Genomic DNA, 107,388 nt, shown 5'->3' with positions numbered 1-107,388 from the left:
ACTATTGTGAAACACTAGAAGTAGACTTTGCACAGTTTGACTAAAGATAATGCAACGTGTGGCAGGCAAAAAGTGACAGGACTTGTATGCAGTTGCATGATCATATACACACGCACGCACACACCATACACACTCTAACTAGTGTAAAGCTCTGCAGATATTAACCCTTTCACCAGCTATGTTCATGGAAATGCTTTCTTTAAGGCAGGAAGTATAAGTAAGGTAAAGTTACCTTTATTTTATTCTTTGTACCTGTAAGTCATTTGTACAGATTGTGACAATTTCAAAAACATAGTGTCCTTAGAACATGTTTCCTAGATTAAGTTGCTGAAGTTCTGACCCACTGTGGAAGACATTCACTGAAAGGCCATTTAACACTTTTTTTCATACAATCAGCAAATTTATTGCCCCAGCATAGAAAAAAATAGATAAATTTAGAAATGTATAATGGCAGGGAAGTCCCGTAAGTAAAATTTTATTTAAAAAAAAAAAAATCCTCAAATTCTTACCCACTGGTTACAAAAAGGTTCATTTCCTTATACAATGTAGAATTTTTATATGTTTCCTGTGGTACTGCCTAAATGTTTCTACTGACCTTGTGCTCCGATGCACTTTCTCCTGATCTTTTATATGGGTAAGAATCTGAACGTGTTCAGCTGTTTCCGTCTAAGGACTAGTGTGTACAAAAGTGATGTTTCCCAGTGAAATGTCTGCTGAGGACAAGGATGAAATAAGCAGGACATGTGTGTGAGCCCATGGCTTCCAGTTAAGCCTAGAACATAGCAGCATTGCCATTTGATTAGATCCATTTGTCTTTGCAGGAACAGGTATTTCAGCTGGGTAAGCAAGTGAAACAGTTCTCTCCCACCCCACATTGCCAAGCTGGTAACTGAGTGATTCACTTATTGGTTTGTTGTTTCATGAGGAGAAGAATCAGAACTAGAGCCTTTACTTTCTTCACAGCAACCAATTATTTTGCATTTTTAATTTTGGGATACTTTCCATAATGAGCTGAATCAAAAAATCTATTTGAAAAATATATATTTTTATATATATAAAAAACTCATTATGTTTTGAATGTGAAATACCAATTAATTTTATCTTTCATCTTTGATTCCACCCCATTGTAGGAAACAGCTTAACCAAGCTTGCATGCTAATTATTCCTCAGACGCAAGCGTACAGGCATTTCATACTTTGCCTAGTGAAAGGGCTAACCCTCCTTGACACATTCATGACTAGACCAGTGATTCTGAAGCAACATCCTAACCCTTAATACTGTCAGTTTCAAGCTATCAAGCTGAAAAATCCTTGATAAGGTGAGAAGATGTCGCTGCAAATCAGATAGATGATGTGCCTAGAGTTCTGCAATACCATTCTCTAAAGTTTTTTATGCACCATTGACTGAAAAAAAATCCATTTTTCTTTGCTTTCCAAGTCGCTCTGTGCAATGACTGACTCTTTGATACTGTCACTTTTTAAAAGTAAACCATACAAGCCCTCGTATTTCCACTTCAAGGGGGCTTATGTCCGTTCTTTCTCTTCCACCTTCAAAGGCTTAAAAAAATTGTGTTGTCATAGATTCATGCGCAAGTGCTCTGGTCGTTTGGAAATCATGGGAAAAGCTTGTTTTTTATATGGCCCAGAGTTTGGTTGCCGGATTGGAAGTGGTGCTGAGGCCTCTCCACAGACTGTCACATCCATTTGTTCTATTCCACTTGTCTCCATTGGATATTCCACAGGTGTCTGAGTATTTGATGCGCTGGCAGAAGCACCTCTTCCCCAGAATTCCCCAGGGGAAAACTTTACAGGGCTTTAAAACAAGAAACACAAAAATCAGAGATGAAGACACAGCACCAAGGTACGTCCTTTACCCTGCACAAGCTCAGCTCAAATGCCTACCGAGAAGCATTTACAATTCTTCCTTCCACTTCCAGAAGTTTGAGAAAGTTTCCATGTCTAGCTTCTACCATGGTCTTTTGTGAGGTAAAATTCTCCCATGAGTAGTGAGGGTATGTGTCTAGGTGATTGCAGGAGGAATTTTCTGTACTAACGGGAGTCTTTAGTGGCACAGAAGTACTGCGAATGTTCTGAAACCGTTCTAGAGGAATGGTGTACCAAAGTCACCAGGCTGTGAGGCTGTATCAGCATTGAATAGCAAGCAGATGAGTACTTCTTGTGCTGCCAAACACCACCGATTTGTCTCTAACAATGTAGTTTGTAAAACAGGATCGATGCTGCACTTCTAATGGAAGCGATGGGCTTCCTGAGAAGGAAGGCTGCGTTTTTTAATTTCTAGTACAAATTTATTTCAACTGCTTGCCAAAAAGTGTATTACAAAAAAAAAAAAAAAAAGGTACCTGACTGGTGTCCTAGGGCTACCTATGAATCTGCGAGGTGATCGAATTTTTGGTTCAAAAGAAAATTTCTCTTTTACACTTTCAAGTACAGATGGAGCCACATACGTAAAACCCTGCAAAACAGGAATGAACGCACTGTAACTTACAGGCAAGATGTACATTTATGATCACTTGTGCAGTTACGATTGGCATGAAACAGTAAATGAGGATTATAAAAAGGAGAGTAAATGCAGACAGACGAACTTCTACTCACTTCCCGAAGCAAAGAGCAGGACTTTGGGGAGTTCCTCACCTGGGTGCATGCACACCCCAGAGATTTCTACTCAGATCACAGATTCCTGCAGGCATGCTCAATTGGATTAATTTTGATCTATAGAATGGACATTGTTCTCTCTGCATAACTATGACAGCAATCACATGTCCAGGGTTCATAATGCAACTATGAATTAGAGTGCTGACATTTCAGAAAGTAAGCACCATTTGTTGGCTGTTTTATCTACATAAAAGAAAACATAATCAAACCATTTTCAAAGCCCTTAAACATTTCAAACCTGTTGCACAATGCATGTTTAAAATTACGATCGTTTGCTTCAAGTATCGGGTGTAAGATTCAATAGAACTAGTTTACCTGGAATGCCCTGCTGTTTCCAGGTAACAACATACCCCTCCACGGTTACACGCTCCTCCCTGGCTCACTTACCAGAAAGACCTGGTTGGCACTTTCACTGAGAGTAGAGTCATCTGGGCTATCAACAGGTGTCTGACGTGTAAACTTTGAATCAAACTGGCTCACATCCTCTTCAGATTGCTTTGCAAAAACAAAATGATTAAGGGTTTATATTACAGATATCAACCAAATGCCTTAGCGGTGATCAGTGTAGCCTCTGGATGGAGTTCATTCCATAGGTTTTTGGCAGAGCTCTGCTGTAGTAAAACCCTGGAGTGGTGTCGGAATCCTGTCGCTGCCAGTGGGAGGTCACTATGGGCACTGACACTGAGAAATAAAGGCAAGGGGGAGGGGCGAAAATGATGGATCAAAAATGAACACAAATTAAAAAGATGCCTTTTAAAAAAAAATAATCTCAAATTACAAACGAAAACTTTTAGAAATACAATGCCAGTTTCTTGCAAGTTTAGCCCTTGACACAACTAGGATAGAACAGCTGCAACTATTAGTTTTTGGAAGCCTCTCCAGATAATTCCATCCCACTTTTGCAGATACAGAAGTCTTTATATTGTGAGGGACAAATGACAACTCTGGAGTAAGTGATTATGAAGAATATAATTTAATTCAGTCAAAGAGCAACCGACATAATTCCAAGATCCCTCCTCTCGGTCATAAGTGTACGTAACCGGCAGCACGCGTTCATTTGTGCAGGCCTTCGTGCAACCATGGAAGCACACTTTCAAAAGCCACCTGGTTTGTACAAGTAACTTTTCATAAAATTTGCTAATAACAGAAAAACCCCAAACTATCTTCAGATAATTCATTTGGAAATGCCAGTTGTGTGTCATTCTGAATTTCATTCAAAAAGGTGAGGAAAAAGTCTGGAGTCCCCATGCTGCAGTATGCTCAACATCAGTGATGCCTAAGTCAGTCTGAAGTGAGATTTTTGGTAGTGGGGAATTATCGGGGTGACAATACCCCTTGCTGCTGTAGCCAGTTGTGCCCAGAGGGGAAAAAAAGACAGACACCCCAACCCCACACCATGAAAATGTAAGATAGGGTATTAGAGGCTTAGTCATCACCTCGCTTGAGGTGAACTTTAATTACTGCCTATAATGCACAAGATGTATTGTAAATATTAATAAGCAAACATATAAAATGCTTAATTAGGTGACTTCATTTCCTTCTGCTTAGCAACTATTTATCATCTTAGTTTCAACTACGTGCTGACTTACTGTATAATGTTCAGAAGCAGAAAATCAGAGGTAACTGCACTTGCAAGTCTGTTTAACCTACAGATCAGAAGCAGGAGGAATTTAAACTGCATCAGAACCTTCTCCTCCAGGAGACTGAAGAGAAGGATATATTAGCTCTCAGCTGATTTTTGCCACCTTCTCACATGAAAAAAAAAGCAAGATCCTATTCCAGTGATGGATAAGTACCATGACTACAGAGTAATAAGACCGAACAGCATGCTCATGACAGCCAGTATTTCATACTGTGTGGAGACTTAAGAGTTTTTCTTCAGTGTTGATATAGCACCAGTTCTCGGGGGAAAAAAATAATCTGCATCAGGTTGTTTCTGTCCTTAATTTGACAGGTGAATCTGAGAACCTGTAACCTAAGTTGGTGCATTTAACTTTTTAAAGTACCAGAAATCAACGGCAGTCAGTTTGTACACGTAAGCATTTCTAAGTTTTAGGTTCCACATTAAGACCTTTCCTAAAGGCATTACAAGGAGCATCTCGCAGCATTCCGAGTACATACCAATAAGGGTTTAAAAGGAGGTTCCACCTTTCGTGCCAACAGCTCATCCCAGTTAATGTGTCTGAAGAACGGGTGAGCCTACAAGAGTTAGCAATAGCACAGAGTCATAATCCACCTTCTGGGCATAAATCATGGAAATCTAAGAATTAATAAGCATGTTCTTTTCAGACCCTCCCTGTGGTGTCTTTCTTTCCAAAATCACCTATGGATCTAGCGCAATTTATCCTGCAGCACTGCATCACAGTAGCTGAAAGAGCTGAAAATGGCTACCATACCTCCAGGTCAGACAACGATGTCCCTATCAAGTTTTCCTTGAAAGTATTAGAAAGAGGGAGTTGACATGCAAAATACCTCTACGTTTTTCAGCTTTAAAAGTTAGATTATCAAAACACTGTATTCATGACAAATTAACAGAACTGTGAAATGACTCTCCAGTACGTTGTTGATCTCGCCACAAAAAAAAGCCAAGCTGGAAGCAATAAGACCTTGTCCTCTGCCTTAACTTTTAACTATGCAACACTGAATGCAAACTAACACCACTTTTCCCTTGAAAGAGCTGCACTGAACGCAAGGGCTAGGAGGTTTTTCGTCAGGCTGCCAGAGTATCGTTGCTTTTACACAGCTGACCGTACAACTAGCATTGCGAACTAGTAGAACAGATCTACTGGAAGACAGAGCTAAAGAATCAGTTATTTTCCAAATCTTAAATTATCAAATGGGTTGACAGCTGCTTTCGTCAAGCTTTAAAGCATTCAAATTTTGATCAGTTATCACGTGTGGCTGCCTTTTTCCTCATTATGCTCGAACACAGACACACACTCTCCCTGACATACTCTCAAAGCCATTTTATTTTCAGTGAGGTAATTTAAGAATTCTTGAGTTAAGCAAAAGTTACCTGAACTTCTCCAGCATCTCCAGGACCAGCTCCTAGACGTGAGGCAGCATTTCTTTTTAGCAGCTTAAGGAGAAATAACATCCAAAAAAGAAAAATTAGTTATGTCATTATGACTAGACTAGTTCTGACATGAATCATCATTTGTATGAGTACTGTGAATACAGAACGATCAGAAAATCTGCGTTCGTTAGAAAACAATTGTATTTCCAAGGAAGAACACTTTCTGTACCACGCAAAACCAAGACTGACACATCCGCAGTAAAATAAACATGGACTGCGTAGCCACAACGGTATCATTATACTTCTGGGTTCCACATACACACGTAGTACTGACGTTCATTAAAATTCTACCTTTTTAAGCAGATCTCTGGCTTCTTGTGTGAGGTAGGGAGGCAAGTTGAGTTTACACTTGAGAATCTTGTCAATTGTTTTCTTTCTGTTCTCCCCAGTGAAAGGAGGCTAGAAAGCACCATTGTAATGGGAGGAAAAATAGGACTTGTTCAGGTCTCTTATTTGTGTACACAGAACTTACTTCAGTAATTTATAAAGCAGATAAAATTACTGCAGACGGGACTTCCAAATAACTGCTTGGATGAGAACAGCTCATGACTAGTTGATGTAAGAGTAGCCTATTTTAGTTATATTTCTTACTTGCAGTTTGTATATATACAAATGTATATGTATTTATACATGCATCTGAATTAGAAATCAGGTAACTACAAAAGCTACAAAGAGAAATACATGCAATTATAACTGTGCACCTACTGCTCCAGTCAGCATGTCATACATTAATGCCCCCAAACTCCACCAGTCCACAGCACGATTATGCCCACTCCTCATCAGGATTTCAGGGGCCCTATAATCAGAAAAATTGAAAATATGGAAGTATTTTAACAGGCTTAATACTAATTCTGACTACTAGTTTTCAAACAAAACCACATTTATCAAGTAAAATCTCCACAGGTGACTGAACATATGACCCATCAGTTAAAAAAAGGCAAAACGTAGCTATTACCCCCAGACCAGAGTAATACTTTTCTATTCCATCATGCAGCTCACATGTATTCAATTGTTCCACAGAATGTGTGTGTGACTGTTCCATCGTGAATAGATTCTTTACATAATCCGAAGTCAGTCAATTTTACATGACCTGAAATTAAATATATAAAATTTAAGACTTGCCAGAATTCTGACATTCTTATAAGTAACATTTTAAAAAGAGGAATTTTTAACATGCATAGGTAATAACTCTAAACTACTTCCAGATATCTTCAATGGTCTGACAAAGCGATACACCTATAAAACAGAATGAGGTAATCACACTTACAGATAAAACCTGTGCATTATACCTGCCTAAGAAAGAGCTGCTGCTCAGTGATGAGAAACAAGACAAGCTACCGAAACTTGTTCAAGTACAGACAAATGTATTTAAACATAAAAGATTGTAGAGCATAATTTGGATAAGAAAGTAGGCTATTGAATCTTACTGCTTGCTTCAAGGTTCAGAGAACAGCCTTCAACAAATTGTAAAGTGCCTGGAAGAATTCAGTACAAACTCAGACTAAGTAAAAAGCCGTTTAAGATAACATGAAAATACTGGATGGTCCAGACTGCCAGACTGATCAGTGTCACACAGTCAATGTAACAAGTGCGTTCAGGAATTGCTACTGCTGTCAGGTAAAGCGTCAACAGCCAGATAAGCATTTTGGCTACAGATGATTTGACATCCTACCTAAATCGCCTTTCCCAACATCTTTAGTCATCCCCATTACTAAAATGTCACTGATGCTACACTGAAGACACAAATCATTATGTACTTCAAAATGACCCAGCAGAAGAAAAATTTCAGAGCTGCAGAAACAGCAAATGAACCATTCGAAAAATGTTTGTGTCAGTACACATGGGATGTGGAGCTTGCTGTGGCCTATTAAAGCCAACGAAGCTGTGATTAAGGGCAAGCAGTTGGCTTTGGCAATTCTTCAGTTATACCAAGAGCGACAACGGACATGTCGCTGTTCTAAGGAAATCCATGTACGACTGAAGCGTTGTGACCTTTGAAGAACTGTTGTGAAATGACCGGCAACGTAACCATTACTATATTTCTACCTTGATGATTAAGCATGATATTTTCTGGCTTCAGATCACGGTAGATGATTCCTTTTTGATGCAAGTGCCCCAGTGCCATTGAGATTTCTGCCAAGTAAAAGCTGAAAGGAAACATATGCCACAAAATTAGACGTATTCAATCATGCAAAGCATCTTAAGCACTACGACTATTATGTACATAGCAACGGTTCCTTGAAAGTATCATTAGAAGTGCTTGGGAGAATAAACGAGAGAAACAATCGTGACTTTGAGGTCGGTTTGCCAAAAGGCATACAGACTGCAAGATGAACTGCAAAGTGATGCTATTAGCCTAAGGTTTATCTGTTCAGTAGCTATCTTATGAAAATATTTGGAGGAATCTGAATTTACCAGTTAGTCGTTAAAATATTCTTCAATCTGTATAACCATATCTAGATGGCAAAGTTGAAGAAAAAAAAAAATGAAGCCAAGAAAGTAACCAGCAGCACCAGAGTGCTCTCTGCGGAACAGGGTTACAGCCCTGTGCATACATCAACCCTTTTCTAAGGCGTTATCGGCACGCACTGTAGGAAGATACAACTGTATTCAGTTGTCAGTAAGTGATAATTTCAGCTTGGTTTGTATGTACAATACGACTATTCAAGAGGCTTTTCCTCCTTCATGAGCGTAATCACTTTTATCACTTCACAGATCTGATCCTTAGAATACAGCCATTACAGCGACTTGGAAAATCTGTAACTGGCTGGTAAAATTGTGTGTGGATCAAGACCACCACCCCCCCTTGCATTTACCGCAAGTCTTTCACAGTCTTTTCTCCAACACCCCAAACACCTCTGTTACCACTACCCTATGTAATACAGCCTCACCCAGCAACCAGCAACAGACCCTCTACTGTAGTAAGGCTGGCACAAACTGGTAAGCATGGAGCGCATACGTCTTCCCCAAACCCAGTTAACTGCTCTTTTCACTAGACTAAGAAATGAATGAATAGTTAGAGTCTTTCAAGTCAGAATATACCATTTAAGCACTTGGGGAAAAAAAAACCCAAACATGTTAACTTACCAAAATAGTTTCACTTACCAAGCTGTGTCTTCCATAAATATCCCTTCTCTCTCTAACTGCATAAATAGTTCTCCTCCTGTCATAAGAAAAATGAGATTATACTCCATTAAAGTGCATTCTATCATTTTTACTCAGTCAAAAGTCTGTTTTCTAAAAAAAACCCAAAACGCTAAAAGCAACGGGTATTCTGTCCTGCTCCACAGAAAGGTGTTTCACCAAAAAATGAGAATTTACTATTCTGCTTTTCTCTGAATTCCAGCAACTAAAGAAACGCCAAAAGAAGTCAAAACAGCGTGTTGAAAAAATAACAGCGTTTCTGTCCTTGTTTTTTCCTATCGCTGTAACTTGAGCCAACTGCTTCTAATCTGTGTCTGTTTCTATCTGTGAAATAAAGATAACACTTTTTGTTTCACAAAGAACCTGCGAGGACTAAAACCTCAGGTCCTCCATGACTGCATAGGATCTAAGTGTGACATACAGGAATTGCAAGCCTGATGGAAGAAAAAGTATTAAAAATCTTCCTCTCCTATACTGGCATGAAAAATAACTATTTAATGTTTCATTCATTTTTACTTTATTAAATTAGAGGTTTATATACGTTATTCTATGTATTCTTTATGCTAATTTATTTTACATTTTTAAGACAGCATGCCAATACTTTGCTGGCTTTTTACAGGCAGCGTAAGGAATCCAAATTCTCAGTTATGTAAGATGCCAAGAAGCGGGTACCAGAATTTCATATACTGACCACTGAGATACTCAAGGATGAGGTAGAGTTTTCCACCAGTCTGAAAGGCATAAATTAAGTCTACGATGAAGGGATGTTTCACTTCCTCCAGTATATTCCGCTCTGCTTTTGTATGAGCTGTATCCTTTGCATTCCTTACAATCATTGCCTGCAAGAAGCAGAGGTATGTGAGCACAAGAACATACTAAACAAGGCAGGTGTTTATATTTAAATTCCCTTCTGAGTTTACTAAATCACAGCACTACATGTGATTGAACAACGTAATAGAAAAAAAGAAAATTTCATCATGATATATACATGACAGGTTTCTTGTGCAAGTTTATTTATTTCATAGAATAATATAATCATTGAGGTTGGAAGGAACCTCCTGAGCTATTTAAATTAACTGCTAAGAACTACACAGACAGAACAATTTAGTTAAAGACTAATTATAATTCCAACTCTACCTGGATAACAACCGTATATATCAAAGATAAAGTTTCATTTTAGGTATATTATATAATTAGCTAATTGTAACAGCCAGAGGGAGGGATGGATTTTTTAGTCTCAGACAGTAGTGAAATGTGAACATTCAGGTTACCTTTTTAAGAACTTTCATGGCAAATATCTTCCCGGTGTTTGCTCCAGTTACTTTCCGCACTTGAAATACCTACACAACACCAACACAAAAGCAACCACATATTATGACCGCATTAGACGTCTTAACTTAAAAACAAAGTTTTGCGAAGGAGAGATGAGATCGCCTACAAACTGCAACCTGCCTGAAGAGCTAGTGACTGGAACCAGAACCAGCTTGGGACATTTTCTGCTGCCACCAACTGGTGAGGCTCTGCCCACGACCTTGGTCCCACGACACCAACCGCGGCAGCCCTGAGGTTACCTTCTGGTTGAATGAACTTTTCAGAAAACAGGATGGGGAGATCAGACCTTGCCAAAGGCAGCAAGCAAGCACTTTAACTGCCTTCAGCGTAATGGATTTACTTCTGTAGAAAAGAGTTCCTTACCTTTCCATAGCCACCTTTGCCAAGTACGCGCAGTAACTCAAAGCACTCTGGTCGGATCTTTTCTGGACCTCTGTTTACACTAGTTTCTGAAATCTCAAATTTTTCACAATGTTCCATGCCACTGGATAAAACCGAAACAAGAATATAAGACTACCTGATACTCAAAAACGATCAAGTGAAAGTAAGCAAGCAAATTACTTTCTGAAAAGCATACAGTATCTCTGACATAACTGAGCGACTGCTTTGAGATTTGAGGATTCTCAGCATCAGAAGTTTTATTTAGGTGTGTGCAAAGCAGCAAGTTGCAACTTGCACAGGAAAGATCACCTGCAAATTTTGGGGACTTAGAGTATCAAGATTTCCTTCAGATTCCTTCACTTTTATGCATAATAAATCTCAGTATTACACCAGAATTAAGTTTAAAAGAGCAAAGCCTCAAACTGACTTAGATATTCCTAGAAGACCTCCACTAAAAGCAAGGCTCTGAGGTGCGTTTAAGTTTCAGATCACATTCAGCAGCCCCAACAGTCACAGTGAGACTTCTGTAGCGCAAATATCTTGCAGAAAAAGCTGTAACAGAGAGTCTCACGGTTCTGAACATGCCACAAAAGAAGACTGAACCATAATTTAAGGATGCTTCTAAATTACGCTACAGTTCTGCAAAAGACTAACAGATTGCTGCTGCTAAAGTAAATGGAACTAAACTGTTCTAACTATCACTGCTTTCTTCTAACAACATGGTACACTGAAACAGTCTGGAAATCTGTAAATGAAGTGATGCTAAAGGTAGCTGTCTCCTGAACTTCAAACCAGAACTTCTGAATTCTCATCTGCTTCAGACTGCTATGCAAATCTGCAGCTGGAGCCTTTATAAAATGGACAGAACATACAACATCCTGCAGACAGTGCATTACATTGATATTACAAATGTTGCTCTAGTACAATAGATAATGTTAGGAGAAACAAGGATTAGAAGACAACAGCAAGTTTTGCCAGAATTTTTTTTATTATTGTTATTTTATTTCAAGGTACAATTCACAAATTTTAATGTGAAGAAATAGTGGAACGACTAGAAACAACTCAAAATTGAACAAGAATGACAAAATTTTCTACTTAACAGTGTAACAAAATTAGAAGTTATATGTAGTTGGCATGAATGGTACAGAACATTTTTCTAGCAGCAACTTACAGGTCATATTGGCCAACTCCTCCATGGTCCATGCTCTCACTTAATTGACCCTGGGGATGGGAGGGGTAGAAGGAAGATTAATTATAACAAAATAAAAAAGAGGTGTTAAAAGTGAATACGCTAATGTGTTTTACAACTCCTTAAATTACATAGATGTAATTTATATTATATAATTAAATAAGCCTAAGGGTCAGGAATAATAAATTATCAGCAGAAAATAAGAAATCTACAAAATTCTGTGCAGGATGTGCAATACTTCCATGTATCTCAAACGGTGACACATGGAACCACTGTTTTACCCAACTGCTTTGTTACTCAATCAGCTAAATATTAGAGGTAACAACTTCACACACCCCCAAGTGATTCTGAACAACGTTAAGGTACTGCAATTTTTATGATTGCTCTTATATATGGGTTTTAAAATCCTATGACAGTATTACGCAAATTAGAAGAATAGTAAAGATCATGTGAATACACGGACTGGGATTCCTGCACACTAGGAACAAATGATCTACTGAGGAGGTTTTGTTATTCTATATCGATGATAATCAAATCCAAATAGCAATGAAAGAAGCAAGCTTTATGCTGATGTTAAATACCTTTCTGACCCATAATCGTTCAGATAGACTAATGCATGCAATGTTACTAAAGAAGGCTCAGGCACTTCAACATCAGAACTAGCCAGCATTAAAGAATGGGATTAAATTCTGAAGAGAATTTTTCTTCAAAGAATTTTCAACTTGATCCCTTCAAGATAATACTTCCCTATAGTTGTGGCTCTACATGGCAAAAGAAGTGCAGACCAAGCAGACAGCTGGAATGAATGCAAATAGAATGTAACGGGCCAGCTTCTTAAAAGCTTTACACTACACCTTCAAATTCTGATTTTTAAAAATACATACATAAAAACTGCGAGTTAGTTGGGAGCAACCTGGAATCTACAGACTATCGATATTTTGAGAGACGTGTGAAATTCAGAGAATCAGAAGGAAAAAAACGCATTGAGATCTGCAAAAAGCAGATCAAACTGAGGATCCTATGCATTTTTAAGTATTATGTAAGTGAAAACACCAAAGAAAACGAGAAACTTACAATCGCTTCCAAACCATTTAAACACTAAAGTTTACAGAGGCTGGTTTATTTTGGTGGGTGATCTAGAGGGGAATTTACCTCCTGGTTCCATCTACTAGCACTACAAGCAATTACGGAGTCCAAAAGTTCAAGTTTGTTTCCAGGTCAGAGAGCTGCTAGCTCACGTCCTCTCGATAACATTTTATTAGAGAAATTCAGCTTACTGACATCTGTTTCACAATAACACCCACTAAAGGCGCCCTTGACCCTACCGTTACATGCCAACAAATGAATTAAAAAAAAATATATCAACAAACACAGAGAATAAACACCCATCATGGTCCTAGAACAGCTTCTCAAGTTACCCAATGGTTCTGGCAAAGTTTACACATGCTAATCTTGCCCCTGTGAACAATGGTTTTCATTCGCAGCATCAACTTGAACAAAATCCCCTTTAGATACCATTCCACTATTCTCAGGATCTCTTCTCATTTCACAGAACCAAGATATGCAATGGTATTCTGGCTGGAAGGCTCGCAGCCCTTCAGTCTACACTTACTGTTCCATTTACTGCAAACACAAAACTTAAGGCTGGTTTTTTCACCACAATAATTAATGCAAACAACCCTACGGCCTATGAGTAAACTCTCCATTTAAACAACTCTTTAGATTTTATAGAACGGCTATATTCAAAACTACAACTGATCTGTTCCTGCTACTACTAGGTTAAACCTCTCTGGAGGTACCAGGGACCAGCACCACAGAGATTCAACAAGATAGTCCAGACTTTACACCTTGCTCACATCCAGTTTACTGATCTCGACTGCTCTGGCTGCAACGTCTTTCTGATCCTTGTAAGATGTGCACGCCTTGAGATAACTTCCAGTTAAACATCTTTCCCCTTATGCTTTCCTGATGCTTCCTCTTCTCTGCTGCTTTATGTTCCCCACTTTTCAGTTCTGTTTTCATTTCAAGTTCATTCTCATCTTCCTTTACCTGTTTGCCAAAAGGCACCCGAGGAACAAATCAGGCTGCCAATGTGTGTTCACATCCACAGTTGTGCCATAAAAATTTTAGTCACAGAAATTTTTTAAAAATCCACAGTAATTAATGAGTTTTTTAATTGTTCCCTGAGCCTGAATTATTGGAATGTGAGAAAAAACAAATTCAACTTTCTTGCCATCCTCTTTAGAACCTGTTCCTGGCAACATTAACAGTGTTATGCAAATGACATTTTTTTTTAGGGCAAGTACTTTATTGATTATTGAGGTGACAGACAGTGCTTTTTCCTGCAGGCTGGGAAGCGTTCAAGCCTTCAGCTGTCAAAACACTGTCTCTACAGTTTATATGCAGCACGGATATTCCGACCAGGATACAGAGTATCCAGTTATCTAAAGACTCCGAGACTATCATTAGTATTTAAACAGCAAAAAATAAATGCAGTAGTAGTTTAAGCAACAGCAAACGTTTAATATACAAACCAACATAAAAAAAGCAACAGTAGCACTAGGAAAATATAAACAGAGATCTTGCAATAAAACTCCCCCAAAGCCTTAACAGAAACTGTAGCAACATTACAAAAGGACAAACTACAGATTACAAAGCAAACCGTTTACGAAAGCATGAGATGGAGACGCACGTTGAACCATACGGACGTCTAACGCAGCATTTTAAAGCTTTGCTTTTAATTTTGCCGCTAGAGCAACGACTTTATTCAGTTCCAGAAAGATTAGCATTTCTGCACTGACGTTAAAACATGTGACAAGAGGGGGAGAGGGGAGAAAAAAAAAAAGCAAAGCCCCGCTGCGGCACTGGTGCTGCCGAACCCAACGCAAAACTTGGAGGGAAAAAAGCTCCTGCAACTTCGGCGCAGCCCCCGCCGGGCGCAACCGCCCTCCCGGGGCAGCCCCGCTACCCGGCCGCCCAAAGCCCGCTCCCGGCTGCGGGCAACGACGCCGCTCCCCCCGCGCTGCCGGCAGCCCCCTCCCGGGCGCTGCGGGGCCGGGCCGGGCGCGGAGCCCGCCGCCGCGGGGCCGCTCGGGGCCGGCGCTCCCCGGGCGGGGCGCGGCCGCCTCACCTGCGCGGGCCCAGGGCGGCGGCCGGGCTCCGCGTCCCGCCTCGCCCCGGTTCCCGCCCCGCTGCAACCACAGCGCGGTCCCTGCCCGCCTCCGCGGCGGCCCCACCACCGGGATCCCCCCGCTCCCCGCGCCGGGCCCGGCCCGTGGGCCGCCTCCCGCTCCCTCCCCCCAGGCCGGCCCCTGCCGCCGCTCCCCGCAGCGGCCTCCCGCTCCCTCCCTCCCCGCGCCGGTTCGGGCTCCCCCCTCTCACCCCCTCCTCCAGCTCCTCGTCCGAACCCGCGTCCTCGGGCTGGTCCAGGTCGATGTCGAAGACGCCCGCCATGGCGCGGGTGTGAACCGCCGCGGCGCCGCCGCCCCTTCCCGCCGGTGCTGGGTGCGCGGGGCCTGGGCCGCCTCATGGGCCCGCACCCCCCAACTCCGCCACCGACGCCATCACCGGCTGCCCGCCCGCAGCGCGCCTGCGCCCCCGCCCCGACTCCGGGCGCCGCGCAGGCGCACAATCCCTCCCGGCATTGGTCAGGGGCGCACTGAGCATGCGCAGCGGGGATGCCGCCGGACGGAGGGGCGCGGTGGTGGGGATGAGCATGCGCAGTGCGCGCCCGTCTTCCTTTCTCCTGGCACAGAGCGTGCGCAAAAGGCGCAGCGAAGCTGCCAGAAGGAGCATGCGCATAATGTTTTGTGAAGCCCAGAGGGCCGACCCTTGTACCCGATCTGCCCGGCGTCCCTTCTGAGCATGCGCGAAGCGGGTTGTTCGAAGGCGCGTCTGGGTCCGAGCCGGCGGGGAAGGGGCTGGGAGATCGCGCATGCGCCCTCGGCCCCCGAGCACCTCAGCGAGGGGCGTCGAGGTCAGCCCTGAGGAGGGGCCGGCGGCGAGCGGGGCCGAGGGCGGCCGGCGCTGCCTGGGCCGGGGCGAGCACCCCGGGGGGGCGGCGGTACCAGCGGGGAGGCCCGGCGGGGGTGGGCCGGCGGACAGGAGAGGCTCTGGAGGGGGGCGAGGTGGCCGAGCGACGTGAGGGGCAGGCGGCCCCGGGAACGTGGTGGCCCCGGAGGACTGGCGGCCCGAAAAGGCCCGAAAGGGCGGCCCGGGTGGCTGCAGGGCAGGGCCCGAGCGACAGCTGCCTGCTCCGGGTCACACCGACAGCGGACGCGGGGGCGGGGGTCGGCACCACACGCGTGGGTTGGACGGGAGCCTTTTCTTAAAATCATTTACGGATTTATTTCTTGTCTGCTGTGAGGAATAACTCGGCCTTGCTGTAGCCCTGGCCTTAGGCTGTGAGGTGCTGGCTGGCAGCAGTGCTGAAATCAAGCACAGGAATCAAAAATAGCACATACCTGCCTGCAAAATGCAGCAGGATCGAGTTACAGGCGCTGGCAGTTGTCCAAAGAATGCTGTTGCTGAAGTGCTCTGGCACAGCTGGGATGATAACGAAAAATAGCAGCCCGGAATAATGAAGCAAGTTTTAAATAAAAAAAAAAAAATGACCTTGTTTCTGTGAAAGGAGAATAGAAAAGTGAGAAACCAAAGCTACTGCAAAATGCTGAGTGGGGGGAAAAATGTCAAAACATGCTGGTTCTGAATCAAAAACTTTTCTCTCTATGGTGAAAGCGAGGGGAATGCTCTGGGGAATCCTTTTGTCACCTCAGCAGATTTTGGCATCAGGCCCACAGCTGTACAGGACTGGAAACCAGCTAGATTTCTGAACAGGCTTCACATTTCTAAAGGCATATCGTCCTTTCTTATTACGCCTATTATGCTTTTACAGCCTTATCCTGTAACTTTGCTGGAGTTATAATTATTTGTTTCTATCCTGCCTTACTAAGCAAAAGTAAGAAACCAAAGACTGCCTGCTGTATGGTTGGCTTCAGCCTGTTCAGACCTATAGCAACAGTAAACAGACTGGTTTCCTATAAACTGCTATCTGCAATCTTCTGACATTCAGGAGAAAGTGCTGACAGTCTGCTTTTCCCCCAAAATAGCCAGTGGTTGTAGCGTAGCTGCCTCCTTCTCAATAGTGGTTCTCAAAAAATTGCAAAACTGATCAGAAATCTGCTTGTCAGAACTTTTTTTTCTCTCTCTTTTCCACAGTTACTAAAGGCATACTTTTCTCTTTTAGGCTTAAATACAAAGTAAATAAGAATGTCAATAGTCACAGTCCAGCTTGGTCAGTGTGGTAATCAGATTGGTCGTGAAGTGTTTAACGTTATCTGCGGAGATGTCCATGGCACACATGGGTTGTGTTCCAAGAAGGAGAATGGATCCTACCATGATGCTTGCAAAGAACGTTTTTTCAGTGAGGAGGAATCTGAAGGTACAGCATTTCAGTGTTTGCTTCCCACAGAGGGTCTAGTTTCCAGCCTAATACAGATAAGAGTATAGAAATAAAGTTTTTCACCTTCAGTCTTGGAGAATTGTCACAACCCTCTGCCTTCACAACATTGTGAACAACCGCGGAAGCAAAATCAGTGCCGTAACAAGTCTGAGACCACAGAGCAAGTCTGCCAGAAACACAGCTGGAAAGCGCATATAGGCATAATCTTTCCTTCCAAACATCTGCATTTTCTACTGTAGATCGGTTATACCATGGAGCAGGGCCCAGAGTATCTGAATTTGGTGTTATCAAACACATTAAGTGGTTTCTTTCCTGAAAGATCTGTGGTCTCCATATTTTGTCTTTGGAACAGCAGATCATTCTCCAGAAGTCCAGGGCGTTGCCAAGTCCTCCTTTCAGTATCTGCCTGTACTGTCCCATCAATAGTTCGGCTTATGTGTGTGGGAGGTCGTGGTGCAAGTCTTACATAAATGAGTTCTAATATTGGCACGTTATTCTTAGTTTTGTTTTTCTTCCTACCCAGCTCCTGTTGCCCGGGCTGTGCTTGTTGACATGGAACCGAAAGTAATCAGCCAAACCTTATCAATAGCCGCCAGGTCTGGCTACTGGAAATACGATGATCGGTCGCACTTCTGTCAGAAGCAAGGGTCTGGGAACAACTGGGCAAACGGGTATGAACAATTGTTCCAAGCTTCGCTGAGGGAACTGTAGAAGCTAATGAGCTGTCTAGACTCTCTACGAGTGGTACTATTGGAGCTGAGCGAGGTACTAAGTATGTAACATTAACTTGATTTATTTTTAAGTTAGAACAGCAATATATGGAGCAGTAGAATTTCTAAATTGCTGTTTGCAAGGTGAAATTGGTATTTACAGTGAAAAAATAACATTTTAGAGTAGAGTGAATATATTTTATTTAAGAATAAGAAACAAGCACACTATAAACAGCTGTTTTGCAAAATGTCACAGCTGAGGGTTGTTTACTGGAGATAGAATGGGTGACATAATGTCGGGTTATATAAATAGTGAAAAGAGTATCCTTCATGAATAGCTTCACCTTACTGCTTTTATTTTGATATAACCTGCCATGTCTCGCTGTTTCGTCTTTTATTCAACAGTTACTCTGTCCACGGGCCTAGACACAAAGAAGTAATAATGGATCTGGTGCAAAAAGAAGCAGAGAAATGTGATCGACTCAGTGGATTTTTCACCATAATGAGCATGGCTGGTGGTACAGGATCCGGCTTGGGAGCGTTTGTAACCCAGTGTTTAAGAGATGCTTTTCCAACCTCATTTATACTAAACCATGTTATCTGGCCCTACGGCACTGGTGAGGTGAGTGTCCTGCTTCCCAGAGATATTCTACAAGTTCATCATCGCTGTTGACCTTTAAACATAAAATACCTGCAGGGAAATAAACTAGGAGAGAGATACATTTTAGTTTTAAAAAGTTCAACATGTCAGAAAGTAACACAGCTAATGAATTGTTTGCCTAGTATTTGGTGCATGTCGTTTCACAAAAAAATAATCTTGATAAGTGCTGAAGTATAATACAGTTTCATGAGAAGCTCTACTAGCTAACTAGAAACCTCCTGTTATGATAGTATCTCAGCATTAGAATCAGTTCCTAGATGGATTTTAGTCTATTTTAATGTTTTATTTGTATGAACTAAGAAGGATAAACGTGATTTTTTCCATGAAAAAGCCCTGCTAGCTCCTGACCTCATTCTGCACTTTGGCAAAGAAAATGAATCATAACTGAGGAAATGACAGTAGCCAGAGGATTACAAACTAGAAAGAGATTAAGTTGTTTGACTCTTATTTGTGTGTATTTTTTGTTTGTTCGCTCTCAGGTCATTGTTCAAAACTACAACTCTGTTTTGACTCTGTCACATCTGTACCAGTCTTCAGATGCCCTTCTTGTTCATGAAAATGATGTCATCCATAAGATCTGTGCTCAGCTCATGAATATTAAACAGATCTCCTTCAGGGATGTAAATCAAGTCATCGCACACCAGCTGGGGAGTGTTTTCCAGCCCACTTACACAGCAGAAGGTGGCTTACACTATAGCAGAAACCCATTAGGTACCTAACCATAACAGAGCTGCCTAATGCATTCTTACACATCCTTGTGTAATCATTTCATGTTGTTAATTTAAGTTCTTCACCCTCCTTACTCAAGTATTTAGATACATCCCAAGTTTTAAGATAGGAAAAGTGCAGCAAGAGACTAATTTAGAAGTTCAATCCCAATTCTGTAGCAGAGTCAAAAACAGAACACCCAGCTTCAGGTTTCATTCTTTCCCGAAAGAACCCCGTTTCTCCTTTTTCAAGTGATTACAGACACCCTTGTATCTATTGACATTTCAGAGGAAATTTGTGCAGGACAGTAATTTTGGACTGAGGTTTACATTTCACATTCGGTTAGAAGTTTGTATAAACTGAAACGAAATGAAAGTTTTGTGTTTTGCTCAGGCAGGAGACAGCTGGCACGCAACCTGGTAGCAACAAGCAACAGGCTGACATTTGTATCTTTAAGGGATTAGAGAAAATTACCCATGTTGCCACGAGTTTTGCTTGTAAAATTAAACTTGCTTGTAAAATTAAACTCTCAGATCTTGAGTCAGACTACAAAGCAAGACAAGTGTAAGTGGTAAAATAAGAGGTACTGACACGCTTGATAGAACTCAGTAGTACATAGCAAGTGTGCAGTACTTCGTCCGATGTGCGTCCATATACTTGCCAAATTAAAACTTTATATAGCCTGCTTTGTTTCTTACCTTAAATTGCTAGATCTTTGTAAAGTTCCTCACTGCTCCTGTTTTAGCTAGCCTATGCAGTATTTTTATCAAACATGAGCAGCTGTTAATTTCTTCTTTCAGGAGACTTAATGGAGACATTAGTTCCACATCCCGAATTCAAGATGTTGGGTCTTCGTAACATACCTCAGATGCCTGAAAACTCCCTCGCTTATAGCACATTCAGTTGGCCTGGGCTCATCAAACATTTAAGGCAGATGCTCATTGCTAATGCTAAAATGGAGGAAGGTAACAAGCATTCACTCATCTTCCGTATCTGTCACTCTTTAAGCATTTATTTTTACAGAGGAAATAAAACTTATTGTTTCATGGAGCTCACTGACTAGCTTTAGTCAGTTGAGAAACGAGCTGCTGCCCTCAGACAGCAGGAATTTGCCTCTACATAGCCAGCTGCTCCTCTAACTATTCACTCAGCTGCCACAGCAGCTCCTGGTTTGCTCCTGGTTTTGCTCCCAGACATCTCAGTTAATTATAACTATTGAAAATATGCAAAACAAAGTTTTTTGCCGTGCACTTAATTTACATGATTAATTTGGAACATTTTTTGGATAGTTAGTTCTGCTATGCTTTTTCTTTCTACACCTTCTACTAATAAAAATCATGCTTAGCTCTTCCGTATCATTTACAAGGGGAATTCAGTATAGCTTCCAGTTATGCAAAGAATGGGCTGGCAGATTGCTAAGTATAGAAACAAGTATCCATTTCCTCTGGTACGACTAGTGACTACCAGGCAAATACTGCTAGATTAGCACTGTTTTTCTCCAAGAATTGTGTAACTACCGCTTAACTAACGTGCAGAAGCTACAAACTCTAACGTGATCTCAGCTTGGGGCACAGTGGTAGTTACCATCTGACTCTTCAGCTAGTCTGAGTCCATATTTTGTGAAACATTAACTTCCTTTTATATCTTTTTTTGCCAAAAATCTCATAGGTATTGATTGGCAAGTACGACCACCGCGTCTAGGCTCCTCCATCCCCTCCAGTCAGTCCACAAATAAGCCGCTGCATTTCAATAATTCCGTTGCCAACCTGGTTATCCTGCGAGGAAAAGATACGCACGGCGTAGACTTGGGTAAGAAGGAAAAGCATGGCACCTCAGTGATTCTTGATTCACACCTCACTGTTTTCTTTGCAGCCATACCTGATGAAAGCGAAAAAAAAAAAACCCCGAGGCCACATATTCGACTAAGGTCGATATTCCCTCTAGAAACATTTTAATGTCCAAGGCCACGTTGCCTAACTGCTTAGGGCTGTTGTGTTTACAGCTGAGACTTCTGTGTTTCCTAAGCACTCAGGAAAAGACTGAAGTCCACATATACAATAGGATTCTTGGCTATATTGTCTGAAAGTATGTTTAGCCCCTCTGGATTGATGAGCACAGCTTGCAGATGAAGTACCAATACAAGAGTATGCTTCTAGATAATCTGATGAATCTGCTATATTTTCAACAGGCAGACTGCTCTGCAGTTTTTTCAAGGCTTGAATTGATCTGCTGAGCGCTGATTAGTAATTATGATCGACTGAGATCACGATGTAGGAGCTTGTAGCTTTACATTTGACAAAAGCACTGTCTCATTTCTGCCACAGGAAGTTTCCGAGATCCCTCATTATATACATCGTGGCTAAACCCTCAGGATGCTTTTAATGCATGGAAAACACCGAGAGCATTTAACAAGTATGAAAAGTCTGCTTCTTTGGTCAGCAATAGCCAATTCCTGCTGAAACCTCTTGACAACATTGTAGGAAAAGCTTGGAATATGTTTGCTTCCAAGTAAGTGAAAATAATTATGCTGATTCTTCATTTATAACTGCCAATATCTTCAGCATTAGCAAAGCCATTGTCAGTACAGCTTGCTCTTCTGGCAAAGTAAAGTAATGGTGAATAAGCATGAAGATTGTTCCCACACTTCAGTGGAAACATTTTTATGCTTGAAGCATGATGGCAGGGTGCGGAACACAGAACAGTGCTTGTGTTCTGTGGGTAAGTGAGACCACATATTCTAGTGCTGTCAATTTGACTATTTTCTCAGTACTCAACCTCCCCAAATGTAGTGCATGCCAGTGTGACCATTCTAAAAATAACACATAGAAACTCTTTTATTGAACGTATGGTTTCTAAAGTGGGTAAAGACATGCTGCACGGCCCGGGAAAGAAGCATCTGGGGGATTTGTGTGCTTACTAAGGCTCCCATACAATTAGTTTGATTTTTCACTGGAACCAAGAAATCCAGAAAATACTTGCCTCTTTACTTTGATCATCATGAAGCCAAGGTTACTGCGTGTCACGGCAGATGTCCATTAAACATGAGTTTCTAGCAGAGGAATTCTGCAGTTAAAATCCAAAGGAGGAAAACTGCTTTCAGTAGCTTAGCTCCTAGTTTTACCACCTGTTAGAACACCAGCAGCGATGAGAAGCAAGCTATCCTGCACACATGGGGTCAGGCTTTGCATCTCAAAGCTATAAATTACTTTTCTCGTTTAATAATCACTTCTCCGTCCATTTCCCAATTAGCTCAGTTTTGTTAGCTGCAATTTTGTTTCCTTAAGCAATACACAAAGTTATAAAAGCTATTAGAAACAAGTCATGACTTACCAATAAGTATGAATTTCAAAATGAGTTCAAGAGAGCACAGGAGAAACTAACCAGCATGGTTACTGGGTGGAAACCAATCTTCATTTGAAGTTGTTGCAGTAATTCTACAATGCGATTTCACGTGTTGGATTTCTAGCGCCTTAACTGCTTTCCTTCTGTGACTCCAACACACAGAGCCTATATTCACCAGTACACCAAATTTGGGATTGAAGAGGAAGATTTCCTGGACAGCTTCACAGCTCTGGAACAAGTTATCTCCAGTTACAGCATCCTTTGATTTTTTTTGAAATGGACTGAAATAGAGCTTTCCTGAAAAAACCCAGCACTGGAAAACCTTCCATCATCTTCCTGAAGTACATAAATTACTGGACTGTAGCTCTTTTTCAGTCTTGTAAGCAGCATGTGTGTGTGTGTTAGAAGAGTAAGAACTGACTCAGAACTAAATATATTCATAAGGGCAGGTATTATTCATATGTAATATATCTAATAAATAGCTGGTTTTCAACACATTTGCTCTACACTCTAGCTAAGTGTTTGAACATCATTTTTGGCACTTGGATATTTTTCATAAAGCATGTCTACACAGAAGGATGTTTCTCCCAGCTAAACTTTCAGCATCTAAACTATCATGAGCCAATGTGTGACAAAAATTAAATGTGTGCTTGACTACGGTAGTAAGGCAGTCCTGATCCTCTGATTTCAATTTTTCATGATAACATTTTACCCTGGAATGTTTCAATACTGATAAAAGGCACAGTATCAGAATTATTAATCCAAACTCCATGTAGGTATCATTCAAGAGACAACAGTCTGCAGGTATTACTTCAGTGCAAAGGAAGACCTAAATTCTATTTTAAGGACCTTAACCTGGACAAAAGAGCAGGCATTCTGAGCCACCTTTTACAAAAGGTGTGAAGGATTCTTCATTTTCCTGTCATTCTCAAGTTATATTAGAGATGATAATGAATTATATGCTTTTCTGGCCATTTCCCTGTGCCCTGTTTTCAAGTAGTGTCACCTACCAACTGAAGCAAAAAAAATCCCGATAGCACATCAGAAGGCTTGGCTATTTGTTATAGGTGAGCCACAGGTTTAAGCAAAACTAGACCTCTTGCTCTTCTTCAAGTTAGGAGCAGTTAGGGGTTTCTCAAATTAACTTTTTTATTTATTTAAAAAAAATCTGGGAGGAGAATTGCTGGTAGATTTCAGATGTAAGAGCCTGTAATATAATACAATAGATTGTGTCATTTCAAAAGTCGGGTTAAGAAATGGGCTCCTTTTTGCACAGATTTTACCACGACCACAAGGTGGTGCCCCCGTGAAGCTGCAGCCTGCAAACGCCGCGCTGCAGCGGCTGGGCGGGGGGAAGAGATGGCAATGGCTTGGGGGGGGCACAGGCTGGGTGCTCGTACAGGCGTACAGGAGGCTTAAAGTTTGTGTGTTAACACCGAGCTTTCTTCTGCCTCTGTTAGCTTGTCGCTTAGCAGTAGGGAGAGCTTTTGGAATTCTTGCCATTCCTCCCCCACGTCACACTCTTCTCCCATGCAAATAGTTAAAAGACGTATGCCAAGAATAAAAATTTAAAAATTGGTCTCAAGGACTTTTCCCTTGACAAGTGGAAAAATCGCATAGTTGGCCTCTAGGTTTTAGTGCTGTTTCATGCCAGGCCTCTGGGCTTTTAACTAAAAGATGAGCATGCACATAGTATGATGCTAAATATGTTTAAGACACTTGCAACGTGGCTAATGATGCCCACATAGAAATCGTTGCCTGTTTAGTGCTTCTCATTTAGTTTTAAAATCTTTAATGAATTAACATGGTGGAAGTTGCAGAAGCGACCTTGTAATCCTGCTAGGCCTCAGTTAGAGCACAGCAGACACTCTGCATTACTCGTACCTTTATTTCCTTTCCTGGTTTCATTTACCTCTTCACTTTTGTTCAGGCCAGGTACAGAAGCACTAAACACCCACCTCCGCGGAGCACCTGTTCTCAAACCAGCCCTGGCACACGACACCTGGAACAGCAAACTGACTTCTTGACAAGGCTCAAGCAACCATATGATCGAACCTGAAGAAAATAAAGTAAGCACTGGGGCTAAGTTCACAATTGCTCAAGCACGGCCACAGCAATAGCTGAGCACTGGCGTGGCTGTGTTGACACAAGCCACAATGGATTCTGATAAATTTCACAGTAGCTTATGGACAAGCAAAGTTTCAACTGCCCATTAGTGGTAGGGCAACTGCCAGCACCGTTAGAGTTGAGTCCAGTCCTAGTTCATGCAGGAAAAATAACCTGTGTGAATTACGAGCTATATGGGCGCTTCAATTCAATAGCTATATCGTTAAATATACAGGGGAATGCGAGTCAGTCATGGGGCAGGTGGGGAGAACACAAAAGAGAAGGCAAAGAGGACAAAGCAGGTAGGGTAAATATATCAAATAACTTTTCATATAAAAAGATACTTGGCATTTATGACAAAACATTTTGACAATATTCTTCTTGCAGACCACAGTATGTAAACCAACAGCTCAGTCTGGTTTGCTGTTTTCACTCAGCTGCTCTAATTCCTGTTTTAGGAACTCCCTCTCAAAAGGGGAAGACAAAATAATCATAGTTCAACTATCCAGCCGTACTAAAAGCACTATGCCCCTCAGGAAAATTTGAGTTGTTTGGAAGTTCAAAACTACATATAATTTTGTTATAAAATATTGTTTGTTGTATTTAATCCCTCCCCCCGCAAATCACATCGCGGCAGCTCAGAGCCGGGGAACTGCTCTGATCAAGAGGGCTTTTCTAGCGTGGTGTTTGTGTCGGTTTCAACCATTGTCTTTAACTTGGGTATTTTCACAGAAGAAACTGGAGGAAAGATTGCACAAGAAGTTAAGATAAACAGCACAGGCAATTCAAGTTCGCACAGAACAAAGGGTCAGGAAAGGAGACAGTATGGTGAGGTTCTCCCTCCTTCAAAAGGCACAGGATGTTTGGCAACATAGAAATAGTTTTCCCTAGTGTTTTCAACAGATATCGGACTGAGAACTTCTTCCAGTATCAGAAATGGGAACAGGAAACTCCACGTCTGAAAGAATTACCAAGTCCCAGGAATGCATACTCGTCCTCATCATTCCACCGGACAGGTAAAAGATCTTTTTAAAAAGCTAAGGCCAGGCAAGTCGTCTCAGAAACAAGGAAGAGAGCAATAGCTTATTGTACTGCTACATCAATAAGTAACTTTATTACAGAAATAACCTTACATTGTCTCTTTGTATTTATAATTCTGAGCATGAAGCAAATACAGCAGGCGCTTATTGCACCTATGAATGACAGACCCATTTAGCCATTCTTTAGGAGTACATTTATTATTTATGGCTTACGTGACTTTTAGTTAACGGGGCAAAATATTTGGGGGTTTTGTTTCTTTACCTCTGATGGCAGAATTTGGGCCACGTCAGGAGACACAGCACGCAGCTAATGTATAACCCCAAAGCAAAAATAAACATTTCCTTATTTAATCTCTAGTTGTAACATATGAAAACACAGAGGAATGATTCTGCAGCTCAAAGACAGAGCTAGGCCAATAGGTTCATTATGCTTAACAAGGATACTTCTATAAGAACTTGTTCACAGTTAGGGTTCAGGGAAAATACTCCTAGTTCCATGGGAGGACAAAGTTTTTCAAAGCAACGATAGAGGATCACAACCATCAGCCAGATTTTGACAACACAGATTCCTCAAAACTAGAAAAAAATGAAAAAAGGAGGTGAAAACAAAAGTGTAACTGTTGTATTAGCTGTTATAATTCCTTTCATTGCTCTGGAAATGAGACTGATAGGAAATATTTTAGGCATCTCTAGCCTTCTTCCTGTTAGTGTTTTTCACTGCTGACCTCAGTTCTGAAATTCTCACACCCTTTCCCAAACTAAGCCTTCATTTTTTTGATCTATGGCTGGATTCCTCTATTTTTTCCCCAGGATGTGGAGAGGAGAGGGTCAAAGTGACAGGAAGCGAATAGCTATTATAAAATTTTCATCATCTACAATTCTATTAGATGATGGAGTAGTCATTTTCTATTTTATTGAGAAAATTAATTATCTAAAGAATAGTCTGAGCCTGGAAGAGGGCCTTTATCTCATTAGAAGTTAAAATTAATGAGGTAGATCAAAGGTCAGCACAAGCCAATGGCTCACGGAGGCAGGGACAACAGAATCGGCGGCCTTGACCTTGCTAGTTTTAGGCAAACTACCCACAGGATGTCCATAAACCAAGGAACAATGCACCAAATCTGACTATTGTTTTTTGTAATGGACAGGTGCAGCTTGCTTGGAAGTTGATTCAAGGACTCTAACTATAGCAGATATATTTAATGAATAGGATGACTTTTATTTGGCCACAAAAACCAAAACAACAGGAACAAAAATTAACCTGTTACAGACACTTTAAACATAATAACTATTTGCCAAGTGATGGGGCACTAGTGTAGTTATGGGTACAATTTATTTGGACTTAAGTATCTATTGGTGCTTATAAGGCTAGACGGACTACCAGTACAGAAAGGATAGACTCGTAGTGTAAAAATATAAGGGGCTTTTAAGAGGATTACCTGCACAGATTTACCAAAGAGAAACAGCTCATGCTTAAGGGCAAAAATCTGTAGTTTCCACAACAACTAGGACTTTATCAATAAGAAAGGAGGAGTTATGTTCAAATCACCAGCTGATGCACTACTGGGAAATATTAAGGCATAAAAGGATATTGAATTAATAATTCACGCCCTTCCGCATTTGTTAATAAATTTAGTATAGATAAATATTATGAGGGACCAAACAGCCAAAAGGAATTATTCTCCCATGTCAAAGTGTACTTTAAAGAAGTCTGCATTTTGCTGGACACCGCTTTAAAAACTGCACAAGAGTCGTCAGGAATGTGATTCATGGATCTGACAGGGTACAGAAAACTTCCAAAAGAAATTTTGTTGCTGCTTTTCCTCCCCTGCTATCAGGGGCAGCCCAGACACAGCCTTCCCAAGACAGCAAATTCCAGTGTAGGCTTCCTCCTCCAGCCTTCTGCCTGTGGGCTTTCCTACCCCACCGCTGCCCACGCTCCAGAAGCACAGCCTGGACACTCAGACAGCCTTTAACTCGCCGGGATGTAGAGCTGATAATCCTGAATTTTAACTACAGAGCCTTTCCGGCGTTTTCAGTCAAACTCAAAGTTCACAATGGTCCCTTCTGATTTCATATTGTATGAATCCTCTCCCTCTAGACAGCCACTTCCCCTCTATCCGGCTGGGGTAATGAGTCACCTACCTCCGTGAATCAGCAGAACCTGCTTAACCCTTTCCCAGAAGCATGAACAGCTGCAAATTGGGTGGCATTTCCAACAAACCTTACTGCCAGCCGTAGGGAGCACACTGGAAAAGGCGAAGGTATCCTGAGATAGGAGATTAGAGAGGCTGCTTCTGGTCATGGGGAAATGTAAAGGCAATTTTAGAGGTATAAATGTCTTCCATGATAAAGAAAATGGAAGAATTCTAAACCTTAACCCCATGGTTCCCAGAAGCCTAAGAAATTCTAATCAGGGACTTCTAAGAAAGTCTAGTGGTATCAAAGGCACAGGCCTCTCTAATTATCTGCATGAATCAGGTCACAGGAACCTTCCTGGCTGCTGGTCTTAAAAGCAACTTTTTAAAAACATGTAATTTTACACCATAAGATAGAAAAATAAGTAAAATGAAGGCTCTCTCTAGGCCAAGATTCCTATTTTAAAAGAGCAGTAAGTAGAGAAACTAACTAAAATAAGCCACTGATTAACATGTAAAAGACAGAATAAACGCTGCTTGAGCTTCATTGAGCTATGAGCTTTTGTTTCAGTAGTTATATGTGATGAGAAAAATACCATCTTATACGGTATATCTGCATTTAAATGGGTGTGTTCTGCAAAAAATGATTATTGTACATATTTGGTTACATGTACAATGTAATGTTTATTTAAAGGCTCACAAAAATACACTTCAGTTGCCTGAGAGTGGTGTAATTGTGGTCAGATGGCATGATTTAATTTGAACTTTTGCCCAGTAGTCTCCAATATGTAATAGATCATTTACAGGAGCATGTAAGCAGAACACCCCGAAGGAGCCAAATGGAAAGCAGCCTTATCCCACACGCCGAAGGTGTAATAAAATACTGACTCTGTACTCGGTTGGCAAGGGCAGCTGTAGCCGTTCATTATAACATCCCCAATAAGTATGGTGAGAGCTGGGCAATAGTTCAGAGCTGCTCCTCTCCAGATGGCTCGGAACAATACTGAGTTCAAGGATACATATTTCCATGTAAGACTGGTTGCTGCTAGCTGTCATGCATTTCTGCCACTTGCAAAGAAAACACGGGGAAATCTCCTCCCCACCCCACTTGGGGCAACTTCAGCCTGTATTACTACCCGATTCTGAGCTGTCTAGTCAGCAACTGTATTCATGTAGTTATCTGATGTTGTGAACTAGCAATTTCTCCTTCCTAGGCCAGATTTTAGTGAAGACACCTAATGCAACTGATAAAACATTAAAAACAAATTTGGCAACCGATGAACAAAAATCCAATTAAATTCTCTTCTCCCAAGAAGAAAGCTTCCGTTCTCTCTCTATGAGACTTTAACTCAGGTTTTCACATTGTTTTCTTCTCTAAAGATTTAGTCAGGCTTCTCCACAAAACTAGTATTTTCACAGCAAAGTATTCTTATATAAAAAGTAAATACAGACCTAACGTGTGCTGTGAAAGGGGAGCTGATTCTTCAACGACATTATAAAGGACACCTGAACTTGCTTTAGTACACACAGGGTCCTGTTCAAGTTGAACAAAACTCCAGCCAAGAGGCCTGAACTTGTCCAAAAGTCACTAAGCCCTGAGGGTGGACAGGGACACAGGAGGGACCGAGAGGAGACACATCCATGACAGTTTTAAGCGAGGGCTCTCGGGCTCAGGTCTGTCAAACAAAGACTTTCCTTATTCACTGAACTGGAATGATCCTCCCTCAGCCACAGCTGAGATCCCTTGCCAAAGGCTGCACAGGAGATTTCCACACCTCGCTTAAGAACACCAGGCTCCTCGTGGGCAACCACCACACTTCCAGTTCACGCGCAAATGCTGCAGTGTCATTCGCCACATGGTGGTTGTGCACATGCAGAAGTGGTTCAGACGAGTTTATACAGAACTTAAGGGAGGCAACAGAATTAAAATCACCAATTGCATTAGCACCGATCTAGTAGGAATACTGCTTTGAAATTTTTTTGCACCCATTACTTTGAACTTAACTAAATACCAGCTTCAGGCACCTTAACAGTTTCTCCCTTCCTTGCTGCTCCCCACCTAGTCTCTTATGCAACACATGCAAATGCACGTGACTATATGCCACGAGAGGTCAGCTGGACTGAGCGGAGACGTAAAAATCCAGGAATCAGAGCAATGAAATCTGTTGTTATGAAAATATCCTAGATATTACAGCTCTTAAGAAAACAGCTGCAGCAAACAAGAGGCACTGAGAGAAGCACGATTTCTAAACAGACCAGAGAGGTTTCGTGAACATGGCTAGATTTGTATGATGTTGTAAATTTAAGTGTGTATTTTCTCTTTACGCAGGTCCTGTTTCTTTCAGAGATGGAAAAGAAACGCTGAGCGCACAAACCAGCTTTTTTCAAGCCTTTTCAAGAGGTGGAAAGAGCTTAAGAAACATGTGGTCTCTTAAAACTCACATGGTTTCTACATGTAAGTGTGAGCCTCAAAGTATTTATGTGGTTTAGTTAGCAGCAGCTTCTGCAAGAGAACTGCCAGTTTCTTTCCTGACAATATGGAAGGAAAATAGAGGTGTACCACAAGGTCGTTACGTGCAGCTAGAACAGGCTTTGGGAAACACACCTCATCTCTCAAAGAATTTCTTATACTTTGTCAAACGGTCTGAAGCAGAGTTTAACCTCCCCAGGCACACCGGGCACTGGTGGTGCCTGTGCTGAAGCAGCTTAGAGCTCTGGCTGATGTCTTTCACTGAAGCGATGCCACCTCGCAGCAAAAAGGCTTTCGGCCTTTGAAATGCCATGCAGATCAGCTGGTACCCAAGTAAGGCAATAGGTGACTACCTCCAGATTGATGTCATCAGTCATAACTGTGGTCACAATCTTGTGTAAAACCAGGCCAACAAACACTTCAGTGTAGGTTACAGAATCTGCCTAGATCCGAGATAACCTTTGAGGCAAGTACAGTACTCCATATAGCAAAAAGCAGCTAAATGGCACACCACCAAGGCTGCAAGGAAACAAAAAGACCCAACCACCTTCCTGAGGCAGAACCCTACCTGTGTGGCCTCCTCTATCATATTAGCATTAAAAAAACCCCAACCCAAACCCAAAAGCAGTGCATTGTGCCTTAAATCACATGTACATACATGCCTTTCCCTCCCAGGACCCCCCAGGCAGGAATAGTCCAGCAGTCCCCACTGAAAAGACACCAACTCCCAGTTTTTACAAGGACAGAAAAGCAGTTTCTGAGGCCATGAGAAGGGTGGGGTTTGCAGGGCAGTTATCAGAGCAGGGAACAACACACAGAGCTGGCAAGTCCTATCTCTTGCCTTTCATCAGGAAATAGCAGCTAGTTTCCTTATTACCAGCTGCCTGGGCAACTCATTTAAGCTTCTTGGGAAACCAGAAGAACAATTAAGCTGGGAGTAACTCCCTTGAAACACGGAAGATGCAGCAGTTACTTATCCATATCTGAACAGCTCGTCAAATGAGGTTTAAAGAAAGATGACCTTTGATTTAATGCTAATGTAGTCAATGCTCTTTGAATCATTCCAGGAGTGAATAATAATAATTAAAAAAAAAACACCCTCTAGCACAATAAAGGGTAAAGGCAAAGTATAACAAAGCCTGGCCCATTCCATGAGTGAAGCAACAGGTTCACATTCGCATGTTCATTTTACCACAGCTGAACGTCAATAGCACTGAACAGGCTGAATGACTCCACAGCTCAACAGCCTCTTCACTTTAAACTAAGTAAGGAGCAATAGTCACCTTTTTTGACCAAAATGCGATTTTGCTGAATTCCTGATGCGTGCCAAGAAGCCCGTCACAGATTGCTGGGCTCTCCCTGTTTGCTTTTACCTGTAAGGTGATACAACAGACGTCTCATGGACACGCGAAGAGTTTCTGCATTGGAGCTCTTTTCACTCTTCAGACAACCAACCCTGGTTGTTACAGCCTCTCCCATTCACGCCACTACCAACTGTGTTTTGCTGCCTTTTATAAAAGCTGAGTGGATGCATCAATAAGCAAATGAAACTGATAAAGAAATAAATGCTAGTATTTCATGGCCTCGGTTTGACACTTGAGTTAGGAAAGTCACAGCAGGCTCAAAGAGGTTTTCAGTATTATCCTTTTAAAAATTAGTTTGTAAGAGCATATGCAAATATTTACCCTCAATCTAGCTCTGAATGCATTAGCAGGGTGTTTCACAGGGAAGGTGATTGCTTCACTCCCTGTTTCCTGAAGAGGTTACAGCAAATCCACCAAGGTTCCAGCAATTAAACCCTCACCTGGACGAGCCTGCTCTCAGCGAGGGGTGGCAGCCCAGCAGGAAGCCCTTCCCAGCTACTGCTCTCCCGCTTTCACACTCCTTAGTGCTGCAATCTGGAGAAAGCTGGGCAAAGTACTTACTGTTTTTACTTCCCCGCAAAAAACAAAACAAAACAAAAAAAAACCCCAAATGCCAACCCAAACCCCAAACAAATTTACAGAAAAAAACCCTAGAATTTTAAATCTCAGAAGAACAATTTCAATTACCTTTCAGTGCTGATTACAAAGTATATTTTAACCATGTGCTTCAAAGAAAACTGCATTACTTTTACCTCCGAGGAAGGAACACACCCAATCACCACTTCACTTTACACCTGCAGTCAATTTTGTTCACTAATATTTGTATTTGTGCTTGATAATCAGGGAAACATCCACAGCATTTGTGCTTGCAATTAGCGCTGCCTGCAGTGAGAGGGAGGCTGATTCTAACAAATCAAATAATGAAACCCAAAAGCACAGCAGGGAAGGACTTTCTGGAACAGCATTAAGCCATCTTCAAGTATTAATGACAAATGTCTTTTAGCATGAACAGGCAGCTGGGTGATTTCAGAGGGAGCTGCTTTAACAGGAAACACAGTGTGACACTGGGAAGGAGGTAAGAAACCACAAGTGGAGACAGGGAGCAGGAGGTTTCCTGACAGTTTTGATGGAATGGAGGGAAGCGTGGACCTGGACGATTTGGTCTGGCATGGCCTGCGCCTGGCTCGGCCTGGTGCAGACCAGCATGACCTTTTTAGCTTTGCTTACATCAACTCAATTCTTGCCCTGATGACGGGTACGTCATGACTGCCACGCCAGGCCACGCCAGCACGCCTACACCTCACGCAGCCTTCCCAGTGTGTTGTGGTGAGGCACAATTCACAGGTCAGGCAATAAGCAGGCAGAGAATTAGGAGGCGGCTCAGCAGCAGTCCTACCTGGCCTCGGCTCTGATGTGCTTCTCAGAATTGTTAGGCTGGCAAATAGGGCCAACTTTCTGCTTTGCTCCCTGCTTACAGTGCACTTGTGACAGCAGAGGAGACTCAACCAACCTCTGTCGCCTCAAAGTCGGCTCTGATGTCTAACCAAACATCACTTGTTACAAGGGTTGTTACTTCCATGTGATTTTCAGTAATCCCAAGGAAAAAAGCAAGATGCTTTATTCGGTGTCTAAGCTGCAAGAAGAATCAGCTAAAAATACAGTGATCGTGCTAAGATTGTTTCTCTCACCACAGAGCTCGCTTTGGATTTTTCTCTAACAGCCTTTAAGCTAGGTGATGGACTGCTTCCAGTGCGTGACTGAAAATATGTACACCAAAAGGACACTCTGGATTAAGGGAGCAAAATACATGTTTTCAGATGAAATGCTAAAGGCTCTGGGTCTTTCTCTGAAGCCACAAAATGCAACTGCAGATGTATCTTCTAGATTCCCGCTCATTGCGGAACGCTTGGGACAATTTCACAGCATAACAACAAGCTCAATGTACAGAAGTGGAAACAATCCAGCTGAAATAAACACCGGGAAACAGGTATTTGTTTGTTTATTTAAGCAAACATAGAACTATCCATTGCAAATCTCATTAGGTTTGCATAACTTTCATTTCTATTATTTATTACCTTTTACCAAGTCTTATTATCTCCCAGTGGCCGAGCAGGCAGAAGCAAGTAGAATGACCAGTCCCTTCTTTAAATAATGTTAGAAAGCTTCAAAACAACAGCAGAGCTTATTGGAATGGACACATACAAACATGAGTTGCAGAACAACAGATATCTATATTTCTCACTATATGCATGTACACACAGATTGCAATAAAAGTGGGGGAAAGCTTTCAATTTGTCTTCCAGTAGGCAAGGAGGTGTAATTACGAGGAGACTCCTAAAGCATTTAGAAGGGTACAGTTTATTGGCTCAAGCTCTAGGAAGGTGTTTTTTTTTTCTTTTTACTTGCTCTCACACAGTCTGCCCATTTCAATCTGACACCATACAGGGGCCTCTACATGGCATAAATTGAATTCACTCTCACAAAGGGCCTTAAGACACTACCAGAACTGTGTGAAGCAAATAGCAGCGTCGCGCAGGTGAATGGCAGGTACTAAAACTGGGGAAAGTAGCAAACCCTTGTTTACCTAGTCCAAGTATCCTGAAGAAAACCAAAACAAGCAGCTGTGAACTGCTGACCTGATCTTACAAAGTGCAGAACTAACGATTTGGCAGACTGAAAGCAGAGCTACGCTTTTTTGCATGCGCACTGTATGAGAACAAGCTCTTTGCTACGTAATTTTCAAAGACAATCTTTAGGCCTGAAAGTGACAAAGCTGCCAGGGCCAAGATTTAAGAAATACTGTTCATCTTTTACAAATCCATAGGGGCAAATGAATGGCCTTTGTGCTTTTAACCATGTTGCAGTACCTCCTGGCACTCAGACTTTTAGATATTTAAATTTAACCTACTCAAGCAGCCCTATTGAGAGAAGTCCCTATGAAACGCCTCCCCATTCATTCAGTAACACTGTTTAAAGTCCTAGAGGAAGCACAGGAGAGAAACATTACAAACCTCACGCACAGCTGAGATGAAACTTTAAAAGATGTTTCTTATGTAGACCGCTGCACTGCCCGCCTTCTGAACTCATTTCCATCTAAACCTAAAAACATTTACATGCTATTGATGTTCAATGAAAACAGTTGGAGATGGATGAGCGAACGGTCAGATGAGAGATACCAAAATGTCAGACAGCCTACCGACTGTTGTTGCCATGAGATCCAACAGTCAACATCAGTCTGATAAGCTATCCGACAGGATGGTACAGCCATGGAGATGTCACGACGGTTGGCAACACAAGAGGACATTCAGGCAGGATTGAACAAAATAGGTATTTTCACACCTCGCTCGAGACCTGCCCTAACCTAATGCAGGGATAACTCACCGAAACGAGAGCAAGATCTAACCTACTTTGTGCTCATATGTCACCTTTTGATAACACTAATTCAAAGTCAAATTAGTTCTCGTTACTTACCCCTAGGACAAAAATAAAAACCCGTAGTTCAGAGATTATTAGAGTAGCAACACATACACAGTAGCAGTGGAATGGATGCCTACTTACTGAAGAGGGAAAAAGATCCATGTTAATGTTGGTTATGTTCATGCACATTAGAACTGGAACACATGCTGGTTAAGAACAAGGTTTTTAAAATATCTGACTTTTAAAGCCTAAGTTAAGGGTCTCTAAGGTTCTCTGCATCATGCTGGGTTTGACATCAAATCTGTTTTCAGCTGGAATCGTTACTCTTCCCCCCTCTCTCCTCCATCATTGCCCACGGTGCTGCAATCAGTGGCAAACATCTGAGAAGAATTCATGATAACAAATATCGCCAGCTATTCAGCTTGCCTATTTTAACCAGTGAGCCGACCTTCAAGCAAGTGATATGCTTTCTACTTCCTTCTGCTAAGTGAGGAGCTCTTAAGAAAAAAGAAAAAAACAAGAACAAAGGGCTTCAGCACCATTTGTGCAGGAAGGATGAGTAAAGCATGCCATTCATGGGATTAAGGCTTAATAAAGAAACTAAGGAAACTGAGCATACAGAAGTGGAGAGGAAAAGAAAACAGCTTAAAAAGACTGACACAAGAAATTCTGGAATGATCAAAGATGACTTTATAAAGTTTTATCTTAACTTCATTCTAAATATACAGAATAAAAAATGCCAGCTTCAGCATTTTGACATCAATCATCTCTGCTAACATCATGAAGTTTAAGAGGGTGGCTTTTCCAACCGAGAGCACGTGCAATGCAATGGGACGCTGGAGAGTTCTGATGGAACAGCCTTACCATGAGGGACATGCAACAGTTTGTATCCGATCTGTAGTCATTTATATACATTTTGATGGTCTTGAAAGTTATGGAAAAAGCAAACCAGCCACCGTTCAAAATCCAAAGTTACCCTTAGGTCAGTCTGAAGTTAAATTGGGAAATGGAGAGCATTAAATCATCAGTTTTGGAAGCAATTTGGATGGACAACATTTGTGTTAAACTCCATTTAACATCGCGTTGTCCATCCCATATAATACAACTCAGACATGTAAAGCATTTACACCTTACCTTAACATTTACAAGTTTGTCAATGAAACGTCTGCTCTAACGTCCAAATTACTTTCAAAATTAAATAAAAATTTGTTATAGTTGAAAATTGATGTTAAAAAGTCTTCCCCCATTTTGAATAATGCTGATTTTTAAACATACGGAAAGATGTGTCATTTTTTGTGTCTGCTAAAACCCATTCCAAGGGGTTTTTTTCCAAGCTCATTTGGTTTTTTCTTCAGAGTACATCTTCTGTTGCAGTCGTTTGGCATAGCTCTGGGCCATGGAGTTGATTATAGATAAGATAAAATAACAAACCATGACAATCACCAATTTTTCAAACATCCACGATAGCCAGTTTTCCCCCTGAAGAGACAAAGACAAAACAGAAGAAGGAGGAAAATGAAGATTAGTGGACAGCACAATGGAGAATTCTCCATTTTCTGGGTGAAAGGGAGAAGCCTAACCTTTATTATTATTATTATGTAATTTGTCAAATGAAAAACAGGAACCAAGTGCAAGCTGACAGGATTCCTGCAGGTCTCTGTAAACCTGACATTAGTCCCCTGAAAAACAACACAGGAGGGCTTGCCAAATACACTGCAGGGCAGGTGATGAATCCTTGATCATTACTTGTGTGCCAGTGAAGCGATTTGTTATTCCTAGTATTGGTTTCTCTTTGCTAACAATTCACGGAGTTCAGAATTCGCAACCCCTGACTGTCATTCCCTGTCACGTTCATTGCAAAGAAAACAATATAGGTCATTCTTTAACAATGTTTTTTTCCTAAACTGCATATATTGTGTTATCTTCCAGTTAGCCTCCAATTCTCCTGGTGCCACCACAAGTTAATGCGATGACCTTGGCAGTCCCACTTCCGAGCGTTTTCCACGGCTACTTGTAACTTGTACTTTTTTTGTCAAAGGAGGGCAGCAATGCACCGCACAAAAATGACTTCAATGTGCATAAAAGGAATCTGCATATTTCGTTATTCCAGCCCGACCCTCCCTAATGTAGTCTCTTTTTTGGTAAGAAACGGGCAAAGAAACATTTATAAGCGCTACAAGTATTAAATGTGAAATGTGAGTCAGATTAATGGATTTATTCTAAAAATGCTTAGTATCCTAAGGGATTTCATGTCAAAGCTGCTCTGTCCCCACTGAAAATTCAGGGTATGTCCTTTAAAATATGGGGGTTTTTTTGTATGAAAGTTCTGCCCCTCTGTACCGGCTCTAAACACAGGATTTTTCTTTTCCTTTCGAACAGCAAAGGCTTGGGGATTTTGTTTATTGGCCATTAAGCCACAGACCCTACCGGCTTCTGAAGTGTTGATGCTGCAGTTTGTTACATTTTCAGACATAAATGTAACCCTTTTCTGCTTAAATTTCTCTTTCAAAATAGGCACAGCTAATACAGAGGCAAGACCAGCCTATTGGTCTTGCTTTATGGTTTCCTTTATTCCTCAAGAGCTTTAAGTGCAGTTGCATACATTTACAGTTTTATTTTTAATTCCCAGATTGCTTTTAAAATGAGATTTTTATCTATTCCCTGGGCCACGGCAAATCTTTGAGAAACAGAAGAGTTACACCGGTAAACGTGACAAGTCAAAAGAGCTGGAGAAGTTAAAAACTCACTGGGGAGGGAGGCAGAGAGGTTCTTACCTGTGGCACGCCACTGTCAGGTTTGTGGTGAAGTTTTATCCTCTGAGCTTCCAAATATTCTTGAAATGGCTTCTGAAGAGAAGGACCTATACTTGGAATAGCACTGATGCAAAGTTCATCCCAGAGAACAAGACAAAACAGGGGAGAAAAAAAAAAAACAAAAACAAAAACAAAAAAAATATTTTTTTTAAACTTACCACTGACCCAAACAGAACAAAGTTCAGACTGAGCTACAGCTCAGGAGGGCATCGCTACTTGAGAGAGCAGCTAACCACGAAATAAACCGCAGATTTTGTCTTTTTATCTGATACTTCTGAAAGGGACATATTTCCCCAGATCCTCAAAAAGTGCTCAAAAAGAAAAACATTTCAGAGCAGACCAGTGACAAATGCACTGCTGGTAACACAGAAAGAAGCTGGGAGCTAGAGCATTTCCTTAAAGCCAGGGAGAAGCCAGCTGAGGCTGTGCACTGGTGCAGTGCTGAGAATAAAATGAATGACTTCTCAGAAGCCCCACATTTATCACCAGCAGTTCCTGTAAGAACTGGTTTGAACCGATTAATAAGGAAATGACTTGTGCTTGTGTCATCTCTCAGTTAAAAAAGAAACTGCTCGCCCTATGACTTGCCCCTATCTTCTCAAAGAAGACGGCCCCTTTCTCAAACTAAGTCCTTATTAGGACAATCTGTGCGTCATCCTTACCCAAAAAGAATGCATTAGCAAATTCTGCAGGCGCCTCCCACAAGTCAGTGATTAACAAAGGAACAAAGAAGGAACTATGAACCCTGTTCTGAATCATGCCATGGTTTATGGCAGATGACTTGCACAAAGGCTACAACACATCACTAAACACCTTGTTCTTACATTAACGTTATAAAGATCACGGACACACTTTTGGAACTAAGAACACTCTCCTACCTCGAAGGCGTAGAGGTGTTAGCGCTGGACGGGCTCACAGCAGCCTCCAACTTCCATTCTGCAAACACCACAGCCCGTCCAGACTTGAACCAAAAACAACCTAGTAATTTTTTCTTCAAACCTATACAGGGTGCTATTTAAGCAGGAGGTCCAAGGAGCTTTAATAACTGTCACAACACTTAAAAAAACCCCAGACCTTAACAACCATAAGCTGCTGTGGTGAGACACTCGCACAGTCCCAAGGCTCCCAAGGTTTGATCCACACACGTACACCAACGCTCTGACCCCAGCCACGGGAGGGTTCCCCTTACTGACAAACGCCACTTTAAAATAATAATTTAAAAAAATTTAGAATCTCCCTTCTCTCTGAAATTAAAGAAATTAATATCGTTTTCCACATTAAAAGAAAGTCACCTGAATTTCAACGCTTCAGTTTTGACTCTACACTACTGCTTCAGGGGGAGGATTTAGGAAAACACGCTTCAGACACCGAGATGCACGCAGACAGCTTTACACACCGACCATCTCCTCTCCGCATGACTGCGGGAGGGCTAGGTCTCTCAAATTATTTTCCTCAGTTTCCTGATTTCACACAATATTCTCTTTTCTGGGCTAAAGCCCAATTAAAAAATAACAGCTTTCTAATCTTAAGGATGTAAGAAAATGCACAGACCAAAGAAACAGAGTAGCTCATTCTCCTCCACTAAATCTATTTCCTTCAACAGCCAGGGGCAAGTAATTTTTCTGAACGTATTTACAAGAAGAAGATTGCTTCCCTCATGATTCACCGTCATGATGATACAAATGGGTGAGTAAATTCTGTGCCTGGACTGGTAAAATTTCAGTGCAAAAAAAAAAAAGCAGCAACTAAAGCACATCTATCATACATTTTACACAAGAGTATGTCAATTTTTACAAATGATTTCCAGTTTTTCAGAACCGTCCCTTACAAAGCTGACTATATTCGTGGTAAAAATTCTCCTCGTGACTCGCTGATCAGAACGAGTCAATTTTAAAAATGGGTTACATTTTGAGGTTTCTTTTCTTTCTCAAATGATACTTAGAAGCCCGGAAAAGCTACTGAGAGTTAATAGTTTACTTTAAAAACTTCTGCATGATTATGAAATGAATATTTAAATGATGAGAGATGAATGATTAACAGAACAGTTGTTCAAATGCCTCCATTTTTTTCTGAAAATTGAACTAGAGTCAGTGCCCAGTTACCATTAAACGACAGAACAAAGACATGAAAACCTCGTTCAGATGATGAAGAGATCCTGGTGCATCAACATTGTATTTCAAAATTTTTTTCACTAAATATATTCGGCTCCCCCCCTTTGTGAGCATGACTAAGAATTAAGTGGACGAGATTCATTTTATTAAAGCTATTTTGAATAACTGCAAGATCCTCAATGCAAGGACTTTGGTTTCTAAAAGCCTGCGATGTTTTGCACATTTGCAGAGACTTTCATACTGAAAAAAGGTGCATAAGTTTAAATAAGGAGTAAAATGAAGCAGAGTAACATCTAGAGAATCACGGATCTACAGTACTAGGAGTAAAACTCATGAAGTCCCAGTTCAGTGGGACAGTATTGGTTACTCTTTAGACAAAACTCAAACATTTAATCAAGCAGCTAACATATAGGCCACCTAATACCCAAAGTGCCGGTATCATCTTAGATCTACCAGTCTTACAAATGACTTTTCATTTTATTTAATGACAAACAAGTGGGTGGGACCCCCCACTCCCCACCCCCCTAATGAAGTTCAACTCACTAACTCTGCTCTTATCAGAGGAGGAGGGGGAAGACTCCAGTATGAATTTTCAAGGATTACACTCAAACCAGAGGCAGGTACAGAAGGAACAGATTTACATCATAATTCTGCGTCACTTAGCAAAGACTTTAAAACACATCTTCAAAAGGCAGCAGCAGTAGTTTCAGGAGTCAAGATGCAAACCGCAGGAGTATTTACACATCCCACTTAAGAACAGAAGATGCTGGAAGATAAGCCTGTTTGTAGAATAATCTAAAACCAATTCCTTGCATTTTCCTTTGAGAATGAAGCCTATTGTTGTTCAAATAAAGTATATGAAAGGATAAGAAAATAAAAGGACCTTAGTGCACAACAGAACCTAGCTCATCCATGCTTTGTGGTCCCTATCTGCCAAAACAAAACAAGTGAAACCCCCCCAAACACACAGCCCACTGTCCCTTCTTAAAGGCTTAAAATGTAGGTCTCAGTGAGCTGCTTAAAGACTTCAATTTAGAATAAAAAATAAAATTAAAAAAAACCCCACAAAACAAAAAAAAGGGTCATTCACTAGAAGGTGTCTGTCAAAATAAGCAATGAAATAGATTTCACTAGCTGCTACCGTTGCTAGTAATGAATTGTGCAGTTAATCAGCAACAAGGATGCACTGCGGGGAAGAGAGGTGCTGTTCTTGTGTACTCTGACAACAAAATTTGCTTGAAAAACAAAGATACCAGCCACAGTTTTACCATAAGATTCAGAAAAAATGCTTTGGATTTTTTTTTTTTTTAAGGAAAAAAAACCTCTGAAGAAATTTTGATTCAAAGCCATTTTAGAGACAGTTAATATTAAAACCCAATTTTTTAAAAATTCATTCTGATTCTGTGCTAAAATGGAATGTTGCACAAGGAATTGAAACTGCAAACAGAGTTCCAAAAAATTGCACTAGCCTTTGGTGTGGCCTAAATGCATTAAAATCATAACATTTCAGTAAAAAAACATTACTTGCATTCTATTGGGACAAGATAAACACCCATTAAAATTTTGCTTCACTGGACAGAACAGCAGAAAACTGTTGAAGCCTGCTTTCTGAAGTAATACCTGGTATTTGTAATTAAACAGATGCACCTTTGAATTTTTTTTAAAGTACGAACCAAAATTAAGAACCAAATGAAAAATTATATAGCTTTTCCAACAAATAAAACTTCACATTTATCTGAAGCACCACGCTACGGAGATTCAGCAAAGCCGTTCCAGGATTAGTTTAAAAATGACACCGACTATGTACAGACTGACAGTACCAGTCCCAAAACCTCTATTCCAATTACAGCAAACCTGTGTTTATTAAAATACACCGCACAATTCGTTAACTTGCTTTTCAAAGAATGACTGTCAATATTTGAACCTCAAACGCGTGTCACTAGTCAGGAAACGGTAGGAAAGATTTTTGGGAAAGTTATCTTTTTAACAGAATCTTTGGAAGTGCAGGTAGGGGTTTTCTCAAATGCACGTGGATGAAGCACCAAACCAAGAGGAGAATAAAAAAGCATTTTCCCTACACCAGCTCAACCAAAAAGCAGCGTTATTCAGTACTCCAGCCAACTGCATTTTTACTAATATTAAAAATACTTCTTTAAAGCCATTTAATCATTATATTTGCACTTTTGAAAGGCATGTTTTTCATTTTACGAGATCTTTAAGAGTGCAGGTTACTCTTAAGTTACTGAAATTTCGTAACCTATGCTTTCAGAGTTCGTGAACACTCCAGTAATTACAAGCTGTGCTAAAAGCTGAAGTACAGCTCTCTATCAAACGCCGCGTTTCTGTACCATAGCGCTAACATGTCACAGCAAAAATCTCTCCATCCACGGTTTAGGAAGTAAAGTTCCCATCTAACAAAAGCCTCTGCACATGTGCACATTTTTGCCTGCTTTTTCAGAGAGAAATGTTAGAATTTGCAAGTATTTTCAAGAAACACCGAAGCTGCCGTTGTAGACCCACATTTCAGGAACATTAATATGGTGGGTTTTTTGCTGCCGATGAAAGTTTCTCATTTTTAAGAGGCCTCTATCAGCAAGTGATTAAACAACTGATTAAGCAGTTCCTAAACTCCACTTATTTTGATGGAAATTAAAAATATAAATAGGAAGTTCAGCGGCATTCAGTTATCCAGCAGCTGATACGAACAACTGGAATCAGCTCCCCAGTTGTGATAGTCAAGAAATATTAAGCACTGCAGGTTTGAAAACATGGAGGTCCATTTTATTGGGGAAATAATAATCTGAAGGGAAACGAGAAGTATAATAATTGAATAGATGGTGCAAACAAGCTGCCAGGCTCCCAGGCTGAAGCACACCGAAGCCCTGCTTGGAAAGGTGATGCGATATTGAGTCACAACCCCATTTTATGGGTGATCTCTCTAATACCCGCAGCTGTTAATTTGGAAAAACCGTTTAACTGTTAACTGGGGGATTCCTTCGGTCGGACTCTGGCACGCACACTTCGTCCTCGCCGGACCCTCTCAGGGCCCGGGGCAAACAGCGGCGCACACGCTTTGCTCCGACTCAGCTATTTGGCCTATTCCAGCTATAGAAAAACATCCTTTTAGGAAATGCCAGCGCTACAATTCAAAACAAAGACAACAGCGAAAGAAATTCTGAAACAACAGAAAACCAAGCGATGAGGAAAATGTCATTGTGCGTTTTGTCAGCACAAACCCTGCAGCGTTCGGTATCTCGCCCTGCTGTCCTGGAGCGAGCATGGCCCAAGGACAGAGATTATCTCCTCCTACAAAAAAGGGAGTTAAGTGGCACTGAAGAACGTGACAAAGGAGGGAGGGAGCGTGCTGGCGTGGAGTCTTCCCTCCCAGTACTGGCCAACTCTTTAAAATAATTTCTTTAAATCAGAAGAGCCATTGACAGCTAGGCCAGAGGGCCAAAGCAAAGGCTTTCACCTTCCAAACAATTATGCAAAACATCACTAAATCATCACGCCCGACACCCATCCCGCCCACACAGAGTCCCTCTGTACTAGATTCACATTTCTATATTCCCCTGTCAGAACACAAGAGAAATCCATCCTGAAGCTCAAAAGCGATAAGGCATTCAGTGAGGGGCACCACGTTTGGCTACTTCGGCCACCCCTCCCTCAAAAGAAACTGGAAGTTTTGCTCCAGCACAGCATCAGCTTCTTTGAAAGTTAGACATTTTATAAACTATTGAGAAACAGATTCCAGCGGAAATAATTTTATGCCTCTGGACAATTAGCAAAGCTGATTAATTTGCGTACCGCGTTCACTGTCTAAACAGAGCACCTTTCTTCCTGCAAGTTATCTGAACCTTCAATGGTTAATTTTTTTCCAGACAGTGATCTAAACAGGCTTAACGGTTAGTATTTTAATGAGCTGTCATTTCCTGTGCTGATAAAGATTCTCACAGTATTTAAACCATCCATTTCCCTGAGGCTCCGCCAATACCAGGACCCTGCAGTGACTCAGTGGACCTCAGACTCCCGCCTGACTCAGCCCTGATAGACGATGCTGCAGCAAACCTGGACCCTGGCTCAGAGAGAGCATTCGCAGCAGAACCTGGGCTGTCTCCGAGGGAGTAACCACAGCCTTCAGCTTCTGTCACCGCCACTTCGGCCTCAGAGCATTTGGTGAAACTTAGATGTTATCTGCGTTCAGTGTTGTAAAATTGCAGAAAATAAATCTGGTTTATGGTCAGGATCAACAGAAACATTTTGGGGGTTAGAAGGCTACTTGGCAGATTCACTCGCTTTACGAGATTAAGAAAATAGCTTATTTGAAGATTACTAAGCTAAAATTGTTACATGTTTGACATCATTTATACCTGGAGCTACGCTCCAAAACCCACATGAACCAAGCTGTCTGCAGAACATCTATCTTCTCGGGACATTCTGTTACGTTAAAATCAATGCTTTTAAAAATAGGAATTGCAACATCTCTGACCTGCTGGTTCTTCACTCTGCTCCATTCTGCTCTCTAAGGAAACTTCTATTTGTATTCTAAAGATATATTTTTGTACACAATTCAGCAGAAAAAAGCTCGCTTGTTTGGAGTTAAATCCTACAAGCCTTTTGCAAATAAACTTTTGTAATTCTGTTGTGATCCACTGGAAGGTTTTCAACACCAAAGCTACTCAAATTTCATCCACATCTGTGTCCTTTTCAAGCCACTAAAGCCCGTTCTGTGCAGAGCTGGTCTATTGTGTACAGGGTATATAACGAGGGCACAGTCCCACAGGTTTCTGATACTTGTGGGAGGAGAACCATTGATTTACTGTACCATGAAATGTCAGGTGTATTTGTATAACCTTCCAGAAGGATTTCTCTGAGGAGACATTGAAGATGGTGCTCAGTTATCTGTGTTCTCAGCCACTGCAGGTTATATTTTCAGTTGAATTCTACTACACAGGTTTTACTTTAAATATTGATTGGAACCTGTTTTTCAAAATACCCTTTAATGAAGACACTAGTTCCACAGGATACGGACTTTCTGGCATATGGGCAAAACAAAGGCCCACAAGTCAGAAGGTGTGGCTGGCAGATGGTGCCTGGCTCCTTTGACGCTGGCCTGCCCAGAGCAGAGCGATGTGAAGCGGCGGAGATGAGCTGGCAGAGGCCACGCTCTGGGGTCACACCCTGCCAAAGGCCCCCCCCAAAAAACCCCAGGCAATCGCGTGGTACAATGTGAATCAAAAAAAAGGGCTCTTCCCACCCCAGGACAACTGATTTCTGGGGTAGCCCTTTCTATCTCTGTAGCTTCTTGGCCTATATTCTAAACAAATAACCTAAACCTGTACTGTAAATAATTAAAAAAACAAACCACAATCTTTAAGCAAAGTTTCCAGCTACATCAGTCACCACGATTTCGGCTGTACTTTTTACGTGACAGGAACATCATGCTCCTTACAAGAATCAACTGAGATTAAGTTGTGAAGCAAAGAATTATGGCACAATAAATAGCAGCAAACTGGTTTGTCAAGGCAATGGTTCAAGGGCCTGTTACCAAAAAACTGTTTTTCCTTTAAGACGTGCAATCATTCAAACTGGCCTGCGTAGCCGGTAAGCATGAAAGTTTGTTCCACAAAACACACCAGGTTAAGAAACCCTTTGGAAGCACCAAAATTTTGGGGTGGATTTTCAGGTCGGCGTCTCTTGAATTACGCTTCACACCGTTAACGCCTCTCACCCCCACAACATGGCACTAACAAATTAACTTTTAAAACTTCTTAAACTTTTAAAAACCTGGGGAAGTACGCAATTTTTTTTAAACATGCATTTCACTGGCTTCTATTTAAACTTCAAATCAGTTTATTGACTCAGTTCATTAATTGAATAGATGAGTCTCTACTCTTAAAATCAGCAAGGCATCGTTCACGTAGAAGACAGCATACAGGAGCTCTTCTCAGTGTTCATGCCTCCCCTTTGAGTAACTATCGCAGCCTCTGTGATTCAGACCTCCTGCAGCTACGGGATTTTATCGTTAACTTAACAATAGCTGCAGGGAATCTCTCTGCCCAAGGGTGGGATTTGTCCGAAGGGGGTGCAGCCCTACCATTTGCTACCGAAGCTCAGATGCTTCTGCGGTGAAGGCCACGCGCTGCCTAATGCTATATAGAACATGTTCATGAATTTTTAGCTGTCTGTTGAAGTTCTAAAGTTATTAGCTCTTTCTCACAAGATATGAACAGAGCACGCTGAATTAAAAAAGAATTAGATTTTTGGGTTTTTGTTCTGAACATTGACCCAGAATTGATAGCAGACAGTTTTGTGGATGGTGTGTGCTTTGAGAACCATTTCTCTTAGTAGTTTTCTGGGAATTCTTAATCCGCATTTGAAACTGCCACTTCAAAGAAAATGTGATCGTGCTTAAAAGCAATATGCCTGGTGTGACTTCATAAACAATCCTGCAGCTGTAGGTAAAAAAAAAAGAAACACTAAACGGAAAGATTTAAGAGCCAAAATAAAACCCACAACACACATGATAATTAAACATTTTAGATGGGCTAGGTTTGGCCTAAAACCAGCACTGAAGTATCTTACACGGATGATCAGTTAAACTCTTCTTTAAGTGACAGAATACAAGGCAAAACTCTTCCAGGCAATCTTTCCTCACAGAAGCTTATGAACGTAATACAACCTGAGAGAAAACATTATCCTCTTCTAGCATTTTAGACAGTAATAATACAGCTTTAAACTATTAACTGGTAGAACAGGTTGATAATTACCAGCCTCATGTGAGCTACCAGTATCTTTGTAATCCCCTTCAGCTTTGATTTCAAGACCCTCGCTAGCTTCAGCTTCCTAAATCCATCCAGCTCCCCTCCTCTGCCACCAGCTCTGACCTCGCTCCTCCTCACAGGGCTTGCTGCGGGACAGCTGCCATCGCCTTGCTGCTGCCAACACCCACCCTTCCTACCTTTTAGTCCTTTCTGCACTAGCTACCAGCAATGTTTGCAAAACTTTTTCCTAAACAGCTTCTTAATTTCCTGCCACATTTTCTTTTCCGTTTCCTTTTATATTTAATTAATAAAAGGAGTATTTTATGATCCGTTTGTAACGGAGACCTAGACACAACTGTAAAATCAAATTACCCTAAATTATATTTAAAAAGCCTGGTTACGGCAGGCATGGTGTGCGATGCCAGCAGCATCCAGCAACAGAAGTAAACAGCTCTTGAGCTACGGGCGAGGTCTGCAGGTGAATCGGTTTTGCTTTTTGACTAAGACTCATGTAGTTATCGAGAAATTCTCTCTGGCTTATAAAACCATATATTCTCAGACTTTATCTCATAACTTAATCTTCTGTCTAGATTTTAGTTATCCTGTATATTAATAACGCTCATGATTTTAAAGTATTGTGCTTAGACATTTCCTATTGTGTAAGAGCAACATCCCAGACAAAAAGAGTCTTAAGTCATTGTGTCAGATAGAATTTGATTAAAATAAAGTTACCGGCCATTAAATAGAACTGTATTTTAATTTAATAATAAGGGATTTAATGCAAGCTATTGTTTAACATGTTTTATTCTCCACTCTAAAAGAAATTGATGAGGTAATGCTAGCAGACAGCTTGAGAAAAGTCAAGGATACTGGGCCACTCCAAAAAATCTTACTGTCTCCCAAGAACATTTTTTAACTCTGACATCAACCATCTAATAAAGCCTGAATCCAGCAGAGGTCTTGTGAATGCATTCGAAGTAATTTGATGCAAAATTATCTCCAAGACAGATGAAGTAGGAAAAAACTACTAGTTTTGGCTCAAAGACTTGCAGGAGAGTAAATCTTTGGAAGTACACCTGACCTAGAAGCAGTGCTGATCAAAAGTCAGTAGTAAATTGTCTGGTGTGATTGATACTAAGGAAAGCTAACCAGTGATGGTTGAAAGTAGCCACATTCCCTCTCGCTCTCTTTTTTTTTTTTGTTAAGTGTTCAAAGTAACAGATTAATTTTGAAGTCTGTTACAAACCAGACACCCAATCAGAAGATCAGGACATAATAAAGTCAGGATTTGTTTCATTAGTGAAATGCCCTAGAATGATTCTTCTGATGCTCCTTTTTCTTACTACTTCGAGTTTACATATTTTAAAAGGAATTATTTCCAGACATTCCTCCCCTGAAACCGTTCTTGAGGAGCGTGGCTTTTTGGTTTTAAGGTGAAAATAGTTATTATGGTCTGGATAGCAAAGTGCCAACTTGCCCCATATAACCAGTGAAAGACCTTGGAGACTTTAGAATTTATTTTATGGATCCACATTAGGTACCTAGTTTAAAAAAAAAGGAACAACCAGACTCACAACCACCAAGCATTCTATTTAAATTGAGAGACTCGCATTTAAAACTGTAAACCTGCATCCCTGGCATTAATCTGAGCAGCGCACTGAAAAGAGGCAGCAGCTTCCCCCTCAAGAACAACTGTTCCTTTGAACAATTAAGCGTGAGTTTTTGATGACATCCATATGATTTGATCTAGTTCCCTCCATTTAAATTAAGTCGCATACTTTGTTTGCATTCAAGCAGTTTATGAAACTTCTGCATGGTTAGAGAGGCACCCTTGCGATGTTATTTGCTAGATTACCAGGCAGGAAATGTTAACATCAACAATGGATTTTAAAATTACACAGAATTTCATGACAGAACAGGTAGATACAAAGCAAAATCTAACACTTCTTCATCAGTGTCCAGTCTTCATTCAAACCCACTGACACAACATGTAAGTATGTTGTTTTGTCTTTCCTCCCCATTTCCCGCCCCCCCCCCCCCCCAAACTGTTGTTAGCTGGGTTTTTGCTTAGTTTTCTTGTTTTGAACTGAGATTTTAACTTAAAAAAGAAAGTAGGAATCAATTACTAAAGAACTCAATCTAAAAAAGATGACAAACTTTCTCAAAATAGGAACAGTTTACCCATGAAAACTGTAATTTCTCTAATGAAAAGCTGAGTTTAATGGAACAGAGATATAACTCTGAACACCAAATTTCTCATTCTGACATTTTACAAGAGATTTAATATTTTAAATGTATAAGGTAGCTCAAATTATGGAAGATGTTTGTCGTCATCTTGGGACACTGCATAAATCACAGCAGTTCTTTCACTTTTTTGTCGCAGGATCACACTACAACATTGAAGAAAGTCCATAAAAACCCAGCCTATTTGCAGCTAAAAGTGGAGCGATCTATAATTGGAAGAGCTGTATTGTGTTTCTGGGTGAAAGTTAATTGTTGGTGCTATACACTCAGACCATCTGACCTTCAGTGCTATTATGTTTCTTGAAGTACTTGAAGCCCTTGAGGTGAGGAATGAAGTTGCAAATAAGACCTAACCGATGTGTTGGCCAAAGCTTGCACTTCGAAGCAAGGCACAATTTTCAGCACATCTAATTTGACTCCTCCAGTATTTTTCCACTTAATGAGTGACGGTATTACTGTGTTAAAGAATTACTCACCCGATTAGGGACACCATCTGCTCCACTATATGTTTGCTGAATGTTATAATAACGAAAAGTTTCTGTAGGAAGGAAAACATCAGTTAGAGAAACATTTGATCAAAAGGGAAGCAGAGACAATGGGGTACAACAATTTATGTTCCTTTCCAACCAGACAGCTTCTCCAGCACTCACATCGTTTTCCCTTCTCTTTTCTTTCAAGACCTTTATTTTTCAATACTCTCCTCAAAAAGAGGCAGGAAAGAGAAAAGCTGTTTACTTTATAATTCTATTTCCTCATAGATTTCATTTCTTGCAATGTTTTTGTAGCCTGTGTTACTAACCATTCGCATCCTCCCCAAACTTAAATTCCCAGAAGCTCAAGGTCACTTTACTCCGTCAACAATGTTTTAATGGAAAAACAGTCATCGCTGTGCAGAAAAATTCACATCCCCTTACACAAACACATGTACTTAAAGATCAGAGAAGTGAAAAAATAATATATCTTTTAGTCCCCCAGTTTATGTGCTTCAGACAGAAACATAACAAAAAATACTTAGCGAAGAACAAAGTGAGAGCCATCGGGTACCTGTCTGCTCAAAACACTTTGATAGTCACTGTCTCTAAGGCAACAGACCGTTTGGGAAGGAGTAATTTCAATAGAACAAGCTTCTGTAACACACAGCTTATTTTGCAGAAAATCCAAGTGTCCGTAATTTTACCATTCCCTTCTCTTCTAACACAAGTTAAAATCTTCTTAAAATAGCCTTTGCTAATCCCACTTTCGTCATATCTGACGGCTTTTTCGCTTGGAAAGAGGGAGCAAGACTGTGTGTAGACGCGTATACCCACACAAACAGTTCCCACAGTCTCCCTAAATCAATTTAAACACGATCTAACGAGAACCGCATTCACTGGTCTGGAAATAAGGGATGTGACTAGGACTACACCAAACGACTGTGTGGTCCGGAGGAAGAGGCCGGTTAACAGCAGCTCCAGGATGGCCACTGCACCAGAGCCACTCGCTTCCTGCCTAGAGAAAGATTTCATTAAAAGCCCTTTCCATGACTCGTACATTTCCTAAATTCCAAGTTGCAGCAAGATCACTACAAAAATCAAGGCTGTTGCACAAGAGCGTGCTTGAAATCAAGCATCGCAGAAAAAAGAATCCTAATAGCTAAACGTATTACAAAATGAGATGATTTACCAACCGTACAAGACACTGGGAAATATTTTTTCACTTACATTTGATCTGAGTGAGGAGCACTCTAAATTACATAGCAAACATTCTGCTAGCTAAACAAGACAAATAAAATAATAAAAGGAATATTGCACAAACACTACCTCACTTTTTTATGTTGCCAGAACACATTCTAGCAGTACACAAAAGCAGAAAAATTCAGATAATACAAAAATAAGTGTGGAGAAAAAGTTCTTCTATCACAGTAAATGAAAGAATTTTCAGATATTTTTATTATTTTCTGTTTAAGGACTGGGCAAAGTAAAATAACCATGTACAAAAAGATGGGAAGAAAAAAGGGTTGAAGATTGAGACCTTCTGTTCAGGGCAAAAGAAAGATTTTTAAGCAGCTTGATGAGGGTACTAGGTAAGAAATTTTATACTGCTAATAGCTTCTGCTATTTTAACGTAGTGACAGCAAAGATTTCCAAGCAACACAGCCACAGGCACTGCACCAGTCCTACGGGGGTGCTTAAAAAAGACATACCCCAGCTGAAAACATTGCTTCCAACCATCACCCATAGAGCGACGTAGCTCATCATATAACACTAACCACACCGCCACCAGCAAAGAATCGCCGGGGAATCAATACTGCATCTTGCGTTGGAGAAAATGGTGATGCATTTTAAAAGTAAGAATCAAAATGTTTGAAAGCAGCTGGAGATTCTGGTTGCCAAATTCAGAACATCCGGTAAGGCTCTCAGTTAGCAAGAAAGAGTGGACATGCTCTGAAATCAGGCCCTTCCAAAGTCATATAAAGTGAGGAAACCAAAAATTGCTGACCACGCTTGAAAGCTATGGACAATGTGCCCATTGACATACCCTCAGACTTCTGTGGGGCGTGAGAGGAGCGGGGTTTTCTCTACACACTCAACTGAGATAAAAGGGAGCATTTAAAAGTACCGCTTAACCGGTAAAGGCTAGCTGCAGTGCTCTTTGAAATGAGTATTTGTTACCAAAAAGGCAAGTTCATTATGAGTACGAAGTCCTTTCAGTCTGGTAAAAACCGTAGGTAAATAACTTGGCTAACCACCAATTTCCTGAGTGGTGTAGGCAGCGAGCTCATTAGTTTGTAGCTATAAATTATTCAGTTGCCTAAGTTCTGAGCATAAGAAGCCTAGCAGATCCTTTCTTGTAAATCCTTTGCACCAAATTCATTTCCATTACTTCAGGTCAGGAAGGGAGACTCCAGAATTCATTACAAAGTAACACAGGGTAACGTTAAAAACAAAAAATAATCACAAAACAGGCTTCACCCCAGAGCCCTAAGGGAGGTGTAGTACTTGCCTGGATGTGCATTTTAATGACTGCCTTCCCAATCAAGGTTGCACCAAAGAAGGTCCAGAAGGGAACCAGAAAGTGTCCACATGTTATCCCGGCCAGGTCAAACAGAGGGTTTGGAATCTATGAAGTGCAAGGGAAAGAAGTTCATGAATTGTAGCACTTACTCAGACGAACAGGAACACGACAGACTTTGAAACCCTGAAAAATGAACGTTTTCCCCTTATTCAACTTGATCCAAAAAAGTCTTGTGTCTTAATGCTTACAAAAATGTTAATGTCGCACCACATAATTTAAACTCTCTGGGATTCAGCTAGACAATGTCCCAGACAATTCCATTCTCATGGTCCCTCCTTACCCCTGGATTTTAAAAGAGCTAACAAAGAGTTTTCCATGTGAAATGCACAGAAACCACAGTAAAGCCATTTTGAGTGATTTATCAAATTTTCTCACTGACAAGCACATCGCTCTTGGAAGCTAGTGTTCAAAATGATCCCCAGTGATTTCCATCTGAGAAAGTACATTAAAAACTGGCATTTATAGTCATATGTATCCAGTTTAAAAGCACTGATTAGATTTTATTAAGCATATGCATTTCATTTAAAATTAAAATATTTTTTTTATTGTTAAACTGTTGGCTTGACGTTTGGTATTGTGATACTATCTGTAAAATATTTTTGAAATTAAACCAAGAAAGTATCCGAATTCCAACCTTTCACACTTCGCATGCCGTACAAGGGCAGACTGTCTGAGTAAATGCATGGGGTATGTTGACTTCACAGTAGCAGTAGATTACTGGGCTAATAGCCCACAATATTGGTGTTGTTTTGTTACACAAACCAATTAAGAGTGCAGATTGTTAAAGACCATAAAATACAGTAACTTTGCAACTAACTGAATGGAAATCTGAAATCTGTGAGAAAGCTTATGAGGGTTATACTTAGCTGTTATAGACTAGCAATTCAAATTTATGAGCACCCACAGCACCACCTGCATAGGAAGAAATTTGAAACGGTCTCTAGTCATGCCCCGAAACGGTCTCTAAACATGCTCCACTTCAGCGAAAATGATCCTTTACCTCTGACAGCTGTCTTAGGCATAGGAGGCTAGTGAATTATTTACTTATACCACAGCCAGATAATTTTGCTCTTCTAAGCCAAGTCTGCTCTAGGTCTCAAATATGTGCTTTGTTGGTGGCTTCAGTTTTTTTTGTAAGTTCACAGTACCTAATTACTGCATTGCCACCACCAGAGAGGGAGGAACATGCTTTAGGTACGGGTAACTGCGGATATCGCCTGCACATGAAACATATCACAGCAAAAAGTTCCTCAGCAAGTCCACGTTTGGGTATATTAGCAGGCCAGAGAAGTTTTCTCTTTGTTTTTTAAAACACGCGCTCCTGAGAGTTGCCAAAAAAGCCCACAAAGACAGGAGGGCAAATTCTCACAAGTCACAGCGAGGATCCTCCTGGGCTAATTCTTGCTTTGTTCCTTCCCCAGAGCTGTCTTTACATAGGAATTAAGCTCCAGACAATAATATGGCTTTCTTATTGCCACTAAATGACGTTACAATCTGTTGGCTTCACTGGATACACTTGCAAAGTTTTAAATTCGATTGTGTTTTTATGAGGCATTTAGAAGCCACCACTTGACAGACAAAAACCTGCAGCTAGGACAGTCGTTACCATTTCACAAGCAAGTTCTGTAATCATAAAAAATTACACTCAACTAAAATACCGTCGAAAATCCAAAAGTAAGATCGCAATTATAAGGAGGACAAGCAAAGGAGACAACTTCTAGCGTACAGAGAAGCAGCAACAAGCAAGAGAAGCCCTGAAACAAAGCCCTGAAGCTCGTGGGGGAACGCACAAATGCAAGGAGCACACGTGGGGGGGCTGCCTTCCTCACCTACAGATGCAACAAAAATGTACAGCTTTGAATCCCTGTGCTTTTTCAGAGCCTCTGCCACATTTAACCTCACCCTTTTTACTGCTACTCTGCAGTTATTCTGTAAACACATTTACAAATCCTCAAGTGTACTGTGGTGGATTCACGATTCCTCGTCCCTTCCCCAGCCCAGGGCAGCCTGTATGAGCCAAAGGAAGCTGGAGCTCAGAGCGCGTTGAAGAACAGCACAGCAAGTAGGTAAGAAGTTAAACAAATGTTTAAGTATTACTAAGCAGGAACTACGAAGAGTTTACACATCACCTCTCATGTTTACCAACTCCTTCCTTATGTTCCCCATTTATCCACACTTCACCTTGTCCAACCACCCCAGTAACTCATCCCTGCCATCTACAAGCTGCTGCTCTGATTACACAAGCCAGACAACAGCCTATGCAGGGATGTCTCACAAGATGGTGACTGGAGGGTAATGAGTCAGAGGCAGCGAAGGAGCAGTCTAAGAGCTTAGTGGATGGAAAGATTTAAAGAACAGCTTGTAACCTACGTCTCCGCTCTAAACACGAAGCCAGTTCAAAAGATTAGTAAACAGAAGTCGTATGCCAGCAACTATAATCAGATTAATTCTTTCCAGCTAACACAGGTTACTTACATTTCAGCAAAGAGTTCGCATTGTCATCTCTACGATTTAGGAAACCAGGAAAGATGCTAGACAAGTGTGGAATGAATACCTCATCAGCTGGCTAATGGCTGTGGTTATTCCAGAAGAATGGAATCATACGGGACCTACACCTCCCCCCTTCACTGTGGTCACATATCTGTGCACCGCGTCCCACAGCTGGGGGGGAGACGGCAGAGTAAGGCACACCATTCCTATGTGTTCTTTAAACTTCCAGAGAGACATTTAAACCTCAAATGGTTCAATATCTTTCTGCTCCAAACCAACAGTATTACCCTCCTTAAAACACTAAAATAGCATCAGTGGAGGTATTTGTATCACCTCTTGCTTAGAGAGGAAAAAACCTACAAGTAGTTTGTAGCTCATACAGCCATGACTCAAACTGGCTTCCTCATTACGCTCCCACTGGCTCCTAGAGACCCAGAGGAATCTCCAGAGCAGACCTAGGAGAATTACTATGAACGGATATGCTAATCAGGATTTATAAAGGTAGTTTTCCACTCTTCAATCTGTGTATATCTTTAGACTGGAAGATGTCAAGCACTGTAAGCTACAGGCCATGAACACCTACAGAAATTATAATATGGTTCCAGCAGAAACTGTGGGTAATAATACAGCTCTTGCCATATCTTGCCAGCTAATAATCTGGGCTAGGAAAGTCCCAACAGGGTAACCGTCAGCGGGGCATACGATCTGGTCTGCCAAATATCCACCAACACAGAGCAGTGAGCAGCAGTGTGTGTTTGCCTTTGTTACAGGAGACATCAAATGCAGGGAGCATCCCTGGGCTGAGAGAGAAACATCGAAACTTCTTGAATTTTAAGAATGTCTTAGTTCAGCCTCTTGTAGTTTACATCTTCCTTACTCTGACAAGCCCTTGGCATCTTTAGTGAACTGACCTGTTTTTATCAGGTTTCACCACACCAAGCTGAACTATCGGGCTGCTAGCTGTGCTTTTATGCAGAATTCACTGCGTTTGGTACCAATCTAGGACTGGAGTTTCTCACCTGCCAGTACCACAACCCCCCCGTTTCCCTGAGCACCACAGCGATCTCAGAAATAGCAAACAAGGCATGAAGATCCATATGGGCTCAAATAAAACCAAGTCTTCACAGCATTCATTTCATTGCAAGACATTCAATTCCCACAGTTCGTGATTACAAACCCCTCTGTCACTGAAATGAACTTACTGAAGCGCAGGCCAAAATGCCAAAGAATCCGACCTTCTGCACCAGGTTCTGGACAGCCAGTTTAGCCCGGGAAGCAAAATCCTGCAAAGAAAATGAAGCATTCATGAGGCAAACCCCAAAACGAATGTACCTCAAAACGTATGCGATTTCAATATCCCCCATGCTACGGGATTTTCTAATTAGCATTTGGGAGAATTTTTAAAACAAAAAAAAAGCCAATTTGAAACTCTGGGCTTAGAGGGAAGAGAGAGAAATTCACAATGCTCAGTGTGAAAATCTGACCACCCACATGTACCGAGCTTTGTTTTTCCAAACACTGAAAGTGGCACCAAGTTGGCACTACTATGGAAACAGGTTTTCTAGTATTTATTTCCCCATGTCTTTGAATTGCCAACACTGCTTATACCTTAGTCCTTAAACAAGCAAAGCGAATTAATTTCCTTCAATTACAATGTTGAAAAGGTACTTACTCAAAACACAAAGCCAGAATACAATAATGCCATTATATCCTCAAATCTTTGGTCTTAAACCCAGGATCTTAATCAAAATAGCTAATTCCAGGTACTCTCTTACAATAGACTTGTAAAGTTCATTAAATCCATAGAGTTGAATCTAAAATACCTTAAAAGCAAAGGTGGCAGACCACGTAACATTTGAGCTATTCTTCACAAAAACATGCTAAAAACACTCTGCCTACTTTTAGTTTTGTGAACACAAACTTCAAACATATCCATGACAAACTCAAGAGTCTCCAAGTTCACCCAACACACAGTAAACATTTTCAAAAGCAAAAATAAAGATTCTCACAAGCAGCTTATCTCCATGTGAGAAGTGATTTTACATGAGAATAAAATTCGTTTGAAGGAAAACTGCCCAAAAAGTTAAAATCAGGGTCAATGTTATCTATTCAGGCTTGGCAACAGTAGTTCTAGAAAGCCGAGTATCTTCAGTAATAGCAAACTTTAAAAAGTAACTATTAATTCTTAAAAAACCCAACAAACAAACCCCAACCTATGAATAAGCAATAGAAAGCCGATTTTCCAGGAGCAATGCAATATTCCTCGATTTGCATTTTGTAGGAAACTATCAGATAAATTTCACAAGGAAGTTACTTTAATTAATAATTAATGAAATTCTAAATTCCACTCTTCAAGATAACTACACGATAATCCAGATGAATTAAATTATGCAACTTTAACTGTTACAATTCTGTTGAAACCTTCAATACTATATACCCATGCAATAAAATCACAACCACTTGACAAGGTTCTTGCATATTATTTAAAGTCTGAACTATAGAACTGCCATAGCTTTCTCTGCCAGATTAAAAAATATCTGTGAGAAGGCTGTTTGCCATTTTTTACATCCCTTTTTCAAGTAGTAACTTTTCTTTATTACGGTGCTTTAAAAATAGTTGACAAATTCTCAAATAAAAATCCCCAATTTTTACTGAAAACAGAAGAATTCTACTTATTATACTTTACATTTGAAAAAATAACCCAAATTCAGACAAACACTTCAACTTAAAGAAAAATGCCAAATAAATGACATTTCCTACATCTTACAGTGGGACATTTTTAACCACGGGAGAATATAAAACCCCTTTGAGAATAGTCTGTAAGGGGTGAATTTGCTAACTTTCACTGGTAACACCTTGGGATCGTGAATATCTTTCTGCAAAATGAACAGGTGAAATATTCACTTTTTGCTGAAAACTTGTTCCTGATATTTTTTCTATTTAATTTCCAGGACACGTACAGTACGGTATGCGTGAGTGATTAAACCCCACTCCCAGTGAGGCTGATGCCAGACACTTGAGCTTATGTTAACAGAAACCGGTCTAGAACATGCCTACATGACAAGCAAAGTAGACTTTTTCATGCTTTTCAATTAAAAGAGTGTATTTTGACACAAACTATTATGAAGAACAAAACATGATAGTTTACCAGTGAACTAAGTCCACAAATCTTGCAACATCAAGGGCAGGTCCTTCCCAAACTAAAATTCCCTCATTATTTCCAAGTTAGTAAACAAAACCGAAACAAGTTAATAGATCATCGCTAATAGGGGTCAGCACGAATACACACACTCGGTCCCGCTGGGGATTTAGGACATGAACTGCAAGGGAGTCTTGCATCCTTTTCAGAGGGTGATCACACAGCTATCAACAAAGGAAATAACATGCAGCACACTAAGGAGACAACAAGTATTCTAATTCCTTAAGCAAATACCAAAGGAGAAATGTGTGTTCAGAATTTCTCTTCAAACTAATTTAAAATGAAAAAGTGTGCTAGAGCATAGCAGTAACATTGCCCATCCGACAACCGATTCTCTTCTTTGAAAAGGTGAACTGAAAAAGCAGTGCCTTTTATAGGAATTTCGTAAGAAGTCTCCCCCTGTACTCTACAACAAAGCTGAGTGTGACCATGATATTTTCAGTTCCTATTTCGTTCACCGTTTCACAATGCTTATGGGGGTTAGAACAGTATTTTCACTTTTATAAGCCAGTACAGATTTTTTTTTTTCCACAACTCCATAAATCTCACTGTAAAGTATCTTTAAAATCAAACACTAGAACCCAATTATTCAAACAGGTCCATGATATATTTCAATGGAACTTGTTTCCCTTTTAATTTTAACATCTTTACCCATTATCTTAGAATGCACTGCTGTACTAATTTTCACAAGCTGGAATTGGAAACAAACTCTCTAGCAAGTGACTTATAAACTAATGCTTGCAGCACAGCTGGTTTCATAAAATATATTTTCTAATTATATATAGACTGACTGCATTAGCTTAGGGTAAACACAGCGCATTATTTTTCATAAAATTTCTTTAAAAGAAACAGCTTCCCTCACCCACCTTTCTAGACTGCTGCAAAATCCAAGGCTGCCTTAAGATTTTTTTCTCTCCAGCTAAAACCATAAAATTTTTGTTATAAAACCAATGACGAAAGTGGTGAAAAGTGGAAAAAAAAGCCCCAAACAAACATTGGTGCAATTTTTTTTCACCTTATTAGTTAATAACTTTCTTTTTTTAAAGTTATTACTCAAATGGTTTCTTCTTTAATATTTTTTTTTTTTTTACATTTGCTGCCTATTACAAAATACTCCATGGAAAGCACAGCTCTGGTTCTAAAAACTTCAGTCAAGAATTTCTAATTTGTCTTCCTTTTTCAAACTTTTTAAGTAAGCCAGAAGAGATAAATTAGGAATTTTTTCCTTATTTTCTATGATCTAATGTAATCATAGCTACAAATAATTTGCACGGTAATACATGCATCAGGGTTGCAACAAAACTATGTATTTGCAGCCTCAATATTTACTCTACAAGTTCAGAAATACTTCTGTTTGGTTGCTTCCTTAAATTTTTTTTGTCAAATCTTTGCGACATCTGCAATAATTAAAAAAAAACCACCTTAAAAGTTTCATTTCTCTGAGAATATAATCATCAGTTTCACAACTTTTACCTATTTCACAATATAGTTTTTCTGTTATAAAGCCTGCACAGGCAACAATCTTTTCTCTACTTTTTTTAAGCATTTGAAATAAAAGCAAAACAACTTTCACAACTTATTACTTTAAAAAAAAAAAAAAAAAGACATAAAAGTTCAGCTACTTACAGGCAAAACATTTTCCCCCAAAATTAAAGTATCTAGACTGGACTCGACTCTCAGCTAATATGATTCATTCTCTACAACATTTCAGGATACTTTAGCTCACTATGTCCCTTTCAAAGACGATTTGGCTTTTTTGGTTTGGAAATAGATTTCCTGTGACTGCTACAATACAGGCAAAGGAAGGTTAAATGATTAAACATTACTTCATTGGGTTAATCATCAGATCGCAAGAATTGGAATGGAAATAAAAGGCATAAAAAGGTCAGTGCTGAAATACTGATTCACAAGTCTCAGCCGGCGGCTTGAAGAAGCTTGCTTCATATCTGCCTTTAGTAAAATGGCACATTTTATTGATACCAGCATTTCATTACTACATGTTGCAAAAGCAAAAAAACCCTCCCAAACCTCCAAACCTAAAGGGATACTAATGAGAAATTACATGCTTTGCTGCTAAGTAAGGTTTACCACAATGTTCCTCCTTTAAATATCCGTTATGGTCCAGCTTTGAGTATAACTTAACATGGACCATGTATCCCTATAAAAAAAGCCCTCCTTCTTGGAAGAGTGAATGGACAATCTTGTCTTAACTATAAGGCTTCGTCCCATTCCTCTGTTTTATTTTTGTCTCCATTTATAATTTAAACTTCTATGTCTTCTTTCTCCCTTCGTTGTGAAGTTGCACAAGCTCCTCTGTATTGAGTAAAGAACATTTCACTGGATTTAGTTTGACAAAAAAAGAAATCTTAAAGAAATCCATTTTTACTCTTTTCCTTCCATAACAGTGATTTATTATCAGAAAACAGAATGGCCACAATTTATTGTTCACATTGAAATTGTGAAGCCTCTTTTTTCTTAATCTCTGAGAACAGACATTATTGATGGATCCATGGCAAGTAACCAGTTGATGGTTACCAAGGAGCTCTGAATAATCAGCACTGGATTGAATCCCGTAGCCCTTACAGAAACAACCCATAAGGCTTCAGCACAAGCTATTTTATTGTAAGACTGCACAGATGGGCCTGTAACGATTATGTAATACAACAGTTTATTTTCTAACATGAAGTTGCAATGAGTTTTCAGGGGCATCAAGCAAGCTACGACTCCCCATCGCACACCGGCTCTTCCTTGCACGCAGCAGCGATGATAGCTGTCGATCTCTGAAAGGTAAGACCCAGAGCTCAGGCGATTTGAGGCCCAGAAAAACCTTTCTTCTGTCACAATTTTTTCCTGCTGTAAATACATCAATCGCTTCACAAACATATTGGTAATATTCATATATTAGTGGACATAGCGCAAAGAAGGCAGCCAGTAAGAAGGGAAGGAATAATGAGACTAATTCAATCAGAAGTTCATAGCGCATGTGTTCTCTGCCAGTGAGAACAGGGAGTGACTTCGTGTAGAATCAGGGGGAAGACAGGGACGCGATTATTAATGCAGTCACTGAAGCAGGATATTAATTACCTAGCAAATGATAGCCTTAAGAAGTTCAAAATCTATTTCTGGAAGGCTTAGGAGGGGTAAGGCAGGATTTGCTACTCTAATAAAACATAATTGTGAATGAACATTAAAAAAATACAAAGCCATAAACAGAGACCTGAAGTGGATGTGCTGCACCTTGACGGAATGGGTGCTCTACAAACAAGGGGAATACTAAAGGTGCTGCAGAGATAGGTATTCATCCCAGTGCCAGCAGACTCCCCGATGCGAATGTGTAACTCCCATGTGAGGAAGAAGCGGACAATTCTTCAAGATCTGAGCAAAATTATATTACGGTTAAAATATTTACTTACTAAGAAAAAAATTAATTACCCAAATAATAATCTGAAGAGGAGAACATTTTTTTCCAAAGACCGAAGATGACGTATGAAGCTACCGTCTCAGATTATTAAAATTATAAATTCCTTAACATTTAAAAAGCTGCCTACAAAGACAGTGCTCCTTTTTATGTAAAAATCTGAGTTATGTTAAAAATGAGCTGCACAATATTTTGTTTCTTCTGGCTTTCTATGACAACACAATGGAATCAAACACAACTTATGGGGGAATGACCATCTGTGGTTAGGCAATGAATTCTAGAATTTCAGAGGACTGGGAAGAATTATTAACTCATTGAAATAATACATTAACTGCAGAAGAGCAGATTTTAAAGAAGTCTGACAGCTACCTGTAGGCTGAGAGGTTACAACATACATCGGTGCTAAAAAAAAAGCAATAAATTGGCAATGACATTTAACGATTGACACGGTAACTTGGAGTAAAGATGAGGAGAAGAATGCTCAAGATACAGTTGGCAGTCACTGCCTATCACTACAAATAGGTCATTACTCAGGGACCAAAGAATCCGTTTCACACCTTTCCTGGAAGACATTAAAGGTAACAGATCCCATGAGTACGGTTCCCGTAAGTTGCAAGCAGGAATATTTTGATAGTGGCTCACAGCGGTGCTGACCTCCCACTCCGTTAGCTGCAGTGACTCCCAACACCTAAACACGTAGGAAAGGGCTGTGGCCCTGGGTCCCTGCTCTAGCTGTCTCAAAAACACTTGCAGCTTAATGCAAACAAGGGGCAAACTAAAAGGGGATATTTCCATCTTTGATGCCTGGAGGTAAGGTTTAAACTTCTCACTTGGAATTCTGGGAAAGAAAGGCCCTGCCTTGGAAACTGGGCTGTCAAAAGACAAAGTTAAAAAGGGTTTTCAAGGATTACTGCAAGCAGCTAAGGGAAGGTGGCAGATCTAAGCAAGCACTGAAGTTTGATAAAAGAAAGGTATTTACATACGGTATGCATAGGACAGACATCCCAGATGAAGAGGACTGGCTCAAATTCTAAGCTTGGGAAGAAAATAAATTTCACTTCACAAGAAGTCTGGGTTTTCTGAGACATTAAATTCTCGAAGAGGAATGGGGTAATCATATGGGAAAGTTACACGAGAAAAATACGTCCATGATGAAAATGAAAACACGGTTTTAGAAAGTACAATCTGAAGAGCAATGAAACAGGGCCTTTGACTTCATAGGCTTTACCAAAGAGCTGTGGAAAGACAAGAGAGGAGTACGTACAAAATCTCCTTGCATAGACAATGTCAGAGATCTGAGAACTTAAAGCTAGTAAGATTTCAAACCATTATTCAGAATATTTGTAGGTAAGGATGAGCATACAGTAGGTACTACGTACAAATCCCACGTCAACAAGAAATCAAACATACAGGTGACTACTTCTACTAGCTTTTCCTAGGACACGAATACTGAATACAGAGTGTCGAGAGATATGTACAGATTTATTTCCACATCTGTTTGTGTTCAAATTCTTGAGGCTGGCTGCATGTTAAGGGGTGATGCTGCAACCCACAAAGCTAATCGGAAAGATGCTCATCTTTGAGACTTTGTAAACTCAGACATATGAGTAAGTACAATTAGCTCTTGTGCCAGAAAAATTGAAGTTTTTCCATAGAAAATGCAGTTAAACCTATTGTCTTTCTAATCAGCTTTCCAAACTGCTGTTGGAAAAGAAAGACGTTTGAAGCTATCGAACCACATGCAGAGCTGAATCCTTTGCAAGTTGTACGGGAGCAGAGTGTAACAGAGCAAAGTGCTCATTCCAACAGCAAGCTTTGCTTTCCCTGGTCATTTAATTTTAACCTGTCTGGAATGAAAGTGTGAAACTCCCGAGTAATGGATCTATTATATGGTAAGTAAGACCTTCCATTAACACGAGTAGGAAGCCAACCAGCTCTGGATTAAACAGACTATTAGCATGACAACTTCTAGATATTTCCTTCATCTCATTAACCAACTGTACCATGGTAAGAACATTTTGTTTCCTCCTCTCACTTCTCCCTTTCCCCTAGCCTTTGGGGGAAGAACAAGCAAATGCTTCTTCATAACAAACTCCATCTCAGAAGCTTTAGTTTCAGTACTTCAGACTGTTACAATCCAATACCGTGCTCAAGTTTGAAAGTGACGTACCAAAACGAGCACGTATTACAGAGCTCAACAAGTCAGTAGGCACTTTCAAACTTAATGCCAACATTTTCCACAGCTTCAGCTGAAGCCCCCAGACTTCTACATAAAAAAAGTTCTTTTCCTTCGCACTGCAAGAATAAAGAAATATTGTAAAGAATAAGACACAATTAAAGGAAACAGTCTGAAGGAAGAGGAAGAAGCACGTCCTTTCAGTCTTATCAGATCTGTCCTATAGTGCAGTAGCCCTTTTAACTACATCCCCTGCCACCTCTACTCCTCAGTTCAGGTCTGTGCAGTACCGTGAAGCAACATCCCCTTTGACATTTTGCAATTTAATAGCGGTGCACGAAAGCACAAAAAAAATTCATTATTTATTTGCTTGCTAAAGAACTACTTTCTATTCTCATCTTGTAAGAGACCTGGCAGTGAGGAGATCCTACAGCCTATTTCATGGAAGAGAGTTGTCAGGGAAGCAGCAAGGCCATTAGGAACGTCCAGCATCGGGAGGGATTACCCAGAGAGGTTGTGCAGTCTCCAGTCTTGGAGAGCTTCAAGACTAGGACTTGACAATGCCCTGAGGAACCTGATCTGATCTCATAGGTGACACCGCTCTGAGCAAAAAGTTGGATGAGAAACTGCCGCAGGTCCCTTTCAAGATGAATTTTTCTGTGATTCCATAACAAGATACTAGCAGCCACCTACAGAGGGAAGAATGAAGTAAAAGAACATCCTATCACTCTGGTTCCCACGTATCAGCCATTGACCTCTGCAGCCTTTGCTTCTACAGTTGAAAGCATACACTGGCATTGCCTCCACCAACGTGCTGGCTGCCTAAAATACCACTGCAGCTGCACAGTAAGTGCTCATCTATCTCAAAACTACAATTGCAATTACGTTATTGTGGCCACAGGTCTGCCAACCTAGTTATAGTGGCATGATGAGCAATTCCAGGATGTAGTTGATTTTTTTTAATCAATTACAAATTATAAAGTCCTACTTTAGGGGGGTTCAAGATCCAGACATTGTAAGGAAGGGCTCACGATTGCTGGAATGAAGCAAGTTGCTGCTTTGCTTTAGCCACCACCACCAAGAAAGGAAGCAATTTTTGATAATCAGGCAAATAGATTGACCTTTTCAACCCCTGACAAAGCAGAGCCAAAGTCACCAGCACTGAAAAAAGTACACTGCTCCTCCACAGAGAACTTCGAAATAAGGAAGAAAACCCATGCATTGAAAAACCACTTGTAGAATATAAGTGAACAAGTTCTTACACAGCTGACAAATCCTTTTGCACACACAAGTCTTCCTACTCGGCCCAGCCAGCAGATGTCCAACGCTAAGCATACCTCTCGCTTGTTCTCCCTGGGAAGTAGCAGAGGTTCCCAGACAGCTTAGAGAAGTGGTCTGCATACCAGACTCTTGTACAACACAGATATTTAAACAGTGTCTGGAGCAGGGGGAAAAAAAAAAAGGAGCCATTTTCTTGATTATGATACCATAATTAATTCCTATATAGTTATTGAAGGCTCTCCCTGAAAAAAATATATTTTGGAGCAGCTTATCTGACCCCAACTTTTGATCATTTCTTGGTCTTTCTCAGAATACTGGGGAGTGAAACAAATATTTAGGACCAAACTGTTCCCTTAGAAACTTGTGTCGAGCATCCCCAGCACACACAGAACAGAGCAGAGTTCAACTGCTTCTCCACAGCTACAGTGCAAACGCAGCTTGCAAGATCCCCAGTAAACTTGGCGACGTTCTTGCTAAAAAGGTTCATTTATGTTATAAAGTGAGAGATTTGTTACTGAAAAAAATTCCTCTGAGCTAATACCTGAATATTGAGTGAAAATATTGCAAAGCAATACAGATTTCTTCAGTGGCTCGATAATTTCTGATTTATGTACTTACCCACTAAACATTAAAACGACAGAGGGCCGAGTAAATGAGATTTAGGGAGCAGACGTTATCGCAGAGCCCTTCAAAGAAGAATGTGAAAAAGTCCTCTCTAGATTACCATTAGCAAACGGAATGTAATGCTCATTGCTGTTTTTTCCTTATCTGTAAGCAGGTGTGCAAATGAATAGAACAATGCAGGCACAAGACTGCCCTATTCTCTCGCCAGTGTCCAAAGAAACCCAGCAAGGAGGTGGCTTACACATTTGTTACTCATAGCTCCTATTGTCTACCCTCTGCCCGTATTAACTCTTTGCTACCCCTTTTCTCAGGAAGTCCTCTCTAACAAGTTCCCTTTTTTTAAAGCTTTCATCGACTCACTCCAAAGCTTATTTCAACTCAGTAATTTCAGAGAACAACTTAAAACTAAGCCAACACTTAGTATATTCACTGCTTATTATATTGCCTGTGAAAGAAATCACCACACTTCCCTCTTAGTTCACCATCAGTTTGCCACCTCACTCTCAAGCTACAGCATTCCTAGGAAGTTTCTAAAGTGAAGCTTTAAGGTTTGATTAGTTTTGAATTTCCATTTTAGTTATGGGCCAAGATAAAAGAGATAAGATACCTCCCCTACGTATCTTAACAAATGCAGGATATCACAAGTATCAAACTTCAGGAATGCAGTGTGTGAAGACAAGCCTCCTGGTGGCCACCCATCAGGCAGCCTCGACCAAACGCCAGCAGTCTCTTTGTCATACGGCACAATTAATAAAGAGAGGAAGCTGATGAGGAAAGGAGGTGACTGGAAGACTGAGCAAGAGACATTATGAACGGAATTTGATGTTGGGTTTAAACAAGTTATTTCTGGGAAAGCAAAAAAAAAAAACCCCGAAGTCAAGGTTTTCCAGTTATTGTATGTGACTCCACCACTTCCATCTTTGTGATAACTGCTTTATAAAAACCTGCTCGTGGTCTGCTTGAACTTCTCTTTTCTTGCACCCAATACCCTTAAAGTCCTCTCATTAAACAAGCCAGCAGCCAGGGAATCCTTTCAAACAGGAACTTATCAGATAGTAGCTGTTAGTTTAATCACGGGAGAGATCCATTTTTAATTTGGCCATCTTCTTTTACACTGCTAATTAAGTAACGTTTTGCTTGTTAGCTGAACCTAATCATTCCATTTGAATTAAGTCACAGTGTCATGTCAGAACAGAGTGCTGGGTTCTCCCAGTAACCACGGCTGGGTGTGGCAGCGTGCTTTGTTCTGCTTCTGCAAAGAGAAACCCCACATGAAGATGTGGAAAAGCAATCCAGCTCAAGGCACCAGACCTTTCAGAAATGCTGGAAAGATGGGTTTAACATGTGTCTAACTGTCACTATCGCACAAGTTCATCAGTTCAACTCCTTGCGGACAAGGAGCCGACTCTCCGAGCAGGAAGTTGTTTGGTGGAACTCCTGACGCAATGCAAACCGAAGCAGTTGCAGCTTAGTTTAATACAAACCCTCTTGAGTCCACGTTGACAAATTCTTTAACAAGCCCTGTGGTTACAGGGAAGCTGGTTTCAGTCTGAGTCACTCCTGTTCAAACAGTTTACTGGAAATGGAGGGGAGGGGGAATTTTCAGAGAAGTCATGTGATGGCCAGACAAACCACAACCAGTAAAGGTTCAGTGGAGTCAAAAACAGGTCCCAGCAACAACTGACATTCAGCGTGCAGATGGCACTCAATCATTTACAAACGAGTCCTGCTGCAGCTCAGCATTTCTATGGATTTAACCCCTTTTCAAGGTTGTATTCTTTCGCAGGCAGGACACGGTTTGGAAAGTAAACAAACAGCAGCGGCTGATAGTAACATAGGCAACTAGAAAATATTTTTACATGGAAATTTGGCTGCCGCAATGCTGCACAGAAGCAAAACCCGATGTGTAAATCATTAGTTTTTCTTAAATATGCCACTTTATGTACCCAAACACAGTCATTAAGGATTAGATATACAGCAAAGATATTGGTACTTTCTCCTCCGAGCAAGGAGTACCATGATGCAGCAAGGGCCCACGCATTATGCATTATCACTAAGTACCTTGAGGGAAGCTGGCATTAAAAGCTTCATTTTCACCAGAAACCTACGTCAGCTTTAAGCGTTTCAGCACGACAGAGACAAGATGAGAACGCTAAACAATCAGCAACAGTTAAACTGGCAAGAGAGAGTCCCCACGCATGTGTGTGCAGTCATGAAACTGTACGAAAGTATGCTCGCGCTGTATCATTACCAATGTGCTGCCCCAGCACTAAGTAGCAGGCTCACTTCCCCTAATTGAACGGTTGGTTTGCTCGGCTGCGCTGGAGATACTCCCCGTGGCTAAAAGGGGAGCTCCGATAAAATACTTCGCTCTGGAATTCGACAGGAAGAGAGTTAACAGCAACTGAGACACCGTTTCAAACATTTGTAATTTTTAAACCCTGCCTTAAGTATTAACAAATCAGACCGAGTTGCTCTGCTCTCACAGCACGCTGGGCTCGGCGTTGTGCGGAGCTCTGAAAAAAAAGAGCCCTGCTTGTAAACCACACTCCTTCTCCGGGGCAAAGCCGCTCGATTTTAACAAGAGCGGCCACGAGGCAAGAGAAGCTCTGACGTTCCCTTTATGTAACCGGGACTAACGCACTGGCGTGCACACGCAGGGACGCACAGGAAGGAGAAGCGAGTGTTCCTTTAAAATGAGGGGCTTTTTCTGAAGTATGCTAATGGAAAGTGCAAGGCAGACTTACACATCCTCTGCAGGCTAACGAGCTTTCTCAAAACCGAGCTCAAGGAGACAGGTCACTTAGAGCTGAGATTTATGACAAAAAAATCCATCACTAGACACTTTAAAATAAATAGCATTTTACTCTGCACAACTTTGAATAGGGCACTAAACCTTTACACTATTTAATCCTTTTAAGTTCCTTTTTTTGTTGTTGGTTTTTTTTTTTTTTTTGAAGTGCCAAGCTAGCAAGCACATTCCACCTCACGGACCCGTCAGGCTGGATGTTATATTCACGGCCTATTCTCACCACAGAAGATCCTCATCTGTTTCTCAAAATTACCATTGTTTTTGAGAAATAGCAGCGACAAGCTTTCTAAACGAAACACACGCAGGCAGAAACGCCAAGCCATTCGGCTTTGCCTTGTAGGCATACAGCAGCTCAGCAGAAGTAGAGGGGGAAGCTGTTCTTCAAAATCTCACACACCCATTTTCATGTCTTTCAAAAAGGCAGGATGAAGCAAGCCCTTTACAATGAAAGAAGGCTCCTGTCATTTGACGTCAAACATTTGCCGTGGTCTCCATGGCATAAGACACTTGTCACAACCCCTGCGTTTTTTTAAGCATAAGGCTTCAACCTGGGCAAGTGGGAGATGCTGATGTAGGCAATAAAAACTGTTACCGAGCAATTTAAAAATAGACATCATAACTGCTCATGAGTAGCAATTACAGAACAAATAGTGATAAGCTATGCTGAAGATTAGGATTTACTCAAGGTCATAGGAAAAGGCAGGCCTGTCTCCCACAGACATCTAGCAAAAACATGATTGAGGCCAAAAAGCAAAAAGGAAGTCAAATTAGCAAATGGAAAGAACGGAACTGTCAGTTTTATGAGCGCAAAACAATTTAATCGGATTGTCAGAGCCTCATGTTAAAAGAGTTTTATAGAAACCAAACCACAAGTGGAGTTAAAAAGATTTTTTTTTTTCCCTGGCCATCTATGCACAAAACAACACGCTTCAATCCAAATTCAATTGCCAAGAAAATAAAATCAAAAGTACTGGTAAATAACACATTTTTCTTAATTAATTACATAACCCCATTAGTTTACTGAAGGCGGTCAATACAGCTAGCTGTATTTTGGCCTGTCCTGACAAAATGCTCTCTAGCAAAAATTTTCTTCCCAAGGATCTTACTGTGCGTTCTGGAACCCAGCTCTGGCTGCTCCCACACTGTACACGCATATAATTTGCTGGGAGAGTTTCAGTAAACACAGAGAGCACTTCAGCTCTTGAGTTGTGTATTCGACTGGTTTAGGGGGATTTTAATTTGTTTTTTGTGTTTTGGGTTTTTTGTTTGGTTGGGTTTTGGGTGGTTTGTTTTTTTTTTTTACCCACAACTCGATTTTTATACAGTTAGGGATTATTTTGCAAAGCAAAGACTAATGATAGAGTGAAGAACAAAGAATTCCCCCCCTCACTGCACCTTTAAAGAAGCAGAAGAATTTACTATTTACAAGAGCAGAAAAACACTTTGAAGGCTCTCAGGAAACACAGGGTTTACTGTCAGAATCAGTAGACTGCACTTTTCCAGAGAAACCCCTTTCTTTCATGGAAAAGCTTAATCCATTTCTTGAAGAGAAGGAGGAAAAAAAAGTAAAAGTTTATATTTATATCAAGACCCTGGCAGAACAGTTTAAAGACAGCAGCACATGGTAAACAGCATCTGCTGGGTTTTTAATAGCAGTCTCGTGACCCGTTTCAACTTAGTGGCAGACAAAACAGGATAAGAAGGAACAATACAGAAGAGAAATTCAGTAGCAAATAGTTTGAGGAAAAAAATGTTTAATTTCTTCTAGAACACTATCAATAACTTGTGGACAGGATGCCAACTCATGGCCTGAATGAAAAATTATCTACAACAATACCTGACAGATGCACAGCATCAGTTGCGAACTATGCTGTAACACAAGCAGTATTTAATCCATCAAGAAAATAAATGACAAGAGCAACAAAAAGTGGTTCCAAGCAGATTGGTTGCATTTTCACATCAGGAAAAATATGTTTCCTCAGGGTGATGAATGGGTCACGCACTGGCCTGAGGGTGTTAGTGACAAGGCAGGCAAATGCCATCAGAAAGGGATAGGCTGACTGAAAATCATCTCCTGGCCCAGGGAGGCTTTAAATGCAGCTATAACCACCATGATTACAGAACAGCACCCCCTCTGACACTGGTTTGTTAGCCCACTTTCTCCCTGCCTCAACCGTGCTATTCTTGGAAGTCTAAGTAAATGCATTGTTTGTAGCAAATACTTTGGCTGCACTATTGTATGCGCTTCAACAAGCTGCATTTTTGTCTCCCCATCACCAGAGGTATCTCTACCCAGTGGAGGATCTTTTTCCATCCCTGGGAAGTCCCTCGTGAACTCACACCAACTGATTTTTGGCCCATTCCCATTTCACTGGAATGGTTATTGACTCCATCTAAGTTGTTCTGTGTTTTATTAATTCTGTTGTTTTGCACTGTTCTTACTTGTGCAGTCTCTGCATGTTCCAGCATCTCCTCAAATTCCTGGTACTCTTCATCATCAGGTTCAGCACCAGAGAGTCGGGCCGCCCTCGCCATAAAATATGGAGGCAGCTCTCCAATGGCTGTGCCAGCACCCTGGGAAAAGAATAATTCTGATTTATTTTAGTGTTTATTCTTAAATAGGAAACATGTGATACGCGTAGTCCCGTGGACATTTCAAATGATTAGAACTGATGAGACCAGCTGCTTTGAGAAGTTTGCTCTTATCCACTAGATCAAGTTTCTCCTCATTTCAAACACAATGCTGATCCTTTGAAACCCCACTTTCCTTGTTTAACAAAATTCAGCCGCTCTCGGCACAGACTATCATGCTGCAAGTCAGTGGCTCCCAAGTTGTGGTCTGCGAGGTCAAAACGACATGATCTGTGCATCTCTGGGGCCCTGCAGAGCGGCGCGCTGCCCAGCTCCGGCGGAGCCCCGCAGCCGGTGGCCAGCTGCTCCTGGCGCGGTGGGGAGGCTCTAGCTTGTCACTGCGCCGCAGCCGGCCAGGCCGGGGGCCCAGCTATCCGGCACGATCCCTGACTCAGCACAGCGCTGCCATCTCACCCCGCCGCATGATGCCAGACACATTTGCCAGCATGTGACAGCCCCTGCTCCTGAGCAGCCTTCAAAATAGCCTGGGAACGCCTCCCCGGTGCCGTCTCGTAGTTTACTTGTTCAGTCATGAGACTTTGTGCAACTGTTTATTAGAAAACTGGCTCAAGTTTTGCTACAGCTACGAGCAAGGAAAATAAGGTTAAGCAAAGCTTGATCTCGAGTTTTCTCTCCTCTAAATGCAATAAAGAAAGCCAAGAGAACCTGAGATGAAAGCTTCATTGCTTTCTCGCCACAGGAAAATTGTATTTGTTTTCTCAGGACATCAAATGACTCATTTCAATCTTGTGGGTAAATGCAACTTTAGCTTAACCAAGGGAAAAAAAAAAAAGAAGGAGCGAGGCAGCTAGGATTGAACATATGGATAAACAGAGGCTAATGAAACAGGAACTTGGACTAAACTCGGAATGGTTTAAATATAGGACAGGTAACAGCACAATAGCTGGGCATCACACTGGAAAAGTGCTAAAACTTAGCTACATGCAGATGGCTTTTCTCTCTTCGGGTCAGTAGTGAGTAACAAATGCTTTTCTATTCCTTTGAAGCAATGTGAAAGCTTTTCAATTTCCTTTGTTCCCGCTCTATATGCAGCTGCAAGCGAGAGAGAATTCCAGCTGCTGTGGATATTCCAGATCAACAGGTTGTGGTTTAAAACACAGCCGCTCTCTGCAGTAACCCAAACTGTTAAATTCTCGATTAAAGCACATAAAGTGCACAGCCTCGTATGTTTATGTCCTTGTTTTCCACAGAAGAAAAATTTAAACGAGCGCAACAAGCTGAACTTCATTAATCTGCCTCTTTCTGGCACAAGGGAAGATAAGCCTGAAAACAGTAGCAACAACGTTTCAGAAAAATTGACTTGAGGTTATGTTCTCAGGGTGATGCAAGAACAAAAAGTCACATTGCTTCTCCAGGCTCTGCCAATTTGCCTTGGCTTCATTTTGTTAACTGAGGAAGAGGTTTGCATGCGTGTACTGGACATGAACTTTCTTTAAATTAGATAAGTCACATGCTCATTATTACAAAACATTTCAGAAGTGCAACAAAAATCATATGATTTCATGTCTGCTGGAGATAGGTTCCTTAAGTGCATTAAAAAAAAGAAGCAATTAAGGGATCCAAACCAGTAACTATTTAACTGCTTTTTGTAACATTAGCTGTCCGTTTTCACCATTTAACTTGGAATGCCAGTTTTACATGGAGATTCCTTGGACTAACAACAACGAACTGGAAAGGCAAATGCTAATCAAAATTCTTTTACGCAAATACATTCAGAAAAGGAAACTGGGAAATGACTCCACTAGAAAGAGTCTTTCAAACAGATTCTATCCCGGTCAGGACACAGGCCGCCTGTTCTGCTAATCCTGAGCAATTAAACATTTTTATTCTTTCCCCTTATTTCTTGTAAAAAAAAAAAAACAACCAAAAAAAAAAACTCCAAAAAGCTGCAACACATTAAAAATGTAGGGCACTATTGAATTCCTTGTCCCTGTGGGATGGAAGGCTGTGAAAACTGGCATACACCTAGCAGATTGTTTTTGAGAGTCCTTCTGCAGGCCAGGACTGGTGGAGCCAGCTTTTATAGCGATTGAAAAAAAGCATAATTTTCATTTCACCTAATAATTCCTTAGATACACTGATATTTAATCCTTGTAATACTCGTTATCAGCAAAAATGGCTATCACTGACATGCAGGGGACTAGTAATGATTTTAATCTCTGGAAAAAACTGTAGCTGGTTTAGGTTGGCTGAAACAGCCGCCGATGTTTTTGTGATCTGAATCAAATCCCTTGTGCAGATAAATCCCCGCATTCAAACCTTGCAGGATGCTTAGTCTGGGTAGCTTTATAGTCAGAGGTCTGCAAAGCCCCCACTGGGACCGACCTGCTTTCAACATTTCACATGAAAACTTGTATTGTTACCACCCTCCTGTCTCCCTCCAAACAATCAAGGAGATTGGCCAGATTTCACTTTGGAGCCTTTCAACATAATTTCAGTTTACGAGTCTAAAAGAAATAGGCTGTTGGTGTTATTGTACGTGTCCCTCGCAGGGCTGCATGTGCTGCATTAGGAGCACATCTGTATACAACCGTTAACTCCTTTTCTTTCGCATTTATCCAGGGTTTGCCATGATGAGGTCGGGTTTTAGATCCAATTACAAGTTGCTGGTTCCATTAAGGAAAAAAAAAAATAATTGTGAGCTCATTCAACCATAACCAGTTTGGGAATTAAACTTTATATTCCTGATTTCAGTTTAAAAGCAGAAAATAAGTTTTTAAGGTTTTGATTTGCAAAATAATCAGCCTTTTCACTTTCTGGAGATCACTGTTACTTTCCTGTTAAGACGGACATTTGGTTTAAGAGTGACAGAATAAAAAAATAAGTTTCTTCAACAGCTTCCATAAAAAGTGAACTGGAATTAGGACAAAAGAAACATACTGGAAGAAGCAGCAGCAATCGCCAACTTGATTTGGCTTACAGGAAATTAGCAAGCAATGTTTATGTACTCATGAAACATTCCAAGAAAGCATAACATTACACTAGACACCACTGGTAGACAGAGGATGCTCCCAAGGGAAAGATCTAGTGGAGACAGAGTTCAGTGAAAAGGTAGCTGACAGTGAATTTGAAGGCAAGAAGAAAGAAGGGAGGGGGGGAAAGAGTGGGGTACGAGCGTTCTGGCATGGCCCTGTTCCCTTGTCCTTTCACTTGCCTGAACCAAGAAACACAGCTCAAATGAGAGACCGAAGGTACCATTTGTTCCCCCTCACGGCTGCTCAGAAGGACACAAGCTTTCCATGCTCGCAACTCTGAACTCATTCCTAAACTACTTAATTCCCATCATAGTTCAGTTATTTTACATGCTGAAGATTAAGCAATGGATGTTTACCCTGAGCTACATTTTTATTTTGCAACCCTAGAAACATAATTGTAAATGCCATTTTTATTACTCTAGTCTCCGTGAAACATACTTAGGCAGAGGGGGACGAGGAAGAAAATAAAAAGAAATCCTGTATTTATGGCCTTGTAAGTACTTGTATGTTTAGCTGCTTATCAAGCATTCAGGCAGTTCTGCCCTCTTATTAGAAAGGCTGAAATTTAAGATGTACTTTGCTTCTTGAGAGCGCTGTAAGTTCACTTTCTCTGTTACTATTTTGACTTTGGTGCTGCTACCCATTACTTCAGTCTGGAATGTGTACAACCTCACTGGAATTTTTGTAGGTAAGACAGCTGCTGATAGTTTTAAAAGTTGTAGTGACCAAGGTTGCCTTCATATATCTTTTTATATCGTTAGAAGGAATACAAGGGCAGACAACAGACACCATGTAGTTCCAGAATTTCCTCTCTCTACATTTAAATTGGACAACCAAAAATGTAATAATTAAATCAGTCAGAACAGGAAGTCAGTAGTAAACTAAAGCTAATTTGGCACGCAGTTCACAGCAGATGCATCTGTGTAAACTGTGATTCAAAATAATCTAAATGTAATGAAAAAAGACATCTTAGCTGACCAAAATCCTCCAAAAATCAAACTTCTATAAAAAGCCGCAGAAGGAAAAAAAAGGAAAACAGAGAGGAAGTTCCAACGACTGTTTCCTAAGGCCTTGATTCACCTAAAAGCTAACTGGCCTTTCCTGTCTTAAGTGAAAATTTTGCCTTGATGGAAAGAGGCGGAGAAATAAAATACATAAAAACGTGCAACATAATGCTCTATTTAATACAATCTATTGAGGCAACCCAGAAAAACATTTCAGCTGTGGTATTAGGGCCAGAGTCCTTTGTATGAGTAACTGCAACTTCACGCAAGTTACAGGCTCAAAATCTTTGAAATCATTTACTGCTCAACTGCTGCAGCGTAAGACCTGGCAGCCGCACCATCATTTGGGATGCAGGTACCCTTTCTGAAACTTACCTTTTACATCAACAGCTTTGCAGCACGTGAGTGTTTTCCGCTAGCGTTTAGAAGAGCAGTCAACACTGCAGCTGATAAAAGATAGCCCAACAATATCCTATTACTTCTCCTTAAAGGAGATCAAAATTATCCAGAGCTAGTACAGAGAAGGTTGACCAGGAAAGCAGCTATTTGTATTGCAGATACACGTGTTACTGTTGGCAGGGTAAGCCATCATTATTTCGCTCATTCGGGAATTTTTATGTATTGCTGAAGCAAGCGCATAAATTAAAATTGCTGAAGTTTTATAAACCAAACCTTACCCACATGCAGGCCTCCAGCCTGACTTTTGAGATGATAGCCCATAAAGAGATGGATCCTTCAGTCGCCTCCTCGTCAGGGCAGACAATTTGATCTGGGTAAGGAGGCTCAGGAAAATTAACTGAGTTACATTCATATGCAGCAAGAGTAACCGATGCTATGTGTGGACCCTGAAAAAACACAAGTAATTCCAAATGCATTTTATGTTAGTTATAATAAAAGTTAAAATTAAAACCCTAGATTTGTCCCTGATGCAAGGAATCTGGGCTAAACTTTAGCGTTTCTCACTGTGGCCAATAATAATGTTATATAAGTAAAACGCTGGGGCTTTTTTAGATTATCTGAAGTGCAATGTTGAGCTATTAATGTTCTTTCAAAACATACAAAAAAAATGGCCCCAAAACAAACAAGGAAATCCAAAACAAACCCCAAAAACAACCCAACCAAAAAAAAAGCCCCAAGCAAAACCCGTCTCGTGGTCCATGAGGAAGGTTAAGGAGCCTTTCAGCTTTTGCCATGCCGTTGCACAGTAGTACGAGGTTGCCAAGGAGAAATAAGAATTCTTGCTTTTTTAAAAACAGGAAAATTTTCAAAACTTTAAAACGTTCTCCATAAGGTATTTATGGCCTGCAGCTTTATTAGAGCAGGTGTTTTCCCTGCTCTTGCTTTTAGAGGATGGAGGCATTTAAATATTTTTTTAAAAAAATGACTGGGATTTTTTGACATCTTACAGTGAACTTCTTCACTTTTGGATCTTTCTCCACAAATCAGTTGCTTAATTTATGTCAGTTTTTCTGTGTAGATGAGAAACTATTACTTCCTGCTGTTTGCTAAAAGTGGTTTGAAATATAATTCAAAGTGTAAATGTTATTTAAATGCCATATAATTGAATTACTTCGAGCCTCCATCTTGCATCAAAAGCGTTTGTTTTTTGGACAGACCTCCAAATAAAACTAGCATAAAAATCTCTTCAAGAACCGAACTGCTACATACTTTAAAAATCTGAAAGCACTGCCATTATTTTAATACAAAAGAAGAAAGAAGCAATTCAAATAGCGTAGGGCCTGAACACTAGACAGTGTAGCTAAAAAAGAAATCACTTAGCAAAAGGTCAGGAAAACACTGTCTGGGGAAGAAGGTAAAAAAAGAGCACTGAGTTACACTAAGATCTTTTCATAAAGTCACAGATTTAAATAAATTTTAAAGCTTTCTTTATGTGCAGAACAAATTACACAAACCTGAACTTCTGCTATTAATGGTTTGATGGGTTTTGACATCATGTTGGGAAACACGTTGTCACCACTTTTCTTCTATGTTTTTTACTTTAAATTAGTTTATTAGATCAATAAATGAGCCTGATGCTGCCCCCCCCCCCCCCCCCCCCAAAATAAAATTCGAATTTATTACAAAATAAGGAGGGAAAGTGTGCTAGACTTCATCACTGCCACTCCCCTGCGCAAGGCTTCCAAAGCCCACTTTGAAATGCAGGAGCCAGAGGCATATTCAGAGGACCCTTTGGGCTTCATTTCCACCTTAAAGGGTGAAATTCCACAGCAGGTCTTACACAAAAGTTGAGGCTCCACTGCTTTTTCTAGACCTGCTGGGAAGATGATTTTAGTTGGGTTCACTCACATCAATGTTTCAGGTCCGACTGAAGAGACCAGAGCATTGGACTTATGCAATTACATTGATAACTAAATTTCTAATGGCAAGGAAATAAGAACGTTGAAAAAATATCAGTTATATGTTTTTGTATGACAGTTGTGACTACTGTTGTATGTAAACAATTCAAAATAAACCCATTCTTCTGGCATGCAATTGGTAAAAGCCAGCTGCTCTCATACCAAGGAAATGATTTTATTTATTCCTTGTTACTTTACAGGAGACTGGTTCAAAGTGCTCTGGCATACTTTGGGTTATATGAATAGACAGATACAGCCTCCTGAGACGATAAATGAGGCACAGCTTCTCTCGCAAAGAAAAAAAGGTTCATTGAAGTAAAGCTGAAGAAGAAGAGATCCAGAAGTTGATACACGAGAGTGATTTTGATATGGCAGGGAGAACAAAGAACAGATGAATGAACAAATGACTAACAACACATACTAACAACATTTCTATAGGCCCCAACGGCAATGGACGACAACTTGGTACTTGTAGCAGGATCATCCCTGTCCCCAGCAGCTTCATATCTAAACAAATAATGTATCTCTATTTTACTCATCGAGGACAGATGCAAAGAGTCGAAGCTTTCCTAGAATTGTGAAGTACATTTATGGCAAACCTAGGAACCTCTCTCTCTGCTCTTCCATACTCTGAAACTTAGGGAATTTATTCCCATCCCCTGCTTGCCCCTCCCCAGTCTGACAGCTGCCTTGGGATACACAAGGTCTCAAGCCACCTTCCTTAAATTAATGGTTTTCACCTGCAGAAATTTGCAGTAAAATTCTCCTGAATAGCAAATTTGCATGGAGGAAATCCCCACGTACTTGAGTTGTAAATGACCATTTCCTACGCTCCCTTGAGAGTAAGGTAAGGCCATTGCCAAGGCAGTGAGATATGGTGTGTGAATCAAGAAGTATGATTTTCAGTTCCACAAAATTTGGAAGACATGCCACAATACAGTATAACTACAGCCAGCTGTGGTGGGAGACTTAGTTTCAGTTTTATAATAGTAAGACAAATTTAATCACTACTACAGTGAGGCCCCCAACCCCTTGCAAGGCTTCAGTGACAGCATTACCAGCATTTCTTCTCAAACTGCACACACGGTGCGTGAACACCGCCGTACACGCAATGACAAAACGCCTAACAGGAGGCTGCTGCACGAGCTTCTAGCCATGAGCAGCTTCTCTCAGAGTTGCCATCCTTGAAATGGCTTAACGGTCTCAAAACATTGCCTCCTGTTAACAGAGCTCTCCCAGTCTCAACAAATGTCTGCAAAAGGAAAAATTTTACAAGTAGCCAATGGAAAAAAAGGCATTTCACAAAGCAGCTGTAAACGGCCAATGAGCCACCTGAAGACTGCGCCAGTTGAACATAATTCTTCCACTGTAATGTAAACAATTCTACAATGGAAAAAAGTTGGAGTTATGGAACCCACAGAAGCCACATTTTAACTGGAATAAGAAATAAAGCATAAACGGTTCATTTAGAGTGATGAAGTGTGGAGTACTGGAACTTGGAGTGAGCCAAAGGAAAGCAGAACAATCCTGTGTCCTCCTCCGGCAGCGGAGCCCAGCTGCCCTGCTAGTCAAACGGACAACGTCTCACAGCTTGGCAGGCTGCATGCAACATCTCTGACATCTGCTTTTGTTCTAGCTCAGCCCTGGAAGCTTACATAGAGCATTATACTTTCACAAAGCCATGGTTACCAAGCACCTCAAAACAATGGTTGGCTAAACAGGACCATGGTTGCAACGGGGGTGGGAGGGAGGAAGGCTGGGAGGGTCGCTGCATGTTTCATAAGAGAGGTGCCATTTTGCTTTATATTTAGCAATAGCAATGGTTTAACTCTGAACGGAACAGGGAACCAACTTCAAATGAGCTTTATGTGCCACCTTTGGAAAATCCCAGTCAACAAACACTCAGATGTTTTCTTTATACTCCTCCCTGTGCCAGAAGGATTGATTCTCATATAATTTTTTAATCCTCTTCACAAATAATACCTCCTCCACCCTCTCCTCCTCCTTCTCCACAGGGGGCCGCAGTAAATACCCTGAGTGTTTTGCTTCTCTGCAGTAGCTCGGTTTATTTCAACACTTCAGGAAAACCTCTAAGACATTCCCTGTTCGACTCTAACTGCGGCTCTACCTTTACAAACAGCGTTTGCAAAACTGCCATACCAGACAACAAATACTAAAACCAGGCGACTCAGTAGACACGCTGCTTGCCAAACCAGGAAGAGTCGCTGAAATTCAAGGCATGTAAGATCCTGAACACCAACTGTCTTTCCCTCACCCTCTTCCAATGATATTTTTTTTTTTATTTGCAGGAGGCACTAACAGAAGAAATTGAGAAACATTCTGCTGACTCGGGTGAGAAACATTTGCTTGCCACTACTGACGACCAGAAGGAGCCTGTGGTTAGGCTGGAATGTGGTTTGTTAGAAATATCTGTACAATTTACAAATCCAACAAGACAAGATCTGGTCATCAAGATCAACTCAACATAGATCTATTTTTTAGCAATAGTAATTTAGGGGAGTTTGGAAATGCCTAGCTTTACAACCCTCATGTCTCTTAGAAGGTAACCTCAAACTCCTGAACTCCCAGGCCTTCAGAGAAGCTTTAGTTCAGTGATTGAAGGCACCCAAGTTAGAACAGACACTGCTAATCCTTAGAAATAAGTTACTTTAAATGTTGTGTTATGAAATTTCTAGAAAGTATATCTTTTTATCTATGAGTTATGCTTGGAAATTCATCAGAGCAAGTGGAAAGAGACAGCAGGCACATGAAAAAAAAATTCAAGATGTTGAAATCCTTAAAGGCACGCTGATATGTATAATACTTAAAACAGAAAAGTCTTTAGCGTAAGGAAAAAAGACTGAATATCCAATTAAAAGTGAATCATATTTTCACATTATTAATCATTCTGTGCACCTAGACTGTGAACACAATTAAAGCTGCAAACAAGCTCCATACGAAATGTTGGTTTCTCACATGCCCCTTCACAGGACACCCACCCTGCTGAAGCGACATGGGCACAAGAACAACTACATCTAATTTTAACCTTTCGTATTTGGGGAGGATATAATTTTAGACTGTCTCTAATTTAGAAACATTTCACAAAGAAAAGTGATATGTCTGCCAGCAAGAAAAATATTACAGTGAACTCATTGCTGAACTTAATGCACTAAAAATCTGTTTTCCTCCATGGATACGCTGCTTTTCATACTGGGTTCAAGACTCAGCCCTTCCACAGGGGGGAAACATGTCATGCTATATTTGATTAAGATAAATTGGAAAAACAAAAGCTTGCTTCTCATGGGAAACATCCTGCAAGCGTTGCTCCAGGCTGCGACTCATCTCATACTTATCTATGAAGTCATTACACCTCACAAGAGAGTAACACCAAGTTACAGCATCTTTTTTATCTTTGCGAGTAGTGGACAACTACCCACAAAGAAAACGGCTCTGTGATTAAGAGGGAAAAGCTTGAAATATCTCAATCTAGTCTGTCTGTCTGCGTTACAAGATTAAAACGTCTCGTGATTTTATATAATGTCTGGTATGCAGGGCTGGCTGTAAAACGGGGCTCAGAATGAAGAAGGATCCCGTACCTAGAGCATCCGCGAGTGACACAAGCATCCACCAGGCAGTCAGGGCCAGTTTTAGCAGACCATCACGGCATTTCATGCAACGTATTAATTTTACAATCATGTGTCTGTTAGCAAGTTTCTATTCCCACTTCAGTCAAGCCTTGCCCCACAGTGCAGAGCTGATGGAAATTCCAAATGATGAGCCACAAGCTCTGAATATGACTGAACAAGAACCACCGAGGGAGCAGGCATGTGGTACCACCGCATGCGTAACAGGGCCACGTTGCTACTTTGAGGAGTAACATGAAAAAGCAGACGTTTTGTAAGGCTGTGCCCACGCTACTTGCTATAGGAGCAAACAGACACATGTCAGGGAAAGGCACAATGGGAAGAATCTAAGTTTATACTCTGGTGCTGACAGAATACGAAAATAATCTGTCAGCATTCTCTCCTTGCCCTTCCCTAGCCACCCACTTATTATTTCTGATGAATAAATCACAGCATCTATTCAAATTGACACTAGGAGTGATGATTGGCTTTAACATCTCCAATTAGAGACCGCCTTGCACTGCTATCATTATTTCCAGCCTGTTCAAGGAAGCGGTAACATGAAAAGTATAAAGTTCAGGCTGTGCATAAATTAAAAAAAAAAAAAAAAAAAAAAAGAGCAGAGTCTCCAGGAGCAAATGAGGAGAAAGCATAACGTGACCTCCCAGCAGTTATGAGACTCAGAACCAGCAATGAGGAAGTCGAGAGCAGATAATGAAAACAAGGCGTCAGCATCTAAAAGGTAAAGTCCATCAACCTTCAAAAAGAAGAAAACAGTGTATCGATCATCGTACTAACTCCTCAGCTTGGTGCAAGTTCAAATCGCTACAGCTGGCCAAGACGTTCAATATAGCTTAAGTATTAAAATGATATCAATATTTTGTGGACTTCTGAAAAGTCGAGGTAAGGTAGCTAATCCTGCACAGATGGAGGCACTTCACATTAGCTGTTTACTGCCACAGTTCCAGCTTTAGATAAACTGTCCAGACTCTGACGTACACCACTTTCAGCAGCACTGGAGGCCATATATGGAACTCACAGTCACACCATTTTGGGCTCTGACTCATGAGGTCCAGCAATCCACGGTGGGGCAATACGGGAGGTTATTGCTTCCAGCTGTTCCACCAGCCCCTACGTGGAGGTTACCACCCTCGGAGCGGGACAGCGGGACCAGCGGTGTCTGCGCCGTAGCTGGCAGGCTCGCGCCCAGCAGAACTTAAACCACCACCAGTTTCAACTCACATTAACGCACCAGACTGGGGGCTTGGGGCTTAGACCACAGTCCCTCAGACTGAGCTGCAGCAGTCGAAGGGGTTGCTCTTCCACAGCGTAATGTAAACCAGAGGCGCTGGTTTTATTCTCTGTGCGTATTTGTTGGTATCCAACACGTACAACAGCGGACAGTAGACCAAGACTCCAAAGGGACATATTTCTCCTTGAAAACACCATTTTTAAGCTCAGATTTTTTTTAAAATGCATTGAAGAAACACCCAGGTTACAACTAATCTGGCAGCAGTGTCCAGTTTAATTCATCGGACTCTTCCAGTTCATTACTGAACTCTACACTACACGCTCTACCCAGTGCATTATTAATATCAGTGCTGCAGTTTCAAGCAAACAGAGCCCATGTGAGCTGTAAGCAGGGGCTCCCATCAAGAGGTGGTTAGCAAAAGTGATTTTTTTTTTTTAAATTATATGTTGATTCAAGTATTCCAGGATGTTTCAGTTCATTGTAAAAAGCTTAGGACAGCTGGAGGAAGTAAGTTTAAAGGCATGAAGGAAACAAACGAGAGAGCAAGAGACGCAAACAACCCTCACACAAACAGGATCCATTTCAACTTACTTTAAAATTAATTTCAGTCTTCTGTACCAACCATATTTTTCTTTCAACCACCTAATCAGGTCAATAGCAGTAATCTGAGCCCAGATATTAGAACCATTTTTTATTTCATTCGTTTAAGGCTTGCAAGTTGACATGTGAATTGAGGAACAGTATGGACTGAAAATGAACACCTCACTTAACAAAAATAATTCAGCACTTGGAAGGGGAGCACTGCTGCACCCTCCCACCTGCCTGAGGCAGCTCAGCTTTTGTTTCTCACTTTTTCCTTTACACAGAGAACCCATAGTTTTCTGGGTTACTCATACTAGTTCTCAACAATCCTCATGGAAAGAGCACGACTTCTCCTGAAGCTGACAATTACTATGAGAATACTCCTGTACTAAAGTCACAAGTAAATAAATGGAGGGAAAAAAATGAATTCTGTGGATTTCCAGTTATTCTGTCTACTTCACACAAGTGGAATAAGACCTCTTTTGTGAGCTTTTCTTTTTAGAAGCACTTAAGTCTTATCATGAGTGTCCTTACAAGCAGCTCAGTTCCTGGAACCAGATAACTAAAAGGAATTAAGTTTGATTTTAAAAAGTTTTCAGTAGTCCCGGCAGGGAAAGATTTTTTTTATTTATGGGTTGTTTTATGTATTGTTTTGGGTAGGGTTTGTTTGGTTTTTTTTTTTCTTTTTTAATTATTTAAACCACCAACTTTTTTTTTAAAGCTAATGGGCTCATTATTGCACAAGGTGTCTGGATTTTAAACCTTCAGGTTCTAACATAAACCAGTTCAGATAGGGCCAAAACACGACTCATTTCAGCTGCAAAGTACCACACTTTCGGGAGGCCAGAATGTGACCCCTCACCAAAGCCAAACGCTGGAACCAATTCAGAACAAAAGCAAGACATTGAACCCTCAAGCCCAGATAAACTCAAACTGGCTCTCTAAAGCCAGCACTGTCAATAAGAACACTGTCTTTTCAACTCATTTCTCTTCAAAGGCAGTTTTCTGTTCTTTTTCATGGCCTGAAATTCTTGCCGTGCTCTCTTCCACTCCAGAGCACCCCAGTAAGAATTAAGTGACAAAGCTACATATTACAGTTCTGAAAAAATTCGAACTCCTGCGCGACCTCCGCACACCAAACATTCCTATTGTACCTCGCGTTTCCTGTTTGCGCCGGTCCGCAACCGGCCACCAGTGAAAACCTTTTCAGCAGTTGCTCTACTTGGCTCTAGCGGCAAGCAAGCAGAGATCCATATTTAAGAAACAAAAACACAAACACACACAAACAGCCAAAGTTCGCTCTGCACTTTTGACCTGTGAGGAATTCGCTTCCATTCATCCCCCGCCATCACAGGCTGTAACAGACCGTACACAGAAGGGACATTTAACATCCGCTTCTCGCGCGAGGCTTTTTGATAGGCATTAATTCTAAGCTGATTCTGTTTGCCTCGGCCGCATCTTTTGCGATCCATTCGCCAGAGCTGAACTGAAACCAAATCACGAGGCAGAGCGTTGCGTGAAGATGGCAATGGCAGCGCGGTCCCAACCAAGCGCTCCACCTAGTGTCCCCCGCTCCGCCCGAGCCCGCCGGCACCTCATTCATTTCATTTTGTGGCTGCAAACACACCTCTCCAAGACATACCAATGCAAGAAGTACCTGACGAGTTACCCTCAGTCACCTTCTTTTGCTAACCAGGTGACTCATGCCACTTATATTTTAATGTACCACCAATAGAAAACATCTTAGGACTAAGAAAAAAAAAAACAGCTGGGTGCTGCTAAAACCAGTATTTAGAGTAGTTAATCATAATAGTTTTATTTCCTACAGAACCACATCATGATTACTATTTCTAGTGTTGTTTTTAAAAATTATGAAAAACCTTTAATGGACTTTGGGAAAACAAGCCAACAGACTTGTTTTGAAAGTGTCAGAATAAAAAAGATTCTTGGAAGAGTGGCCTGATTCCCTATTTCTGCGCTGAAGATCTGCTCTGTGCCATTGTGCCAGCCCTTAGCTCAGTGCCAATCTGCAGCAGAATCGTTTCCCAAAAAGCCATGTCAAATTTTACATTTACTGCTGGTTACAACTAAGGCAGCGGCATTAAACTAGGAACCAATGCAACAGACAATGTTCAGACCCCTTATAATATATAGAAAGTTCTTGAAGCACAGAAAGAGGAATAAAAAGCCTATTATCTAACTAACAAAATCGACCTCTCCCTCCTAGACCGAGATGTTTGGAGTAAGAATGTGCTGGTGACCAACAAAATCCAAATCACATGTGAACTGATATTTATCAGGGGCAGTAACTTCCCCCCAAACTGAGACTGCTTTAGATTGTACAAGCGACTTTAAGCAAACTCTTTCCAAGTAGTCTCCTCTTGGCTAACCCCAGGAGCTCTCCGGGCACTTGAATTCACGCTGCTCCAAAAAGCAGCTCTGGTGAGAGATGCTCTCAAGAATCCAGACAAACGACAGTTTTCAACACTGGAAAAACAGCTAACCAAGCCAGGGAAAGCAAACATCCAGAGTCATTCAGATACTGCATCCATTGCATAATTATTTCTATGATTTTCCCAGCTAACAGGCTGCACTTATGAACAGTTTGCTATGAAAATAGTTGTATGCAGTAAATGGAGGGCTATATTTAAAAAAGATGCACCTGTGTCACAGCTGAGGAAGTTCAGGCGCACTGAACAGGTGCCTACATGCCATCAATTCCTACCCCTCGGCCCTTAATGGCAGAGACAATACTGCAAGCATCAACAAGAGCTCAGCAGCACATGGGTGGGCCCAAGAGCATTGTTCTCTAAGCATGTAATTGCATTCCCAACAATCTCACTGTACTTACAGATTTCAAACGAGCAATTAATTAAAAGCAATTTTAAAACACTTACTGAGTCTATTTTCTATTGCCAGCAAATCCAGGCACTAAAGCAGAAGAGGATTTGCCGGTTTGTAAGTTTTAATTTCTTTGAATCAAGAGAAGAATAAGTTTTACCATAGTAAAGAAATGTAATTAAAGTATATGGAACATGAAAAGAAGACACACAGTAATGTAAAAGTTAATATAGCAAGTTTCCCACTTAAGCTATTGTATTTCTACTTTTTAGAGGCAACCGCTGCACAACTAACAAAGCACATTAGTTTAAAACTCCTCCTTTTGAAAGCTAGAGCTCCTGATTGCATTGTTTCCAGATGGGTTAAGTCCAGAATACTGTTCTGAAATAATGTACCCTTAAAAGTCGTACCAACAGCCTTAAGTTAGTACTCGGTGTTCCCTTTCACACAAGGTGCAGGCTCAAACCAAGGAGGTAAAGGAGTATATTACTACATCAATAGCATATTGCATGTACATACTGCTGTTAACAGCTGTATCGACAAGAATATTAACAGTTCAGATACTTAAAATGGCAACACACTGTTAAGGCAATAAACTGGTGTTTTTACACCCCCACTGCCATCTAGTGGCTACAAAGCCACACTCGCCACCAAATTACAAACCATTCGGGGTTCAGACAAGCCTTCGGCGCTGAGAAAGTGCAGTTGTCCTAAATTTAAAGTCCGTGCTTATCACTAAATCATGCACAGGAGAAAAAAGGAAAATGCATCTTTCCTCCTCTTTCTTCCCACACTCAATGCCTTTACGGAATTCCCTCAGTGCAACAGAAACATGCTTATCTGTCTCACACATTTAAAGTATTTCTCCTGCATCGTTATATATTAGATTTTGGTGGTATAGTTTTATTACATTTTGTTCTACAACCACGTTCTAATCATTCAGTGCAATCTATTTCGTCTGGTTTTCCCCTCCTGACAAAGTTCTCTAAAACCTTGCCTCTTACGTTCCAAATAAACACCGTCACTGTCTGCGACAAACACCTCATTAACAACATTAAACTCAATTTCTTTGCCTAGGCGATGCACTCCCTGTAATCTTTGGAAGGCTGTTCATCTCCAATACACCCACCATAAATCGCATTGATAAGCCAACAGAGAAGGTCTATTTTCCACGTACATCGCTTAAATGTCAGCTCAGGTCACACCCTACATATATCCAAGAACTTTGCGTACCCCACAGGAAAGCTTAAATATGTTATGAAATTTAATTTGCTTCATATTTAAGTAATTTAGAACTATTCAACATCTGAATTTTTAAATACAGCATAAAATAAAAGTCAATTCATTCCACTTTCTTTTAGAAAAAAACACTGCTGTCTTATGAAGACTTCTTTATGTGACAAAATCCTCTTGGAGTGCCTAGGGTATAAAATGACAGCACTCTTGCTACCCTCTGTCAGATCAACGCACAGCAAAGAAACACCGCTCACTTCAAATACAGTTTAGAAGTGGTGCACAACATTTCTTATTTACCAGGTTTCTGACACAACATGCGTAAAGATTAAGAATAGGAACTGTACGGTAAGGTCTCCAAACTGCTTCAAAGAGAATGCCTAAATACATGAAATCTCTGATTAGAGGAAATCTTAAGTTGACTCTCACTGGTTGATCACCCAAGAAAATATATAAAAAGCAGAACAAGATTCAAGTCTATCATTTAAGCTGCTTCCTACTTGCTGATTTAAATCACAACCAACTGATTTCCGCAGCAAACCTGGAATCACTTTCTTTTCCCTTCCTCCCTCTGTCCTGCTGAATAGCTGGCGATCCCACCCTGCTGCGTTTTCATTCCCGACGTAGGCTGGCAGAGAACCCAAAGCGAGCCGAGTCTTGGAGCTTGACTCCACCTCGCATCTCTTGATGCTGGCTTGCCTCTCCAGCGAGGCAGAGCACCTCGGTTCGGGACAGATGATTTTGGTTGATTCTCCTCTGTCCAGCCTATGTGCCTTACTATCCCTACGCTATTAATAGCATCGGCTCTGCAAGTCAGATCTGTACATTGTCAATTCACGGCTGTCTAAGCAGCATCCAGTGTTACACAGAAGCGTTTAGACAGTGTGTCCATCAGCTCTAATGAATTTCCATTTCCAATCATTTAAACTGACAGCAATATTTTTGTCCAGAGCACTATGCATGCATAAACTCGTTCCTCTTTAGCAATAGTTTCCTTTCTCCTGTACTTTCTGCCTCCACTGTATTTGGGAGAGAAGCTACAGTAAGATTAAGCCTAAGACTCCTGCAAATGCAGCCCATGCAGATGCCATTTGATCTAACGGGCATTGCTCTGCTGCGTGGAAAAGCACGAGTTTCTTGTAGTGTTTTTTGTGGTATTATTAACCATTAAAGCAGTTCTGAAAGTAAACATCTGTAATTGTTCTGAATACAAGATGACATTTGTTGCACAAACTGGTTTTAATTATTTTGCGGTCATGAATCTTTTTCTTAAATCCAGGACAGCGGTTTCATAAACAAGGAACTAAACCAATGGGCAAAAGCAAAACACACCCAAATGTTTTCCTAACTTTCCTAGCTAAGTTGAGATAAACAACATCATACAGGTTCTCAGAACAGATACTATTTTATCATTGTGGACAATCATTTTTCTTGCTATTATTTTCAAAGCAAAATTAATACAGACTGAACTTTAAAATAGCTGCCTATTTCAGCTGTTTCTGCTAGAAAAATTATCACTTTAAGTTACTTAGGAGTGTGCTGAAAAATTTTAAATGGAAACATTTGAGCTGCACACACTAGCAAACGTTTCATTAAATCAGGAAATTGGAGGATAGAGCTTGCAGATTTTGACTCATTGTTTCAAAGCGAAGATTAACAGCAGGCTAATACCTAGAGTTCAACAAACATGTAGCATACAAACTACAAAACAAGGTTATGCAGTATAGAATATGAATAACATTCACTAAAGCCCAGAAGCATTACACTAAGTGTTTATTTTCCTTCAGAAGTACTTAACATTTAGGATTTATGCAATACTCTTTATTCATATATTTTAAAACATGCAGCAATTAAACTACTTGATTCGGAAAGAACATGGTATGGAAATATCCTTACCAAATAGAGCAGAAAGGTGTGGAGACCTGTTCCAAGTCCAACAGAGGACAGAATGCCTAATCCTACCCAGTAGGCACACCAGAAGAACTTTTTCTCCATATACCGCACATACTGAAAAAGAAAAGTCACAAAAGAAAAAAAAAAAAACAGGAATGGTGATGCCTCCTAGGGAAAAAAGTTAAAGCTACAAACTAACACAGATAGTTACCTGGATTACAATAACTGAAATAGAATCCCAGGTATTTCTATTTGTAATTTATTACAGTTACAGCACAGACACGTACAGAAAATAGTGCGCTTTCAAGGGAAAAGCCCACACGCCTTAGAACCAGCAAGTTTCCAAGGAGACAGATGAAAAATTCAGGCTCAAGAGAAGGGTGTTGAAATCCAGAACAGGCATATTAGGTGTGAGCAGTGAGCAGCAAGCCCCAGACAGCACCTACTGGAGCCCAAGCAGTGAGCGGGCAGCTCAGGGGATTGCCTGAACAGATTAGATAAAGGAATAGAACTAACTGCACTCTCAGCCCGATGAATGCTTCACCTCAGACCAGCGAGTAACCAGGTTTGTTACTTTTAAGAGAAGACTAAAACCTTGGTTGTGTGTTGCACGCATAAGTGAGGGGATATGAGAAAGTCTTGGCGAATTCTGGACATAAAAAGTCCAGCTGGGTACACTGGGGAACGGGAAGCGGCGTCTCCCTCACTGCCACGAGAGCAATACTAAGAGGATGAGCCAGGCCATCGACTTGTCTGTACCACAGCCCCAAGAAGAGGTGCCATTTTACACCATCCATGGGCCAACAGCACCCAGATGAAGTTTACCAGTCTTAATGAGGTTTCAACCTGCCAGGGTGTAAAAAAAGTGTCCTGAAAACAGCAAGTGGAAAATCACAAACACACTTCACTATTCTGAGTATGCTTTAGGAAGAAAGTGGCTCATACTCAAGTGTACGTTGATACGCACGCAGATAGGCAGAGGTGCTAGCAGGACACGGACTGTAAGGAAGGAGCTCTGGAGGAAGGGGGATGGACAGATACCTGCTGGCACACGTGACTGACGCCCCCAGAACGGAGAGCTCCAGGCACTGGCTGGACCCTGCAGGGCACGCTCCCCTCGCCAGCCCCAGGGGCACAGCTTTGCTCCCAGCGGGCTCAGGGAAACCTTGAGCAGCGCTGCTCTGCCAAGCCTTGGCACAGCACAGGCCCAGCAGCCAGCGCCTCAACACCAGTTTGCAAGAGCCATCTAGTGGCAAATGGTGCGTGCATCACGCTCTGGCCTTCATGCTCACAAGGCCACCAACCGGGGCAGATTTTAATGAAGCAGGTGTTTGTCCCACCGATCTACCACCTTGCTCTGCGGGTAAGTGCTTAGGGCTGAAGCATGGGATTGAGTGAGCGAGAATGCAGTAAGCTGAAGCAACTTATTTCACTGCATTTCCAGACCCATCCTGGGAAGCCAGGACTCCTGTTCCAGACCTGCATGTCCCTCAGGGAGCCACTGACACATCAGAGCAGTATGGATGGGTGTAAGCAAGTTCTCTGAAACTGGGAACCTGCTGATTTCAGAGTCAGAGCAGTAAGATGATTCAGTTGCACAAGGAAATGATCTGCAGGGTTTAAAAAGGGCCGTCTGCCCTCAGGGAAAATCTGAAACTCAAGGAGAAATGGGGAAAGGAAAGGTGTAGATAACACCATCATCTTATGCTTAAGCAATGGCTTACACTTCAAGTGACACAAAAGCATCAGTCTTAGAAACTTTCTTGTGCTTTGGAGTAAACGAAAACAACCATTTTAAAACAATGGAGGTGTAAGAAGCATTGCAGAGACAGATTTGAACGATGAAACCATTTTATGCAAAGATATATGCCTATCCCAGCATGCGACAGGGGTCAGGAGACCCTTCTACAGCAGCAGAAGAAACATTTCTCAGGAATCACAAAGTTCTATCACGACTCAGCTTAACATTATATCTCAAGAGCTCACACCACTATTAAAAGCTTGTTAACATGTTAACAGCAGATGAGAAGGAGCGCTGCTGCATCAGAGGTGCTTTTCCAGGAACAGCTGAGAAGTGGAACACCCACAGATGCAACAGAACAGGTCAAATGATACAGCTGATCATTCTGCATCTCCAAAACACAACTCATCCGTACACAAAAGAGGAGTCAGGACATGAGATACAAATATCCTTAGCAAGGAGGAGTTCAGAAGATACATTACAATTTCATGAAGACCCCATTCAATTCCCAGGACATCTACTTTAGCACAAGGACAGGAATTTATTAGTCATTAAGGAAAGTAACTTGAAAACCTCGTACCTGTTGATGTGTTCCTTCAATGTAATACGTAGCTGTAAGCACTGCAAGCGTCAGTAAAAAAGACACCAAGATACTTCGCCGATGCCACAATCTTAAAAGACAAACGGCAATTAGGGTTTTATATAGTTTAGCATGCATTTCAAAGTAACTTAGTTATCCCTGTAGACTGGGTCTGCGTGGAAGTAGTCAGCAGGGACAATGGCAGCTGAAGAGTTTGCTATTATAAAAAGCATAAACCTCCCAAGAAAACAACTGGGGAGCCTTTATTATTTATGGAAAAATCTCTACTTCACTGTCAGCGAGAAGTAAGATCAAAGTTCAGCCATGCATATTTCTTTTTAAATAAATAAAAACAAAAGTAACTGTCTGAAAACAAACAATCAGAAAACAAATATTCAGCCTCTGCAGCCAAGAGTCCCTCAGACACAGGGCCACGAACAACATCCGTGGTTAAGCAAAGTGCAAGGCAGGCGCTGCGCTGGCCCTGGGCAAGGGGCGAGCTGTGGGAGGAATACAGAGGCGCTAATTTCAAACTCTGTGCCGGTGGGTGGAACCACAGTGGCAGTAAGGGGGACAAATCTCTATACTGCTTTGGTTCCCCGATCATTTGAAATTAATATCTCATAACAGCTCCAAGTTTAATAAATACATTTTAGCTAATTATAAAGCATTAGGAAGCTACTACAGTAAGGGGGAAAAAGTGTTTTCCTGTGCCATTTGCCTTCTGAGCCTGTTCAGTTTTACATACACATTCTGCCTGATGTATATGCTGCCACACACAGATCAGCAAATACATTTACTATTTTCTCAGAAACACTATTATACTGTCACCTAATGATATAAAAAAGCAAGTGCTAGCATCACTTAATCTCAGACATGAAACAGCAAACTGTGAACATAACTTATCTGTTTAGACAGAAAAAGATAGAAATGAGACATGTAGTACAGGAAAACGGGAATGTTTCATATCAAACAAGCTGAAAGAAATCTCACTTTTCTTAATTTTAAAGTAATTTGTGCTGCTTATATTAATATGAGAATTGGATTTTCAAGTAATTGTCAGCATTTAACTCACAATTTATTCAAGTGGAACACAGGATACCATTAGGAGTCAATCTGAGGTCTCAATAGCTTATAATAGTGTTATTTTCTGTATATATATTGTCAAGCTAGTGCTAGACAACATAGACGTGCTGCACAACAGGGGATGCAAGTGCTATCTGTAACAAAATTTGACATCTAAGCAGCCAGGTAGTAGTCAGCTTAAAATAAGACCTCAAATATTACTTCTGCTGGGTTTAAATAAGTGCTTGGAGGTTTGTCAGAAATGGCTAACGTAAAACCCAACAAAACAGTTCTCAAAGAAGCAAATCCTCTTGACAGCTGAAAGAACACACATAGTAAAATCAGTAGGTTTTGGGATTAGATTTTTTTTTTTGGGGGAGTGGGGTGGTGGTGTGTAAAAGGGGACTAAGACTAAACTACATCAACCCGGTACTTTTCATACACATAATTTCAGAAGATCCAAATGGAAAACAGCAGCTTCTCTCAATGGAGCTGAGGCATCAGCACCTCAAACCTAGCCCAGAAGGGTCAATGACCAAAGCCCGTTATCACCAACCTCAGCTCACTCTGCAAAGGAGCAGTGCAACAGCTGGAATCACCCAAGGTGATACTAGATCCTATCTTCTGACTGGGAGAGCAATTGTAAACTTAATCCCAAACACAAGAGATTCCAGTTACCAACACAAGCCCCAGGATGGCTGCTACTCTTGGCTTCTTCAGTTGCCCATGTTTGCCTTTTGGCTCTCTAAACCCTCTCAAGCCTAGTGGGTTAAGAAATAGCTATGCATTTCAGCATTAGTAGGGGATGTTAAAACTGCTACTTCCAAGTTTTCTAACTGGAATGAAAGCCCATTTTATCCAGCGTGTAAATAACACTTAGGGAAAGAGCTTCAATAAATCATTTCCTGCTGTGAAAGGGACCATGTAGCTTATAAGCAAAGTCCTCTTTGCAGCATCATAAACATCACTAAGTTCCACGTAACCCTGAACCCTGCCCTAGCTGAGCTGTTTGAAGGTCATTCAGCAACACTGACATATACATTAATAGATCTGTACTTAACACTGCAGTCGTAAGTATAATATCTCTTCCTTAAGGATCCCAAAACACTGTCTCGCTCCTTCAAATTGGAATGTTCAGCTCTTCAGAAAGGAAGTTTGCAATTTTCTTCCATTGACACCTTACTGTGTTTGCACTTATGGAATATAAGGCAGAAGGCTGAGCCCACAGCTAGAAGTGTGGTGTGTTCCAGGAGCCACCTTTAAGGTACAAAAATACTTATGTTTTCTGAAAGAAGAATTTTAAAGTTGTGAATCATCAGGCAAAGCAAGATGTCAGAATGACCTACTGAATCAAAGCATAGGTTTCCCCAAAATGCTTAGTAGAAGTTAAAGAAATGATCTTTACTTTATGGTCCATTCCTTCAAGTTTATTAGAGTTTCCAGGAAAAAATACTGCAAGGTAACAAGCGGTTGTCTCCACAGTACAATATTCAACCTCTCTTCTCGGTCCCTTCGCTTCCGTTCACTCAACAAAGAGGAATCTGCAAATGAAAAGCAACAGAGGTGTAAAAGCACAGGCTGACAGCTCAGGTTCCATCCCAGCCAAAAACATCCTGACTTTTTTTTAATTTTTTGCTTTGTTAGGAAGTTCGTGTGGGCTCCGACTCATCTTTTCCACTCATCACAAAGCATTTGCTCTGAGGGCGTCAGAAACCAGGCGACCTCCAGCGAAGGAAGTAAGGTGGCTTTTTTCCCCTCCATGTAGCTGACAACCATTCAAGAATCTAATTGGCCCAGGGTGCAAAAAGTCTGGCGTATCTATTAGCCTTTACGCAAGGTACTGCGCTACTGGTCACAAACAAGCTAATACATTAGGTCAAATGCGACCCTATCGCCCACTACAGAGACCACATGTCACTTTGATCTTCTGAATTTGGTTCTCTTCCAAAGCTATTCTCAGACTTCTCCAATCGAACTAGATTGAATTACGTGTGCTCTTTACACACATCAGTCACCATGTAACTGGATAACAGCATCTACCCTCCCAGTCAGGACCCTCAGGCATGGTAAGCCTTGCCATGCTGTTTAGCTCCTCCAAAATGAGCCCAGTGGATGGGAAGTGCTGCCATGACAAGGACCTGCCTTTATCCCGCAGCCCTTTGCTAACTGACACTACACGTTTGGTTGTTTTTAACTGCAGTGATTTGGTTATAATGCAGAGCTCCACACTGCTGCAACACCAGTCACTGCACGCTCCCATACAAGTATAGAAGAAAGGTTCTTCTAATAAATATATCATTTTGTGCTTACAATGCAGTCAAGGTTAATAAAAGCCCAAGCTATTTTTTGGATGAGAATGGCTTGTTCAAAGGTTGCCAAGCTTATGAGCTGTAATAATTAAGCTTTTGAAGAAAATCAATTCTGAAATTAGAAAAAAATATCACAAAACAATGAAAAAAATAAACAGAAATAACTCTTGCATCCAGACGTCAAACTTGTTTAAACATCACTTACTACACAAAGTCAAAACATATGTATTCTGTTTTGCATATATTTAAAGCATGGCAATAATATTCATAAATTTTAAATTTGCAAAAAGCTGTTGCATTTAAAGCATTAATCTAATCTGAATCCCCAGCATATCGTAACTCAAGATGTATTGCTTCAGTCTTATTCTAGTAATTGAAACATGCTGCCTTATCAGATGCTAATATTTACATAGAAATTGCACCCCTCATTGGTCACAGAGCCCATTTAATTTTGTATTCTTTAGCTGTAAGCATCAGTTGCTTTAGACGAACTAACAGAAATCCTACAATGGCAAATACTGGATAACATCCACATTCCCTCAGAGTTACAGAGTAATTTAAGCCTGTAAGTAAAAGGCTTTGATTTGTTCCATACATACACAGTTTCTTTTTAAATCTTGCCACATTCGTTGCATCAAGAATTTGTTCTCTTTTTTTCCCCTTAATATTTCTAATAAAAAAATGCTTCAACCTTGTTTTTTGACTGTTTTTAGTCAAGGTCGCAAAACACAATGGTGTAGGACCACATACAACTTGAGAAATCACTTGGTTACAAAACTTAAATATGGAACTGGCACATTCAAAGCTGACAGGAAAAACTAAAGTGATGATCATTCTATGCTATACTACGCAGCACAGATAATTCAGTGACCCAGGCTCTTCATTAAGCATCTTCAGGTTATTTTCACAAATCCTAAACATAAACTCAAGCCTACTTCAGACATACCAGTGGGGAAAACAGAGGCAAGGCAGGACATGAAGTAGTTAACTGTTCTGTTAGTAATTTACCGTTGAAACTGATTAATTTGAGTGAAGTTAAATGTAGACAGAAAAACTAGAAATTGGAAGACTAATAACTGGATTTCTCCCAGAGTAAACCAGATTTTTATTACCAAGTACAAACTTTTCAGTGCCAAAGGGTGGGGCTGCATAGCCTGACTTCTACCGCCACGTATCTGCCAACATGGTTTAGTTTTTTCAGCTCAGTCCTGTTGCAGCCCCTGTCAGCTTCAGGGACCCAAGTCAGCTTTACAGGGCTCACACGCGTGTGAACTACAGAATAAGAACTTTGGAGGGAGAAAAAAGTGTAAGAGAAAACTGAATGGAAATACACGGCATAAAACTATTCTGAGGCTTTACAATACATAAAGCCTCTAGACTCGAGATTGAGAGACGACTGAAGTTTCCAAGATTGCTTCAGGCATTGAGGCCCTCTGCGTTACCCGGGCATGAAGTGCACCAATGTAAATTCCCTTCAAGTATTGCACTGGCCGTTTTACACACCAAGCTGACCAGCTGAGCGCAGCACCTCATTTTCCACCTACCTGTAAAGTTTCCATTGTGCTGTTCTTTGATCATTCCTATGCGTCTCTGGTCACAATCTGTTCCATTCTCTGCCATTTCATAGATCAGTCACGTATGGGGATCTATCAGCAGGACAAAAACAAAGAGCATAATGTCTCCATGTCTGGTTAGAAGACTCCATTTACCCCACGGTCAAAGTATACAGGCAAACATCCAGCAGTTCTCTAGACCAACAGCTATCCTGCATTACACCATTAAAAGGGAGAAAGTGATTCAATTCCCACAATGGCAAAGATTAAAACATTTCACCTACATAAATCTAATTTTTTCACTTAAATGACAAAACTCCCTCACTTCTAACAACTGAAAAAAAGCTTGTTAAACAGTCCCTTCTACTCATCAGCCCACTGTTTGGGCTCCAGAAGCAGCAGACCTTCATACAGGCCTCAGTTCAATCCTGAGAGAGAAGCACTTAGTATTTGATTCTCATATTAGAAAGATCTATTCTGCCACTAAGCTTCCAGGTAGTTAAGTGTGCAAACAGACCTCAAAAACATCACGACCTAAAAAAGTAGCCCTCAAGACAGTAACTAAGATGCAGAACTGCATCTTGTGTTTTGCAGTCTAATATCTGTAACCAGAAAACGTAAACTCTTCAGTGGAGAAGAGCTCTCTGATGGAATGCTTTTTTGAGAAGTGTACATTCTGCCTGCTAGTTTAGCCTCTCTCTAGTGAGAGCAGCCTTAAAAAGTGCAAAAGAACAGCTGGGGTTTTCCTGATCGAGGAGAGCAAATAGTGCAGTAATTGGAAGCCAGCATAAATCAGAATGTTGCAAGAGCCCCTTCCCACCCCACCCCCCCCCCTTAAAAGAAGCCCCAAACTGAAATGCTGACAATTCTTATGCAATCAAACACAAAGTAGCCAGTCAGGCTCCTTGCTTTAAAGATTCTCTCTTGATTCTTAAAACAATTTCTGCAATTTTCTTTTGGAAAGAGAGTCCCACAGACCTAAAGCATCTTAGCTGCATTACATTTTTCCCTGTAAGCAAATATGATTTACAGTTTTTGATATGCTGCCTTTGTTGGAAAGAAAAGTAGTGCCATATTAAAATGACAGGTTATATAAGACTGTTTAGTGGAGGAAATTGAAGTTTTACAGAAAAAAAATACTTCCCCTTTGATTTATGTTAGGCTTAAGAGCCAAGCAGCAGCTCAGGTTTGGTAACAGGAGTGAGATCGCCCTTTTGATTCGGGCTGCAATGATTTTGCCAATTTTTTAAATAAAATGTTAAGATTTCAGGTGCTCCATCTGTTTAATATTTCCAGGGTTTCACAAGTCAGTTTTAGACAGAGGTTCTTCTGAACAGGTACAAACCTTGTGCCTTACCTGCAATACAGATAAAACTGCTAGCTAGAATGTGATTATTAAACAGGTTTTACTTAAAAACAATAGTCAAAAGTATCAAGGTCTTGGGAAGTCCTTCCCCCAACACCTCCTTTCAGAAATGAAACGCACAGAAATAGAAATGGGTCAGGTTAAACAAGCTAGCAGAAACTAATCTCTTCCACATTACAGTTTTTATTCTTTGAAACTTGGGCCCCAAGAACACCCAAACCACCAAGAAAATTAATAAAGCAGCTTTGCCAAAGTTTGCTCGTGAAAAATGCTGAAGGGCTCCATAGTCAGCCAAGGACAACAAAGGACTGACCTGCTGCAGTAAGAGCTCTACAGCATCATTCTGCAGTCATGTGCAATCAAAGGTTTGCTCTGAACTGCTAGTCAAACAGCAGAAACGCGAACCTCCTCCTCTCCTCAGATCAGTTCTACAGCAGCCTGACACCCTGGAGGTCGGGGGAGTCACACCAGTACTTGACTGAGGATAACTGGCCAGTTGCTACGGTGATAGAAGGATCAAATGTTTAACCATCTCCTAATTTCATTAGGACAGCAAGTCCCTGTAGATGGTGGGGGTTTCGTTTCTACTGACCGCACTTGCTTGTCATGCTCTTGTTTTTTACACATATAAATACATATTTATATATAGTCACAATATAAGCTTATATACACACATGTATATGTATATCACACACAAAGCACAAACTGCAGGGGAGAGTATTTAAATTGGGCATCCACAGTTAGGAGGCCTGATGTTCACAGAAATCTGCTTACGAAGCAAAAGCCATCAGAGCTGTTCTGCACACAGCCATGCTAAAAAAAATCATTCTGGTTTAGGGAACTTCAGTCACATTTTGTTGGCTTAAATATAACAAACATTAAAACAAAACAAAACAAATCTAAGTGGAAGCCACATGTTCCTCATTTTGAAGTTAATTCTTTTTCCTTGTGCAAATCCAGCCTTCAAAATCGAAGTCTCAATTGGTTTGGTCTCTGCTCAGCGTAATTACATTTCAATAAAGTTAATTTGCTGTAACACAAACTGCTCTCCATGTTTGATGCTAAAATCTAGGCTGTGCACAACACTCCCTCTCCATGAAGGGAATTCCACTGCAATTCGTTAAACATCTTACCAGCACGTAAAAATCATCAACCTCTAGAGATCTCAGGTGCGTCGTTATGGACATATTACAGCTTTCACAAGCTCAACTAGCAGAGCCAGTTTTACCCTGCCTGCTTGGAAAGGCACTAATCTGGGATTAGCTTTGCATAACGCTACCTCAAGTACACAAGTCAACGTTTACAGCAAAGCAGATAAATAATCTCCTTGCACACTTCTGTGGAGCAAATACTTGTTAAGAAGGTCTTAAAGTTCAAAAATTCTGCAGAAAAGCTCTGAAAACTTCTATTTAAGAATACTGGTTGACTAGGAGACTTGATACCTATCACATGGCAAGTCCGAATGAGCTGCAATTCAGAAACCAAACCCTTATTGGTTTCAGAAAAAACTCCTTGGTTTACCAAAGTCTAATTATACTTAAAGCATCTTAGCATAAGGAGCTGCAGGATGTGCATCCACAAAGCTCCGCTCTCTGATCTGTTGCTCTGTTTGACGCCTATTAGAATCACCAGTCCTGCACTAATGTCTCCCCATGGAGATTATTCAGAGTGGGAGACTGACCCAAAATGGAGTTACCCTTCATTAACAGAGTCCACGTACTCAAGTCTACACTAAATCCATGCTAGTTCACCACAGGAAATTAAATTCCACCTGCTAAACAGAACTTCGCTTCTTACGAATGATGAAAAAGACACAGAGCCCATATCTAAAAATAAATTTGCCTAATACATTGAGCAGTTACCAGCAAATATAAAAATAAACTATTTAAAAGACTGAGAAAAACAACTTTGAACAGTTTTTGTATCAGAGTCGCTTAGATCATTTGTTAGAGCTGTGCTTGCACAAGAACTTCATTGTAGGGCTGAACAAATAGCCCACAATACACTATTCAGCTTTAGTGCAAGCCATAACATTAAGTATAAAAAGACAATTATTCCTAGTCAAAATGTAAATTGGTCAACAAAAAGGGCTTATGGTAACTGTGACTGGCGCTTCACAGCATAAGTGAGACAAAGCATAACAAGCTATTAGAGCATGAGAACATAAAATTAGGCACTGCGATCTCTGCGCTCCGTAATCAGAGAAAAGGACAAAAGCCTCTTCTTTCTGAAGCTCTGAGGAAGCTGCTGAAGCACCCAAGCGTTGGGTGCGCTTACGTAAAAGGAAACAGTTTAATATACGGCAGTTGGGTGCTCACGCTCTCACACGGAGCAGCCGAATGGGGGCTCACGTTCTGTAACTAAGGATTTTTTGAGGACTCCTTTCCAATGTGCTGGGACAACTAGGAAGCTGTTAAACTATTTTAATATCACTGCTTTCCCAGACACTGTATCACTAACTCATACCACTTCTTAAAGAGACGTTGGAACCCTGACTCTCATCTCCGTCAAGGTTACTTGTCACACAGCTGCTAGAGCTAGATTTATAGCTGAGACCGTTTTGCTGATGTTTTCTCCCAGCCACCTTCGCAACACACCATTTCCAGTCTTTTATCATTTCTTGCATTTTAACCCACATGCTCCAGTCCTGCAGGTACCCTGCTCCTTCTTTCTCCCCAACTTTTCTGATAACCATTCCCTCTTTATCTACACCACTGTTCTTCAGTTACAGTAAGGACAACAAAAGATTAAAAACCAGACTTTCGCAGGTGGATCTCTAATCGCACTAGAACAGACAGCATTATACATCTGCAACATGGTTCTGTTTCAGTCATCAAATGCTCTACATAGGCAACAATTTACACAGGGAATAAGTTAACAGTTTCTTGGCAAAGTAACAGTCTGGAGAGCACCTTCCCTCAAAAGTCAAAGGCTGCCCGGCCCGTGAACACATTTAGGTAAAGGACGAGATCCGTCTTGAAGTGAAACTTTACATACCCTTTCAGCTCCGCACGACTATGTCACTCTTCGCTGCTTCTTCTGTATTCGAAGCCAGCAGAACAGATGCCTACGTCCTCAGCTCTGTAGACATTCAAGACCAAAGCGACTGCTCTTCCAAACCTCCTGTCCCTACAGAGTACGATAATACTGTTCATCATGTGATACAAAACTGACACAGTCCCTAACCTGAAGGTTAATAACTTTCCTAAAGATGATAGAAAACAGAAAAAGTAACTGCTTGATTTTTTTCCAGTCCTTTAACACTCAGGGGAAGCATTCAATTAAAATAAATTAGGACACATCTGAAAGACGTTCAAAATCTCAGCAGATTTAGCTATAATGGGTTACTTTGATATGAGTGCATTTATTCCCATACTAAAAATGTTTTTCTAACTAAAATAGTTTAATCCCTCAAAGGAAAAGTAATTCAGTTGAAGACCACAGGTTTCCGTTTTGTGGGTTATGCCTCTGTACACCAGACCTATTTTCCAATTCCTAGCAAAATACTATTTCAAAAAAGTCATCTGACAATTTAGAGTTAAAATTTCCACTTTTCCAAAAATACTTTGGGACATCTTTTAGGAAAGAATGATTTAATAGTATTGTAACATGAGTTTCAGGGATGCTGTGCGCTTTCTTTTGCAGTTGCTAAAAGTTTTGTCCCTGCCATTAAGGCCACATATATTAAACTGTTCTCCTGGCTGGATTTTTCTCAGGTGAAACATGAATATTGTCTGTGTAGATCCAGCAGTAGAATCAGGTGCTATAATAATACAGTAGAGTACAGAGTACAATATATAGATGAAAAGGCACGGAAGGTGGTAAGAAAAGCAAAATTCAGGTTGCTCAGGCCTTTCCTGCTGAAAAAGAAAAGCAATTTAAATTTAAGAAAGGAAACGGAAATAACCGGGAATGTAAACATTATCAGTGTAGCATCTCATGCTACAATGCAGATCGCAGACCAGCTCTGTGCTCCTTAGCTGCCAGCAGGCAGCAAGCCTGGGGTGGAGAGCACAGCCTGCAGAATGAGACTAATTCTCTGCTGCCTGGGACAATGCTCAACCAGCTGCTCAGAAAACCACATCAAGGTTATCAGAGAGGGTGAAACACGCTGCTGAGACGGTGACCTGAGGAGATCGCTGGAGACCTCCTTAGCATTACTGCTGTGCTGCTATGCTAACTTCAGTTTCCCAAGCGCCCAGCTCAATTATACCCAGATTTTGAATGGGACAGAATTATAACACACAGTACTTCATGCCCTCTCTCAAACCGAGACTTGGTGACAAGTACTACCGCAGCACTGATCAGTGCCACAACAACATACCTCACGGGGAGGGCACGTCACGTATGCCCAAGCAGCCCTCTCAGCAAAACAGATGATTTGGGAAGGCTGATACGAGCAGAAAGTCGTTGGAGTGAGGGGCCACACAACGTTGGAAAAAAAGACCATAACTTAATATTCAGGTGACTAAACAGACGCAGTATCTTTCACGCCCTCAGGTCCAGAGGCCTACACAGAAACCCACGCACATACTATCCACCAAGATGTTTGTCTTGCAGCCCTCAGACCGCATTCTGCCTTCAGAAGGTGGCAATCAAGCTCTCCGCTGTCAGCCTCCCTATGCTTCCAAAAGGCACAGAGGAAAGAAAGGTCATGGGAATTGTCACAGGATGATAACACATCCTGCACAAAAATGGTCCGCTAAAATTTGACTAGGAACGAATGACGAGTTTAAAAAATAAGAGTATAAACGCAGCCTTAAGAATCACCACCTCTGACTCCTCCAGCAGCTGGTGGAGAGTGGAGATTTGGTAGGAACTTTGTCTTTATCCTATCTCGTAAGAGCTGGGAGACAGTTTCCCCGCAAGAAGATGCTTGAACCCGCCCAGCTGTTATATCCAGGGTGCTTCTTCTCTAAGGGGAGGTACAGCAGAGATGAAAGGGAATAGACAGAAGTACCTAACAAACCCTGCAGAAAAAACAGTAGCTGAAACATGCTCCTGAGACAATAACGTCTGCTTGTCAGACATTAACAGCCTCTAACTGGAACCAGTTCAGGTTACACTATGGCTGCCTCGGCCACTCCGTGAGAATACACTGCCCATACAACGTGAATCAGAGAGGCTAATTCTGAGCCTTGTAAGAGAGAAATGTATTCTCTTAACAAGTTTGAAATACACTGAACACTGCCTGCCTCACTAATATCTTACTGTCTCCCGGGTCCACCCGATCAGTGCAGCACCAAAACCACCAACGTGCTGCCCTGGGACTAAGGTCCCAACCTGCTGTCGGAACACAAAAAGGTTAGTGTTGCAACAGCTTCAAGGCCGTGCTCTTTGTTCTCATGGAACAGCAAAGTCCATCCAACTCAGACTTCTCCACAAGTAACAGAAGTTAAAGTTCTAACTTTCAGATAACAACGCGCTTCCCATCACCACTATACCGGAAGAACTGGCCTACTCTTACTACACATCAGGAGCCATAGTTTTTTGTTTTAAAAGCAAAGTTTAAGAAATAAAAGGAGATCTCAAAATATGCTCTAATTACATGTAATGCTCTAAGGAGAGGCATTCACAAGGTGTAGTCAGAAACAGTTATGACATTCAAGAGATATTCAAAGACAACCGCAGAGAAAAAAAGCTTTAAGATGGAAACAGCGCAGGCATTCCAGCTAAGAGGCTTGATCCCAGTGTACTCACCTTCCTCATTGCTACTACCCACTTAAAAGCTACTAAGTCTCCTCCTCTCCTTTCCCACAGAAACTGTAAGTACCACTGATTTCAGCTGTTAAGTAGGACGAGAAGCTTAGCTCAAATTAACAAGTAGCGCTCACCTCCCATTGCACAACTGGAAACGTGTTTTTTCAAACTCTCATCTAAAAACATGGGATGAAGCAATCATTACAACTATCATTACAAGCAATAAGGAATAAAGAAAAGTGCGTCTCATGCTGCAGAAATAATGGATTGAAAGAAAGAGGACTGACATAGTGAAGCCCATTTCAATAGGTAAATTAATGCATTAAGAAGAGCTTATATATGCAATCGTACGGTAAGGCGGTATAAAGCACAAGAACCCCCAGTCAACCTATCTGGCAGGAAATGGGGTGAAACAACCTTAGAAGAGCAGAAGTCCTAACAGTAAAACAGCACCAGAAGCCACTGCTCAAACAAAATTCATATGCTCCAAGGCATAAAAGAGTAATATCACACTCTCTCCACCTCAGAGCGCTCAACCCATATTATTAACCTTAACTAAACCAGGATACCCACTTGTTGGTGATCACACAGCAGAGACAACAAGGACAGGAGAGGACCCTGAAGGAATGTCGTATGTGCAGTTCGAAGCGGATAACCTGGATTCACAGCATTTCATAGATAAACAGCCACCAAACAAACAAACTTACCACCCCTGCCCTCAGGTCACCTACACAACTCGCCAAACATCTAAGAGGCAAAACTGGAACGAAACAGGAAACTCACTCCTTTATTACCTTCTGTACTCACTAGAGGACATTGGCCAGAGAACAGAAGAACAGACAAACCCATCTAGGTGCTTAACTTTCGTCAGCAGACGTGAGTCATTAAGACTGTTCCCGGGTTTGGGCCTATCCATGCAAGTCCATAAGCCAAGCGGCAGCCGCTAGGAACCAGGAGCGCTGGCGTGAGGCAGAGGATGCAGTTGCAGCCCAGCTAGGGGATCGCAACACATTTCTGCTGGAGAAGCAGACAGAGACCATCGGATTCCGACTCCCTTGCAGCTGGAAGGATGAATTTCTCCCTGTGTCATCAGGCTTCCTCCCCTGGGCCAAAGCAGGGCGATTCTACCACACCAGTTGTGGGGTTTTGTCCGGCGAGGCATGAAGCGTCCCGAGTGGAGCCGGTGTCCCGTGGGACGGGGAATGGGTTGGCAGCAGCAGAGCCGCGGCCCTGAACACGGTGCGGAGCGGCCTCCGCACCTCCAGCGGCTCGGGGAAGCCTCTCGGCTCTCCACCTCCCGGCCTCCCTCACCCCGCAGCGCTCTGCCCGCGGCCGCCTCCCGCCTGCAGCTTCTCCGCACCGGGCCGGGCTTCTCCCGCCGCCCCCCGCGGCCCCAGGCTCGCACAACACCGACATCGCGGGCCCTCGGAGGGTCGCGGTGCCCTGGGACGCCGCCGCCCCGCCTGCCGGCTCTCCCGCCCCCCTGAAGGCCTCCCCCCGCCGCCCCGCCCCGCCGCGGGGCCGGACCGCCGCTGGGCTGCCCCACCGCCAGGCCGCCGGTGTCACCGCGAGGACACCGGGAGGGGAGGAGGGGGCGGCGGCGCCGGGGCCAGCCGGGAGGGGAGCGGCCGCGGGCTCGGTGCTGAGGGGGCGGGATGGGGGACGCGGTGCCGCTGAGGGGACGGCCGCGCGGACGCCCCCCCCTTCCTGGGGAAGGCCCTGCGGCGACCCAGCCAGGCCAAGCCAAGCTCAGCCGAGCCGACCCCTCGGCCACACACTCACCCCACTCCGCGCCGGTAGCTCCCACTAGGCCCGGGCCAACCCGGAAATGGGGGCGGGGCCAAATCCGGGCCTTCCCGCCCACCGCGCGCGTCACTTCCTGTGAGCCTCACGGCTAACCCCACCCTATTCGCGACCGGCGGTCAGCTCTTATTCCGCCCCTCCCGGCCACGCCCTGGTGGCGTCACTTCCGAGCGACGGCGGAGCGTCAGCGGCCTGGTGGGCGCGTGGCAGGTAAGCGGCGGGACGAGCTCAAGGGTCCGTTTTCACGTGTGATTTTTAACAAAACTTGCGGGCTTTTCTCTCTTCGTTCTGCTCCCCGAGTTGAAGCCCGTCACCGATAAGTTGTGCACCGTCACCGGTGACGCGTTTGCGAGTAGAAAGCCGTCACTGGGAGCGCAGGGGACCGCGCACCGAGGAAGGCGCCTCTGAACAGCCTTTCCCAGGGCACGAGGATGGGCCCCCTCCTATCAAACGCCGCCCCCGCACAGCCCCGTGCGCGCTCACGGGGTGAAAATCCCGGAAGGGACCTTTGGAGCTCACCCCGGTGCTAGAGCAGGCACCCCCAGAGCAGGGGCACAGGGCCGCGTCCAGGCGGGGGGTGAATGTCTCCAGGGAAGGGACCCCACAGCCTCTCTGGGCAGCCTGTGCCCCTGCTCTGGCACCCGCACAGGGAAGGGGTTTGTCCTCACGTTCAGGGGGAACTTCCCGTGTTCCAGCTTGTGCCCGTTGCCCCTTGGCCTGGCGTTGGGCACCACTGAAAAGAGTCCGGCCCATCCTCCTGACACCCACCCCTCAGATATTTCTAAGCATTGATGAGATTCCCCCCTCAGCCTTCTCTTCTCCAGGCTGAACAGACCCAGGTCTCTCAGCCTTTCCTCACAAGGGAGATGCTCCAGCCCCTGATCATCTTGGCAGCTCTCCCCTGGACTCTCTCCAGCTGTTCCCTGTCCTTCTTGAACTGGGGGGCCCAGAACTGGACGCAGCACTCCAAATGTGGCCTCACTGGGGCAGAGCAAAGGGGGAGGATAACCTCCCTCGCCCTGCTGGCCACACTCCTTTTGTGCCTCGAGCAAACCCTGTCTTTCCCCCCCCTTTCACAGCCAGTCTCCAAAATCCCCTATGGATTATCTCTCCAAACCTGGGCTCCTCAGCGTCATCGCTGGCATCGCGTGCGGAGTGTGCCTGGGATGGGGCATTCGCGGGAGGTTTTTAAGGCAGCCCAAAGCCAGAATGACCTCACCTGCGAACAGCCTGGGGAGCAAAGCTGACATCATGGGAGAGTCCGGTGAGTTCAAGATGGTGCTGATTGTCCGCAATGATTTGAAGATGGGAAAGGGTAAAGTAGCAGCACAGTGTTCCCATGCTGCTGTTTCTGCCTACAAGCAAGTTCAGAGAAGAAATCCTGACCTCCTCAAACAGTGGGAGTACTGTGGGCAACCAAAAGTGGTCCTCAAAGCTCCTGATGAAGAGACTCTGCTCCAACTCCTGGCTGAAGCCAAACACCTCGGACTGACTGTGAGCTTAATTCAGGATGCGGGTCGTACCCAGATAGCTCCAGGCTCCCAGACTGTCCTGGGCATTGGGCCAGGACCAGCTGACATAGTAGATAAAGTTTCTGGTCACCTAAAACTCTTCTAAACAGGGGACCAAAGAAAGCTGGATGCATTGGTATATATCAGTACTGAAGGGATAAAATCCAGGTTTTGTGAATTTTTCCGTATGTTATCTCAGTATAAATAAAGTAACTGCATTTTTTTAAGAGATGAGTTTCTCTAGCTTCTGTATTATGTTCTAAAGTGGGAAAGGAAACACTGGGCTCAGTGGAGTTGAGGAAAATAGAGCTGGCAGAATTTTACTACCCACAAGAAGGAACCCAGTATTACTTAAGACTTGTGGATTTGATTGAGGATTTTGCACTTTGTCTGGTTTAGCAGCTTAATAGACATGTTAATAAAATTTAAGTAGATTTGGCCCATGTGCTAAAAATGACAAGTTTCCCCCTCTCTGCCTCACAGGAGGGTTTTTTTTAAGAGATACATTCTTTAATTCAGAAAAGATCAGCTGCTGTGAAGCAGTTAAAAGTTGCCCCATACAGCTGGGGGAGGCTGTAGCCAACTTCCTGCATGCACAGTTTCCAACAGAGTGATGCAATAGCTTGTGTCTGGTGTGTTACGTGCTTATAAAGTTAAGGTCAGGGCTGCAAAGCCTGCTCAGGAGCCAGCAGACAGTTGTGGGGAGCAGCTGGAGCCATGCTCCTTTCTGGAGGTGTCTGGAGCTCCGCACTTGCAGGGATCTGCAGGCAGGTCAGGCCCAGTTTAGCCAAGGTAGAGTTACCCTACCTCTCAACAGGTGGTCATACAGGGACTAACTTAAATCCTGTTTTACTTGGGGTTAACGGGTCATCTTGGGTTTAAGGAAGCACTCAGTTAGCGATGTTACAGGACAGAGTTTAGATCATTCTGATTGTGGCTTGTGTAAATTCCACCCATGCAGCTCCACTGTGACTTTAACACCGTAAAAGGCAAGTTCCCTGCACTTCTAGTGAGATGGACTTTCTCTGAGTCCATTTTATAACAAACCTGTTTTGCAAGAACTGTGTGGTTGAGAACATTTCTTCTACAACCTCAGCCACATCCTCCAGTTAAGTGCCTATGAAATATGCACTCAAATATGAGAGGGAACA

At 41.5% G+C, this 107,388-nt stretch overlaps 4 protein-coding genes across 14 annotated transcripts; 2 read left to right on the top strand and 2 right to left on the bottom strand.

Annotated features, from left to right (window-relative positions):
- Window positions 1-214: 214 nt before the first annotated feature.
- On the bottom strand, window positions 215-15,385 carry RPS6KB1 (ribosomal protein S6 kinase B1). Its single transcript, XM_075113381.1, has 15 exons — window positions 15,176-15,385; window positions 11,777-11,826; window positions 10,588-10,708; window positions 10,164-10,232; window positions 9,584-9,731; window positions 8,854-8,911; window positions 7,795-7,895; window positions 6,748-6,838; window positions 6,454-6,544; window positions 6,040-6,147; window positions 5,689-5,751; window positions 4,794-4,871; window positions 3,060-3,167; window positions 2,360-2,472; window positions 215-1,812 (listed from the first exon to the last, which is right to left on the bottom strand). The coding sequence occupies exons 1-15, from the start codon at window positions 15,245-15,247 to the stop codon at window positions 1,575-1,577; spliced, it is 1,509 nt and encodes a 502-aa protein (XP_074969482.1). The 5' UTR covers window positions 15,248-15,385; the 3' UTR covers window positions 215-1,574.
- A 265-nt stretch (window positions 15,386-15,650) lies between these two features.
- Window positions 15,651-24,734, top strand: TUBD1 (tubulin delta 1). Of its 6 annotated transcripts, XR_012663635.1 has the most exons (10): window positions 15,651-15,770; window positions 17,040-17,234; window positions 17,779-17,926; window positions 18,371-18,587; window positions 19,106-19,337; window positions 20,135-20,299; window positions 21,003-21,143; window positions 21,659-21,842; window positions 22,839-23,017; window positions 24,607-24,734. XR_012663635.1 is itself a non-coding variant. In XM_075113384.1 (9 exons), the coding sequence occupies exons 2-9, from the start codon at window positions 17,063-17,065 to the stop codon at window positions 22,939-22,941; spliced, it is 1,332 nt and encodes a 443-aa protein (XP_074969485.1). In that variant the 5' UTR covers window positions 15,651-15,770; window positions 17,040-17,062; the 3' UTR covers window positions 22,942-23,338. The 6 variants fall into 6 exon arrangements, 5 of the variants coding, with proteins under 5 accessions (XP_074969485.1, XP_074969483.1, XP_074969487.1 ...); XM_075113384.1 differs by lacking the exon at window positions 24,607-24,734 and having other exon boundaries at window positions 19,106-19,307; window positions 22,839-23,338; XM_075113382.1 differs by lacking the exon at window positions 24,607-24,734 and having other exon boundaries at window positions 22,839-23,338.
- An 11,144-nt stretch (window positions 24,735-35,878) lies between these two features.
- On the bottom strand, window positions 35,879-104,816 carry VMP1 (vacuole membrane protein 1). Of its 6 annotated transcripts, none has more exons than XM_075113387.1 (13): window positions 104,706-104,816; window positions 100,221-100,352; window positions 95,849-95,950; window positions 93,401-93,536; window positions 90,931-91,021; window positions 88,613-88,723; window positions 75,506-75,673; window positions 70,640-70,771; window positions 55,890-55,970; window positions 52,126-52,242; window positions 49,620-49,681; window positions 37,986-38,088; window positions 35,879-36,690 (listed from the first exon to the last, which is right to left on the bottom strand). In XM_075113387.1, the coding sequence occupies exons 3-13, from the start codon at window positions 95,922-95,924 to the stop codon at window positions 36,547-36,549; spliced, it is 1,221 nt and encodes a 406-aa protein (XP_074969488.1). In that variant the 5' UTR covers window positions 95,925-95,950; window positions 100,221-100,352; window positions 104,706-104,816; the 3' UTR covers window positions 35,879-36,546. The 6 variants fall into 6 exon arrangements, with proteins under 6 accessions (XP_074969488.1, XP_074969489.1, XP_074969490.1 ...); XM_075113388.1 differs by lacking the exon at window positions 104,706-104,816 and adding an exon at window positions 103,718-104,026; XM_075113389.1 differs by lacking the exon at window positions 104,706-104,816 and adding an exon at window positions 103,731-103,940.
- A 13-nt stretch (window positions 104,817-104,829) lies between these two features.
- PTRH2 (peptidyl-tRNA hydrolase 2) lies at window positions 104,830-106,466 on the top strand. Its single transcript, XM_075113397.1, has 2 exons — window positions 104,830-104,936; window positions 105,806-106,466. Exon 2 carries the CDS (start codon window positions 105,825-105,827, stop codon window positions 106,341-106,343), a length of 519 nt encoding a protein of 172 aa, XP_074969498.1. The 5' UTR covers window positions 104,830-104,936; window positions 105,806-105,824; the 3' UTR covers window positions 106,344-106,466.
- The last annotated feature ends 922 nt before the right edge of the window (window positions 106,467-107,388 follow it).

This window comes from Phalacrocorax aristotelis, chromosome 18 (genome assembly GCF_949628215.1).
Source record: "Phalacrocorax aristotelis chromosome 18, bGulAri2.1, whole genome shotgun sequence".
Taxonomy (NCBI): domain Eukaryota; kingdom Metazoa; phylum Chordata; class Aves; order Suliformes; family Phalacrocoracidae; genus Phalacrocorax; species Phalacrocorax aristotelis.
This window is presented reverse-complemented; position numbering and strand designations above follow the sequence as displayed.

Coding starts and splice junctions, on each gene's coding strand:
- PTRH2 (XM_075113397.1), top strand. CDS start 105,825: ATGGATTATCTCTCCAAACCTGGGCTCCTCAGCGTCATCGCTGGCATC.
- RPS6KB1 (XM_075113381.1), bottom strand. CDS start 15,247: ATGGCGGGCGTCTTCGACATCGACCTGGACCAGCCCGAGGACGCGGGT. Junction 9,732..10,163: donor CCATGAAAGTTCTTAAAAAG/GTAACCTGAATG, acceptor TGCTTCTTGCAG/GCAATGATTGTAAGGAATGC. Junction 5,752..6,039: donor CCAGAGATCTGCTTAAAAAG/GTAGAATTTTAA, acceptor TTTCTCCTTAAG/CTGCTAAAAAGAAATGCTGC.
- VMP1 (XM_075113387.1), bottom strand. CDS start 95,924: ATGGCAGAGAATGGAACAGATTGTGACCAGAGACGCATAGGAATGATC. Junction 93,537..95,848: donor GCACAATGGAAACTTTACAG/GTAGGTGGAAAA, acceptor TTTCATTTGCAG/ATTCCTCTTTGTTGAGTGAA. Junction 55,971..70,639: donor AACATGCAGAGACTGCACAA/GTAAGAACAGTG, acceptor TTTTCTTTGCAG/GATTTTGCTTCCCGGGCTAA.
- TUBD1 (XM_075113382.1), top strand. CDS start 17,063: ATGTCAATAGTCACAGTCCAGCTTGGTCAGTGTGGTAATCAGATTGGT. Junction 17,235..17,778: donor CAGTGAGGAGGAATCTGAAG/GTACAGCATTTC, acceptor CTTCCTACCCAG/CTCCTGTTGCCCGGGCTGTG. Junction 17,927..18,370: donor GGGAACAACTGGGCAAACGG/GTATGAACAATT, acceptor TTTATTCAACAG/TTACTCTGTCCACGGGCCTA.